At 37.6% G+C, this 144,179-nt stretch overlaps 5 protein-coding genes across 17 annotated transcripts in view; 3 read left to right on the top strand and 2 right to left on the bottom strand.

Annotated features, from left to right (window-relative positions):
• Positions 1-8,245, bottom strand: part of LOC105042993 (OVARIAN TUMOR DOMAIN-containing deubiquitinating enzyme 12) — a 23,930-nt gene extending 15,685 nt beyond the window's left edge. For 2 of the 6 annotated variants that reach the window (XM_010920382.4, XM_073256290.1), the window contains exon 1: positions 8,083-8,244. The gene's annotated coding sequence lies outside the window, so the exon portion shown is untranslated. Of the gene's footprint in view, positions 1-7,202; positions 7,430-8,082 lie in introns of all 6 variants that reach the window. The other 4 variants (XM_029263949.2, XM_029263948.2, XM_073256289.1 and 1 more) reach the window with 4 other exon arrangements.
• An 8,186-nt stretch (positions 8,246-16,431) lies between these two features.
• LOC105042994 (serine/threonine-protein kinase PCRK1) lies at positions 16,432-44,377 on the bottom strand. 5 transcript variants are annotated; one of them, XM_010920386.3, is made up of 5 exons: positions 44,009-44,377; positions 42,427-42,834; positions 36,111-36,371; positions 19,088-19,210; positions 16,432-17,140 (listed from the first exon to the last, which is right to left on the bottom strand). In XM_010920386.3, exons 2-5 carry the CDS (start codon positions 42,802-42,804, stop codon positions 16,619-16,621), a joined length of 1,284 nt encoding a protein of 427 aa, XP_010918688.2. In that variant the 5' UTR covers positions 42,805-42,834; positions 44,009-44,377; the 3' UTR covers positions 16,432-16,618. The 5 variants fall into 5 exon arrangements, with proteins under 5 accessions (XP_010918688.2, XP_073112388.1, XP_010918689.2 ...); XM_073256287.1 differs by having other exon boundaries at positions 44,074-44,377; XM_010920387.4 differs by having other exon boundaries at positions 44,115-44,377.
• A 26,135-nt stretch (positions 44,378-70,512) lies between these two features.
• LOC105043011 (ABC transporter G family member 28-like) lies at positions 70,513-119,745 on the top strand. The gene is made up of 14 exons (XM_073256285.1): positions 70,513-70,831; positions 70,920-70,996; positions 76,004-76,276; positions 78,671-78,734; positions 78,830-78,976; positions 79,178-79,212; positions 93,949-94,022; positions 96,592-97,451; positions 108,282-108,578; positions 109,339-109,821; positions 109,978-110,126; positions 110,907-111,196; positions 111,287-111,411; positions 119,287-119,745. Exons 1-14 carry the CDS (start codon positions 70,623-70,625, stop codon positions 119,441-119,443), a joined length of 3,240 nt encoding a protein of 1,079 aa, XP_073112386.1. The 5' UTR covers positions 70,513-70,622; the 3' UTR covers positions 119,444-119,745.
• A 7,047-nt stretch (positions 119,746-126,792) lies between these two features.
• Positions 126,793-134,746, top strand: LOC105042995 (uncharacterized). Of its 2 annotated transcripts, XM_010920389.4 has the most exons (7): positions 126,795-127,253; positions 127,379-127,475; positions 127,556-127,671; positions 130,190-130,234; positions 133,821-133,846; positions 133,946-134,081; positions 134,276-134,746. In XM_010920389.4, exons 1-7 carry the CDS (start codon positions 126,863-126,865, stop codon positions 134,380-134,382), a joined length of 918 nt encoding a protein of 305 aa, XP_010918691.1. In that variant the 5' UTR covers positions 126,795-126,862; the 3' UTR covers positions 134,383-134,746. The 2 variants fall into 2 exon arrangements, with proteins under 2 accessions (XP_010918692.1, XP_010918691.1); XM_010920390.4 differs by lacking the exons at positions 133,821-133,846; positions 133,946-134,081 and having other exon boundaries at positions 126,793-127,253.
• Positions 134,747-137,636: 2,890 nt separating this feature from the next.
• The window catches only part of LOC105042997 (uncharacterized), a 19,135-nt gene continuing 12,592 nt past the window's right edge, over positions 137,637-144,179 (top strand). For all 3 annotated transcript variants that reach the window (XM_073255149.1, XM_073255148.1, XM_073255147.1), the window contains exons 1-3: positions 137,637-137,940; positions 138,383-138,433; positions 140,154-140,273. In XM_073255149.1, coding sequence (XP_073111250.1) covers positions 137,656-137,940; positions 138,383-138,433; positions 140,154-140,273 — 456 coding nt within the window. In that variant the 5' untranslated portion in view covers positions 137,637-137,655. The remainder of the gene's footprint in view (positions 137,941-138,382; positions 138,434-140,153; positions 140,274-144,179) is intronic.

The following is a 144,179-nucleotide window of genomic DNA, read 5'->3' as shown; positions in this document are numbered from 1 at the left end:
TTACCCAATTGTATCCTATTGAATCTTCATTTAATCCCAGGGAAAATATTCAAACATTTAAATGTGATTGAGTTACATATTTAACTTACAAATATGTAAATGCTCGGTAGCATTACCACCAAGGTTACAGAGTGACCAGCTAGTCAATGATCAAGCAAACAAATGAACTCTTATACGATGCAGCAAATGATATAAGTTTAGGGGAAAATACAAAAATGCTGACAAAATACTTTGATGTATTACAGTAATAAATTTCTATGCATCAGTATGAGGGTAATTTTAGTGACTCTTTAGCAGAAAATATGAAATGCCAGCAGAATACCATATCATAGTAATAAATGTCTATGCATGAGTATGAGGGTGATTTTAGCAACTCTTTAGCACCAAATATTCATCTATATATGATCAATAATAGATCTGACCAACCACCAGCCTCCTGTACCAAGGTTCGCCATCTCGATATCTGTCCCAGGGGCCCACCTATTACTATGTCAGTTTGAAATTGATTCAATGTATCAATTTTTTTGTTGGTACATCCCATACTGTCTGGTTCAGTACGGTATGGCAAACCCTATCCTCTATATTCTTGACAACCCATCTTTGTCTTAGTATAGTCCTTCAGTGTTATATTTTGGTCCTCTTCCCCATTACTTAGAAAAAGTGAGTCGCCTATGAAATGCCAAATCGCCCCCTATTACTGTTCGAGTGGTTGTTGTGGCCACTGGATGGCCGAAATCGACCCCGCAAACACCACATGTTTGAAATAGGGGCAACCCTCCCCTATTCATTGTGGCTCTTTTCTAATGCGATGCATAATGAAACCGATAGACCATTCCTGCCCTTCCTCTCCCTCCCCCTCCCCCCCTAGCTTTTTTCCTTCCCGGTTCTCTCTCGTTTCTATGTTAGTGTAGGCCTGGTATAGTCCAGTACGAGGGCATACCAACTTGTACCACCGACCGACCGGCATAAGATCCGGTTCCGAGTCGGCGAACGTTGGAGTCACCAGTTCAAGTACATGATATTATCATTACCACCTAGATAACTAGACATCCAACTTGTAATTGCAACAACCCAATTGCAAGAGCGAAACTCTACTAACTGGGCCATGTCCCTCAAACAAGTGGAGTATGCATGAAAGAGTTAGATGGTTCTTCTATTTTGTTCCTTGGAGCTATTGCGCCATCCTGAACTTGAACTAGAAACCTTGCCCATGAAATAAATGATTTCACCTACAATCTAACCTAATGGGAGAGAATTAATAGATTCCTTTTTGGGAGCAATTCAACCTTCCTAAAACACAGCATATAACTCTCCATTGTACCACACTCTTCAAGCGTGCCTATGCCCCCTTCTTCCTTATCATGGCAAGTCTTTGTAAAATAACTATTATGGGAAGAAAAAAGAAAGTACTAAAATACACTCTTGGCCCAATCTTAGACACTAAAATCTTTTTTAAAACCTACTCCCATTTTGAGTGAAGAGATAGATAAGATACATAAATAGACACATCCCATTCTAATCATGGTGGTGGGGGAAGGTGGGATGGGGGAGGAGAGCTCATAATGACCAAGAGAGTCAAAGACCAAAAAATGAGTTATCCATTCCAAGCATTCTTCACTAGATCCAATGTCATGGTCCTTCCCAAAAGAAAAAAGAACTTCACGTTCTTCCTTTCGAAAATAGAGGACTAGGGAATCCTACTGCTTGTTGCTTTCTCCAGACCTCTAAGACAAAGCATGAAAATCACCCCAAAATGAAAGGGGCGATCTTGCAATTCTTGGTCTATAAAGATGTGTTGTTAGATGCTCAATTTTTTCCATTTAAGCTAAACCAAAACCTATGCTTGAGAGATAGATGTCCATACACTAATAAAAGATGCATAGATTCTCGAGAAGAAAGGAGCCTTGGTGCCCCCACCAAAACCAATAGCCCAAATCCCATGAGTGAATACAAAGTTAGATCTATATTGGATCTCACCTGAATCACCCCATCTACCATCGCAAGGATAATTTGGTTTCTAATACCGATTCTTTATTTGTTGGTGTACATGAAAGCATTTAGTATTCAAAGTAAGGTTCGCCATACCGATACCGGACCTCGTATCGAAGAAATTTTGTTTAATGTCGGTACGCGGTTCGGTATGGTACAGTAATGTCGGTACGCTTCGGTATGACATATCGGTACGAGATCAATACGGTACGATACCGGCGATATAGGACGGTACGGGACAGTATTGTATTCCATGGTTCGAAGTCTTTAAAGAAGTAGGATCTCTCTTCATGAGCCATATATTAATCTTTGGAGATTTATTCCAAAAAATAAGTACTTTTAATGGTTATACCCTCACTCTAAGTAATATAATCTTCTCTCAAATATATTCCATTATTATTTTTACTTCATTCCAGAAAATGTTTGTATCTATCTTTTTTATGAATTTTCTCTCTAAAATCAAAATTTTAAAAAGTTGAGATATGGGTTATCTCAGTGAATGACCAATCAGCTTATCTAGATGGAGGTGGAAGGTGCGAAAATCTAGAAAGTTTTGGGATTTTCTAATATCTTAGTCGTTTTAAGGAAAATTTAGTAACTAGCAATCATTTTTAATAGAGACATCTATTTAAGGAAGTAAAATGGTAATTGGAAAAAATATTAGCTACTCAAGTGATATGGTATTGATCAAAAGTAGGGGATTTGTTGGTTTGTATCAATTGAAATAATAAGGGCTAAGATTTTCCAGATATCATATTAAGAAGGCTTGATACCAACACAAACTATACCTTGGCCAATATGAAAACCTTACTAAAACAAGAATAATTTCATTTTTTTCCTTTTCTAACCTTTCTTTCAAATTCTTATTTCATTTTAGTTTCTCACATTATCTTTGTTTCTACCCTTTCTATGGTTCAATCCCCCCCAACCCTTTTCTAATTTCACCACAAAGCATTGACCAAGGGTTCAAGTCCTAGTACTAGAGCTCCTCCTAGTTTGGGGCTGGGTTGGTATCATACCAAGATGGTCATTGTGTGGCTTTGAATCAGTCCAAAAGAAAAGTGTCCTCGAATCCCACACCCGACCAAGACAACCCAATCTAGAAAGACTCACCTCTCAAATGCATCCCATCCTATGACCTAATTTCTCTCCATTCTAGTACAATACAAGATGAATCCAGACAAATCGAGATGGAAATCCTTGGAACATTCTATGAAAAAATTACATAAATCCCCCTTGGTTAATGATGCCAAATAAAAAGTTCTAAAAAGAACCCATTCACTGATATTTTATTACATAAAAACCCATCTTTTTGCTTTCAATCTCTATGTTTTTAATAGTAAATCCAAGATTACGATAATACGAAAGAAGAATGGGTCCTTCTTTTCACTTTCAAGCAATATTCATGCCATTGTCCTACAACAAAATTTCCTATTTAATATTTAATGTTATTGTCTTCTCATTAATCTCCATTTCATCATCTAGACATAAACTACGTTAAATCTTTCAAAATATCAGCCAATAAGTTCAACTATACTTGAGCACGTATGGGCTTTTGATGGTCCCTTAGATTAACCCCAGTTTGACCAAAATGGAATTTCCTATCCCAACCAAATAGAAAAGCTCTAGGACTTGTGGGCATCCACTCATAAAAGAAAGCTTAAAAATGATGACATACTAACTATAAGAAATTTCTTATTGTGCTCCAAAGGTTTCGTACAATATTTTCTCTTATATAATAATATTCAATCATTTACTAAATGGTAATCCACTCTTGGTCACATCCAACCGATGGTAGTTAGCTTTGACTCCACATGCCAGTGACAAACACCATAATAAAACCACACGGATGGGCTACCTAGAATGAGCAATCAGTCACCCTAGGTCAAAAAATTTAGATGAGGGCCATTGCTGCCATTTCACTCAACATCGACCGCATTCCCCTTCACAAATGAAATCTTGTCATGTGCTTTGTTGTCCACCACCACCCCCCTTAAAAAATGCATCATAGCATAACCCTAATTATAATTCAATTTTATTTTTCAATAATTACCACATGTTTTGGGATGTGAAAATCCTTCTTATTAAATAACATGTCAAATTAATAGGCCCAATTGCATGGGTTTACCTTGATTCTTATTTAAGTTATGAAATTCAAAGTGGAGATTTCTGAGACATGCAAAATAGCTTCACCTTCCATTCAACTATGGATCTATTTAGAAAGAAATCCATAGATCCTTTTTTTTGTTGAACCATGTATCTATTTACTTCCAACATAATGCACTATTATACAATCAATAAAAACAAAACATTTTACATATTACAATCAAACATTAAGAAATAAGACAATCCATAAAAGTTATCTCAAAACTGGATAATGATCCTCAATACAAGTACTTTTGCACCTCAAGCTTCTCTCCATCAAATATTGTAAGTGCTATGCCAACCCCCCTCCCCAACCAGCACCATCACCCACACAAAAAAAGGAGTGTGAAATAGCATATATTGCCATTGATCTCATGAACAATTAGAATTTCACCATCACTCATGTATAGGACAACTAAGTAATCAACCATCTCTCCATGTTGATTTTCACTATATCGCAATGTCAATTTCCATATCGATGTCATCACAATAAGAACATTTTCCTCCCTTGAGAAAGACAAAAAAAAAATACCAAAATGTATATTACAAGACTTCATCATAAAAGCCATGGTGAAATAATGACACAAGTAAATGTATCTTGGAAACTTATATCCAATCTATAAAATTTAGCTACAATAATATCTCTAATTTGTAGTTATTATTATGAAACTATTAAAATTCAAAAGTAGCTATCTCTGAAAAAAAGAAAAAACAAATTACTAACATGTTGTATCTCTCTCTTGATAAACTTCAAATCATCACCAGAGAGTATTATGAAGAAACATCAAAGTGGATGGAATCAAGATTAAAAAAGGACCATAAATTGGCAATGGGACACATAGACACAAAAACCTAAAATTGTATTTGAAATTTTCATCCAAAGGAGTTACAAACAAACCAACTATTATTTATAAATTTCTCCTAATTATGTAAAATGTTTCCCTTTATTGCCATGTTCATCTTCTAATATATCTAACTTTTTTTTTCATCTATGACAGAGTCCAACTTACTCCCACTTTTCATTAATTATAAATTCTTGACCTTATTGGATTGAATTCAATCTTTAATCCATAATGATCCTATCCTAGCTCTACAAGAACATTAGTTAGGATCAAAGATTTGCCATTGAGAATTGTGTTCTTTGCTGGCTTAAGGGAATTTTTGTTCTTGGAAGAAAACTTTCAAAGTTAAAAAAGAAGAAAAAGCATAAACAAAAGTGCTATCAAAACCCACCTCCGGCCCCCAAGAATAATCTTTGTCATTTATCTCCCTCCATTGATTTTTGTGCTATTCTGATTTTTCCCCTCAGTTGATTTTTGGCAATGCCTTTTAGTGAGTTTTACGGGATTTCTATTTTGTTTCAAATTCATCTTCTTTTTTTTTTTCAATCTATGACAGTCCCAACTTACTCCCACTTTTCATTAATTATAAATTGTTGACCTTATTGGATTGAACTTAAACTTTAATCCATAATAATCCTGTCCAAGCTTTGTAAGAACATTAGTTAGGTAGGATTAAAGATTCGCTATAAAGAATTGTGTTCTTTGCTGGCTTAAGGGAATTTCTTTCTTGGAAGAAAACTTCGAAAGTTAAAAAAGAAGATAAAGCATAAACAAAAGTGCTATCAAACCCACCACCGGCCCCCCAGAATAATCTTTGTCGTTTCCTTCCCACATTGATTTTTGGTGTATATTCTGATTTTTTCCCCTCAGTTGATTTTCGGCAACGCCTTTTAGTGAGTTTTACAGGATTTTTGTGTTGTTTCTAATTCATCTTCTAATTTATCTTCTTTTTTTTCTTAAATCTATGACACAGTCCCAACTTACTCCCACTTTTCATTAATTATAAATTCTTGACCTTATTGGATTGAACTTAGATTGCGTTTGGTATATTGCCGGTAGCGGTAATCTGGATTACTTAGTAATCTGGATTACCTGCAATCTAGATAGATTGCCAATAATGTTGATTTCTGTATTTGGTACACACAGGTAATGTTGTAGTAAAATTACTGAAAATCTTGATTGACATATTTGGTATGACAATCAGATTACTGGTAATATAATATCAAATTTTCAAAATATCTTTAAATCAAATTATTAATTTAGCATTTTAAACTATTTATTTAATTTTTTAAATAATAAAATTTGTTATATTAAAAAATATTATTTTTAATACTTATTGTTATTATTTTTATTACTTTTATTTTTATTTTTTATTTTTTATTTTTAATCCATAATGATCCTGTCCAAGCTTTGTAAGAACATTAGTTAGGTAGGATTACAGATTCGCTATAAAGAATTGTGTTCTTTGCTGGCTTAAGGGAATTTCTGCTCTTAGAAGAAAACTTCCAAAGTTAAAAAAGAAGATAAAGCATAAACAAAAGTGCTATCAAAACCCACCTCCAGCCCCCAGAATAATCTTTGCCTTTTCCTCCCCGCATTGATTTTTGGTGTGAGATTCTGATTTTTTCCCCTCAATTTATTTTTGGCAATGCCTTTTAGTGAGTTTTACAGGATTTCTGTGTTGTTTCTAATTTATCTTTTTTCCTTTTCATCTATGGCACAGTCCCTACTTACTCCCACTCTTCATTAATTATAAATTCTTGACCATATTGGATTGAACTTCAATCTTTAATCCATAATGATCCTATCCTAGCTATGTAAGAACATTAGTTACAATTAAAGATTCGCTATAGAGAATTGTGTTGTTTGCTGGCTTAAAGGAATTTATGTTCTTGGAAGAAAACTTTCAAAGTTAAAAAAGAAGATAAAGCATAAACAAAAGTGCTATCAAAACCCACCTCCAGCCCCCATACACGCCGCACTCCCCCCCCCCCCCCCCCCAAACCCCAAAACCCCCAACCCAAAAAAAAAAAACACATGAAAGGGTTTATTTTTCTCTTAACCATTCAAATTTGCAGCAGGGTCCTCACAACTTAAGCCACTTGCCACTGAAACATTAGCTAATCAAGGAATATGAACAACTTACCCAAACTATCTCAAACCCAAGTAGTACATATGAATAGAACAAAAGGAAAAAGCAACAATATTACAATCAAACTTCCACACCTTTTGTCAAAGATTGTCCCTTTTCGGACTTTTCTCCAAAGTGATCAGCCCACCGAACTGTCTCAGAGCCTCAGATGGATCCACTGATTCTAAATTCTAACTGAACAAACGCCAGATGAACTCTCACATTCTAGGTTATCATAAATCATACACATCTTAAATCAAGCCCAAGTCAAAAACCTAATTTCCTCTCCAAAAAAGGGGGCTACTTTAGTTCATCCTTTTTCCTGAAACAAGCAGGAGGAGATCACTAACAAATTGCATGCCAATTCAATTTTGTTAGCCCATAAATCTGCGGCCCTTATCTCAAACGGGTTTTTTGCTCAAACACGAAATCAATTGAAAGATTGGTGGGTAGAAAAAGAAACTGTTTCCTGCAAAGGTTTCGAATTATCTGCACGGATGGAACTTCTACAAAATCATTAGCAGATAAGATTAAACATTATAGTTCCACCAAAATCGTTTGTGGCAAAAAGAAACCCAGATATTTATCAATTCCGGAACGATTCGCATTACAGGTCAAGAACTCCATTAAATTAATCAATTTTATCGCCATCCTTTCAAATAAACGGATCTTGAAGTGGAAAAAATCATAACCTTATTGCAAGAACCGCATCAAAAACCTAAAAGACAAACAAGAAAACGATAACGAATCGATTCCAACATAATAGCCCAGAAATACACCTCATCAAATCAAAGAACCAGAAACAGACAGCAAAAGATAAAAGAAATCAATCCAAAGAAACTACACATATAATCCAGAAACCCAAACCATCAAACAATCGTATTTTGCTTAAAAGAAACCAAATTCGGCACTCCAATCCCATAAAAAGTACAGAAAGAAGCCATAAAGCTCTCCCCAATCGAAGAACCAACTTACTTCTGATGCAAGCAATCTGACGTCAAAGGCGGCAGCGACGGGGAGATAGAAAGAGAAAGCAAGGCTCTGGTTTCTTGAAACGGGAGGAGATATGGAAACGGTTTCAAGACGCCTCTCGGAGAGAACGAAAGAAGAGAACGACAAGAATGAGAGGGATAACCGCGAGGCCGAGAAACCTTTAGGTTCCCGATCCACGCACTCTGCGCACCCACACCAGTCAGTAAAACAAAGCCACGTGTCCAAAGTCACGAGCGTGGTGATTCCTTATTGGCTCGGGTTGGCCGACTGCACGTGACTCTCACAACGTGGAGCGGGGAATAATCGCGGACGCCACGAGGTGCTGAAGCGTCACGCCGCTACCCGTTTTTGAATCCCACGCCGCCCGGCCGCCCGTCTTTCCTGCCGCCCCGCGGCGTCTCGGTATCCGCCTCCGTTTCCGCTTGAGTCGGCCGTTAGTTGGGATGGCGGTCGAGATTTCCGCCGTTAGTTTCCTGGGACGCGTGTACGGCTGTAATGCCTCTGGAGGCCGAGCTCTTTTCCCGAATAATACAAAAAAAAAAACTTTTTTATCAAAATATATTCAAACCAAACTTATTTACCAAAGTGATGTGAGAGAGAAAAACGCCATTTTGAATGGCATTTTTTCCCCTGCCACGTCACCTCCCATTTCCACGGTGGCATCGACCCAAAAAAAAAAAAAAAAAGAAGAAACGCCATTTGGAATGGCGCTTTTAAAAACGCCATTCCAAATGGCGCTTTTAAAAACGCCATTTTGAATGGCGTTTTTCAATTTTCCCACCCAAAAATAAAGGAAAAAATCGTGGGAAAATGAAAAATTATGTTTTTTAAATTTTGAAATTAGTAAATAAATTAAAAATTTTAATTTTGATTGAATTTTAAAATATAAAGATTTGAATTTGTAATTCATTAAAAAAATGAATTTAGATTTTTTATTTCAAATTTTTTTTAAAAGATGTCCAAAAAAATCTTAAGAAATTAAAAAAAAATTATCATAGAAAATAAAAAAAGAGAAAAAAATATGAAAGAAATAAAAATTTGAAATTAAATTGAAAAACATCATTCGAAATACTTGTCTTCAAAATTTTTAAGAAAATTAAAAATTATAAAATTTTTAAAAAATAAAAAAAAGAATTATAATGTAAAAATAAAAAAGAATAAAATTTTAAAGATAAATTGAAATTAAAATATTATTTCAAATTACTTTCTCAAATAAAAAATAATAAATTAAAAAAAGATTCAAAAAAATTTTAAAAATAGGCTAAAAAAATTTTATAAAAATAAAATAAGTCTTTAAAAACGTCATTTTGTAAATTAAACTTTAGAAAAAATAATAATTTTTTAATTAAAGAAAAAGAATACGTAATAGAATGCTAAAAAGAAAAAAATGGAAGAGAAATGAAATTATAATTTCAAATGATAACTATTTTAAAATAAATAAAAAAAAGTATCATAGGAAAATAAAAAAATAACAATAAAATAAGAATTATAATTATAAATTTTAAAAAATTTAATTTTAATTTAAATTAAAAATTATCATTTAAATTATTATTTTCATTATTTCATTTAATTTATTTCATTAAAAATTATCATTTAAATTATTATAAAAATTATCATTTAAATTATTATTTTCATTATTTCATTTAATTTAACGGCACGCAAAATTTTTGACTGCGACACTCTCTGTGTCGATCCCTTGACTTTCTTTCTGGTAATTTTTATTTTTTAAATTTTTTAAAAAGAGGAAGAGAGGAAGAGGGAGAGAGGAGGCAGCTCACCGTCGTGCTGTCAGAGAGACGCCGGAGAAGGGAGAAGAGGAGGCAGCTCTCCGTTTAATTATTTGTTTTAATTTATTAAATTTTTTAATGAGGATAGTAATTTGAATGATAATTTTTAATTTAAATTAAAGATAATTTTTTATTTTAAATTATAATTTCTATTTTATTACCATTTTTTATCTTTTATTTACCTTTTTTATGATATATTTTTTAATTTAATTTGTAATTTTTATAATTTAAAAATATAATATTAGTTTTCTTTCATTTTTATGATATATTATGTATTCTTTTCCTTTACTTAAATTTGTAAAGGAAGAAGGAGAAGTTCGAGAAGGGAGAAGGAGAAGGGAGAAGGAGGGAAAAAGGGGTTTGGGGAGGGGAGAGAATGGCGTTTTCTCTTTTTTTTTATTTTTTATTTTTTTTAATATCTTTACTTATCTATTTGTAATTTTTTAATAACTAAATTTAATTAAATAATAAAAATAATAATTTAAATAATATTTTCTAATTTAAATTAAAATTAATTTTTTTTAAAAATTTATAATTATAATTTCTATTTTATTATTATTTTAATATTTTTTTATGATATTTTGTTTAAAATTTATTTTAAAAATTTTATCATTTGAAATTATAATTTCAGTTTTCTTTTATTTTTATCTTTTTAGCATTCTATTACGTATTCCTTTTCTTTACTTAAAAATAGACTTATTTTTTCTAAAATTCAATTCAAAGAGCAACATTTGATATATGGGGGATGGCATCTGGGGGATATACGAAGAAGAAGACGCTGCCATCTGTAGATGAAAAGGCGGTGGCATCTGTGCAGCATCAAATGATGACATATGCGGTGATGGCATATGTGAAGCATATGGTGACGGCGTATAACTCATATCTGGCGCCCGAACTGCTCCATACCAAAGCGCACAGGTATGTGGATCAACACCAATCGCCACCAATGTTCTGAAACCTGTTCTCTCCATCTCCCGCAGTATCTGAATCCGCTCGTCCTCATCAGTCGTAGATAAAGCACGACGAGCGTCCAACACGAGATCCGACATAGAATAAGTCTATAAAATAAAAATAGAACAGTTAGTATAAAATAATCAGTATAGTGTACAATATAAAACAAAAATATAACACAAATAACATGAAGTAATTTTCGTAATCTTACCAAAAGACGTACAGTAGAACTCTCGCCCTCGTATCCAGAAACTTCATACTGAGACTGTCCAATGACTCGCACCGTAATGCTAAAAAATCAAGTCATGTAGTCATCAGTATATGAACGGCCTCTCAAAATAGAATCACCATGAACAATGTGATCTCGACGTGCATCCCAAATATCGATGTACTGTGCATGTCTGATACGCCAGTCGATACGAACTCTCCCTCGTCGATCAATACGATGAAGTCCCTGACTGGTATCAAACTGCTCTGGACCCACAACCAATCGAGACGGAGCCCACCGCCGGGAGAGACGGGGGCTGAGGACCGCCGTCGGGACGCGGGGGCCCGCCGTGGCCATCGGGATGCGGGGCTCGGCCTCGAGAAGTACGACCCGCCGACATAACATTTTCTCTCCTAATGTTCTGAGACACGTTCGAGTATGTGTATCCATATGCACAAATCATAATATCCAATAATTTGATAAAATATCCTAACAAAGAAATTGTAATTAATTTAATTTTATTTTATTCTTTTATGATATATTTTTTTTAATCTAATTTATAATTTCTATATTTTTAAATTTTAATTTTAATTTTTTTTTATTTTTATATTTTTTATATTCTACTAGTATTTCTTTTTCTTTTATTTAAAATAATTTTTAAAAATTTATATTTAAATTAATTTTGTTATTTAAAATATAATTTTTAATTTCATTTACAATTATAATTCTTATTTCTTAAAATTAAAAATTATAAACTTTGTTCTTCAATTACAATTATAATTTCTATTTTTTTAAATTCTTTATATTTTTATAAAATTTTTTAACCCTATTTTAAAAAAATTTTGAATCTTTTTAATAAATTTACTTTTTAATTTCCGAAAGTAATTTGAAATAATATATTTATTTCAATTAATATTTAAAATTTTATTTCTTTTAAATTTTGAATTATAATGCTTGTTCTTTGATTATTTAAAAATTTTTATTTTTTTCAATTCTTTATCTTTTTATGAAATTTTTTTAGGTCATTTTTAAATTTTATTTGAAAATTATTTTAATTAAATTAATTTTATTCTTATAAAATATATTTAAAAAATATTTTTATTTCAATTAAACATTAATTTTTTTTTTGGTTATAAATTTATAATTGTTATTTTTGGTGACTTTTTAAAAATTTTCACTTTTCAACTTTTTTAACTTTTCATAATTTTTTTACTTTTTAATGTATTTTTTTATCAAAATTTATTTCAAATTTACTTTTTTTAAGTCACCTTTATAAAATACCCTAACAAAAAAATTGTAATTAATTCAATTTAATTTTATTATTTTATGATATATTTTTTCTAATCTACTTTATAATTTCTATATTTTTAAATTTTAATTTTAATTTTTTTCCATTTTTATCTTTTTTATATTCTATTAGTATTTTTTTTCTTTTATTTAAAAAATACTTTAAAAATTTATATTTAAATTTATTTAGTTATTTAAAATAAAATTTTTAATTTCATTTACAATTATAATTCTTATTTCTTAAAATTAAAAATTATAAACTTTGTTCTTCAATTTCAATTATAATTTCTATTTTTTTCAATTCTTTATGTTTTTATAAAATTTTTTAACCCTCTTTTTAAAAATTTTTTGAATCTTTTTAAAATAAATTAATTTTAATTTCCGAAAGTAATTTGAAATAATATTTTTATTTCTTTCATATTTCTTTCTCTCCTTTTTTTTATTTTCTATGATAATTTTTTTTTTATTTCTTAAGATTTTTTTTGACATCTTTTAAAAAAAAATTGAAATAAAAAATCTAAATTAATTTTTCTAATGAATTACAAATTCAAATCTTTATATTTTAAATTTCAATCAAAATTAAAATTTTAATTTATTTACTAATTTCAAATTTTAAAAAATAAAATTTTCTAATTTTCCATTCAAAATGGCGTTTTATATTTAAATTAATTTAGTTATTTAAAATATAATTTTTAATTTTATTTATAATTATAATTCTTATTTCTTAAAATTAAAAATATAAACTTTGTTCTTCAATTACAATTATAATTTCTATTTTTTTCAATTCTTTATGTTTTTATAAAATTTTTTAACCCTATTTTTACAAATTTTTTTAATTTTTTTAAAAAAATTTATTTCTAATTTCGAAAAGTAATTTGAAATAATATTTTTATTTCAATTAATCTTTAAAATTTAATTTCTTTTTAATTTTCAATTAAAATTCTTTTTCTTTGATTACTTCAAATTTTTTTTAAAAAAATTTTTAAGATAAATATTTCGAATGATGTTTTTCAATTAAATTTCAAATTTTTATTTCTTTCATATTTCTTTCTCTTTTTTTTATTTTCTATGATAATTTTTTTTTTCTTATGATTTTTAAATTAATTACAAATTAAAATCTTTATATTTTAAATTTCAATCCAAATTAATTTTTTAATTTATTTACTAATTCTAAAGTTTAAAAAACAAAATTTTCCATTTTCCCACGATTTTTTCCGGTGGGAAAATTGAAAAACGCCATTTTGAATGGCGTTTTTAAAAACGCCATTCACAATGGCATTTTTAAAGACGCCATTCCATATGGCGTTTTTTGATGTTTTTTTTTTTCCTTCGGACGATGCCAGCGTGGAAATAGGGGCTGACGTGGAAGGGGAAAAAACGTCATTCAAAATGGCGTTTTCCCCTTTTGCATTAGTTTGGTAAATAAGTTTCGTTTTGATATATTTTGGTAAAAAAAAATTTTTTTCGTATTATTTGAGAAAAGAACACCTGGAGGCCGTTACTGGATCGCGTCGGTGGTAAAAACGTAATAATCAATTCAGGTAGGCCCGGTTGCAGGTAACTGAATCCACACGGCAGAATAAAACGTCAGCAGACAGCAGTCCGAGTTCTAAGGTGGGCCAGCAAAGCAGGTATTTATTCGTGAAGTATGGGGTTCTGGAGCTGTCTGATGGTGACCAGACGGTCGGTGATCTAGTGCCAAATAGGAAAGTTTCAGGTTCCAACTATGGCTAGAGACGGGGTCTCTCTCAACCTGATTCCAAAGGCATAGGTCAAGCATGGATCCAACTAAACCGGATTACTGCAACAAAATAACTCAAAATAACTAGTATGCATTAAATAATTCAGACTCAACCGAAGGGTTCGTGTCATATTTTTTCCTGACCTCAACCGCACTCAGCTTTCAAAACATCTTGCATGTGCAGCGTTGGTCATTTAGTTTGCATCATATTTTGAAAACTGTGCAAAATATGATCGAACAATTAAAGTTACGGAAGAAGATAAAATCATTCTTTCGTGCCCAAGATGCAACCCAAATCCAAATAAAAGATTAAACAGACGGGCTTGCAAGGCTGCAACGTCCATAATTTTTTGGGAAGAGTTTGCATTTTATTGCGGATTTGAAGGTGCTTAAAATTATATCTTTGTAACATTGTTTATCATTAGATGGTTGGATGTTGTTGAATACCGACCGAGGAAATTTAAAACGAGCGTGTTCTGTTGTTGAAACAATCTCATGGTTGACCATCAAAGATGGTGTTTTCTTACCCAAAAAAGATGGCGGCGTTTATGACTTTTTGAGGTCGGGAAGGTACCAACCATCATTCAACCGAACAACATACAACGTTCAAAATAATCCTCAGCATGTGGCAAAGCTGATCATGGATCCCAACCAATCACTTTTTGCAAACTACGGTGCACGAAAAGAATAACAAGAAGGGTTAAAACGTGGATGTCCGCTGAAGGCTTTGGAGGATGGGGCCGCTTCTTTGTCAGAAAGTTCAAACTTTGAAATCGTCGAGTTCCTTCGCTTCAGAGGAAAAGGAACCTCTTATCCTTCTTGCATGAGCTGCTTCCGGTGCGACAAAGATAAATTCTAGATGGCACGAACTTGTCGTACTTAGATATTTAGCATCAACTCCTGCTGTCAATCTCACAGGTCATTCACATTCAAGTGGTAATGTTACTTTCTTCATCACCTGATAGATAGCAGCCATCTAATGCTGCATATACATGTAGGGAATCTACAAGCCATAGTTGTCCAGTACTTTTCTTTGCTCTTTCAAAAACAAGGTTTGGGCTAGACCCAATGACTCGGCCAACAAAAGCTGCTGAAGACTTGCTTATAAAAATCTGAGGAAAAAATAAGCAGTAGATGACCTTCAACCAGAACAAAGAAGCCATATCATTGCATCGTCTCAACTCTCAACCATGAGTGAGATTTTGGTGTGTCTCACTAATTTTCCAAACATACTTGACATAAGCATGAAGTCATCAAAACTGAGTCAGAGCAACTATATTTTTGAGAAAAAGAGTTGGACAAATTCCAATCCAAAATCTTATTAAAATCACAGTCCTAAAAGAGAGCAGAACATAAAGCAATACAAACTGAAAACGATCAACTTAAGCTAACTTAGCAAAAGGAGGACCACAAAGAACTATATCCATGAAAAACATATTTGCTATTTTAGTATTGACTAATTGACAATTAACCACCAAGTAAACTGAAACCCTTTCTAGGTAGGTGAGGATGAGTCTTGGAAAATCAAAATAATACTTCGAGGCCACAGACCAGATCCTCTAAACATTACACTCCAAAACCTGGTATTCTTCGAAAGTTTTTCTATTCAAATGTAAACACAAGATAAATGGAAAATTAACTTGTACCTTGGTGATCGATGAAAGAGAAAAACCAAGGAATCCTAATATATAATTTCATGAATCTCTGCCAAAACTGATAAAAATGTAATCAACTTGCATAATGCCGATTGGTATAACTCAGTTTTCCAACGAGTTCAATGGATGGTATAGTGCGTGCATACTTCATGTGCTTAGCTATTCTTGCATGAATGAAGCTTTTGAACAAAGAATACGCAAAGAGACAACAATACAAACTTATTAATTTGTATTAATATACAAAGGTCATAATAAATGCAAACATTTGGTGGATCTGGATCTAAAGAATTGTTGCATATGCATGTACAACATTGTGAAAATTCTAAACATCTGGTCCAAAATGCAGAGCAAGAATTCTGACACCTTGATCTAATTTATAACAGAAAATTTAACATGCGAATATCAGCCAATTAGTTATTAAAGCTTTGGAATGATAAGACAGCATGGTTCACTTACAATGAGAAAATCATGAATTTATGAAGCCACAAACAACATTTCAAGAAGGAGATATTATTCACATTTTGATTACAATTAAAAAAAAAAAAAAAAAGTACACACAATGTGCTGAACTTGAGTGAGCATAAAATTCCCATGTTGCAACCTCCCATCGTGCCACTGGTAATTTGTTTTTGTCCTTGTAGAAGCAGGGATTCTTTTTATTGTCCCGTTAAGCTACATATCATCACAATAGAGTGATACCTATAACAATGCAAAACCGGCTTTGCAGCTTCTTGTTGCTGTTTTGCAAACAAACTCAGAAATATAGAGAACCTCTCATCATTGATTTGACGATTACATACATAAATACAACAATATATTGCTGCTCAATGTAATTAAGCTAACAAACTTCGTACCAGATACTTTCTCATTATCATCGTCACAGTCATCATCAGTGTGTCCTTACAAGCTTTGGTGTCCATCCTTGCCACACAAGCCGTCTCCCTTCTACTTTCAAATCCCTAATCCTTCTCTTCAAGTCCAGCCCTCTCTTTGTACTTTCTTCAGAAGTTGTCTCTTCTAAATAACCCCTCGGAGGAGGGTTTGGAGTCCCAGTCTCCATATTCTCTATGATGCTTTGAACCATCTCTAACACTTCACTCATCCTTGGCCTTGATTTGGGATAGCGTATCAAACATCTGTTTGCCACAGCTGCAAGTTTTGTTGCTGATTTTAGAGTATAGTTCCCTTCTAGCCTTGGATCTACGATCATATGAAACTTCCTGATGTCGGATATGTATGGTTTAACCCAATTCAAGAGCTTCTGCTCAGCTCTTGGGCGGTTCCTATCCATTGGGCGACGACCAGTGATAAGCTCATAAAGAACAACACCATAGCTCCATATGTCGCTCTTGGCAGTCAAGCGCCCAGTTTGGATGTACTCAGGAGCTGCATAGCCAATGGTTCCCATAACCTGTTAGGTTTAGATTATAGAGGAATCAGACTCGTCTTCAAAGCATCTTTATAGATAATGCAACTCTACTACCACGAATATGGTTTTAGTTACACGATAATTACCATTTTGTGGATACTGGACAATGAATTAGTCTAATACTTTATCACAAGATAAACTTATGATACATGAAGTCATGGGTTCCTCATTAATTAGTGAGTTTCTAGTCACTATGGAACAGCCACATTCCCAAAACGCTCTCTTGTTGCATGACTAACACTGAATATGACAGCTGAAAATATAAAAAAAGAAACATGTACCACCAGGTTTCTAATCAAAGTATAATTTTAACGATCATCTACTAAAACTCTTACCACTAAAAGCTTCCTGAGGGGGTCTTTTTCTGGGCTCACTGGCTACACAGCCCAAAGCATCCAACTGCTATGTTATTAGTTATTCAGAATTGCAGATTACAACCTTTGTCACAACAATTTCCTAAATGTATATGTAATAATTAAGATAGAGACTACCAGGAAAGAACTGGGAATCCTAACTAACCGATATTTGTTTCCAGATTCTGATCATTGTAGATGTTAATTACCAATCAAATTACCCCTGCAAATAACTTTATGTTCATGATTGCGTCTAAAGTATTTTTTTTCATTTTCAATCTTTTTTTCAAATGTTCTAAAATTCAGTGACATTTGTCAAATGCCCTATTCCCCTTTCGCAGCTACTTTAACAAGCCACTTCCCTACCTTAAGGGCAGCTAACAGGATAATGCATAGGTTAGCTTCGTATTGTTTCAAACTGCATCATTGGATGACCCATTCAAATTTTGGATATTCTTTGCCCAGATCTGGCCCCTTGACATTCCTACCTATCCTGACTTCTCTTTTTCTCTCTCCTTTTATCCTTCCTGTTAATTTGCAAGACATTGTTCCTTGTTTTCCCTTCAACTTGGTAAATATAAAATTACTGATTTTTAAACAATGCTAACTCGAATATGGTTGCCACAATCACATCCTGGGATGCCACAGGAGTCCAGGCAGATACGTCAAGGGCCCACCACTAGAAGCAGCTAACTGAAGCAGGATTATTTATGCATAAACCTCGGAGGCATTTCACTTAGGGGCCACCTAGTGTCCTGGTAATCTTGAAAAAAATGTCAAATACTACATCTAACTAACATGCATAAAGATACCAACTTTTTGGTTCCAATTTCATAAATCAAGGTACAAGCAACTAAAGTTTCAGAATGTTTTACAAGCCACGCTCGACCTAATATCTACCTCAAGTTGTTGTCAAACTCCTGGCCAAGACAACCAGAGACAAGAAAGAATTCTGCCATCAAACATAAGAAGACTAGTTAGTGGAACAAGAGACCTCCCTTATTGGTTCCAGAGTTTAAGCTCGTGCAGCAGGAAAGCAACCGTATAAGGATTCCTAGACATGGAAAGAAGCTACAAAAATGGAAGCAAGAGACCATTTGATCTGACAATTTGCATTTTTTTCTCAACATACATGGAGGTTAAAAATTAATTTTAGGAAAATCACAATACTTAAGTAAAACATGACCGAGCATACATAGGATAGTCACATACCCTATCACTTACCATAAGTTACCACAAATTATATATGAAACCTCTTTGAATTAATTCATTTCATTATGTAGATAAACTCTGATATTTATCAAATTGATTAATAATACACCATGCAACACCTAGATGACACTTAGGATTCTAGGCATCCGACCATCTATGACCTAGATCAAGACTTTGCTATCAAACTTTTAGAAGTTTTCCCACATTGTCCATGAAAATTCTCATGTAAATGCTTATATTCCAATAATAAGCATAATAAAGAAGCTGGAAGAAAGTGCTTAATGTTATTAACAGAGACTAATACTGGCATGATATGCAACAATGCTGAGGTGTCTAGAACTCTAGATTATTGTATTATACTCACTGCTGTTGAAACATGACTTTGTCCTTCTGCTGGTCCTTGTCTAGCCAAGCCAAAGTCAGACAATTTTGCATTCCAATGCTCATCCAAGAGAATGTTGGAAGTTTTCATATCTCGAAAAATTATCTGTACATACAGATCATTTCAATATATAAAAGCCTTTGCAGGGATCAGCATGATAATCATTAGCAATACAAGTAGGCTTGAGGTAAGCAACTAAAAATCAAAAAAGGCCATGTTTTATTGTATTTTTATTGATCAAGTATTTTAGACTGGTGGCTGTCTATATGTTGGGATGCTAGCTAAAATAAAAGCATAAGTTTAAATGTTGTTTTATTGGTTTATACAAGTATTTATAAGACAATATGTCAAAGACATAGTTCTTAACTCTGACACATCAAGTAACCAAATGAACATTTTCCCTACTCTAGCATTTACTCATTCTGTTAGCACTATCCCCAACTGCATGCATGAAGAATGAAGATGTTTATCCATTATTTTTAGCATCTTGAAAAAAGTAGGGGGGAAAGGAAAATGCTATGAGGGTCAATTTGATTGCCCATAATAGCCGTACATCAATACCCTGACCAAAGTAGTACAAAGTTCTCTTATGAAGGCATACTGTCTGACTGTTACTTCATTCCAAATAAATTCAATTTGTATTATCTGAACTCAGGAAACATTTACGCCAACCTATGGTAACAAAGGATCTCAAGTCCTAACTAAACACCATTGCAAAAGCACCAGTAGTATAAGTGCATACATTCTGCACCAACATTTACCAAAAGTACATCAGATGCTTAAACAATTATGAATTTAAAGACAAATAGATAATAAACTCCAACTAATTACACTGGTTTGGTACAGTACACTTTCCACTAAAGCTTTTGGATTTTGATTCCATTTGACCATAGGTACGTCATCATTGTATAAAACGTCCGATAAAAGGATACATACTTGACAAAAAAGAGAAAGGGAGCACGACCCTTCATGATGATGAAAGCTTTAAGATGGAAAAGAGCACGACCCTTAATGATGACAAAAGCTTGAAGATGGAAGAAAATGTAGGCAGTAATCAAGATCTCTTATAACGAAGGGAAGGATAAAGAGGTAAATAGTGAAAAAGTCAGAGAGAAGAAGGCATAAGGAACTAATGTACTCAGTATGGTTCATATATTATTTTAAATAGGTGGTTGGCTTTTGGTCACCCAAATATGGTATTTAGGCTGCTGCACCAACCCTAGCATGCTCTTCTACATTCTACTTATTCTGTGTAAATTCTATATGGAGAGGTGGCCAGCAATAACTGGCCCATGCAGTTTAGAGATCTTCTAGAAATGCTACTTAATCTCATTTGAATGAATAAGTTATATAATAAATAAAAGATGACACTTATCTACTGGATGCAAAAAAGAAGGACATGCAAAGATGGAGCAATATATCAGAATATATATAGCATCATTAGGAGAGGTGGTGACATTATCGAACACTTTCAACTTGGTCACCATGATTGGCTAGTGCATGCTCCATGCGCAAAACTACACCAATTGTATGAGAAAATGAAGCAGATGGTTGCAAAGGCTTTTTTTTTTTTTTTTTATCAGTGAATTCAAATGTTTCCATCAGATATGGCTCTCGCATATGTATCCCAGAACCAACCTAGTATACCATGAAGAAGTGACTGAATTAAAACATCTAATAATAAAGACTGGAATCCGGAATGGTTAATTTGATATGATCTATAGATTTTTTTTTCTTTTTTGTCTGAAATTGCTTCAAGCAGCTCGAAAATGAATAAGCATATTCTGCGGCAGATTAAAAGGATGGACTGAGACAGGGTTGTTCAAATGATCTGAGAAGCTCAAATTCTGCTTGAGCTCAACCTGAATTCATGCTCAAATTAAGCTTGGTTCATATTTAATTGAACCAAGCTTGAACTCAGTTCATAGGCTCTAAAAATTTATATATGGTGGTAGTGTTATATTACACATATGTAACAATAATATAGTTCTTAGTACGGTGGCAAATTAAGACCCGGCCCCCAACTGACCTGCCTTAAGCAGGTTTGGGTTTGACATAAATATGTCCAGGTCATGAACAGGTTGACCTACCTAAAGCAATTTATTAAATAGGTCATGCTTAGGTTTAGACCTCCAACCTTTTAACAGTTGGGTCAGGTCATGACTCCTCATTTAATCTATTTAAAACCTACTTAGCCCATTTAAAAATCACTTAAGCATTTAAGACCCACTAACCCATTGAATCTAACTCGACCCATTTATTAAACAGAATATGCAAATCAGATCAGGCCACATGGAGTTGTTTCTTAGTTTGGTGGTTTTTTTGAACTTTTTTCCAGTTTTGATGTTGGTTTCAACTTATTTCTGGGAATGAGGTCTTTTTTAAAAACTCCATTTTAAATGGCATTTTTAAGAGTAAAAATGCTATTCCAAATAGTGCTTTTAGTGCCAACTCAGCCAACTTGGCAGCCTATGCTGGAATATTTTTCTTTAAAAAAAAAAAGATAAAAACATCATTTTGAATGGCACTTATAGAAGCGCCTTTCAGGATAGCGCTTCTAAAAATGCCACACCAAATGATGCTTCTAAAAGCATCATTCTAATGGTATTTTTAGAAGTGCCATCTTCAATAACGCTTTTCGACTAGTATACATCACAGACTTTAATTTTTTTTCACTTTCTCTCTTTGTGCAACCTTGAATCTCAACTCAAACAGTGAACGTCTCATTACCACTGATCATTGCCGTCGGTCATTTCCCTCTGCCCCCAGTCGTTGTCGCCGGCCATTGCCACCGGTCAATTGCTGTGGTCAATTCTCTCTCTCCTCTCTTTCTCTCACACACATTGCCGCCGGCCATGTCTGAGTTGAAGCCAACGGTCAGTTTTCCATTTCAAATGACATTAATCCACATTGTGTTTGCCCATTCTGTATCTCTTTGTGTTTGCCCATTCTGTATCTTTTTGTGTTTTTCTTTGTGTTAGTCTTTCTAAAGCATTTGTAGTAATGACACTGGCTTAGTGTTCTTGAATGGAATATGCATTTGAAACAATCAGCTGCCTACACATCAGTGATCTTTTAGATTCTGTTTATGCCCTTATTGTTATTTAATATTTAGAGCCTGTCTACACATCAATTACAGCACTACGGATAATTTTTATTATAACTTCTTTTGGAAGGTAAATTTCGTTATTACTACACTCTCTTTCTTTCTTTCTGAAAGATCTGAGGCTTGCTTTGTTTCATGAGTAGTGCAAGTTAGGACTTAGGACACAAATACAAAAGCTACAGTAATGCTTCTGCTTGTCTTGGGGGTAGAACAGGTGGAAAACATAAAATTACTACTAGTGAGGATGTTTCGTTTGATGGAAATGAAAAAAATTTTGAGTATGACTAATAGGTTTAAATTCTCAGTTCAACCACCTTTGTGTTGTTTCGAAATGCATACAACTACAGGACATTGTTGGTTCATATTCAATCTGTTAATTGAATTTTAGTTGGATGGTCGAAAATTTCTCTGTTATGTGTTTGCCCATTTTTTTTCTTTTTTAAACTTCTCTCTTGGCAATTAATCCATTGCCTATTTCGTTGTGTGTATGTGCATGTGTTTGTGAGTTTGTGGAGCTAGCTATTCATACATTAAATTGAATTTGAGTTGTATGATTGAAAGTTTCTCTCTTCTGTGTTTATCCATTTTTGCTTTATAGTGATATTCTTTTGTTGGTTGTTATCTTGTTAAGTTGACAGCTACAGTATATGTCCGTGTGCTATTGTATTGTAATGGTACAATAGAGAGCGGTATTGATGGAGTAGAATATAGTGTGCATCTTGTACAATTCCATGAAAATGGATAGAGGCCAATTTTGTTTAAAATTGAAATAGTACTGTCCTGTTGTTTTTGGACCGTCGATGGAGATTATGTATGCTACGACATTAGTTGAGGATGATGAAGACGTGGAAGAGATGCTTCCATTTCCTATAAAAAATTCTGAATGCAAGTGTTTGGAGTTATATGTTGAGAAAGAAGAAATTGTCCACCCAATATTGCAAATGCTCCGGGCACGACACACATAAATGTTATTTTAGAAGCTTGTTAACATAATCAGAGAATACTCCATCACTTTCTCTAATATCCACACATGGCTGGTCAAGTCCTATGATTGATCATGGTATACAGAATGTGGGTCCCAGCTGCCCTAACACAATGCCACTATGCTATGATCCTTGGAGGAATGATGAGGAGAGGAGTCCTATGATGACAAGTCCTATGATGAAAAGTCCTATTATGACAAGTCCTATAATGACAAGTTCTATTATCAATGAATCCACATATATGGGACAAAATGATAAGATTAACACAGGCCATGAATAGGCAACCACTAGAGCTAATGTTGATAACCAAGGTATTGAGTTAGATGAAGGTCATGGAGATGAGTATTGGCCTGGTGATAGTATGCATCAGGATGAAGATCAAGATGATACAGTTGTGCCACCTGTTAACTCAACCTGAACCACGCATGAACCACCACAATTTTTCACTAATCTGGACATACCTAGTGGCAGTGGAATGGCCACTAGTCGATACTTGCAGAAGGGCTACTTGTTTTGGAACTCAGAAATGAATGAATTTTTCAAAGTATAGCTTTCTTAAGTAAAAAGAAGCTTAAGAGAGCTGTTAATCTATATCATATACAAAACCACCGGACATATATCATAGTTGAGTTTAAGCCAAAAATTTAGGCAATTCAGTGTGTATCGTGTGACAGTGGAAATGAATGCAAGTGGAGGTTACGCGCTTTATTGTCGAAGAAAAAAGATTTTTAGACTGTCAACAGATACGAGGATCCTTATACTTGTCTATATGAAGGTCTAAGTCGAGACCACAAGCATATCAGTTCATAACTCATTGCTACTGTGGTTCAACATATTGTAGGAAAGACCCTAGTATCAATATTGAAGCTATTATGGCAAGTGTGAAAGAGAATTCCACTACACTCTCGTACAAAAAGTATGGTATAAAAAACAGAAGGCCCTAGTTGATATCTATGGAGAGTGAGACATCTCTTATGGAAAGTTGTCTTATTACATAGCAGCCCTCCAAAATGCAAACCATGGTATCATTGTACACTAGAACTTCTTCAATATAGCTGCTTCGGATGTAAGACATCTTAACTATATTTTTTGGTCTTTTAGGCCATCCATTAAGGGATTTCAGTATTGTCGTCCGGTTATCAGCATTAATGGCACCACCTCTATAGAAAGTATAGAGGTAAAATGCTTATTGCCACACGTATTGGTGGTAAAAATGAAATATTTCTACTGACATATGCTATTATCGATAAGGAAACAATCGCCAGCTTGAGTTGGTTTCTCTATAATTTAAGAATGCATGTTGTGGATGAAGTAGATGACATATGTTTAATCTCTGATCGACATCCTGAAATTTTAAGTGTCATTATTAACCAATCAAACGACGGAGTCTACCACGTGCATATCATCGATTTTGTTTGAGGCACATATGTAGTAATTTTAGTAGTCGCTTTTTCAATGTACAACTTAAAAGAATGGTTTGGCAAACAGCAGTACTCATCAAATACGTAAGTTCAATTTCATCATGGAAAGAATTAAGACAGTAAATGAGAGGCTTGGAATTGGTTGTCTAGTTGGAGCCTAAAAATTGGATAATTGCACATGATGGTAGATTGCGGTATAGCATCTTAACGACAAATTTGTTCGAAATCTTCAAAGTGTGCTACAAGAAGCTAGAAATGTCCTGATTACAGCATATGTACAGATGACATTCAATTGGTTGGTTAAGTACTTTTCATGTCAGGCATGCACAAGCAAATAAACATATACTGGAACAGCCACATAGTTTATTCACTCTTCATATTGTCACAAAGATTATCCAATATCAAATCAAAGCAAATCAGCACATTATAACACCTTTCAATTTGAATTGGGATGTGTATCAAGTTGTTCCACATAGGCAATCCGGATATGTAAGGGCTGGAGGTAATAGCCAAACCATGACACTAAGTATTAAGACATGAACATGTGGAAAGTAGATAATCTACAAATATCCTTGTTCACATATCTTAACTGTGTGCCAAGAAATTGGTATTTATTTTGCTCAGTACGTAGATGACAAGTACTCAATTGGAAATTATATTAACACTTAAAATGGTGAGTTTCATCTTGTCCCTATGAAGACTATTGGATATATCCGGATATGTACACACTACTCTCCAATCCACATAGAGAGAGATCGAAGCAAAGAGGTTGGCCTAAGTCAACATGTATCCAAAACGAGATGGATTCAAGTCAAGGTGACCGTAAAAGTCATTGTGGCATTTGCAAAGAAGGACATGATCGACGAAGGTGTCCTAGAAAGGCTGAACACGCAGGAAGATCTTAGTAGTTTATGTAGGAGCTTTAGTCTTATGTATTGGGAATTAACTATCATACCATTTTGTTTGAGTTGTATGATATGGAAATGTTGGAGTTATGTGTTGTTATACCAGACATTTATTAGTAATGAATTAGTGGCATCAAATTCAAAATGTTGTTAAATTACTAATCAAATTTTGGATTAGTGTGTGATTTCGATTAATGCATTGGAAATTATGTCTTATATCATACTTGTCATACTATAATAAATTTGGAATGTATTCCATTGTTTTAGATTCATTAGTGTGTTATGACTTACGATCCATGACATCCGGATCCTTGAGACTGCAGTATTCTTTCATTACAAGAGATCCATCAGTCACAGGCCATATTAGATGGCAATATGAGCATTCCATTCTTGCTCTTACTATTTATTTTTTTACGATTGGAGTCTTCTTAAAAGTATATACATTAATTAATTATTCTATCTTATTGCAGAAGGCCAAGACCCTTCGATTACGACAAGTTAATGGTGATTTTTGAAAGATGGAGAATATCCCAGATAGAGTTGTAGATTATTTGCAATACATGAGGTTCTATGGATGTTATCAGATTGGCCGGATACAGTTGGATATTGGTCTCATTATTGCCCTTATCGAGAGGTGGCGCTCGGAGATACACATTCCACCTTCCATTTGGTGAGGCGACCATCACGTTACAGAATGTCAATATCCTCACGAAACTACCAGTTGATGGCAATGCAGTTACAGGAGCTGATCTTATGGATAGCATTCCAGAGTTGCTGGCTATGTGCATCTGGTTATTAGGGTTTGAGCTGAGGTCCAGTTCTTTGACCATCCACGTCTAAGGATAGAGTATTTGGATCATCACTGTCGACAACTACACATTGAGGATGATGCACCAGAGGAGATGGTGCAACAGTATGTCAGAGGTCAGGTATTGCGGTTGCCAGGGGGTGCTCTTTTGCCTGATACTTTATCTAGCAAGGTGAAATTAATATTTTTATCATTATTGGAGGATTTAGACTTCACTCATAGGCTCAGTTGGGGCAGTATAGTCCTAACTTGTCTTTATAGGGCTATGTGCCACAGTTCGTACCATGATCAGTCAAAGATTGATGGTTATCTTGTATTATTGCAGATATGTGATATAGAATTATTAATTTTCTACATTCTTTTATAGTTCTATTGGGACATATTATGTATGATTTTGTTAGAATTGACAAATTTGGGTATAGAAAAGGATGCCGACTATCAACCCATTGCGGAGATAGTTGCTTGAGATGCCACCGGAGTAGCAAGACCCCAATATTTTATTCAGACTAGACACACCTTGGGGATATAGGTATAAAACTATTGGATACATTGCTTGATAGTGTGCTTTTAATCCGATGAATGTTAAATTGATTTGAATACACTGTTACTTGTTCTAGCAGATGGAACGTTGCATTCGACGTTCATAACATGTCGATGAATGTGGCACGGATTTACAAATGCCAGCTGGATATACTGCTTGATATATGTAGATCGATAATTTTGATTAATGTGCAAATATTCTTTTATAGTATTCGTAATCTACTGAAAAATATGCTTACTAATCGAACTTTATTTTTAACTCTATCAGTTTTGGTGGAAGCCATACATAGATGAAAATCATGAGATATTGTCCATATTACCACAGATGTGCACAGATGGACATGATATTTGGCTTGTTAGGATACCCCATATTTGCATTGATGTGGTGGAGTGGCACCTTCCAAATCATATGTTACGCCAATTTGGCCAGATTCAGGATATATCAGAGAAGTTTGATACCAGCCAAAGACTTTATCATGTTGATCGGTAAGGAGAGCCCATGTTGATTGACATATCAAGTATGCTGAATATATCACCATTTAAAATGCATGATGAGATCACATTGTTCATGCTGATCACATATTGGGAGGCATCCATATATTGAGGACAATATGGCTTGATTTCTTAGCATTATAATATGGGTCATTGAATAGCCTTAGTATGCAATTCCAGAATATGAGGGTGAGAATCACTATACGCATTTTGGTAAGGCCATGAAATTATGCCTTATATCAATATCATATTGAATTTTAATTCATCAAGTTTGCAAATTACTCCCAATTAACTATGTTGTATAATTTATACGAACGAAGCGTTGGGACGAGATAGCGATTTTCATGCAGCATACCATCGCTGCTAATGATGAATCGAAGCGATTGATCATACTAGGCCAATTAAATGACACTATCAGACATACATATCAGGATATTAGGCAAGTTGATCACATCATACTGGGTCACCTATGGCATCACCATATGTTCCAGTGGCATCACCATATTTCCTAGATATGCGGCATGAGGGCTCCCCACATATCCCTGAGATGCAACATAATACAAGCAGTAGGATTGTCCATCATCATCGATGCCATCTTTCACTGAGCAAATGGACATTGCTCTATTATTGGGCCAATTTGATCCATTTTTGGCATCTTCATCGATGGCATCAGATCACATATTGTCGCATATACATGAGCATCATGATGATCTAAAGTCAGATGCTAATTTTACTGTGGCAGAGTGTAGGCCACCTGTACACAGAGGTCAAGAGTGAGGGCGAGGTTTAGCTCGCACCCACATTGATGTGGTAGACCCTACTATTGATGTAGGAGAGGGTGTATTGCAAGTGATTCAAAGGGACTCCCAATAGCTTTTAATGACCTTTCAAAGAAGGTCAAAGCGACCATTGGGGGACCACGGCCTTATGGTACATAGGTTGCATTATCATAGTTTAGCTTAGTCAATTGTTTGAGTACATTAGTTTTTATAATTAACTAGCTTTATTGAATATATTTGTATTCTCCTATGCCTGTTACCTGGCTGAGGTAGCTTGATTGCCACTTTGTATATCTTATGAATGTTGAACAGGTCTATTGGAGTTTGGGAAAAAAATATGGATGTGCCATGATAGGCATTTTGCTATGATTTTGGTTGTCTTATTTATAGGAGAGATGCTGCCGAAATTTCATCAAAATTTTACCAAAATATTCAGCATATAGTTATAAGGGGCACAGTAAAACCTCATATTTGGTTTGAATCATCAAACCAAGCAGTACGTAAAGGCATTAGCAGTCTTATCATGCTTGCAATAATGTGTTGAAGTTTATGGTCATATCAGTGTTTTGAGCAAGACACATTTTATCTCAAGCTTTGTGAGAAGTAATTGCTGGAGTTAATGGCATTTTATGGTCACTTTTAATCTGGGATAAAGCCAATTGTATATCAAATTATCTATATATTTATCCATATTGTTATCAATATCTTTATATATATATGTGTGTGTGTGTATGTGTGTGTGTGCATATATATATATATATATATATATATATATATATATAATATATATATATATATGTATGTATGTATGTTGTTTTTTTTGTATGTTGTTATTTATTTATGTATATATGTATGTGTGTGTGTGTGTGTGTGTGTGTGTGTGTGTGTATATATATATATATATGTATTATTATGTATGTGTGTGTGTGTGTGTGTGTGTGTGTGTTGGTGTGTGTGTGTGTGTGGTGTGTGTATGTGTGTTATTATGTATGTATGTATGTATGTGTATGTGTGGTGTGTGTGTGTAGATGTGTATATATATATGTATTATTATGTATTATTTTTTTTTTTTATTTATATATATTTATAAAAGTAATAATGACAAAGCTGAAATAGTATTTAGAAATGAGACAAGATACTAATTTTCTTTTCAATGCAATTGTTATGATACTTAAACAGAGGAGGTCTAAGCATGCACGACCACTTTTAAAATAGCCAGAATCTTGTGAAATTGGATCAACTTATAAAAATCCTAATCAAAAAACGACATTTCGTATGGCGCTTCTAGAAGCACGTTTCAGGATCACTACAAAAAAGTCACATACACCCACATTTTTTAGTCACGTAAAGTACATAAATGGATAAAAGGTCAAATTCTGAAAAAAAGGTTGTACATACCCACGTTTGTCAAACGTGAAAAGGCTATAATTAATTTTTAACTTACGTTTCAATGATTAAACGTGAGTAAATCAAATATGCTAATGAATAAATGTAGATAATTCAAATCTGCTAAAAAATATATTAAGTATTGGCGGAAAGTGACTGGCGCCAAGAGAGGAGCACCAAAACAAAAAAAAAAAAGAAAAAAAAGCAATAAGGAGAAAATAAACCACCCCCATCCTTTTAGTTCTGCTTGTCCCTTTTCTTCTCTAATCCCTACTCTCCATACCTCCTCAAAACCCTCGAAATCCCCATTCTCTCCACCTCCACACTCGTCGTCGATGAGAGATCTCCTCCGAAGAACCCCAGGTATGGCCTCCAAGAAAACTTTTTATTCTCTCTTTCTATTGCTCTCTCTCTCTCGAACCCTAGCCACCACACCCCCCACCCTCCCGACCTGGCCGACGGCCTTCCCTCCCCTCGCCAGCGACACTAGCGACCTCTCCCCTCTCTCAATCCCCTCTGTCCACCCCCCGGCACCACGCCGCCACCACCCTTTCTCCTCCCTTTTCCCCCACCCTTTTCTTCGTCCTCTCAAAATATATATATATAAACCCATGGTCATGTCCTCAAAGCTCAAAGTCGATGAGCTCCGCACCCAACTCTCCGCTCGGGGCCTGGATGCCGCTAGCACCAAACCCACGCTCGTAATTCCTCTGTGTGTGTGTGTGTGGAGTCCATCGACCTATTTCTTAGATTGTAGGTACGGAGGCTGGATGCGGCCCTCCGCAAAGAACAAAGGAAGAGGCATCAGAGATGCCAGGGAGAATGGCACCTTCAAGCGGGCAAAAAGAGGTTCAGAGATGAGCCTAAGGTGGGCAATGGGATCGAAAGGCTTCGAGAGATGAGTGTCAAGGAATGAGGGAACTGGCTTCCCGTCATGGGTTGTCAGCTAATGGGCGAAGATGGAACTCGTGGAGAGGCTCTCTGTGGATGCGGAGAAGGGTTCTAAAGAGGTTCTTGAAGGTTTGGAGCACTAATCTTCTTCTTTTGATGGCAAAAAATGGATATTTGTTTTAAAAAAAAAATGTAAGTTGGCTTGTTTTTGAACTTGTGATGGTCAGGAGAGGAAATCAAGGGGAGTAAGAAGGAAAAACTGATTACAGCTACCAAGAAGGGTGGGGCGGTATTGGATCAACACCTTTCGGATCATATAAAGTCGAACTACCATGATTTGCATCAAGTGCATTACATTCTTTGTTCTTCTGCAATTATTAGGTGGTTGGAAGTGGATATGTTTACAATTTCTTCTTCTTTTTTTTTCAATTAAATGTTGGTCAATGAAAATAAGAATTAATGAAACCGCTTACTCCTCTAACCTCTTTTCCTTCAAGATACTATAATCCTTTAGATAATTGCATACTATTTCAGCATAGCAAAATCCACTCTTTTAGTTATGAGATGTGTTGATACTGGAGTCCATAGGCAAATCATTAAACATTTCTTTTTAATGATTAACTATCTCAATGAAACTTATTAACTCTTGTTACTATGACGTTATAGGCTATGCTGGACTGTGATTGGTTTCTTTTCTTTTTGTTTCCTTTTTTTTGTTATTTTGTATAATTTCTTCACTAATTCTCAAAATCTGTCACCTATCTAAGAGCTAAGATACCTCAGATATTATCATCTACAATGAGTCCTCAAGCAACAGAATAGTATTTATGGTGAAAAGTATTTATAAGGCATGTTTTATTGTGAATTAATGGAACTTCATCACTTCTGTGATTTAATATTTTGATATGAGTAATATGTTCATGCTTCTGTATATTGCTTTCTTGTCTAGCATGACCCTGGTTTTGATTTATCATACCGTATTGGTTGCAGGAAGGTGAAGTTTATGATGCTATTCTGAATCAGACAAATATTGGAGAAAACAATAACAAATTCTATGTCATTCAAGCTCTAGGTTTGCTTATTCTGTTTATGATTATGTAAAGTGTCTCTTTCTTTTTAATGAATATTATGAAGAATACAAATACCGGTTAGTTCTTCAGGTCCATCTTTTCAATCTTTGGTTATATGGACCTTTGAGGCAGAAACAATGAAAATTGTCACTTTTTTGCAATCGTACATGCTGCAGAACCTCTTTTCGAAGGTCATGTAATTTATATTTTCTGCTTTCTAAGTGGAAATAAGCTCTTTATTAGTTGCATTATTAAATGAAATATAGTTTTGCCTTATTACTAGGTCAGATAATGCTTGATTTATGTTGATAACTTTATGTCATATCTAGTATGTTTTTGGATGTTTGAAGCCTAACACAGGTTTAATTGCAAAATCTGATGATCGTAGGATATTCATGATTTACAATAGATGGGGTAGAGTTGGGGTGAGAGGTCAGGATAAGTTACATGGCCCTACACATCACGAGAAAGAGCGATAAATGAATTTCAAATGAAGTTTCTTGACAAGACAAAGACAGTGGTCTCATCGCCAAAATTTCATATGTTGCCCTAAACGCTATACTTGGTTAGAGATGGACTATAGTGAAATAGAGAAGGAAACAATTATGCAGTGCACTTCTACACTTGTGACCCTTTCTTCTAATTAGTTATTTTCTGCATAGGAAACTTAAATTTATATTGGTATAATAGTTTATCTTGCAATTCTAAACTAGCACTGGACTTAATTATCAGGCTGTAAATAAGTGTGATGACTCCATCAGTACTCAACTTCGAGATACAAAACTTGAGCCACACGTTGCAAAGTTTATATCCCGATCTGCAATATCAGCATGATGAAACAGCAAATGTTGGAGATAGGCAAGTAACTTATGTATCATATTTCTTACAGACTCTAAATTGTTGGTTTATTTGACATTGTCACTGGAGACACCGCATAAGTAAAATCATTGAATAAATGCATATATATGTTAGTCTATCAGTCATAATACAATCATGAAAATAAATCGTAAAATAGATGCATATGCTAGTTTATTTGCCAAAATAGAATCATGAAAATATGCCACTTCATAACACTAGACTGATCAAGGAAACATACATCTATTCATGACTTCATTTTGACTGCTGCATTAAGATGCACATCTATTCATGATATACACTACGTATTTGGAGAGGTACTTCCATAATCTACTTTCAGTTGTACAAAACTTGAAAAGCTTGTGTTGATAGGTTGCAAATATGCATAAATCTACTATGTGGAGGCAATAATTATATACATGCACATACATGCAATCGCAATCAACAATCTTTTCCCAACTATTTGGTTCAACTTATGAGTCCTCATTCACCAACATTTTCTTCTTAGGATTACTTATGATGCTATTTTAAGCTTATCAGTCAAAAAGACTAAAGTTCCCCTCCTTACCAAAACTCCCTTAAACCTTTACTGTACATATCCATACCATGCCAATTGATTCTCTACTAATTTGTCTTCAACTGCTCTAACTCCTTTGTTATGCTCATATTTCACTCTATTAGATTATGCTTCCTACTTTTAACAGACATCTGTCTCAATGTTCTTATTTGGGTTACATATGTAAACATGCACGCACATAAATACATGTATAATCACAGCAATCTATTGCTTGTACAATACCATAACTTTAACAAGCTAGCTTTATGAATCAAGCTATGATCCATTAAGTTTGGAAAAGTTAAACAATTTACTTTTGTCCTGACCAAGGCATGCCATATCGGTATTAGGCCCCATACTGGTTCCATCCTTTACTGTGTCGGTAGTGGACCGATTCGAGGTATGCCTCCTCTACTACGTACTGTATGGTACGGTATGGTATGTTTTGGACCGTTGGGATATGGTATAGCATATCTTGATCATGACAATGAATCTCAAGGTATTGATTCCAAGTTATCTGCCAATGCAACTTTAGGCAACACACTTGCCATGGTACGTAGAAGGTCAATTAGCTATAGTCAAACCTTTCTAGTTTTGCATGCAATTTCTGAGTGAGAGTTTGTCATGCAATTTATGCTTATGAAACTTGAGAATAGTCATGCGAGAATATCTAAAACTGGGACAAAGCAAGAAGCGGGAGACATGAGAGATAATAATGTGAAAACAGTGAAATGAATAGATAAGATATATGTATGCAAAGGAGAAATTCTGGCCAAGTAGAGCTTAAAATTTATGTTCTAGATTGAGGTTCTATATCCACTGGTTCTGAAAATCTAATTGAGACCTTGAGGGATGTTCTTTAGTTTAAATTGAGCTTTGGTCTTGTTATGTGCAAACCCTAAGTTAAAGTTTAATATCCACCAATTTTTAAGCTCTATTTGAATCCTTGAGGAATGTCGTTGTGGTCAAACTGAGTTTTGGTCTCGTGTGTACAAATGCTACTCCCTGGATACGTCCTCCATTGGCTTGTAGATGGCTTTGACTTTGTGTCGATAGTAATTTGATTGGAAGGTGGTGATAGACTCTCTTTGACATGATCTTCCAAAGCCCCAAGTCCTTCAAGGTTCATTAGTATCACTATGAACAACTATTAAGTAGTTTCCCATAACCAGAATTTACAAAAGGAAGATTATGCAAGTATCATTTAGATGATTTCATCAAATGAAGGAGATCAATTTAAAAACCAATATCCAAATATGGATCTTCAAAACACTTATAATGAGCATGAAGGCAATGCACATCCAAATTCTTTTTATGAAGTTAAAAAGATTGTGCCGTCGAGGGAAAAGAAAGTCCAGAAAGATTCTTCGCTATTTTCCATTAATCCCCAGACTTCAAAGGATGTACATGTGCTCTGAATTGGTTGCAAAAATGAGATGACATAAAGAAGAGCGAAAAGTAGATGGCATCTTGAGACATCCAGCTGATTCATCTTGTTGGAAATCTCTTGTTGTCATTAATGATTTTGGATTTGACCCTCGAAATGTTGGCCTTGGCTTGGCAAAAGATCTCCATACTAGCAATTATGACAATGAGATTGATGTGGAGGATGAGCACAATGTAACATGAGAAAGAGATAACATTGAAGAAATTAAGATTGTAACCTAGTAATAGTAACATATTTCTATGCATATATGAACAATATTTCTATTTATTACTTGGTTTCATTGTACTAACATCATTCCTTTTAATTGTGTGTTGTTGCAATTATATTTGTTATCGAATAAAAGTCAAGCTTTAATGAAACATGATGTGGGCACTCACATTGTTTGGTGGAAAGATTATGTATGTATCTATATACATATATTTTTAATAGTAACTTAAGCTTTAAAATGATATATATATATATATATATGTTGTTTTCTTTCTGTTGCAGATTCAGGTCGGAGATATGATGGATGGTGCCAAGAAAAGATAAGGATTATCTTGTTGATGGCTTCATATATTGATGAACTCTCAGATTTTGCAAAATTAAGTTTTTGGTGTCGTCAATTCAAGTTTACTTTATTCTTTTTTTGGTGTAGCAAAAGTGAGTTTAGAACTTATGTATAAAGTGCAAGAGATCAGCTGGAACTTGTTTATTCATATTTTGAGTTTTAGTATTTATTTCTTTTATATTCAGAAATTTGATGGTGTATGGCCTTGTTTTTTGGATTTTGATGAAACTAAAAAGATTGTTGGGATAATTTTTTTAAAACCACCACTATGTATGTTCAATTCTCTTTAATACAATGGTGAAGATTATCTTATTTGCACTTGTTTTATCTCTTTGAAGCTATTAGTCTACATATATTATTCAGTAGTACAGGATGCTTAAATAAGTTACCAATATATCATTTCTATTTTTATTTATTATTACAGATGATCCACATTTTGAAATTAGATAGGACAGTAACGTCTAAAAGTTGATCATATACCCACGTTTTATTATTGATAATAGAGGTCTATTTATACACACGCTTTGATAACTCCCACGAATTCTGATTTGTGTGTATTTAGTTACTCACATTTAATAAAGGAGGATGTACACTAGGTTTATACCCATGTATATACTCCCACCTATGTTAGATGTTACGTGGGTAAGCAGGGATACACATACGGAAAGAAATAACGTGGGTATAAGCTACACCCACACCGAATATATCCACGTTTAACCAAACGTGTGTACCAACGTGGGTGGAGACGTATCCCCATATTTTTTAGATCTTTACCCTTATATCTTTCATGTGGGTGTATCTCAGTTTTCTTGTAGTGGATGATACTTCTAAAAATATCATTCAGAATGGTACTTTTAAAAGCGTCATTTTGTATGATATTTTTAGAAGCGCCATCCTGAAAGGTGCTTCTATAAGCACCATTCGAAATGATATTTTTATTTTTTAAAAAAAAAATATTCCAGCATGGGCAAGCAGGTTGGCTGAGTTGGCACTAAAAGCACCATTTAGAATGGCATTTTTAAAAAGACCCCATTCCTAGAAATAAGTTGAAACCAATACCAAAACCGGAAAAAAGTTCAAAAAAACCACCAAACTAAGAAACAACTTGGTTACATGTTTAAAAGCAATGCCTATGATCTACAAATTTTCGATAACACAAAAACCACCGCCTATGATCCAGGGAAACATGAAATTGACATAAAGGATAACAAAATACCTGGAAATCTGTTTCTTCATGCAGGTATGTCAAGCCACGAGCCGCATCAAGAGCTGTCCTTAGTCTCATGGCCCATGGAAGAGGTTTAGCACATCGAGCTGACAAATGATCCTCCACGCTCCTGTTAGGCATAAATTCATATACAAGAAGACGCTGCATTCCTCTTTCATCATCTTCAGCACAGTAACCAATAAGTTTGACAAGATTTGGATGTTCAACCACCCCAAGAACATGTACTTCAGTCAACCATTCCTTATGCCCCTGAAGACAATATTAGGATCAAAATGTTTTCAAAATACTTTCTTTCTAGTTGATCAAAACATTAAAATTAAGCAAAAATTCACAAGTTCACAGAATAATTAATTATTTAGAAAAGAATTTGAAGAAAAGGTAGCAAGCTCAGCTAGTTAGGCATTTATGATGTAACTCAAGTAAAATTAAGATATGGAATCAGAAATTGGATATGTTACTAGGCTATCCAAACATTCTTAACCCAGATGTCTAAACTTTTGCTAGAGATGAACTGATCTAAAACTTCTATGGTTGGTGAATAACTTTTTTCAAACTACTACCATTAAATAAAAGAACTGTACTGGCACAAAATTAATATAAGTGAGAAAATATTTCTGGGTTTTGTTTTCTGGGGCAGGGGTAAAAAAAAAAAAAGTCTATACAGTAACTTGTTTCTATTAACAGTTTGTATCTATTTGGTGCATGCCCATTCAAGTTTACCCGAATACAATTATTGGACCCATTATATTATGGGGCTGACTGTGAACACAAATTTACATATACAGTTTTTCTTATTATTCCAGACACTTCAGAAGGGGAAAACTTGTCTTACTAGGGGCAAGTGTTTCAGTCAAGCCATTAAGCACAAAACCAATAAAACAAAAAAAGTTGTGTTAAGAATGAAATCCCAAACAACAGTTAAATGAAGAAAGCAGGTTGACAATCATACAACAACCATGAAACATGCCTTCACTTCATTCTCCCTGTATTTATATTAGATATATCATTTTTAACTCTCCATTTTTCAGCAGAATGAATCGAAATAGTAATTTTTATCACATCTTGGTATCTCTAGGAACAAATCTTTATTGGAACATCACTTCTTTTTTTAGTTATACTATATTCACATTCCATTTGCTCTTTGGCTCCACCATATTTTCATTATTTATCCTTATAAAGCTTTCTCCAAAATTCCAGTGTTAACAGATTTTCTTTTTTACCTCATCGACTTCTCCTGTATCATCTGTGGATTGCATACACTGTCTTCTTCTAAAGCATATAATGAATGGGTTAATTAATAACATGTGAAAAGCAATAAGCGCTCAAGTTTAACTCTGGGCATCAGCCAACCACAGCATTAGGGAAGTCACCTGACTTGCTGCAAATAATTAATGCCTGTTTCTGTTTGCTTAATTATAAATGTCCTTTGGATCTCTATACAACCCTTAGAGAAAACCTTTTTTCCTTCATATGTAATAAATTAAGCTTGTTTTACTGTACCATATGTTTTCTCTGCACCATGGCGAAAGTTGTTTCAGTGTTTCTCCTTTCTTTAGTAATCTCCATGAATTGCCCAAGGAAAAATAATATCCACATTGTTGACATTCTCATCATAAAACCAAATCAGTTATTCGAGCTGGTTTTCATTTCACAGGCTTGATGATGAAATGTAATAATAACACATTATGACTTGTACATGGGAGCTAAAAGTGCACTAACATTCTGAGACAGGCAAGAATAATAGCATTGGCAATAAGGAACAACTATTCTAGCATAGGCAAGAATTGGCAAATAAGACAAACAGAAACATTGTCATAATCTGTGGTGGAACAATATTTTCCTATTTGTTTTTGTTGTCAAAGACTTTGCACTGGAGCAAGACCCATTAATATGCAATCAAGTAAATTTTCACTTACACAAGGTCTGGCCAATTTTCTCCTAAAATTTCTACAATGATGACAGGACCGAGCACATGGGTCCTTTCTCTGAGGTCAGATTACTGACATCTCAACCATATGAATAGCAATGCACTTACTTGTTGAGAAAAGGAGATTTCATGTCCAAGTTACATTAACTGATTATGGTTAACCATTAGTTCACATCAAGGTTTTAAATATCGGTACGGACCCCATACCATATTGTACCATACCGTACCAACAATAAAAAAATCAAAAAAAAAAATCTCACCCTCCAGCACCAAAAAAAAGAAAAAAGAAAAAGAGAAAACTTGTCCGAACCAGACTGAACCGTACCGAACCGATCGGTTCAGGCTATTTTCAAAATCCGGCCGAAACCATCCCGGTTCCCCACCAGTCCGGTTTGGGGAACCGGGACGGTTTGGCACGACCCGAACTGCCTAATTCGAGATAATTCTGAAAACCATGGTTCACATAATGATTTTAAGATTACCAATACAGTATGAAGGATACAGGTCATTTTTTATCATTCCTAAGATTTAAAATATGAACACAATTGGGTTACACTGTTGCAGTATTAGCTTGATAAAATTGCAACTTTATGCTTCTAATAGCTTGGTTGGCAAATTAAAGGTGCGTGTTTATGGTGTTTACTGCTTGTGCTTCTTTCTTCTTGTGCTAATAGGGTATTCTTTTCTTCCGCATTTACTCCTATTTCTTCTGCTCATGTTCCTTCAATATCAATCTCTGTGTTTTTCACCTCAGTCCCATATCTTGATATGTCTGGTGTAATAACGTCTCAAATCTGATGGGTCATTACCTAGAATAGTGGATTCTCCAAAAGAAGATCAAATACAGATGGAGAAGTGGGAGATTAGGTATGCTATGAAAGGTTAAATGAACTCAGCCCCTTGAGGGGAACTGATGGTAAGATCTGAGTTTTAAAATATTTTGGTTCATCTCATATGAACCCACGCTTTTTTTTTTATAAATGCTCTTATACAGTAAGCAAAATTCAGCCCTTAGCTGTCATCAACTATATAACTTTTCAAGCACTCAATAACTGAAAGGTAATTATTAGACATTTGGAACAGCAAAGTGAAATGACTCCTGATCAAAAAACTAAACAAATTATGTGATTTAAGAGCAGATGCTCTCTTTGTATTTGGGGCAAATATTCAGTCACCTTTTCATTTCCTTGTCAATTCACTCAGCACATATTGCATAAATCTCTCTGGTACTTTAGCATGTGATCACCTTTAGCTACTGGAAAGAAATTATTGACAAATAAATGTTTCCTCTTGTTCTACCAAATGCAAATACTTTTGTTCCCTAAATTATTATCTATTGTTTGGGAGGGGTAGAGTTAATTTATAATTCTGGACCTCTGGTGATGATGTTTGGGAGGTCGGCTAAAATTGATACCCCAAGCTGATCAAAAGAGATACGTGGTTACAATATGGACTTCTCTTATATCATGAAAATAATTTCATAAGTAACAATTTTGTTGCATGACCAGACCAAACTTCTCCAGTAAAGCAGCTTTTCAAGATCATTCATGAATGAAACTTAGATGATTTATAGATTACCCCCACATTTAAGTTTCTAATAAGTGGTAGTTTCTTTTCTAAAGCATCTTAAAACTATTCTTTCTTTTTAATTTTTTACACATAAGCAACTCAGATCTGAAAACTTCAAGGTTGCTTAAATCCTCATAAGCTAAGTTATGGGCCTGAAACATTGCCTTAATATTTACCAAAGATGTGTAAAATGCTGAACAACAGCAGTGTATCTCATAGAGCCCCAACCCTGTAACTATTAAAGAAATGTATATAAACAAGACGAGAAGATGAAGGAATGTCATCAGATGGAATTCCATACTATGTATTATCAATATAAAAATGAATGACAAGAGGTGAATGTTGTCACATAGAAGGTCTGGTATTAATGTATACAAGGAAAATAGCGGATACCATTGAAGCGCGTTAAGATTTGAGAGAAAAAAGTAGGAAATTTTAGTGGCCATCATCATGAGGGTAAAAGGTAGTTTTGCAGTGGATGGCATTCAAATAGACTAGGAGATCAAGAAGATGTAACCGCAGACTGACTACCGAAAAGTATTTGCACCATTTTCAATGCCCTAACTCATTCTTATCATTTCGTAGTTTGGTTACTTCTTTTTTTGTATTCCATTTGTAATTTGCTCATGTCAATATACATTATATAGAGTTGGATAAAGGAATAACTCTTTCAACTATGGTATTCCGTATCATACTGTATCGATGGAGAAGCGGTTCAGTTCAGACTGATTTTTCGAAAAATGGCCTAACCGGACCGAACCAGTCAGTTCGGCACGGTATCGGCCCAAACCATCCTATACCAGGCAGTTTGGTCCGGGTACCAATTCGGCTTGATTTTTTTTTTTAGCCATTGGGTGGGATTTTTTTTTGATTTTTTTATTGTCAGTTCGGTTCGGTACGGTATGGTACCGTACCGTACCGGCCGGCAACCGGCATGGGTTTTGGTACCGAGTCCATGAATCTTGCTTTCAACTTTGTTCCTTGTCATGCCAAGAAGAGCAGTCCCATGCATAAAACGTGTAGAAATGCAGAACTCAAGACTCAAGAGTGACAAACTAACAAGGAAAAGAGTGAACTTATGGGGGAAAAGAAAGCACTTAATATAATATCCTGTCCCACAAGCAACCATGTTTCATCACATATATCAGTCGGCTTTATCGACTATCAATTTCAGGCTCCAGCTATTTCAATGCTGATACATTATATCAGTAAAGAAAACAGAGATGCAAGACCCAGCAGAAAGCATTCATGATTACTTATCTGTAGCAAATTTGAGTTTATATATATTTTAAATGACATGCATCGTTAGTACACGATAATCTATGATCATTTTGTTTCAGGGTAAGCACGTGTGAAAAGAATCCGAGGGGCAGCTCCCTCACATTCTATATTACCCAACTTCAGTTTCCACTGCCTTTTTTTTCAGGTTTTTTTCTTTACAGGAATGCCTATATTGGTCTGCATGATAGTTCTGACTCTGGCATTGATAAAAGAGCACATGTGACAGAGTCATTTATTGTTCTTTAGCAGCAGGAAAAGCATAGTTGATTGAAAATTAAAGTCTCATTAGCATCAATTTTCAAAAAGAAATAGCACAATGATCTGCCTCAAATTTGGTTTCTACGGTGACAGAATCTTTCATGCTTTTCTACTTTCTAGTGCTTCGCTTTTTCAAGGTAACCTTGGTGACCATGCTCTAAGTCTCAGCAACAGGTCCGATATTGGTGACTACAGTATCATACACCAGCATATTAACATGTGATAAATTGTTGGAATCCACAAAGCACCCATAACCATGCATTCGTAAGGGGACATATCAAGCCCCCAGACCATACCAGTACCATATCAGGTTGGCATGGTATGTACTGTACTATCAAGTGCAGTTGGGTACTTAAAAACTTGCCTGGCAAAGCTTGTAATGGAACCATAAAACATGGGAATTTGTTCATATGCAATTAGTCAAAGAAAATACATTGTCAGATCTGTGCATATGAGTTTCGCTGTACATAAGCCCACTGGACAAACTAGTAAACCAACTAAATGCTTGTATAAGACCTTACAATCCAAAGTATACCATTTAATTCAACCAAAACCACAAAAAAAAAGGTTACCTAATTAGACTGAAACCCAACTTTAATCCGATACTGAAACCTTAGGCCCAATTTTTTAACATCAAAATGACTAAAAAAAGCCAAAACTTGAAACATAAAACAAGAAAGACTTGAATACAACATCAACATAAGTACTTGCATGCATCAAATGGGCTTGTATAGTTCAAGTAATGCCTAGGGAAAGAGAACTAATTCGTAACAACTGAAAAATGATAAAATTATTTCCATTGAGAATCCTTGTTTGCATCAGCAAGCCACTTAGATTATCTCTCCATTTGTTCTCCTCACAGTAGCTGACACCCCAAGCATTCATATTCTTCTATATCTATAATGACAAACCCAAGTGCATTGACATAAGCAATAAGGCAAATGAAAATTGTCACCAAACTAACAAATAATTGGACTAAGATTTAGTGTTATAGACAATTTCATACCGATAGTTAGACTAAAAGTTTGATTACATGATAAATACACAAATAGAAGATTATTTATAATTTTGTATTTATAATATCGTAAAATCTGTACCCAGACAGAACTTTTCCTTCTTGCTGATTGCCAGCAAGATATTATTCAATGATATGAAGAATAAAAACACAATTTTATGAAGAATAATAATAAAGTGATATTTTTGAAGGAAAGGAACATAATGAATCTAATAAAATAAACTAATGAATAGAAAGGACTGTAAATAACTCACCTGCAGCCCTCTGCGACTGAGTTGTTTTATGGCAACATCTTTCCTTGCATTTGTTTCAACAGAGCTCCTGATTGTGCCCCTGTAAACGCATCCAAATCCACCTTCTCCAATCATTAGTGAGCGGCTGAAATTCCTTGTAGCATTCCTCAGTTCTTCAAAAGTGAATGTCCTGAGATTGCTTGACCTCTGTAAGAAACTAGGGAACTGAGACCTCCATATGGAATCCGCACTCATGTCTGAGACACTTAGAGAGTTGAACTCAGATGCTGACATCCTCATATCACGATCTGTTGATGTGGTGCTGCTTGACATAGCAGATGGAGACCTCCTTTCTTGAGGTTCTCCCTTCTCTCGATTTGATAAAGGGAAACACTTCATAGCCCCACTCCGTAAGACCCCTAATTTACTCTGCAGATTGAAATTAAGAAAAGAAGAGAACCATAAACCATGAACTTTTTATATCACAAAGAACTAACACATCTCAATTACATCACAGATAACATTATATACATCATTAAGATACCCATAAACCATCAGCAATTCACATCAAAAGAATTTGTTGCACACTAAGATCTAGGGACTAAAATTTTGTAATTTCTAATGAAAGAAAAAGACTAATGAAATATATAAGAAATATATCAACAAGGACCAACAAGAAGTATATTTTTCCTTCTCTCAAATCATGTTCCAAAGAGGTAACCTCTAAGAGTGAAAACATGTCAGCTCTATAAGAGCAGAAGTCATTATTTTCCTCCCATTCAAGTTTCAGATACGAAGATTAATACAAGGGAACCTGGTTTCTTCAAGAGAATCCTCCACCATCTTTAATTTAATTATAAAAAGACACATGTAGCTACTATGTTCTTTAGAGGGGAGGCACTCCTTTCTGCACAACCATCCCACTGAAGGAAGAATTTGCATACTCGAGATACTGAAGTACAACCTAGCCCAGCAATTATGCAAGAATAGCACAAGTCGCTTTCTAAGAGTAAAAACTAAAAACCTTTCTTTTTTTTGGTTTAGAATATAACCAACTTCTCAGTAATTCGTGCAAAACCCACCTTTACAATTGTCCTTTTAAAACCTCAAGGAATGCCATTACAGAGTAAGTAATGAAACAATCCAAAATAACCATCATTTTCTCTCTGAACCCCTTCCAGAAATTCCACAGGCGATCCTCTATAACTCAATTCTTAAGAAAGTTAGCAGGTAACTCGGAGCATTATATGACCAAATCATCTTATAATCAAACAATTAGCATAAAGGAAGCCCCTCGTAGTTTGCTAAAATCTTTCTCCTAAGATTTTTATTGATTACCAGCAAAAGAAAAGAAAAAAAAAATCCAACAATTATCCAAATGAAGGGATAAATTAACTTCGTTTTAAAACGACACGAAAATCCATTTTTTTCCCTTCAAAAACTATCTTTCTAGCAAAGCTCAACAGCACAAGCAGCAGCAGAAAAGAATGAACCAATACATTCGTAGAAATTCCAAAAAAATTACCCAAACAAAAGCGCAAAGAAACTTCCCCTGCTCTCAAAGGAATACAAGAATCCACATTTTTCTGTTCAAAAATCCTACCTTTCTAACAAAGCGTGCAGCAAGACCAGCAAAAGAAAGGAATAAACCAACGAGTTCTCAATTACTTCAAAAAAGGAGCTTTCTTTTGAACTCGAACTTTCCTTACAGCGAGAGTGAGCAAGAACCACGAGTCTCCTTTATCTCTCAGGGGTTTCTCAGAGAATTCCAAAAGCTCAAGAAGGTCCTCAGATAAGAAGAGATGACAACGAGCATCCCATGACAAGATGACCAGTGAAATGCAAGTCAATGCGGTAGGTTTCTGCTCACCCAACGATGGACACCTCACCAGCAAGACGTGAGGTCTGGTGAGGGAGAGGAGAAACGGTTGCGAGAGCGACCGGAAATGGAATAGGCGTGAAAAATAGGCTTCTGAAAGGGGAATGGAACCTGGCCGAACCGAAACGTACAAATATGGAGCTGCTTGTGGGCCGGCCGTTGAAGCTAATCGGCATTAATTCTTAGTCTGACCTCGCACTGATTTTTTTTATATATATAACAAGAAAGTGAGATAATTATCAATTTATTGCAATCAAATGAAAGGGATGTCCTTCCATGTCCGCCATGCTATAGTGAGACAAGCTACAAGCAAAAGTTTCCAACCAAATTCTTTCCACTTGAGCTTGCAATGCTGGTCAGACAGTAAACTACTTAATTAGCTTTCCAAAGCATGTAGGTACAAGAGAAGTGAGACAAGATAGAACGGACATGCTTGATATTCTCAATACCGGATGTTGTGTAGATGCCTTGCCATTAATCTGTTTTACCATTGTCTTCAAATGTCCATCCAACATGATTCCATCATTCTGAAATATAGATATAGTTGTTTTAAGTCCGTACCAAATAGCCATTAACTCAATCTAGGAACAAACTTAGTATTGATTGGAATAGATGTAGCACATGATATTTGGTCCATTTGATTTTAAATATCAAAGCTAATACCAACGGATTTAGGCCGGATTTTTTTTAAAGATTAATATTTTCTATAGTCGAGTCCGGCCCATGATGTATAGAAGACCGAATATTAATTAGCAGAGATTTCTTTTAATCATTCTTAAAAAGTAAATATAAAAAATTTAAATTTAAATTAATTGATGAGTTAAGCATATGATAAATTTTTTAAATTGGATAGGTGTCAAAAGAACTAGATTTTTTGAAAAGATTATGATCCCATCAATTAAAATTATTGATAAAAAATAATTTAGAATAAAATTTGAAAATGGTTGAGGCTAGATAAGACGCTCGGTGCTTGCTCTTTTAGCAAATGTTACATTACTCATAGGCAAATAGATAGTGGAAATTTGGAGCTTACTCACGGATATAATGAGTGTAGAGGGATGAGTCAAAGAAAGTAGGAAATGCAAGGACTCGGTAGGTAGAATAAAATGGAAATCTATAGACTCATTAACAGCTTCCTTGCTTTATTCATATTGAAGACGTGGATCCACTTTATATGCTCTTTCCTAGTTATTTATTAAATAAATCTAATCCAACATTTTTTAAGAGAAGGAAAATGTTGGGTCCACTTCACTATTATATATAGACTTGAAGACATTTATTTATTTTTAGGTTGGAAAAGGATATTAGGTAGAATTTTTAATCTCTATCCATCAATTCAAGATCCTCTCACAATGCCCTGTTTTAGTAAAGATTGTCTTAGTAATGCTATCAAAAACTTATCATCTTTAACATCATTAGAATAGTTTTAACTTTCAAGATTTGTTTTCTCTATAAATTTAGATATCAGAGAACTATCATTAAATCCATGCTGCTAGAGGTTATAAATTTAAATCTTGCGGGGTGTAATTTTATAGGAATATAAATATAGACATATTTGATTGGAAGAAGTTGAACTTTAACATGAAAATGAGAATGAGTTCCTTCTATTTCAATTATTTGATAAAATTTTTTTATAAAAAATAAAAATATCTAATTTCTCAAAAATTAATTTTTATTTTTTTTATTTTAATTTTATTTTAATTATAAATTAAATATATTAAAAGATAAGGTCATTTTGGTTTTCATTCCAACCTATTTGAATTTCAATACCAACTCCGAACTAAACATGATATGGCTGAGAAAGAGCTCAACACACGGAGAAAGAGTTGCTTCATGGTGAGGACCATTATCATAATTCATAGCTAAGCTAATCCAACAACCAGAGCATCTATACGCCCATCCTGTGGACCTTTTGTGGGACCATAAGTCTGGATGGCCATTAATGCCGGGCATTCCCCGATATCAAGCTGACGAAATCTAATTGGCTGTGCATCATGTCCAACGAGAAACTGTCATTGTTGGATGGTGAACTGCGAAGTAATTAAGGTTGCGTTTGGTAGCTGATAATTTAAGACAATTTAGATTCTCTCGGGAAAGAATGATTATTAAATTTTTTTTTGATAATATTATAATAAAAATTTTATATAAAATTATTTTTTAAATAATCATATAAAATTTATTATCAATCCGCTCTCTCTTCCTCATTTCCTTCTATATGCACCTCTTGGTCCGTGACTCCTGCATCTTTCTTTTGCCTGTCTGTCCGTGGCTCATTCATCCTTATCCTCCACCACCCCCTTCTGTGGCTCTTTTATCCGTCCCTATTACCCCCACAGCTCTACATGTGCCAGCCTCTCTCTTACCCCCGTGCCTACGATTCTCCACACCCCTCGGTTCGTCACTTCTTTGCATCATCATCATATCTATATCACTTTCGTTATTTTTCATCAAAAAAAAAATATCAAGATAAAATTATTAAAAATATTTTAAAAATTTAATTTCAAGATCGCCCCGTAATGCATACGACCCAAGGAAACATTAACCCACACGCTTCCTCTCACCTCTCTTTTCGATAAACTATATACTTGCACAAGGGAGCACGTTGTGCAAACTATGAAATAAGGAATAAGGAAGCGTACCAATGGATGGTACTTGCTAGTTTACCGACTTTTTTCTTTTTTTTTTTTTTTGGTAAGAAGCGTCAGATGCGGTATAATCAAAAAATAAGGTCAGTTGACACATACAAACTCACCCACAAACCAGTAAAGTAACTTTTTACAATTAACATCCCAAGGACACATATAGACGTAAACCCAAAAGTATACCCAAAAACTGTTACCCACAAAATTCCATCGACTCCCAAGTGGCCCTCGTCTGCGTGTTTAAAATGAGACTTTCGTGACAAAGATAAGTGGAAGACCAAATACATTCCCCAAGCATCTTGTACTCCTGGTAATCCAAGCTCCTGTGAATAATGATAAGCCAAGAACCCCATCTGCAGTGACTCTTCAACTGGGTAATATTGGTTCAGTTGACACTTGACAGTATAAAGGCTTTACAGTTACTCCTATAAATCCATCATTGCAGAGAGCTTTAAACATTGATTCTCCTGAAATCATCTGGTACCACAACCTATTAGCAATTGTATATTTCACTTCACAGATAATAATGAAGAAACCCCTGCTCATTTTGATTTTGCAGCATCCACATCATAACATACAAAAGTAACAGACATCAGGGAGTGAAGCCAGCAACCACCAAATTGATTGCCGAAACAAATATTATCAGTAACAGACCTTCCCGAAACAAATACACTTTGCTCAAGAGAAATAATATTAATAAGAATATGCTTCAAACGATTAACTAAGATCTTAGCAATAATCTTATACACGGTATTACACAGACTGATTGGCCTAAAATCATTAGGTACTTGAGGATTCTATTTTTTGGGGAATTAAAACAATATGCGTCTTAGACCACTCCTCTGGGATCATATATTCATTAAAAACTTGAATATACGACTTTTTATGACTGTCCAGCAAGTATGAAAACTTGAAGCAGGAAATCCATCCGGCCCAGGTGCTTTGTCAGGATGAATTGATTTGACAGCTTGCCAAATTTCCTCCTCCGTGACGTCCTGGGTTAGCCATTGACAATTTGCATTTGATAAAATATTATACGTCAGAGGGTAATCAAGAGTTTGATCTCCCTCAACATCCATCCACCGCTATTGAAAATGGTTAACCAAAACATCTGCAACAGCCTCAGAATTAGTAACCACATTCCCTTGATCCGTAGTGACAGAACAAATGCGGTTACGCTATGGATTAAGGTCGTATGGTGAAAATATGCAGCATTAGAGCCACCTTTGTTTAACCATAGGATCCGCGACTTCTGCCGCCGCATGATTTTAATCCTACGAAGAGTGCCATGGTAGTTTACCGACTTTGATTGTTTGAACAAGCAAGCGAAAAAAAAAAAAAAAAACTTTTAAATGCTACAGCAAATATTCGTGCTCGGGTTGTATCTTTCGTGTGAAAGAATGGCTGGTTTTCGACGTAGCCCTCAAAGTACTCCAAATTCTTTATCTATTCGCATGTGGATGCATATGAAAAAGTATATCATTCTTGCAGACGAAAGGGACAACCCCTATCTTAAATATTCTTCTATCAATGGAAATGCTCAGGAGGGAGCTGCCAATCGCTAGCTGATGTAAATCATTTTAAAGCTCGTTGGTTGGAAGTAAAGTATCATGAAAAAAATAGTCAATTTTTTTATTAACCAATTTTTACCGTTAACAAAAAATTTTAAAAGTGACACAAAGATAAGCATTTGCTAAAAGTGAAATAGTGTAATACAATATGGGCTGCACCACTTTGCCTAGAACTAAAGCAAGGCATGCAGTAAAATTACAAGCCAAGACAGCAACTGAAAAGGATATAAGGAGATTTTTTTTTTTTTTAAAAAAAAAGTGAAAAAAATGATGCAAACTTTCTACTTAATTGTATGGTTAAGTGATGCTTACCGTATTGCTTTTTAGTTTATCTATTCGAGGTCCTTGCATCCAAATAAAAATTCAGACTCATGTCATCAGTTAGAGCTAGATTGTTGCATTTCATATTATGATAGTAACCAAAGCACTGGTTTAAACATTTTATCGACAGGATGTACGTATGTTCTATATTGAAATTTTAATCAGTGTTTCATTCAGTTCTTGAGCCCGAAAAAAACTTAGTTAAGTCAATTAAAGAACCGAGTTCTATCTCTTGTTTTGTTTTTCTAAGAAATACAATAACTTCCATCAAAGTTTGATTCGCAGACATCTTAAAACATCAATCTAGTCCTGATTTGAACTAAAATAATAATTTCGACCCAGTTCAAAACCTAGATTGATGGGAAAAAAAGTAAATTACAGTAACATTCCTCAATTTTAGTGAATTTTACTTACATCTTCTTGACTTTAAAAAATATCAAACCAGTCTTTCAATTTTTTTAGATATTTCAAAATGATCTTATCATTTATTTTCGTTAACAGATTGATATCACATAATCATTACATAATTTCATTATTTTATAAAATTACTAAACTATCCTTTCCTCATCTCCTTCCTCCTCTCCAATTGCTCCCCTCATCCTCCGCTATCACCGGTGGCTCTCCTTCTCCCTCTTCCCCTTCCTTCTCACCTCCTTCTCCTCGTCATTAGCGATCTGCTCCAAGCCCACCCATAAGCCCTTTTCTCTGCCCATCCTTGCCGACAACCTCTATTTCCCCCCCCACTTCTCCTCTTCATTCTTTTCTTCCTCTAAGCCCACCCATAAGCCCTCTCTCTTTACGGCGACTCTCTTTACCTACACCCCTTCCTCACCAATAACTCTCCTTCCCCCTCCTCCCCTTCCTCCACATCTTTTCTTTCTTATCCTCTTTCTCTTCCAATCTTGTCCACAAGCCTTCTTCCATGTTGGCTCCCTCTACCTTCATCTATTCCTTCTCTTCCTCCTCACTCACAGCTCTTCCTTATCCTACTCCTCCAAACCCACTCATGAGCCTTCTCTCTCCATGGTGGCTCTCTCCATCTCCACCTCTTTGTTGGGAATATGAAATATAAATTCATTTTCTATGATAGCCGATTGCAATTTAATCGAACTAACAACTAGAATCTATTATCAAATTAATTTTAAATTTAATTAAAAAAATATAGAAAATTAACGAAGATAACTTATCCAGAAGCATGTTGCGCACTATCCTAAGATGATTCTCAATCCTCATATAGGATCAATCTCGAAAACTTCATCCCAAAATACAACTGAAAACCTTCCATTGGGGCATGATCGTGAAAAAGATGACAAAGCTTCAACCCAATAATTAAAAATGATGAAAAATAAAAAAATATATAAAAAAAGAACTTGATAGAAGAGGATTTAGGGGAGAATAGAAGAGCTTAGGAGAAGAAAGTAAGATTTTTCTTGCTTCATGCAATCCTTACTAAGGGCCCAATTTATAGGCTCAAGAACTAGCTATTTGGGTAATCCAACAATTAAAATATCTAATTAGCTAGAAGGCAAAAATTAAATCAGACAATTATTCTACCAACGAGAAAAAAACATGAATAGGAGATTAATGTTAAGCGGCATTAATTAAAGAAAAATAAATATAAAAAAATAAAATATGGGCCCTACTGTGATGTGATTACTTGTATATGAGCTAGCCACACATATATGATGGTATGGCCCAAAACTTCTAATGCTCTATTTGACTAAGCTTTTAGAGTGCGAGAAAGCACTTTTTAACTCTTAGAAAATACTTTCGAGTGTTACAGTATTATTTGGTAAAAAATCAAAAAATTATTTAAACTTTGCCAGAAAGATGAAAAGATCTATTTGAAAAAAATTCTATTTTGAAGCTTCTCCAAAAGTACTTTCTGACGAATGTCGGAAAGCTGTTTTGATTTAAATAAAATTTTTTAATGACAGAAACACCCTCTAACAAATCTCATAATCATATCATATTATGTTATTATACTATAAATATAATATAATATAATAATAATTAATATTATGATATATTATAAATATATAATAAAATCTATTATAGTATTATTATAAAATATATTTTGATATTTATTAATAATATAATATTATTATATTATACTAACATAATATAATCTATTTATTATAATTTATTATTATATTAGATTATAATCCATCATATTATATTACATTATATGATAATAATATTATATAATAAAATAATATTTTAAAATATAATAAAATTTATATTATAGACATAAAATATAATCCATTATAATATTATTATATTATAGTAACACAATATAACATAATAATATTTTAATAATAATATAATATAATTATATTATAATAATATATTATATTATATTATAATTTATTATTACATTAGATTATAAATTATAAATTATTACATTATATTATAATAATATTATACTAATATATTATATTATATTATAAATTATATTATAATTTTAATAATATTATATTATGTTATATTATATGATAATTATATTATATAATATAATAATATTTTAATATATTATATTATTTTATTTTTTACTATGCAATACTATGTAATATCTTTTATTATTATTTTATCATATCAAAAATATTTTTTATTTTAGTTATCAAACATATGTTAAAGTTATAAAGTACCTTATAAATGTAGTTACCAAATAATAAGTAGCTTTTTGTAAAAACTCTTCTTCCAAAGGCTTTACTTCTCAAAAGCTTTAAGTTTTTGATGAAGCTCAAGAAAAAGATTTTCATTATAAACTTGTTTTCACGTTTTCTCCGATCCAATATGGGACTAAATAAGTTCAAAATTGAGAATTGCTTGGTAGAGAAAATTTTAGATTTTTCAATTTCTTTCAAAACACCAACACCCTTCTCACTGGCAATTGCTCATTTTCTCTCCTCTTCTACCTAATCCCCTTCTCCTCCTCGTCATCCTCCTCCAAATCTGCTCATGAGCTCCCTCCTCCATAGTGGCTTCCTCTATCTCCACCCTGTTTCTTGTTGGCGACCCCTCCTGCCCCCTCCTATCCTTCTTCCTCATGCCCTTCTCCTCCATGTCCTCCTCCAATCTCATCTATCAAGCCTTCAACAATATCCTCCCTCTCCACACCGACTACTGTGATCTTATCCTCTCTCTCCATGGCATCTCCATCCATTTCCATCCCTTCCTCATCAGCGACTCCTATATGAGCAAAGGGCGAAGGATATTTTCATCATTTAAAAAAATAAGCTCACATTATTTGTCAGTAAACAAATGGTTGGATTATTTTGGAACATCTCAAAAATTTGAAAGATTGATTTGATATGTTTTAAATTTAATAAGATTTAAATGAAATTGGACTAAAGTTGAGTAGATGCTTCTATAGTTTACTGATTTAAAAAGAAAACTTCATAGAAAACTTGTTTCGAACAGCAATCTAATCCTGATTTGTACTAATACTTATTTGAGATAGACTAGAAACAATACAAACAAACTAGTTTTAAGTCAAGATCCAAGCTGCCTTAAACTTTGGAAGCAATTTCATATGTTTTAGCTAGCCTATGACAGATCTAAGCCCAAAAAGAACGAGGTGTAATCTTGATCAATGCAAATCTCCATACTTCAGTCTGAATGATACCAAAAGAGGATGGCTACAAAGCCCTTAACCAAAGAACCATAGCCCACTATTTTTGTTTTCTCTTATTTAAAAAAATAAAAATAAAAATTTGATGTAGAAAATATGTTTGGTTAACATGTTTATATATTTTTTATAAAAAAACAATGTCCATCATTTCTGAATTTCATTTTCATTTTTTCTAAACATGGTTCTTCACCCATCTCCTCCCACCTCTTTTTCTTCTGCCCAACCTTATCTTTGGTTTTATTACCTCCACTCAACTATACTAGCTTCCTAGGCCTCATCAATTGTTTCTTTGAGTTATCTCTCGTCCTTGACCATCTCGCTGGCACAACCCTCCCTTTCTTCTCCCTCCATCGCTCTTGACTGCCTCTTAATAGATTGCATCTTTACTAGGCTAAGATTAATTTATATTAATATTTGAATATAAAATTACATATATGACACGGCTAAAACTACTGTTGTGAAGAGACAAGGAACGAGATAAATAGATTGCATGGATTCTCTTTATGCTTGGTCTGCATCTCCACGGTTTTTTATTCCGAATGATCCTGTGGAATCGGAGATTTTTTTCGATCATAAAAAAAGCAATTTTATGGCCATTGCTTGCTCAATCTAGCCTTTCATTGTATTCTTTTACATTAAATAAATGATAAATGCCAGCCATGAGTTTTAAAGTGGGAGGACTGCAGCGGCAGCAGCTATATTTTAACACAAAGACCCTGCTCCTTCTGAAAAAAATATATAAAAACCTTGCTCTAAGGCAAACAAGCTCCAACAATCTATTGACTTTTGAATTGATCTCGTGGTTTCTCCACCTTCTAGTTCTTCACATTTCAATTTTTTTAAGAAAAAAGTTGGTTTCGAAGTTCTCTTTTTGCATCAAAGTATCCCAGTGCTCGGCCAGCAAGCCATAGAACTAAAATATTGGCAGGACAAAGTGGATAGGTTCTGCTCGTGCTCATCCCTGGTGACATTAGGAGGCAAGATGGGGTTTGCCGGATTTGACCTGACATTGGGCTGCAACTGCAAACAGTTGTACCATTTCTTTATCAAAAAAAATAAAAGAAAAAAAAAGCAGTTGTACCATTTGGACGTTTCGAGTGTGAAAAAAAGAAATGTTATTCTATATTTTAAAAAAATGATCAAGGAGCCAATATGATTCAGGTCAGCTCATTATTTTCATCTCTAGAAAATCTAGGACAAGATCCCCAGATTGCGTTGGAATCAGAAAATACTCATGACTAAGTGACTAACTTGGTAACGGATCTTGTTATATGGGTTGGTCAAGAAGGTAATGTCCTTTAACCTTTGTATGAAGTTTTGATTTTTGTTCTTTTAACCAAAATGCTCATATATCTCAAAATATCCGACCATGTGCCATCTAACATCTTGGCTAGGATTGATGTTTTAACTCTATTTAAATATTTCACCACGGGTTTTGGATTACTAAATATTGGAATCAGTGGTTAAAAATCAAAATTAATGTTTTTGAACTACAAGGGGGTGAAAGCTGAGTGCAAATTAGCTGAGTGCAAATTGGGTGATAGTTGGATTCAAACCAAGATCATTGGAGTTGATATTTTTCTGATTTGCTACATGATATTACAAAATCTTGGTCCTAATAAAGCTAACGTATCAAATTATGTTGATTCTTGTGTATTTTCTTTGGTCTTGGCTTAAACAAAAACTGATCCATTTCTGGCCACCAAAATGACCAAGATACTTGGCTTTGGAAAGCTTGGGGACACAAAAATGTGAACAAATTTCATATGGAGGAGTGCACATGACTTGGTTGGCTCGGAATTAATGTTGGCCTCACTTTGACCCGTACTAAACTCATTTAACCATTGAAGGGAACGTGTTAGGTCAAGTTTGGATATGAATTTATTTATTATTATTATTTTTTTTTTAGGGTAAGAAGAATTTGATTCACAACTGACTGGTTCAAAGTTTTAGTCCTACCTACTTAACCCACTTGTAGTTTACCCAAAAAAAAAAAAAAAAGGAAAAAGAAAAACCCACTTGTATACCTCTGAAGCATGCCAAGCAACCTCAGGTCCTCAACCAATCTGAATTAGAGACATTTTTAAACGTTTGGCAATCTACAATATCGAGGAATCCATCAAGTGGAGATTCAATTTGGTCGTACATGGATTTTTGGTGACAAGCTTGAAGTTTACCAAAAAAAAAAAAAAAGAAAGAAAAGAAAAACCCACCTGTATACTTATGAAGCATGCCAAGCAACCTCAGGTCCTCAACCAATCTTATTTACACGAAACATAAAGAAGAATTAGAGACATTTTTAAACGTTTGGCAATCTACAACATCGAGGAATCCATTAGGTGGAGGTTCGATTTGGTCGTACAAGGATTTTTGGTGACAAGCTTGTAGTTTACCAAAAAAAAAAGAAAAAGAAAAAGAAAAACCCACCTGTATACTTATGAAGCATGCCAGGCAACCTCAGGTCCCAACCAATCTTATTTACAAGAAACAAAAAGAAGAATTAGAGACATTTTTAAACGTTTGGCAATCTACAATATCGAGAAATCCATCAGGTGGAGGTTCAATTTGGTCGTACATGGATTTTTGGTGACAAGTTGACAAAAGAGATTATTTATCATTAAAAAGGCAGCTCGAGTCCCACCGATCATGCAAAGGAATCGAGTTATTTGCTCTTCTCCGTGGGTTCGAGTGACAGTGTTAGTTGTGCTATTCCTCCCGTCATAGTTTTTCTTTTAATATATATAATTATATATATATATTATATCATCACTATTATCATGTCAAATCTTTCTTCCCTTTCCTCGTGTCCTGGCTTTTATTCTCTTTATATCAATCATTCAACAAATTTTAAGTCATCTTTTCTTTTTTTAAGGCATGAAAAAGAATTAGAATAGCTTTAACTTTCCAGATTTGTTATCCCTATAAATTTAGATATCAGAGAACTATCAGTAAATCCATGCTGCTAGAGGTTATAAATTTAAATCTTAAATGATGTAATTTTATAGGAATATAAATATAGATATATTTGGTTGAAAAAAATTAAACTTTAACGTTAGAATGAGTTTCTTCTATTTCAATCATTTGATAAAAAAATTTATAAAAAAAATATTTTAATTATTTAAAAATTAATTTTTATATTTAAATTTTATTTTTATTTTTATTTTTATTATAAATTAAATATATCAAATTATTCTGATTTTCATTCCAATGTATTTGAATTTCAACCCCACCTCCGAACCAAACATAATATGGCCGGAAAGAGCTCAGCACACGAAGAAAGAGTGTTTCATGGTGATCATCATCATAAATCATAATTCTTAGCTAAAGGTAATCCGACGACAACGAGAGCATCCATACGTCCATGCTGTGGACCCCTTGTGGGACCTTAAGTCTGGACGGGCATTAATGCCAGGCATCCCCCGGTGCCAAGTTGACAAAACCTAATTGGCCGGGACCCACGAAAGTGTGCTTCACGTCCAATGAGAAAATGCCATTCTTGGATGGGGAACTGCGAAGCATTAAAAAAGAAAAAAAAAAGAAAAGAAAAAGGAAACATACACGAGAGCACGTTGTGCGAACTATGAACTAAGGACCCACCACTGGATGGTACATGGTAGTTTACCGACTTTGATTGTTTGAACAAGCAAGCGAAAAAAAAAAAACTTTTTAAATGCCACAGCAAATATTCGGGCTCAGGTTGCATCTTTCGTACGGGAAAATTATTGGTTTTCAAAAAAAATATTTATTAAATAATAACACCACATAAATTTATCACAATCCAATAAAAATACTTGCGTTTCATCAATTATCGTGTATTTCATCGATTTTCATAATGATTTTTATACTGTCCCATCGATTTTCGATTTTTGACCGACTTGTTACAACTTTGGCATAGTATCATCGTTACAATGAATATTTTGATTGTTGGATGATGTTTCGCGTAGCCCTCAAACTCAAATTTTTTATCCATTCGCATATAGATGCATACGAAAAAATATAATATTTTTCCAGACGAATAGGGCAACCCTTATCTTAAATATTTTTCTATCAATGGAAATGTTCTCGAGGGAGCTGTCAATCGCTAGCTCATGTAAATCATTTTAAAGCTTGTTGGTTGAAAGTAAAGTACCATGAAAAAATTGTTAATTTTTTTGTTAACCAATTTTTATCATTAACAAAAAGTTTTAAAAGTGACACAAAGATAAGCATTGCTAAAAGTGAATAGTGTAATACAATATGGGCTGCACCACTTTCCTAGAACTAAAGCAAGGCATGCAGTAAAATTACAAGCCAAGAAAGCAACTGAAAAGGATATAAGGAGATTTTTAAAAAAAAAAAGTGAAAAAAATGATGCAAGCTCTCTACCTAATTGCATGGTTAAGTGATGCTTATCGCATTGCTTTTAGGTTTATCTATTCAAGGTCCTTGCATTCAAAAAAAAAATCCAGACTCATGTCATCAGTTAAAGCTAGATTGTTGCATTTCATATGATAATAGTAACCAAAGCATTGGTTTAAACAATTTATCAACAGGATGTACATATATTCTATTTTGGAATTTTAATCAGTGTTTCATTGAGTTCTTGAGCCAAAATAAAAAAACTTAGTAAGTCGATCAAAGAATCGAGTTCTATGATCTTGTTTTCTTTTGCTAAGAAATATGATAACTTCCATCAAAGTTTGATTCCCATAGCTCTTAAAACATCAATCTAGTCTTGATTTGAACTAAATAACGATTTTGACCCAATTCAAAACCAACATTGATGGGGAAAATTAAATTATAGTAATACCCCTCAATTTTAGCAAATTTTACTTATATCTTATTGACTTTAAAAAATATCAAACTAATCCTTCAAATTTTTTAGATATTCCATAATGATCTTATCATTTATCTCCGTTAACAGAATCACGTCACGTGACTATCACATAATTCCATCATTTTATAAAATAACTAAACTACCCTTTCCTCATCTCCTTCCTCCTCTCCAATTGCTCCCCTCATCCTCCGCCATCATCGGTGGTCCTCCTTCTCCCTCTTCCCTTTCCTCCTTACTCCCTTCTCCTTCTCATCAACGATCTACTTCAAGCACACCCATAAGCCCCCTTTCTCTATCCATCGTCGCCGACAACATCTTCTTGCCCCTGCACCTCACCACTTCGCTTCTTCATTCTTTTCCTCCTCTAAACCTACCCATAAGCCCTCTCCCTTTATGGTGACTTCCTCCACCTGCACCTCTTCCTCACCAATAACTATCCTTCCCCCTCCTCCTCTTCCTTCCCATCTTTTCTTCCTCATCCTCTTTCTCCTCCAATCCTGCCCACAAGTCCTCTTACATGATGGTTCCTTCAACCTTCATCTATTCCTTCTCGTCCTCCTCACTCACATCTCTTCCTTATCCTGCTCCTCCTCCAAATCCACTCATGAGCCCTCTCCCTCTATGATGGCTCTCTCCATCTCCATTTTTTTTATTGAAAATATAAAATATAAATTTATTTTTTATGATAGTCTATTGCAATTTAATCGAACTAACAACTGAAATCTATTATCAAATTAATATTAAATTTAATTAAAAATTATAGAAAATTAATGAAGACAACTTATCTGGAGGCATGCTGCGCACTATCCTAAGATGATTCCCAACCCTCATATAGGATCAATCTCAAAAATTTCATCTCCAGATATAATCGGAGACCTTCCTTATGGGCATGACCATGGAGAGGATGATAAAACTTCAACCCAGCAATTAAAGCTGATAAAAAATAAAGAAATATATAAAGAAAGAACTTGGTAGAAGAGGATTTAGGAGAAAATAGAAGGGCTAAGGAGAAGAGAGTAAGGTTTTTCTTGCTTCATGCAACCCTTACTGAGGGCTTAATTTATAGGCTCAAGAACTAGCTGTTTGAGCTAATCCAATGATTAAAACATCTAATTGACTAGTAGGCAAAAATTAAATCAGACAATTATTCTACCAACGAGCAGAATATATTAATTAGGTGATTAATGTTAAGCAACATTAATTAAAAAAAAATAAATAAAGAAAAATAAAATATGGGCCCTATTGTGGTGTGATCGTTTGCATGTGAGCTGGACCGCATGTATATATGTGGTGTAGCCCAAAACTTCTAAAGTTCTGTTTGGCTAAATTTTTAGAGTGCTAAAAAGCACTTTCTGACCCTTAGAAAGCACTTTGGGGTGTTACAGTGATGTTTGATAAAAAATCAAAAAGTTATTTTGACTTTGTCAGAAAGCTGAAAAGATCTATTTGGAGAACACTCTATTTTGAAGCTTTCTTCAAAAATACTTTTTAGCAAATATCAAGAAACTCTTTTGATTTAAATAAAATTTTTTAATGATAAAAATACTCGCTAACAAATCTCATAATTATATTATATTATGTTATTATACTATAAATATAATATAATAATAAATTAATATTATGATATATTATAAATATATAATATAATCTATTATAGTATTATTATTAAAATATAATTTGATATAACAATATGCATTAATAATATAATATTATTATATTATAATAATATAATATAATCTATTATATTATAATTTATTATTAGATTAGATTATAATCCATCATATTATATTACATTATATATCACATCATAATTATAATAATATTATACTATAGTATATATTATATTATATTACATTATATGATAATAATATTATATAATAAAATAATATTTTAAAATATAATAATATTTATGTTAAAGACATATAATATAATCTATTATAATATCAGTATATTATAATAACATAATATAACATAACAATATTTTAATATAATAATACAATAAAGCATAATAATATTTTAATAATAATATAATATAATTATATTATAATAATATATTATATTATATTATTAATTAGATTATAACTAATATATTATATTACATTATAAATTATTTTATAATTTTAATAATATTATATTATATTATAATATTATGTTATATTATATGATAATAATATTATATAATATAATAGTATTTTAATATATTATATTATTTTTTACTATATAATACTATGTGATGTCTTTTATTGTCATTTTATCACATCAAAAGTATTTTTTTTATTTTAGTTACCAAATATATGTTAAAATTATAAAGTATTTTATAAATATGGTTATCAAACAGTAAATAATTTTTTGTAAAAAGCTCTACTTCTCAAAACCTCGAAAAACTCTACTACTAACAGCAATCCCAAATAGAACCTAAGTTTTTGATGAAGCTCAAGAGAAAAATTTTCATTATAAACCTCTTTTTAAGTTTTCTCCTATCCAATATGGGACTAAACAAGTTCAAAATTGGAAATTGGTTAGTGAAGGAAATTTTGAATTTTCTAATTTCCTCCAAAATACTAACACCCTTCTCATCGGCAATCTCTCCTCTTTTACCTAATCCTCTTCTTCTCCTCATCATCCTCCTCCTCCTCGTCTGCTCATGAGCTCTCTCCCTCCATAGTAGCTCCCTCCATCTCCACCTTTTTCTCGTTGGCGACCCCTCCTCCCCCCTCCCACTCTTCTTCCTCATGCCCTTCCCCTCCATATCCTCCTCCAATCTCATCTATCAAGCCTTCAACACTGTCCTCCCTCTCCAAGCCAACCACTGCGATCTTGTCCTCTCCTTCTATGACAGCTCTATCCATCTTCATCCCTTCCTCGTCAGTGACTCCTATATGAGTGAAGGACGAAGGACATTTTCATCAATTAAAATAACAAGCTAATATTGTTTATCGATAAACGAATGGTTGGACTATTTTGAAATATCTCAAAAATTTGAAAAAGACTAATTTGATATGATTTAAAGTTAAGAGGATTTAAATGAAATAGGACTAAAATTGAGTAGATGCTTTTATAATTTATCGATTTAAAAAAGCCTTCATAGGAAACTTATTTTGAATAGCCATCTAGTCCTGATTGGTACTAATGCTTATTTAAGATAGACTAGAAATAATACAAACAAACTGGTTTTAAGTCAAGGTCCAAGCTGGCTTAAACTTTGGAAGCAATTTCATGGGTTTTAGCTAGCCTACGATAGATCTAAGCCCAAAAAGAGCAAGGTGTGATCTTGATCAATGTAAATCACCATACTTCAGTCTGAATGATACCAAAAGAGGGTGGCTACAAGGCCCTGAACTAAAGAACCATGGCTCACTATTTTTGTTTTCTCTTATTTAAAAAAATAAAAATAAAAATCCGATGTAGACAATATGTTTGATTATCATGCTTATATATTTTTTATAAAAAAACAATATCCATCATTTCTGAATTTCATTTCTATTTTTTCTAAAAGTGGTTCTTCACCCATCTCCTCTCACCACCTTTTCTTCTGCCCAACCTTACCCTTGGTTTTATTACCTCCGCTCAACTGTGCTGGCTTCCTACGCCTCGTCAATTGTTTCTCTGAGTTATCCCTCATCTTTGACCATCTTGCTGGCACAACTCTCCCTTTCTCTCCCTCCATCGCTCTCTTGGCTGCCTCTCCCTCTGATACCAATCTCTCCCTTGTCTCTGGGTGTATCACTAGCCCATCCCTCGTTTCTCTCCTTCTGACACTCTTGACCATCTTTCCTCCCAACACTAAGCTGTCTATCGACTTTTGCTATATCTGTTGGTATTTTGGAGAGAACTGAAAACTCAAAATTTTTCCAACCAATTTCAACCAAATCTTTAAACTTTTAAGATATTTAGTCTCATATTTGATAGAGAAAAAAATGGAAAAGGATTTATATTGAAAATATTTTTTTTAGATTTTGAGAAGTTTGGGAGAAACCTCGCACACATACATAGCCCGGCCCGGCTAGCGCGATCGCACTGCACCTGTGTCTGTGGTGGGGCCAATATTTGATTTTTTTCTATTTATTTTTTATTTAAAGATTATTATCATTTTTTTTCTTATTTAATTTGAGATAAACACTATATTTTTTCCATTGATGTTCTATCCGTTGGATTTCTACCTGTTGGTTTTGTACTCATTGGATCGATTAATGATTTCTACCTGTTGAACCAGTTAATTACGTATTTAGTATTTTCTACCCATTAATACGTATTTAATGCATTTTAACACTGCATTAACAACCCAAATGGCTAGCCCTTGGGCCTATAAATCGGACCTTTGGTGGAGGGTTTGAGTATGCAAGAAAAATACTTGCTCTATTCCCTCTAATCTAAGATCTTCTTGTTCTCCCTAAAATTTTCTTCCAAGATTCTCTTGATCTTTTTTTTTTTTGTTCTTTCATCTGTTAGGTTGAAACTCTATCATCCTTTTCATGGTCGTGCTCATAGGAGAGGCCTCCGATTGTATTTTGGGGTGAATTTCTTGAGCTTAATCCCACATGAGGGTCGGTAATTGCTTTAGGATGGTGCATTGCACACCTTCGGTCCATAAGTTTTAATTTAATTTACTATTAGTTTTTTAATATTATTTGATTTTAATTAAATCACAATCGACTCTCATGAGAAATAGATTTCATCATGTATTCTGAATAATCTAAGAAGCTTTAATTGTTGGATATATGTCCTAGAAGCTAATACGGCTGACACATTATAATAACTCTAGAGTATAATTTTATCCTTAAAACATTGATTTGATCAATAAAAGAATAAAAAAGGATAAGTTTTATTCTCATTCAAGTGTGATGTGTCTTTGAATTATCTATGAAATTAATACTTTCGATACATATTCTCAAAATATTAAGAATTAGAGGTATGTATAATTAATTCTTAAATACTTCTGATCATAGTATCATCATGAGAACGATGATCGATTCGGATAGACCGATGCATATAGTGCTTCCGTCGAAGTAGATGAGTTTTTGATCTACAGTGTAAAGACACTGAGCGATCAGTGTAGTAGTTGTTAGAGAATAACTAGTACTGAACGTGACCATACGAGAGATCACTTGGATTTCTACTCAATCATCAGTGATTGTCTCGATGCTGTAGTTGTGTGAATGATCTTTTGACCTGCGATGACATGGTTGCTCACAGTGTGGCTGCTGGAATTTGACTAACATATAAACATGATCTCATTGAGTCTTTGTAGTAGATGTTGGCGACAGTTGGTCCATTGTAGGAGTAAAATGCATATCTAGATAAAATCTATCAATCTTAATAGAAAGGAGTAGTCCTATGAGATTTGAGAGGCTAAGTCCGTAAGTCTGTGGCCACGGCAGTATGATTAATTGAAAAGAATTTCTATGAGGATCATAATTAGACTTGAGCTAATCGAATTTATCATACGACTAATGATAAGGTTTAACGATTTATCCATGATCTGCATCAGCCAGAACTTACGATAGAGGGATTGAATCACATATAAACTATATCTTGAAGTTTTATTTTAGTTCTACTGGGTTGCCACTACATACTGCTAGGTGTCACTAGTGGATTGTGGGAGCTCACTAAGATTATTCAGGATCGACAATCCTTGATGAGTCAGAGTAAATTGTTCTGATCTATTGAAAAGAGTTTCAATAATACTATGATAGATATCATAGTATATCTCACTACTAGATAGAATTAAATCTATAGGGTCACATAATAAAAGGATTAGATCTGGAATAAGTAATTAGACTTATAAAATCTCAATTGAGTTTAGAAAAATCTTATTGGATTTAGGATAACCTTACAAGCATATGGTTGAACCTAATTTTCTCTTTACACTTGAATTACTTTTGTGATAAGATTAATTCGAGTTAATTATCTACTAATAATCTAAATGAATTAGATTTATTGAGCTCCAATAGTTGGGTGTCTAAGATTTTAGATCATATGGTTTAAGGGTTCAAACCCTTGATTAATTTCTTGATTATTTTTAGTGGGGCACCACTTGATTTGATCAAGTTGGGGCATGCCCATATAATGATGGCATGATGGACCAGCAAGGGGCATCCCGGATCTTTCTTATGGTGTGTGGAAGAATGCCCTAGAGGGCGCCAACCCCTTTGGTCTTCTAGGCATGGTCAAAGTAGTGGGACTAAAAGGAGTCCTAATGCGATTAGGATTTATATAAGGAGGCTGATTTGATTTGTATTAGGAGTCTAATGGCTCCTCTATTTAAAGAGCCCTTTCCTAAGGGTCTTTGTATAAGGAAATTAGATTTCTCCAAGCCTCCAAAAGCCTCCCCATGCCTTCCTATCTTCTCCCTTTAAGTTCCAACGCCCAAGCTCTATTGGGCGTCCTCCATCATCCAACGCCCAAGGCTGTTGGGCGGTATCTCTTGGGTGCTGTTTTCAGACTTTGGTTGCTGCATGCTAAGGAAAGAAGAGTAAGAAAAGAAGAAAAGAAAAGATCAAAGAAAGGATCAAAAAGTTGATCACAATCCAAACTTCGTTCAGATTCGTAGGATGATCGTTTTTGAAGAAGAAAATCAATATCATAGAGGACTGTTCCAAGCTAATCCTGAGTGGATACCTATAGAGGTCGGACACTTACGTGGCTAAGAAAGAATCTACTCTCTTTCATATCTAAATTCGAAGAAAAAAATAGTAAAACAGGTATGTGATTCAATCACATATTTAATTTCAGCATAAAATTCAGTATGTGTTCAATTTCAGCATATAAAGTAGATTCATATGTTCTATATTTTATGCATATATGAAATAGATTAAAAGGTGTTTTAATCTTAATTCTGCTGTATTGTTTAGAAAAAAAATTTTGAAACACACATGCATGCATCCTACACAAAATTTCAATATTAATATGATAATAACTAGCTGATTGGTTGGTCAGGAAGCATGTGTGGTTTATCTGATATAGAAGTCATAGGTTCCAATCCATTCCTATAATGATTAGTGCTCCTATATAGTAGTTAGAAAAAATTTATCTTTGAATGAGATCCAAGAGATATTTATGGAGATGTGATACTACACACATCTCCGAAGGGGCTCACTTATATAAAAGTATTCGCATTTGGCTACGGCTTAGGATACAGATAATCTCTAGAAGCTCTCATAAAATAATCAAAATACCTATATACGGCAATTAATGTGCAAACTTGCGACATGAGCTTCTATATTATATGTGTAATTGTAGAAATCTGAGTCAAAGAAATATAGTTCAAGACTTGGTTTTCTTTGCTTCCTTCATATTGATACTATTAATGCTAAGTGAAGTTAAGTCATGAAAGACACTTCATCCATTGCACAATATATATACCCAGCTAAAAATTATTTCACATTATTAAATTTTTAAGTTTTAATTGTTTCAAAAATTTTGAATTTTGAAGGGGATTGTTAGTATTTGAAGGAAATTGAAAACTCAAAATTTTCTCCAATCAATTCCAACAAGATCTCTAACCTTTTAAGATATTTAGTTCCATATTGGATAGAAAAAAAATTGAAAAGAAATTTATATTGAAAATCTTTCTTTTGTGCTTTGAAAAGTTTGGGATAAACCTCACGTGCACGTGCACAACCTGGCTTGGTCCGCAGTGATCGCACACGCATCATGGTGGGGATCAAATTTTATTTTTTTTCAATTTATTTTTTATTTAATGATTGTTACTATTTTTTATATTTAATTCAAGATAAATATTGTATTTTTTCATTGATATTTTATCCGTTGGATTTCTGCCCGTTGGTTTCACACTCGTTAGATCGATTAATGATTTTCTATCCATTGACCAGTTAATTACGTGTTTAATATTTTCTACCTGTTAATACATATTTAATGTATTTTAACACTGCATTAGAAGCCCAAATGGCTAGTCCTTGGCTTATGAAGTGGACCCTTGGTGGAGGGGTTTGAGTATGCAGGAAAAATATTTACTTTATCCTTTTTAATCTAAGGTCTTTTTATTCTCTCCAAAATTTTCTTCTTCCATATTCCCCTTGATCTTTTAATTTTGTTCTTTCATCTGTTGGATCGAAGCTCTATCATGCTTTTCATAATCATGCCCACAGGAGAGATCTCCAGTTGTATCTTAGGATGAATTTTTTGAACTTAATCTCGTACGAGAATTGGATAACGTCTCAAGACAGTGCATTGCACGTCTCTATTTTGTAAGTTTTAATTTAATTTACTATTAATTTTTTAATATTGTTTGATTGTTAATTCAATTAAATCATGATTAATTCTCAGGGAAAATGGATTTCATTACATATCCCTAACAATATCATCCCCTCTCCTTACCTAACATCGGGCTCTTTGACATCCTCAGTCATGTCACTGACCCTATCCTCTCTCTTTTTTTTTTCGCTGGCTACGTTGCCAGCTCTTCTTGTTGTTTTAATCTTTCTTCACAAAAAGATAGCCAGCTCTTGTTATTGTTTTCATCTTTCTTCACAAATAGAAACGAACAAAATATGTTTTCTATTATTAAAAATCTTAAAAAATCATTTTTTTAAAATTATTTTATAAAAAATAACAACTGAATTTTTATTCTAAATCTACTGGCCCCCATCTTCTTCACCTGCTCGGCCTGCTGCTGCCACAAGGACAACCAGTCACCATGAACCCACCACCACCCAAGAGCCGAACGTATCTGGAAGGCAATCGGGTCCTCCATATTTATTTTTAGATTTTTTTTGACTTGATAAAATAATCAAGGGTGACACTATGAAAATATAATCAATCAAATTAAGAACTATATTAGTCACAAATAGATAAATAATAAATTTGATATGGCAATTTTTATCGGCAAACGAAGTCTTGGTAGAAATATCAGCTGCAAATCTTACGCGGAGTCCGCCATCCGCCAGTCAATAGCAAACACCGAACCTGGGGTCTCTGCAAACCTTTTGCAAGGGGCCCATAAAATTATAGCTTTACAAACGAAGTATTGATTAGTAGCAGGGTAATCCACTAATGCCGATATATCAACACGAAAAGCTGAGTAACAGCCATCCAAGCTTGGACCACTCATGCCAAAGTGCTGCACCATGAAGAGCACCCAATCAAGCCAATTACATCATAGACCCTTTCTAGTATCTTAATCCACAAACAAACCCATGTCCATACTCCCCAACCTCTCCATTATCACAATCCACGGCACAAACCAACCTACAAAAAACATTACAAAGCGAAGTCTAATAGTCCTGTGCAAAAAATGATAAAATATCACAATCTCAATTTCTATTATCACTTAAAATTCCAATTTTTTTGCTATCTTCCAGCATTTCTCATAACGACTCCATCCATATTTGATGATCATGAAATTTCTTCACTACTTCAGCAAAGCGGCTCCATGTATGCCCTTCAGCTGCATCTAGAATATGCTCTCTCTCTCTCTCTCTAGAATATCTTTTAAGGTAAACCTAAATTAGATGCTACCGAAATGATCAGAAGAGCTCATCATTTTTCTTTTTCTCCGAACGCGCATCACCGATTTTGTGCTTAAATCCACGGCTAAACTTGTTTGGGAACGTCTACGTACGTATCATTCTTCAAAAAATCAATCTGGTCTTTTCTTGCAAATTTGATAATTGAATAGATTTTTTCGAAAGTTGAACGGCTTATATTCAAACAAATTAGAAATTGTGTTTCCTTGTTTCGTTGTGCAGCTAACTACAGTCAGAAGTACCAGCACCGTGACGTGTGATGCACATGAATAAGTAGGATGGAAGGTTGTGATATTGTGATGATGATTGCAAAAAATGCCTACTTCCTTTCTCACGCTTTTTTTTTTTTTTTCTTTTCCCCAGATACAGTGGAGGCTCAGATTAATTGATTCACACCAATTTCCATTCAACGGTAAAGGGAAAGGATTTCAAATTTTTTTTCTCTGGTAATTTTCTGTTCTACGATTGAATTCAAGGATACCATTTCCAATGCCAGCTACACATGGTTTTCCATGACAGGCCTTTTATTGAGGAGAAAAAATAACAAAAGTTAATTAGCTATAAATACGTAATATCCGGCACACGTCGTAATCGTTATAATAATGTTACTTGATGATCTTTATTGCTACTAAAATCCAAATTGCTTTTATATTAATATTGAAATATAAAATTACATATATGACACGGCTAAAATTACTATTGTCAAGAGACAAGGAAAGAGATAAATAGAGTGCATGGATTCTCTTTATGCTTGGTCTGCATCTCCACGGTTTTTTATTCCGAATGATCCTATGGAATCGGAATTTTTTTTCCCATCATAAAAAAGGCAATAAAAAAAAGGTAATTTTACGGCCGTTGCTTGCTCAATCTAGCCTTTCATTGTATTCTTTTATATAAAATAATTGATAAATGCAACCCATGAGTTCTAAAGTGGGAGGACTGCAGCGGCGGCAGCTATATTTTAACACAAAGACCCTGCTCCTTCTGAAAAAAGTATATAAAAACCTTGCTCTAAAGCAAACAAGCTCCAACAATCTATTGACTTTTGAATTGATCTCGTGGTTTCTCCACCTTCTAGTTCTTCACATTTCATTTTTTTTTTAAAAAAAGTTGGTTTCCAAGTTCTCTTTTTGCATCAAAGTATCCCAGTGCTCGGCCAGCAAGCCATAGAATTAAAATATTGGCAGGACAAAGTGGAGGCAAGATGGGGTTTGCCGGATTTGACCTGACATTGACCTGCAAACGGTTGTACCATTTCTTTATCAAAAAAAAAAAAAAAAAAAAGCAGTTGTACCACTTGGACGTTTCGAGTGTGATAAAAAGAAATGTTATTCTATATTTAAAAAAATGTTCAAGGAGCCAATATGATTCAGGTCAGCTCATGCTAGAAAATCTAGGACAAGATCCCCGGATTGCGTTGGAATCGGAAAATACTCATGACTAAGTGACTAACTTGGTAACGGATCTTATTATATGGGTTGGTCAAGAAGGTAACGTCCTTTAACCTTTGTATGAAGTTTTGATTTTTGTTCTTTAACCAATCTCATATATCTCAAAATATCCGGCCATGTGCCATCTAACATCTTGGCTAGGATGATGTTTTAACTCTATTTAAATATTGCACCATGGGTTTTGGATCACTAAATATTGGAATCAGTGGTTAAAAATCAAAATTAATATTTTTGAACTACAAGAGATGAAAGCTGAGTGCAAATTGGGTGATGGTTGGATTTGAACCAAGATCATTGGAATTGATATTTTTCTAATTTGCCATATGATATTACAAAATCTTGGTCATAATAAAGCTAACATATCGATTTACCAAAAAATAAAGCTAACGTATCCAATTATGTTGATTCTTGTGTATTTTCTTTGGTCTTGGCTTAAACAAAAATTGGTCCATTTCTAGCCACCAAAATGACCAAGATACTTGGCTTTGCAAAGCTTGGGGACATAATAATGTGCAAAGATTTCATATGGAGGAGTGCACGTAACTTGGTTGGCTCAGAATTGGCATTGGCCTCACTTTGACGAAAAAAAATTGGCTGTACCAAACTCATTTAACCATCGAACAGATTGTGTTTGCCAAAAAAAAGAAAAGAAGAAGAAGAAGAAGAGAACGTGTTAGATCAAGTTTGGATATGAATTTGATCCACGACCTGGCTAGTTCGAAGTTTTAGTCCTACCTGCTTAACCCACTTGTTTGGATATGAAGCATGCCAAGCACCTCAACCAATCTTATTCAGTCAAAACATAGAGAAGAATTAGAGACATTTTTAAACATTTGGCAATCTACAATATCGACGAATCTATCAAGTGGAGGTTCAATTTGCTCGCACATGAATTTTTGGTGGCAAGTAAAGTCAACAATGAGAGATTATTTATCATTAAAAAAGGCAGCTTGAGTCTCACCTATCATGCAAATGAGCGGAGTTATTCCCTCTATTTTTGTGGAGTGAGTCTTAGGGTTGGTTGTGTTATTCCTCCCTGATCATAGTTAATTTTTTTAATGTGTGTGTGTATTGTATTATAATTATTATCAATCAAACTTTCTTCATTTTTTCTCGTCTCCTTGCTTTTGTTCTCTTTATATCAATAATTCAACAAATTTTAAGTCATTTTTTTTAAGGCATGAAAAAGAATCCGAGTACCTTCAAATTGATTTAAAATGTGATTCATCATAAAGAAAATATTAATTTTTTAAAAATAATTTTTTTGTGTGATCTTAGGATGTCTTGGCAAATAGTATAGAAATACAATCTCTAAAATATTGATCAATATGGTAAAACAAAAAAAATTGAATACTTGATAATTAAAATAATTTTATAAAATTTTGGTAATTATTTTGAGAAACTTCAGACGATACTTTGATATAATTTTGAATGGTAGAGCCATGATATAGTTTATATCATTTTGGTGATCGGTTGGCGATGATAAAAATTGATATCTCGATCAAGATATTGGCTAAGATAAAAATTTTGATATCAAGTTGTTTATTCATGTATTAGATTGGATGAAACCAACTCTTATTATCTTATCCAATGAAAAATAATGTATATTAGGCATGCTCGTATGAGTTTATCAATAATTTTAAGCAATTTTACCGATGGCATTGAGCGGCACTATATCTAAAACTATAGTTGCACCACTAAAAATTAATGAGACATGGATTGAATGTTAAAATATTCGTTCGTATGTAACATGTATCGATTGGATATTAATATATTCAATAATACATAATCGGTATATTGTACTGATTATTTTTTTAATTATTTTTAAATATAATATAGTTATATAATAAATTATATCAAATAATATATTTCATAAATCAAATTTTTATTGTAGATAAATGCATGGAATATGGTCTTTTTCTTACCTTATCTTTTTTTTTTTTTCATTGAAAGAGATGGATATGGTTAATATAAAATAAATTTAAATAAATATTATCCGGAGTATTTTCATCCCTCTATGGATATTTCTCTCTTTCCTTATAGAAACAGTGAAAAGAAGGCTTCGTGTTAAAAAAAAAAAAATCGCCTGACACGAAAAAAAACGGCATACGGTGCAAGAAAACCCACAGAAAGGACCTTCAAGTGGCACGTTCGAATTGTTACCGCGGACGTTGACGATGACCTTAGCAGCACGGGCATTTAAAATCTCTCTCCCTCCTCCCTCGTCTCCGCCATTCTCGCCTTCTCTCCTTCCCCTTCCCTCCCCTCTTTTCTCTCCGCATTCCCAATCATCAGCTCTCACCCCCACCCTAAACCCACCACCACCACCCCTCAGCTGAGATCCCCACATCCGACGGCTCACATCCCCTCTTCCACTTCCCCTCTTCAACCCCGTCTCTCTATCTCGGGAAGGTTCGAATGCCGGCGAGGTGGTTCCCCCGCATTCCCCTCGCCGGCGTTATCGCCGCCGTCATTCTACTAGGCCGCCTTCCCGTCGGGTGCTGCCTGGTTGACGGTGAGTATGACGGCAGCGACCGGGTCCGTTCCGTTTACAGCCGCGTTAAGAACCTCACCAGCGGCTTTGTGAACGAAGCCAGCAAGAAATTGGGTTTCTGCATCAAGAACCGGTATGTTGCTGGCTTTTGGTTTTTCTTTGTCGAATTGCAATCATCTTGAATTTTTATGGGTGTTCAAGGTTTGGAACGTGTCTTCCAGGGAGGAGGACTGGAACGGGGCATTCGACTTCTCAGCCGATATGGGGTTCTTGAAGAAATGCATGGAAGAAACACAAGGTACAAGCTGTTTTCGTGTTTTCCTCTGACGTTGTTCCTTTATTTCTAAAATTTGTGATTGGATTCATTAAAGAGACTCAATAATGGTTATGGGAAAGATAATTACTTATTTCCAGCCACATTTGCTTCGATAATGACAAGTCAAATTATTTATATTCTTTGGTGCGCTGGCCCAGTTTGGGTGCACTTATTTGCTTGTTGAAATTGGACCTAGTTTGCTTGAAATAGGTCTTCTCCTTTGCTACACCTAATTGTGGTTCATTTCCCCTGCTTTGTTCCTCAATGGCTTGACCTTCTGCTTCCAGTTCCATAGGTGCTTGTTCTTGAATGGAATGATTCTGGAAGATTTTGCATGCCCTTGGTAATCCACAATGATATGATTCGATACTTGCTGTAATTCAATTTGAGGCTGGTTGGAGTTGATGTTGATTCAATTTGCTGAGCATCAACATTAGTGCTTATTTTATCTTTTAGATTGGTAATGACCTAGGCTCTATTGCTTATAATGATAGCAACCTGTGGATACGTAACTTGATGCACATCGAGTGCTATAAAATTGTTCGCCTATATGTGTTGGAGGCTTTAATTGAAATAGTTCCTCTTGATGAATTTTGCAATGGATTGCATGGATGAAGCAAATGAAGTAACTAACAGTCAGAGAATGTCTTACCTAGGCCAAGACATACTAATGCATCGGGATTTTTGAGGATAAATATTATGAAAAAGTTGATCAATTTTTTCATTGACCAATTTATCCATGCTCTCACATTTTTCAAGATGGATAAATTTTTTTTCCTTTGATTACATTTATCCACAAATGAGAGAAAATTTTACCCATCTAGGAGGTGGCTAAATCATTTTTCCATCAACCGAAAAAGTAACATTTTTAATCTATTCCTAATATACCCTTAACCTTATAATAATAATATAATATAACATAATATATAATAATATTTGTATTATATATTATTATAATAAATTTTAACAATATAATAATATAACAATATAATATAATATATTATTATATATAATAATATTTACATAATACTATAATAATATAATTTTTTATATAATAATAATATATACTAATATAATATAATATCCTATACTACATTATTATATATAATAGTATTAAATAATATATATATTATATTAATATAAGATATTAATATAATATAATATAATATAATATTATAATATGTTATAATAATATATAAAAATAATGTAATATATTAATATATTATAATATATAATAATTATATTATATTATATACTATATTATTATATGTTATAATAATATAATATAATATAATATAATAATAATTATATAATAAAAAGTATTATGAAAAATATGGATAGATCTTAACAACTTATTTAGAAAACTAGTAATGCAAAAGAACATGGGTGGCAAATTTTTGAGTAATTTTTCAATGCATAAAAGAAGATGGATGGATTATTTTTCTATCTAAATATTATCTGAAAAATAATTATTCAAAAAACTATCGATTTCTGGATAAATTTTTTACTTGCAGAAGAACAGTTCCTTAGAGTATAAATTAGCCATCGGTTGGTGGCATTGGAAACCTAGGTTGGGCACCCGTGAGGGCATAGGCCCAAGCCCAAGCCTGCTTCAAGTCTTGGTTCGTATGGGTGTTATTACATGGAGATAACTACTTCCTATATTTATCACAATGCCCAGAAACTTCCCCAATCACTTTGTGATGATAGGTAGGGAATTAGAGAGAGGAGAGATTAGAGAGAACGACTTCTCTCCTCCTTCCTATCTCTCTCTACCATTTGTGAACCCAAAGGACTCTTGGATAATGGGAAACAGTTCCGATTTCAATTTTAAATAGATTTCTGGCTGTGAATTCATGCTACAACAAGGAAGAGGACGTTCAAGAACATGACAAGAAGTCCGAAGCATGCAATTCTAGCCAAACAAAGATCCCGGAAATATTTGACCACATAGTTCCAAAAGATATGTTATTGATCTTCATTCGGATTGAAGATAGTATAACTGTCACGCCCCAAATCCAACATCCGAGTCAGATACGTGATGGCCACATATTCCTTAGAGCAAGCCCTAAAGAATATGCAAGGCCAAAATAAATCATTACAACCTTAACATCTATAATAATTAATTTCAACAATAATTCGTAAAACTTTGCATAATTACAAATTAAATTTCTTCAATCTTCTGATCAGGTACTATAATACTCTATTTATCCATCTGCTCACTCGTAAGTCCAAGCCATAGTCAATCATAAACATCCTGTATCTCTGAGAAGAAAAAGAAAGATGAAAGGGTGTGAGCTTTATAGCCCAGTAAGAATTCCATATCACATTGATATAATAATATAATCTGAAAATAAGGATAAGCAATAAAACATAAAATCTCATGTTGAATATTCAGAATACGGCAAACGTTCATAAATTTTCTGTTTGTTAAAATAGATGCATTATCACATGTTAACAGGTGAAACATTTTTGTTCAACAATTGTTTCTTATCTTTCATTTCTCTTTTCATAATTACATGATTTTTAATCTTTTCTTTCTGGCTCTGGACTATCCAAGTCTATACCTCAGTCATCATCCGAATCAATTTCCACATAAAAAGCCTTTCAAGACTGTCTCAGGATGAGCTCCTGGCCGGCTGTCCTACGTATAAAGCCCGTAGAGGCTGTCCCAGGCATAAGCTCCTGACGGCTGTCCCAGGCATGAGCTCCTGGCCGGCTGATCCACCTGTAAGCCAGTGGGGGCTGTCCCAGGCATAAGCTCCTGACGGGATGTCCCAGGCATAAGCTCCTGACCGGCTGTTCCACATGACAAGGCTAGTCCATACCATGTATCTCTTTCTTTTCATTAATCATTATGTGTTGATTTCATCAAATCAATTCTGACTTGCATTATGATCAATTCAGATATGTCATATCCATATAATCATGCCATCAATTTCTGATACATATATATTGACATAACATACTCATACTCAAAATCAAATAACAGTATCTCAGATATAATAAATTCATCGATCTCAAATCCGATGATGCAAAATCAATAATGCAAGACCAACAGTAAATTAGCATATATATAATAGTGATCATGTACAGGGATTCTTACCTTTATCGGTGACTGATCCAAGCACAGAAATCAATGTTCTTCTTTGATTTATGAATTTTTCTAACAAAATATTTCACTTGACATCTTATGCAGACAATCATATCTCTTCGTAACCCTAATCAAATATAAAAATCACATATGGAGAAAATTACCGATAATCGATCCTAATAACACCAATCTAGGACCTCTCTTAGAATTAACCAAAATTAAGATTTGTCTAAGTATTTGGATCCTCCACTGATCCATAAGACTTCTAGAGAGAGAAAATCCATGGAGAGAGAGAAAATTTTAGAGAGAGAAAGTAGAGAGAGAAAGTGAGGAGAGAATCTTCGTATCCTTCCGATGAGGCAATCATGATCGAGATCATCAAAGGTCATATCAGGGTGATTCAATATGGATTAATCATGATTAATGTTATCAACTTCGAATAAAGATCAGATCGGAATCTAATCTACTGTACGAATTTCGGAGCAATCTTAGGTCATCATATTTTCATATCAATTTTATCTTAAGATTCGTGATGAAATCAGGGAGAGAAAGATACTAGAGAGATAAAATCCATAAAGAGAGAGAATCTAGAGAGAGAAAATGGAGAGAGAATGTAGAGAGAGGAGAGAGGAAAGAGAGAGAAAGGAGGGAGAGGAGAGAGAGAAAATTTTCTCTCTTCTTTTTTTTATTTTATTTTATTTTTCTCTTTCTCTCTTTCTTTTTTTTTTCTCTTTTTCTTTTCCTTCTTTCTTCTTCTTTCTTTTTCCTTTTCTTCCCACGGCCTCCCTTGGCCGAAACAGGGGACGGACGAGGGGCTCCAGCTTGGCTCCGACGAGGGTGACGGCTTCGTCGGAGGTCCGGCAGCAGGTGGAGGCGGCGGTGGAGCAAGGGATGGCCGGCGGCAAGGTTTGACCGGCGAGAAATCAAGAAGAGATCGGAAAAACAGAGGACTGCCACTTTTTCTTTTGTTTTCCGGTCATTGGCCGGTCACCGATGGCCAATACCTTCAGGGAAGAGAGATAAAGGGATGAGGATCCTATCCTAGGGATGAGACGCCGCAAACGGCGATGTCGGTGGCCGAAAAAGAGAGGAAGATGGCTCGTTCGAACAGAGCAAAACAGGGTCATGATATTTTGTAGATTTTTGATGATCCCGACGGCCGACGAGGGTGCACGAGGCCATGGAAAGGAGGGGAAGGAAGAGAGAAGGAGGAAAAGGGTTTACCTCAAGCTTCAGGAGCACCGTCGGCTCCAATTTCCAGCGAGCACGAGTATGAGAGGTCCCGGCTTCAACGGAAGAAATCAAAAATCAAGCTTGAAGATCGCCGGTGGAGAGTCTTAAGGGAGGGAAGGAGGATTTTATAGGGGAGCTATCCTACCCTAAACCAGACTCCATGGGTCCGATTTCACCAGGGTCGGAGGGGAAGAAGACTCCGAGTAGGAGTCTTCCTCCTCCTCCCGTCGGGCTCTGTTTTGGGCTCTCCAAATTTTGCCAGGCCCAAGAGCCCTATGGGCTGGGCTGTGACAATAACTATTAAGATTAGATTGTCAAGTTTTTATTTTTCCTTTTTCTCCTAAATTTTCTTGTTTAATATATGGCATGCGTATGATCCATATACTTTTAATTTGGAGGGAGTTGCTGTTTTCTTGTAATGTCATCACTGTGCCTTCAGAGATACTGTGGCATTTAACAAGATATTGTAAATCCTTGTTTTTGCATTCTTCATTTACATGTCAGTAGGGTAGCATGAGGATGTAGGCTTTTTTTTTGGTAAAAAATAATTTCCTATTGAAACAAATACCTGTTACTACATGTTTTCATTTGTTTAACTGGTATTATGTTGAAATAAAACAAGCACACCTGATTTATCATGCTGGATTACATTGAATCAACAGGGGATCTCCCACAACGCTTATGCACAGCAGCGGAAACGAAGTTCTATTTGACCAGTTTCTATGATGATGGGGTTAGTAGTAGATACTTGAGACCTAACAAGAACTGCAATTTGACTTCGTGGGTTTCTGGATGTGAGCCAGGATGGTCATGCAGTGTCAGCCAAGATCAGAATATTAGTCTCCAAGTTTTTGAAGAAATGCCTTCTAGAACTCTTAATTGCCGTCCATGTTGTCAGGGCTTCTTCTGTCCACACGGTCTTACTTGCATGATACGTAATTGTCTTACTCCATGGTTCTTTACTTTGAAGTGATCTATGACTAGTTTTTGGTTGGATGCTATCTAAGTGATATTTAGGTGATACGAATTTCATAAGGAATTATAACTTATAAGGTGATCAGTTTTCTGTGTTCACTCATTACAATTACTTATACAAGCTAAAATAGAACTTCAATGAATTTACAAAAAGTAGCATATTGACAAAACTTGCAAAATGTTTTATTTATATAGTCCTTATTTCCATCCAAATTATCAGACATATCTAAACCAAAAATATCCTGGTTGTTGAGAAGTTTCTTGTTTTGTGAAAATTTGATTCACCTATTGAAATGAATTGTGACAATGCTGCTCAACATGTCTTTTTGATTTTTCAATTATCATAGGTTATACAGTAGCTTAATTCTTTCTAAGTAGTACATTTCATGAAAGAGAAAAGAAATGAATTTTGAAACCTGTAAGTTCAGAAAAAGAAATAAGTTTTAAAACCTGTAAATACTTGAAAAACTTATTCCTTTTGGAAACAATACTTTATGTATGACCTTAATAAGCTCATGATCACCAAATTTGAAACAGGTGATAATCTCATGCTATTTCCTTACACCCACTAAAGATCAAATCGTTTGTGTTAATTGTAATTGATTGTATGAATACTCATTTCATTTTAACTTGGTTTACAGAAAGCATCTCTATAATTTGGCATCACAGCTTTTCTTCATGATGTTAATGTTGTATAAGGTTCAAAGCATTAATGTGCCTTTTGAGTGGTTTCTCCCATGCGTGTTGGGATGGAACTTTGGTGGTTCAGTGGGTTTGCATCTAGTTAGGTCCGCTGGGGAGTATATTAAGATTTTAAAATAGAGGTTTATTAAAAACAACAAAACTAGTGTTTCTAAAAGCATTTCTTTGCAGGTTAGTCCCTGATATTTGCATATTAGTCCCTGCCTTTTTATAGTAAAATCCTCATAAAGCTCTCTGTTTGTACAAATTAGTCCTTGTGCTAGTCTTCATTGATTAAACATTAGTGAAGGTTAACCAGGATTACAAAAGGACAAAAACACCCTTTACTTAATAGCAAATGAGCCTCAAAACTTGGCTTCTTCTTACTCTGCCATCTTCTTGCTTGGGACTTGCTGCTAGGAGACCAACAATGGAGGGGCATGGTTAAGAGGTTGGTTAAGTGCTAGGGGCAAAAATGTCCCGAAGGTATGAAATTAACACTGTTAGGAGAATTAAAGTAGAACATTCTGTTCTCATTTATTTAACCTAAAGAACCTAGAACCAATAACTTACAAGATTCTAGGGATTAAAATGGAAATATGAAAAGACAGGGACCTTATATGAAAATATAAATGATTTCAGGTAAGAATTTTCAAAAACCTTTTCTAAATTCATTTGCCTCAGTATAGATGGTGTTTTTCTAAAATATGACAACTAACAGCCTTAGAATTATTTGGTATTACACAGCAAGCCTTAAAGTCTTTTCTTAATATTATCATTATATAAAAATCTTGAGATGTCCAGAATACTGTTTTTAGAAGCAACACAACAAAATACATTTTAGCCACCATGCTTGTGAACAACACTACGCTGCTTCATGATAAGGATCATATGTGACATAAGGCACCTTACTGAACAGAACCTAGGAGTATGATACTTCCAATCAGGTCCATCCATGCATCATCTAAAGATTTTGAAAACAATTAGTCCAAACTTGGCATGTAGGGCCAGTTATATTGCTAAACAGCCAAATTCAACTATGCTTCCTCCTCGGTTTCCCAAAGAATAAATCAAAATATTTATAGACATGAGACAGCTGCTTTAAGTTGATATTTTGTCATTACATATGTTTTAACTGTTTGATAAAATCTCCAACTAATAGTTTTTCTTTTAGAAAAAGCTTTTCCAAGATTCCAAGGTGCAGGTCAGATTTTACACTAACTTGGAGAAAAGAGAATATCCACATATATTGTTTTATCAAGCTAATCATCTGTAAATATTCAGCTGTATATCCATGTGATTATTATGTGTAAAACATCAACCAATAATTAAGTAATTTAATGAAGTTAGTGAAATATGATCCTGTTGGTTTTACAAACATCTAACAAGCAACTATTAGATGGTGTGCTCTTCAGTTTTGGACCAGCAATATTGCATACTAATCTCTTGATTGCTCATCTGCAACAAAACAAAAAAAATGAAGAATGTATCCTCTAAAAGAAATCAGTTCTCAAACGATAATCTTTGATTTGAACGCACCACTATTGCAAGTTCATAATACTTGTATAAGGTGGTTTGTTAAGGTATTCAAACATCTTTCACCATATATGACAGATTATGGAAGAAGTTCCTTATTTTTTTTTCTTTCAACTTTCTGTGTTTGTCCAATGAAGCATGTCCCTTAGGTGCCTACTGCCCGCTTGCCATGCTAAACAAGACTACTGGGATTTGTGATCCGTAAGTTGATTTTCTTCACGATCCTTTTTAACATTTTCTTTTAATATTCTGGCAAAATATGGCATGTTTTGTTTATGGCTCAAAAAACTATGCAGATACAATTACCAACTACCTTCAGGAAATCCAAATCATACTTGTGGTGGTGCAGATAGGTGGGCTGACGTTGGAAGTAGTGGTGAAATCTTTTGCCCAGCAGGATACTATTGCCCAAGCACCATTCAGAAATTTTCCTGCAGTAGTGGGTATTGTTTTTATCCAACATGTCTATTTTCTTTCATTTGATCCTATGTTATCATGTAACAAACATGCTCTTGCAATAGAATTTATGAAAACAATGGACATTATCTTTTCAAATATTGATTTTAGATCTTGATTATTTGTTGTTTCTTCCTTCGGGATTTGTAGTTATTATTCTCTAACCAGCTTCATGTTGCATCTTCCAGACATTATTGCAGGGAGGGTTCTACTTCTGAAATAAGTAAGTTTTTGGTTGGTCATATGATTGAATAGCTGTTTCTAGTTATCTTTAAGAACTCTGTTTTGCTTACATAGATATTATTTTTGCAGGTTTGTAGTTCTTGTGTCATCCGGTTCATTTAATACTGTGTGTAGAAATAACAATATTGTAATTTATGGCTGTTCATTAATTTGGCTTTTCTGAATTCTTTTGAAATGATAAGGTGAACCAATAGCAAATGACACACTCATTTAATGCTACAAAGGTTGTCTAATTAAACTAGTTAAGGCAAGACTAACAAGCTAAACCAAAGCTTGCCATCAAATTAGCTGTATATAAAGATTGTAGTAACCCAAAATATAATGTAGAAAGTAGAAACAGGTTGTCACTGTAAGTTGTGTACTGACATTTTCTGTAAAGGTGTCTTATAAGATGACAACTGTGAAAAGCTTTGATCCGTTTATTTAGAGGGTTATTATGCAAGTTCCGGTGTCTAATTCATAGATAATTTTTTTTTGAAAATTTCTTCTCTATTATTAGTTTTGTTTTGGTAATTGAAATCCTTTGAATCTGTTCATGAGGATGCCTCTCTAACACTGTCACTTCCTGGAAATTATCCATTCATTCCCAGCCCTGGTTGGATATATGGACCGAAAATGGTTGTGCTGCAAGTTATATAGTCATCTTTACATGAAAAGACACTATTTATTAATCTAGCTTACTGATTGTCAGGCTCGATTTGAGGTACTCATATGGAAATAATTAAATACCAATATATTTGCATATGATAAGTCAATGCAGCAGAGTTTTCATTTATAAAAAGCCATTCTATGCCCTTAAAGAAAGTTAGAAACATTGTTCTAGTTGGCACCAAGTGTAATTCTATTGTTGTGTTGGAAGTTGCTAAACAAGAGAAGAAAAACAAAGAAAAGAGTTCTTATAGTTGCTGGAGGTGAGAAGGAAACTTCCTCTTCCTTCCCTTTAGTTGTTAGAGTTTCTATCTCATTTTCTTGGAGCGAAGGTCGCCCTGGTTCTTCTCTCTCTTCCCAAGTTGCTTTTGTTATCTTTTGCAGGATGCTGGTCCCAGTCCTAACCTACCTCTTTTGGGGGGTAAGCATGTGCCAAAGGTGCTTTGTGATTAGAGAACCCTCCCTCAATATAGTGTCAGTTTCCCAACAGATCTGGTAAGTCTATTTGCACAAAGAGAACTACTGGTGATGTCAAACTTTGTCTTCCCTCTAAGCAAGGAAGGGGCAATTTTTGCTGTGAGCTGCTAAATATAGATCCAAGGATATGTGCCTTTATGTAGGAACTCTCGTTAGCTGTATGGTGGGTATGGGTCAACTAGTGATTCCTTCTACAACTTATAAAGGAAAGTAGAAGAGGATAATTCTCATCTTTTTCTTTGAATATCATACACATCTTGGCTGTAGCATGTTATGCTTTTGAGGCTAGCGATCTTTGAAATCTATGAAGGTCACCTACCATACTTAGTTACTTGGCATAGAAGTACCCTGATTTGCATATTTGGTGTGAGAAAAGTTGTCAGATCTACCAAGATTCAAGGTAGGGTAAGTTCATGGATGGAGACTTGTTAAGGGTTGAGTAATTTAAGTGGTTTCTTGTCATGTTCAGACTAGACACTGAAAATCTCAGTAGAAAGCTCTCTTTATAATTATAAACACTCTATTTTGGTGCTCACAACTAGAAAAACTGGAATCCAGTTAGATGGAATCACATTTTGGACTTTCCACTTTGTAGTGGCATGGTGTGGGGAAGCAAGTCTTAAGGAACATCATCCTGCATTTTGTCTGGGCAGGACCTAGTCAATATAATATTACTTGTCAAATATGGTTAGATGCATGTTTCTAGGCTTGAGGAGCTCAATTGGCTAATCGAAAGGAGTGTTTGATAGAATCCGTTTCTGATCTTGTTGCAAGAACACCCAACTTGAGGTTTAATAATATTGGTAGGGAGGTGCCATAGACTTGGGCACATTTGGATGGTGATAAAGATTTAAAATGCTCATACATCTTTGAAGAAACAAAGCATAAACTCTTTGGTTATCTTAAAAGGATTAAAGAATTTTTTGGGCTTATCCTATCGATATCCACAAAGCTTATTAAGAAAGACATGACACTTTGTACTTCAAGCTGATTTTAACCTTCCCAAAAACAAAATGATGATCCACCCAGGGAGGAGGAAGCATTTCTTTCAAGTTTCAACCCACTCAACTTGGATTTTCCCAAAGTAGTATACAACAAGAGAATACAGTAAGGTTCTATGTCCATTTTTTATTAATTCTATAAAGTTGATTAAAATCCCTCTATTTATGCTAGTGTGATCAACCCTTACAAAATCCAGATATGATTCCTCTTCCATAATAGGCTCAACTTTCCTAAAATACACATGACTGGTAGAAATAATCATGTAAAAGTTAAAAAAATCTTCCTGGAGCTAGATCTTGGCTTCTAGATTAACCATTTTTTCACTTAATTCATCGAATTCTTCCTAGATTACGAGATATACTTGATTAAAGTTGTTAACAAAAAAAAAAAATTTTTACTTTGACGAATCTGTTTTGAGGCCCAAATTAGTCATAGGCTCCCAACCAGTGCATGCATTGAACCACTTAGGGGTGATGTACCAACATAGTATTCATTGAGAGTTTCATTTTGGCACTTGGGATCCTTAAAATTGATGCTAGATGAGAAGGTTATACCCATTGAAAGTTAAAGTTGGTGATTGAGCCCTAGATGTGGCATTTCTTGCTCCTGAACCTTGTCTAGACATATCCAGGATGGCCAGAGAAATCTGCAACAGGTCCTATGATTCTCTTGGATCAAAAAAATTTCAATATACATGTTTTGGGCATGCCATTCTTAAATATTTATTATTTATTCATTGCACTTGTTGGGTATAGAATCCTCCCCCAGCCGAAGTTCGTGTCAGGAGTGACCCTTCAGGGATTCTACCGACGTCCGACCTTCGGCGACATCTCTCCGGCGGCCGAGCCCCCTCGACATTCCCAAGTTCTGCCGACGGATAAACCCCCACCAGCATCGATCGGATTCTTCACGACGGACGGACCCCACCCAAGTTTTCATGATGATCGACCACCTTCTAGACTTCATCCGGACTCCTACGGGAGCCGGACTTCGTCCCCGACTCCAACTGCAGAAGACTTCATCCGGACTCCTACGGGAGCCGGACTTCGTCCCGACTCCGACCAGGAAGACTTCATCCGGACTCCTACGGGAGCGGACTTCGTCCCGACTCCAACGCAGAAGACTTCATCCGGACTCCTACGGGAGCCGGACTTCGTCCCCGACTCCAACTGCAGGAAGACTTCATCCGGACTCCTACAGGAGCCGGACTTCGTCCCCGACTCCAACTGCAGGAAGACTTCATCCGGACTCCTACGAGAGCCGGACTTCGTCCCCGACTCCAACTGCAGGAAGACTTCATCCGGACTCCTACGGGAGCCGGACTTCATCCCCAACTCCGGCGGCAGGAAGACTTTATCCGGACTCCTACGGGAGCCGGACTCATTCCCGAACTCCGACTGCAGGTAGTCTTCATCCGGACTCCTACGGGAGCCGGACTTCCGTCCGGAACTCCTGTTGCAGGTAGATCTCATCCGAACTCCTACAAAGGCGGACTCCGAACTTCTACCGCAAGCGATCTACCCCGAGCTTCTGCTACAAGCGGTCTACTTCAAATTTCTACTACGAGTGGCCCGCGTCGGATTTTCATTGTAAGCCTTCACCCGAGCTCCCATTATGGACGCATTCCTTCCGGATCTCCATTGCAGGCAGGCCTCGACCGAGTTCCTCTACAAATGATCCCCATCCGGGCTTCTACGGAGATCGGACTCCGACCGAACTCCTGTAGTGGGTAGACTCCGGACGAACTCCTACGACGCACGGGCTCCAGCAGCCGGACCCCTCCAGCGGATGAACCTCTTCAGCACCATCCGACACTCACTGACCGGTCGCCCTCCGCGAATCCTACGTAAGACGACCTTCGTCTGCAGAAAGCCCCCCGATCGAGCTCCTACAGCAAATGACCCTCACCTGTAGTGTTAACGCTCAAGGCACCCAACGGTAGAAGGCTCGCCAGCAACATCCGAGCTCCTCTCAGATGGACAGCTACCTCTCTCCGCCAGGCGCTTCGATCGAGCTTCGGCCGACAGGCCTGGACTCCCTGACAGGCCACAGTAATGGCCACGACTCTGCTCCACCTCCTGCGACGGATTCTGCTTGGCTCCACCACTCTCCGCAATCGGCTCCACGCGGCAGGCCGCAGTAATGGCCACGACTCTGCTCCACTTCCTGCGATGGATTCTGCGCGGCTCCACCACTCTCTGGCAAGTCGCGACAACGGACGCCGCTCCACTATCCGCAACAGGCTCCACGTGGCGGGTCGCGGTGATAGCCACGATCCCACCCATTTACTCTCCATAACAAACTCCTCTTGGCCCCGAGCGGCCCACTACTAGGCAGTTACAAACGTCGCTATCAATCCGTTGCCCTCTCCGCTTATAAAAAGGGGGGTCCCAGATACGTTATTCTCTAAGCTCTAATTTCTATCTCAAAACTCTGCTAAAATTTTCGTTCGAGCACTCCATTCTTGTTGAGGCAGAGAACTGACTTGAGCGTCGGAGGGTCTTGCCGGAGCACCCCCAACTCCGGTTTAGACTTCCTTTGCAGGTCCCGCGGCGACCGCGACTCCCTCGACTCCAGCTTCTCCGACGCAGGCGGATTTTTGCACCAACAGGATTGGCGCTAGAGGAAGGGCTGAACCTTCGCAGTACCCTTGTTCTTAAAGGAGCGCTCAATGGGACCGCCTTCGATCATCTTCCCCGATATCCTCTCCTCCAGTTTCCTGCCCGGCCTCCACCTGATGCCTCCCGAAGGGCATCCTCCAGACGGTCAACGACCTCCGCGGTCAGATCTCGGCGAGCTCCACAAGCCCCGGCCCCGTCTCCAGTCTCCCAGGCTCCTCCTCCGGCAACAGCAGTCGCATGGAGCGGTCAGATGATCGGCCTCCGACGGATTTCGTCAACACCATCTCGGGAGAATTCCGACAGGGAGCAACCGATGTATTGGCCGACCTCCCAAGCGGCAAAGGATTGAGGAATCCATAACCTTTACTGAAGAAGATGCTCGGGGAGTTCAATTTCCTCATAACGACACAGTTGTAGTTTCTTTAAATATAGCTAATTACGATGTCCGCCGCATTCTTGTCGACAATGAAAGTTCGGCCGACATTTTGTTCTACGACGCCTTCTCAAAAATGTCCATCCTTGACGGCCATTTGGGGCCGATTAGCTCCCCTCTGGTAGGGTTTACCGGCGATGCTGTCCCGTGGAGGGGGTAATAACTTTGACTGTAGCTACGGGTCGATATCCAAGACAATCCAGGGCTTTGGTGAATTTCTGGTGGTGAAGGCGCCGTCGGCCTACAACGCAATCCTCGGCCGACCTGGCCTCAACACTCTCCGGGCTGTGGTGTCAACCTATCATTTGAAATTGAAATTCCCTACTAACCAGGGGGTCGGAGAAGTCAAGGGAGACCAGGCCCTAGCCAGACACTGCTACAGCATAGCTTTGCAAAGAAGTGACCAATCTGACCTCTGTCCGGTTGATGGATTGGAAGCCCGCGACGATCTCGCTGAGGAAAGGGGCGGCCCAATCGAAGATCTGGTTTCGATCCCTTTGAATGATGGGAATACGGAGCATGTGGTGAAGATCGGCTCCAACCTGGTGGAAGAGGTGCGGACGCAGCTCATTGATTTCCTACGAAAGAATGCGGATGTTTTCGCTTGGGTCCCAGCAGACATGCGGGGATTGACGCAGAAGTCATGGAACACCGTCTGGCCGTCGATCCAAAGCATCGACCGACGAAAGAAAAAATCCGAGGTCATGCACCGGAGAGGCAGAAAGCGATAGCCGAGGAAGTGGACAAACTCCTGAAAGCCGGATTCATTAGAGAAGTCAATTATCCTGATTGGATTTCCAACGTTGTCCTAGTCAAAAAGGCAAACGGCAAGTGGAGGATGTGTATAGACTTCAAAAAGCTGAATAAAGCCTATCCAAAGGACAGCTACCCTCTGCCTAGAATTGATCAACTGGTGGATGCAACCTCGGGCCATGAGCTTTTCACCTTTATGGACGCATTCTCCGGCTATAATCAAATCAGGATGGCGCCAGAAGACGAAGAAAAGACTGCTTTCATTACTAACCGTGGCCTTTACTGTTACAGGGTCATGCCTTTCGGCCTCAAAAATGCAGGTGCGACCTATCAGCGGCTGGTGAACAAAATCTTCAAGGAGCAGATCGGCCGCAACATGGAGGTCTACGTGGACGACATGCTCGTGAAAAGCAAATCTTCCATGAACCATGTCGCCGACCTCGAGGAGACCTTCGGCGCCCTTCGAAAATATAAGATGAAGCTGAACCCGACTAAATGTGCTTTCGGAGTGACCTCGGAGAAGTTCCTGGGCTTCATGGTATCGGGGCGCGGGATTGAAGCCAATCCAGAGAAAATTCGCGCCATCCAGGAGATGACCGCCCTGAAGTCGATAAAAGAGGTTCAGCGCCTTACAGGGAGGGTGGCAGCCCTGAATCGCTTTGTTGCAAGGTCGGCCGAACGGTGCTTACCCTTCTTCCAAACCCTCAAGCGGCCGAAGAACTTCTGTTGGACCACTGAGTGCCAACAGGCGTTCGAAGAGCTAAGGAGCTACCTCGGCTCGCCTCCATTGTTGGCGAAGCCTGAGCCTGGAGAGGAGCTATTTTTGTACCTGGCGATCTCCCCTATGGCTCTCGCAGCAGTTCTTGTCAAGGAAAAAGCAAAGATTCAATGGCCGATCTACTACATCAGTCGCGCGTTGAGAGACGCCGAAACTAGGTATACTAAATTAGAGAAACTAACTTACGCCCTGTTGATTGCAGCCCGGAGGCTCCGACCCTACTTTCAAGGGCACACCGTAAGTTGCTCACCGACCAGCCGATCAAGGCGATCCTGCACCGGCAGATGCCTCCGGGAGGATAACGAAATGGGCGATCGAGCTCACAGAATTCGACATCAATTATCGACCTAGACCGGCAGTGAAAGCCCAGATATTGGCAGATTTTATGGTAGAGTGCACTATCTCGGAGGAGGCCGAACCTGAACAGGGCGAAATTGACGACCCGGAGCCCCGACCGAACTCCCTCGAGGAAGAAGCAGACCCCCCTGGTTGCTTTTGGGCCCTCTACGTGGACGGATCTTCCAACATGTCGGGCGCAGGCGCGGGCCTGATCTTGATCAGTCCGGAGGGAATCGTCGGGAGTACGCTCTCGCTTCGAATTCTCCGCAACAAATAATGGAGCGGAATACGAAGCTCTGATCGCAGGATTGAGGATCGCCAAAGAATTGGGAGTAGATCGGCTCCAAGTTCACAGCGACTCCCAATTGGTAGTGGGACAATCAGCGGAAACTACGAAATGCGGGAGGACAGCATGGTTAAGTATCTTGAAAAGGTAAAGGAGCTCGTCCCCGCCTTTAGTAGCTTCAACATCAGGCAGATTCCAAGATGGAAAATACCAGGGCCGATCTTCTCTCCAAGCTGGCTACACTGGCTCTGGCTGAATTGCCCAAGGGTGTTCTCTTTGAAGTTCTGAAGTGCCCAAGTACGGAAGAATCGCGGCCGTGATGGAAATTGACCATGAGCTAGTTGGATCGACCCACTGGTGGCATATCTCAGAGACGGGGTTCTCCCTCATGATGCAAAAGAAGCTCGAAAGCTCAGAAATCAAGCCTCCCGGTACATCCTTTATGAGGACAAGTTGTACAAGAGATCATACTCTTTGCCCCTCTTAAAATGTCTCCGGCCTTCGGAAGCTGACTACGCCTTGTGGGAGGTGCATGAAGGAATCTGCGGAAGCCATCTGGGGACTAGATCCTTATCCCACAAGTTGCTCCGCCAAGGGTATTACTGGCCGACAATGTATCGTGACTCAATTGAATACGTCAGAAGTGTGACCGATGTCAGAGATATGCCAACATCCAGAGACAGCCCGCCGCCGAGCTTACACCCTTGATGCCCCATGGCCGTTTGCGCAATGGGGGATGGATATCCTTGGACCCTTTTCCGTGGCGTCGGGGCAGAGAAAGTTCCTTCTGGTAGCAATTGACTATTTCACCAAGTGGGTCGAAGCCGAACCGCTGGCGAAAATCACAGAAGCTAAAGTGCAAGACTTCGTCTGGAAGTCAATCGTTTGCAGTTCGGCCTGCCGAGAACCTTAATTACTGATAATGGGCGGCAATTTGCGGGAGCGAGATTCGCCGGATTTTGTGAAGACCTAAACATCTCCCACAACTTCACATCGGTAGCCCATCCTCAGGCGAACGGCGAAGCTGAAGTGACCAACAGAACTTTGCTGCAATGAATCAAAACAAGGCTCGAAAAAGCGAAGGAACTTGGGCTGACGAACTTTATCATTGTTGTGGGCATACCGAACTACCCAAAGGTTGCCCACGGGGGAGACCCCCTTCGCCCTAGCCTTCGGAACGGAGGCTGTTATCCCAATTGAGCTCAAACTTTCATCGGCACGAATCGTGGCGTTCGACGAACATCATAATTCGCAAGGTCTTAAAGCCAACCTCGACTTGTTAGAAGAAAGGCGGGAGGTAGCTCAAGTTCGGATGGCAGCCTACAGACAGAAAGTCGCCCGCTATTACAACTCCCGGGTCAAAAACAAAGTCTTTAGAGCGGGAGACCTAGTGCTCCGACGAGCCGCTGTCTCGCAACCTTAGGATAGAGGAAAGCTTGCCCCAAATTGGGAAGGCCCATATGAAGTCAAGAGGTAGTCCGGCCCGGAACTTATTACCTCAAGGAGCTCGGAGAAGCAGACCTCCCGCGACCATGGAGCTCGAAAAACTTACGAATGTATTACCGATAACTTTATTTTAAATAAAAGTTTTATATCCACATGTCTTCTCTCTTGGCACGAGCCTATATCGACAGGACAGTCAAAACAAACCGTGTCGGGAGCAGGAGGAGAACTTCATCTCGACACAATCGAAGGTCCGGTTCTCCTTAGACCGGATGGGGGGAGAGGCCCTGCAACGCCCATATGTGCCCCCATAGCCCTGTTAGGGACAGGAGGAGAACCTCGCCCTAACTTGAGCAAAGTCGAAGGCCCGGTTACCCTTAGACCGGATGGGTGGAGAGGCCTGCAACGCCATATGTGCCCCCATAGCCCTGTTAGGGACAGGAGGAGAACCTCGTTCTAACTTGAGCAAAGTCGAAGGCCCGGTTACCCTTAGACCGAATGGGGGGAGAGGCCTGCAACGCCCATATGTATCCCCACGGCCCTGTTAGGGACAGGAGGAGAACCTCGCCTAACTTGAGCAAAGTCGAAGGCCGGTTACCCTTAGACCGGATGGGGGAGAGGCCCTGCAACGCCCATATGTGCCCCCACGGCCCTGTTAGGGACAGGAGGAGAACCTCGCCCTAACTTGAGCAAAGTCGAAGGCCCGTTATCCTTAGACCGGATGGGGGGAGAGGCCCTGCAACGCCCATATGTGCCCCCACGGCCTGTTAGGGACAGAGGAGAACCTCGCCTAACTTGAGCAAAGTCGAAGGCCCGGTTACCTTAGACCGGATGGGGGGAGAGGCCCTGCAACACCCATATGTGCCCCCACGGCCCTGTTAGGAACAGAGGAGAACCTCGCCCTAACATGAGCAAGGTCAAAGGCCCGGTTACACTTAGACCGATGGGGGGAGAGATCCTGCAACCCCATATGTGCCCCCATAGCCCTGTTAGAGACAAGAGAAGGACCTCGTCCTAACCTGAGCTGAAACCGATTACGTCAGAAATAGGGGAAGAACCTCGTCCTGACACCAATTAAGGTCTGGTCATTTAAGACCGGATAAGGAAAAGGAAACCTTCCCAGCGACCCCTCCACGCTCCCACGACCCCACTAAGAGCAGGGGAAAACCCTCACTCGAGAAAAGAAAAAAAGGGAAGAGTTAAAAAGGAAAGCGACGAACTACATCAGCGATAAATGAAAAATAAATTACATTAAAAATACAAGGGACCTCGTATCTGCGAGGATGGGGGTTCTCATCAAAATCTCGTCTCCAAAAGAGCTCTCACGCAGGCCAAGGATAAGACGGCTTCCTCAGGATGACGAGAAGCTTAGATCTCCGAGCTCGAACTCTGAAAGGAGGCGTCAAACTCGAGTGGTCCCAGACAAATCAGCGGCCATAAACAGAAGGACGGTCAATGCGACGGCGATCGGGTACCTCCGAATGGCATCGATATCGAACAAGGCAAAAGCCGAAGGAAGCTCGGCAAACGACAATTCAATATGTGAGTAAAAGAGGTAGCGAAAAATTCCCTTCTCATGTTATTTACTAAATATGCATTACAGAGCCCTTAAGGCTGAAGAAAAAAGATGACCGGAGAAGCGAGCCGACGCGGCAATGACCAGTAACTCCAAATGACATCGACAAAAAAAAAAAAAAAAAGAGAGAAAGAGGGGGAAGAAGAGAGAAAGAAGACGAAAAGAAAAGAGGAGGGGAATACAACAATAACAATAGTGAATGAAAGAAGTTCGCAGGCGACAATTTGACGCAAAGTGTGGACAAGTAACAAAATCTCCTTCTCGTTCTCGATTAACAAGATGTACGTTACAAGACCCTGAGGGCCGAGGAAAAAAGAACATTACTACAAGACTCGAAAGGAACACGTTAGGGACCACTTCAAGCTCTCGACTTCTCCTTCCGGTTCCGTCCTTCTCAGCAGTATTTTCCAGTGCGTGTGATAAACCCCTCGGCTCTCGCCCCCCGCCTCGTTCCGCTCCATTGCCGAAACCCCAACCCTAGGGGGAAAAGGGGGGATAGAATTCAAGGGGCAGCGATGGCGACGGCAGCGGCGACGACGACCTGCATCGGGAAGAACCGGAAGTACCCCGGAGACCGCAATGACGTCGGAGGCATGCACCACCACTGTGTGCTCCACGACGACCACCATCCTAGGTACTTCGGCAAGGTCGGCATGCGCTACTTCCACCATCCCCGCAACAAGTTCTACTGCCCGCCGTCAGTGCCGACCACCTCTGGTCCCTCGACCCCGACGACGTCAAGAAACCTGCACAGCTTATGACGACAACTCTACCCCCTTGACCGGTGTCGTCTCGTTCAACTACTCCGAAATTCTCGGGCGGAACGCGCTCATCGATTGGTTCCGTTATTAAATCCCTGTTGTTGAAGGAATTCTCCCTCGAGCCCCCTTCGAGGCGGTGGGAACCCTTAGTGACGGTTCGGCAGCCGCAGAACTTGCAGGCCACTGTCTTCCCCCTCCTACTCCTCTCGATCCATAACATCCTCTCGAGATTGGCCTTCGGGGCAGAAGCCCCGGTGGGAGAACTCGAAAGGGCTCGAAAGACTGAAGGCGGCGGGAGCCGGCGGAGATGGCGAAGATTGGTGCGAAGAATGCTCAGAGTCGAAAAGGGGATCGATGGGGTGACTAAACACTCGGGCAGAAGAAAGGCGTCGACTCTCGGGCGAAATGAAGTCCCTGGAGGGAACGAGGGGGCTTAAATAAGCAACGGGGCCTGGCACAGTTATGGTGGCGGATATCCCCAGGTCAACCTGTGCCCGCACGTGTCCCACTCACCATGGCGTAGAGCTGACTGCTGGCGGGATCATTATGGTGCGGCGCTTAGGACTACGTTCTGGTGAGAATTTCGAAAGGACTCTTCGGATCGCCCTAATTGGAAAAAGACTCCAGCACGCGCGCATTGAATGCCAGGATTTTTGAGGACGGACGTGCGCAGGATTCGAGGGGGCAACTTCGGCTGTGAAAATTTCTCTGTACTTCCTTCATTCAAAACTCGAACTCGGAAGTAGGGGGACTGGTGTTGGGTATAGAATCTCCCTCCAGCCGAAGTTCGTGTCAGGAGTGACCCTTCAGGGATTCTATCGACGTCCGACCTTCGGCGACATCTCTCCGGTGGCCGAGCCCCCTCGACATTCCCAAGTTCTGCCGACGAATAAACCCCCACCAGCGTCGATCGGATTCTTCACGACGGACGGACCCCACCCAAGTTTCCACGATGATCGACCACCTTCTAGACCTCATCCGGACTCCTACGGGAGCCGGACTTCGTCCCGACTCCACCGGAAGACTTCGTCCCGACTCCACGCAGGAAGACTTCATCGGACTCCTACGGGAGCCGACTTCGTCCCTGACTCGACCGCAGGAAGACTTCATCGGACTCCTACGGGAGCCGGACTTCGTCCCCGACTCCAACTGCAGGAAGACTTCATCTGGACTCCTACGGGAGCCGGACTTCATCCCCGACTCCAACTGCAGGAAGACTTCATCCGGACTCCTACGGGAGCCGGACTTCGTCCCCGACTCCAACTGCAGGAAGACTTCATCCGGACTCCTACGGGAGCCGAACTTCGTACCCGACTTTGACTGCAGGAGCCGGACTTCGTCCCCGACTCCAACTGCAGGAAGACTTCATCCGGACTCCTACGGGAGCCGGACTTCGTCCCCGACTCCGGCGGCAGGAAGACTTTATCCGGACTCCTACATGAGCCGGACTCCTTCCCCGAACTCCGGCTGCAGGTAGTCTTCATCCGGACTCCTACGGGAGCCGGACTTCCGCCCGGAACTCCTATTGCAGGTAGATCTCATTCGAACTCCAAAAGCCGGACTCTGAACTTCTACCGCAAGCGATCTACCCCGAGCTTCTGCTACAAGTGGTCTACTTCAAATTTCTAGTACAAGTGGCCCGCACCGGATTTTCACTGTAAGCCTTCACCCGAGCTCTCATTGTGGATGCATTCCTTCCGGATCTCCATTGCAGGCAGGCCTCGGCCTAGTTCCCTCGACAAATGATCCCCATCCGGACTTCTACGGAGATAGGACTCCGACCGAACTCCTGTAGTGGGTAGACTCCGGACGAACTCCTACGATGCACGGGCTCCAGCAGCCGGACCCCTCCAGCGGATAAACCTCTTCAGCGCCATCCGACACTCACTGACCGGTCGACCCTCCGCTGAATCCTGCGTAAGACCGACCTTCGTCTGCGGAAAGCCCCCCGACCGAGCTCCTACAGCAAATGACCCTCGCCTGTAATGTTAACGCTCAAGGCACCCAACGGTAGAAGGCTCGCCAGCAACATCGGAGCTCCTCTCAGATGGACAGCTACCTCTCTCCGTCAGGCGCTTCGATCGAGCTTCGGCCGACAGGCCTGGACTCCCTGATGGGTCACAGTAATGGCCACGACTCTGCTCCACCTCCTGCGACGGATTCTGCGCAGCTCCACCACTCTCCGCAACCGGCTCCACGCGGCAGGCCGCAGTAATGGCCACGACTCTGCTCCACTTCCTGCGACGGATTTTGCGCGGCTCCACCACTCTCTGGCAAGTCGCGACAACGGACGCCGCTCCACTATCCGCAACAGGCTCCACGTGGCGGGTCGCGGTGATAGCCACGACCCCACCCATTTACTCTCTATAACAAACTCCTCTTGGCCCCGAGCGGCCCACTACTAGGCAGTTACAAACGTCGCTATCAATCCGTTGCCCCCTCCGCCTATGAAAAGGAGGGTCCCAGATACGTTATTCTCTAAGCTCTAATTTGTATCTCAAAACTTTGCTAAAATTTTCGTTCGAGTACTCCATTCTTGTTGAGGCAGAGAACTGACTTAAGCGTCGGAGAGTCTTGCCGGAGCACCCCCAACTCCGGTTTAGACTTCCTTTGCAGGTCCCGGCGGCGACCGTGACTCCCTCGACTCCAGCTTCTCCGACGCAGATGGATTTTTGCACCAACAGCACTTAAGAAATTTTAATTAATTTTACTTATATGATTTCTCATTTTAACAATTAATAATAATTAGCATATAATTCATTTAATATCTTCTATGATTGATAAATTAAAAGAAATTTGAGTCATCCTGAATGATACATTGTTCTTTTTTTTGAAAAAAAAAGGGGCGAGTGGAAACCAGCCAGAAATTTGGTGACGGAAGAATTTGAACCCAGTTATAACTACCAGTCATGACTATAAACTGCACTAATTGAAGCATCCTCAAAAAATAACTCATGCTGATTCTATCTTTTGTGGATAATCTGTTAAGGCTTTATCTTGAAGCTAGCAACAGACAATGCTATGGAGCTGGATGCCAAAGCCTTCAATTTTCCATGAATGCTAATCAAGAAAGCAATCTAACTCATACATGAACCTTTTGATACATTTTATATATATATATATATATATATATATATATATATATAAGTTATGGATGTAATCAAGGTACGCCATACCCTACCGAATCAAATGGTGTGGGGTGTACACACTGTACTGGTTTGGCACTGGTACTTTTTTTTTTGGTGGGGGGCCATGGGGGTGGGGGGAGGAGGTGGAGCATACTGATACTTGGTATGCAGAATTAGCCTCCATATCGGGCATATTGACACCATGACAGGTGGCACCGGTACAGGGCCCGGTATCGAGATGGCATACCTTGAGTGTAATGCCTTGGAGATAGGTGCTAAATTTATACCAAATAACAAAATACTGTAATGCATTGTTAGCAGCTGGTTCAACATCTTTTTTTATTTCTGATCTCCAATAGATATGATTCAAGTGCTTGTTACAGCAAGTTTTGCCAGCCTATATTCTTTTTTTGGTTTTTCCATTGCTTCTTGAGCTGGCATTCTTGATTGAAACTCATAATTAACTTTCAGGATGCTACATCAAGAGCCAATGTAAGCCAAATTCTGCAAATCAAAATATCACTTTATTTGGCGCTTTGTTAGTGGTAAGTGTTTTTAGCTTTATTTTACTTGGGCATTTTTGTCTCTTTAAAAATCAGAGCAGTTGCTTGAAATTATCTCTCTTAGTGGTAAAAATATAAATATCATTACATTCCTAATAATTGTTTTAGAATTAGAAACAGACATTAGTCTTGTATGGAATTTTTTAAAGCTCTTTGTACCTGCAAAGGATAATTAATAATGTGATTTAAAGTAAGTCATCACAAAACTGTCATTTTCTCTTCCTAGATGTCTAGAATTACTTGGTTGATTCATCAAAGTTGTTGTGGCTCAAAATGAATGCACTTAGACCTGACTTGGAGTTAGGGCCATGAGCTCTAGGGGTCAGCCAATGGTGGTTTTTAGGGGTGTAAGCAAGGTTCACCATCTTGGTACTGGGCTCTGCACCAGTGCTAACCTGTTACTATATTGGTAAGGGGCCAGTTTGACGTACCGAGTGTCCATACATCCCTGTACTACATATCCATATCGAACTGATACTTATGGTATGCCTTGTATCTGATTCGGTACAGTATGACAAACCTTGGGTGTAAGATATTTACCTAGAATTGTTGACTCTTGCATAGAGCTGTGTAGGTTTTGTTTGGGCTTAAACTAGGCCTCTATTAAAGGATTACACATAGGTTTCATGCAGCAAGGAGATAAAAGTACAATAGACTGCTTTTCTATCGAGATCTGATGCTTTATATTGGTTTGCTGGGGGAAGCTATTTGCATGAGGCACTTTATGGAACGAAAATTTTCTGGGGCTTCAGCAAGGAGGGGTAATTTAACTTCTGTGGATGCAGGAAAAGGAGGGGAAGATTTAAGGTGCATGGATGAAAGTTATGATACAAGCAAGGTTTGAAATCTTTACCGCATTGTTCCATCTCAAACCCTTGTCAAGCATTGTATTGATCCATATCCATATGAGGTTGTTGTCTGGTTCAGTGAGCATGACTAGGTACAAGGGGCATCTCACGTCTCCTACCATATTTGTGCATGCATTATACAGGGGACCTTGGAGAAAATATGTGGAAAAGCTTGAAATATACATATGTACACAGCTACATGCACACATACATGCATATATTGTGTATGTATGTACATAGAGAGAGAGAACACAGTAAAAGTAAAATTTTTGGTACAATTCCTGGTTCCTTCCAGCTGTTCCAATTGTCAGGGACCTCAGTACCTGTAAAAAGGGGTCCACCCCATATTGGCTATTATGAACCAAGACATTGACTGGAATGGGTGATGTCCACTGTACTGACACTTGGTATGGCCTGGAATCTTGGTAATTCAGTCACATGCCATTTTTTCCTCTTTATTGTTGTGTCCTATGTTTATTTAGAGGCATTATAAGATTCCTTGGTGCATACTTTAGGATTAGGGATGTTTTTGGAGGACTCTGAATTTGAGGTTGGGGCTTATTCTTGAGCACAAGGCCCAAGGAGAGGTCCTGTGCCAATATACCACCTAAGTACAAGACACAACATAACAAGGAGGAAAGAGAACAAGAAGGCAGGAGTGCAAAACGTGGGTACCATAAACTCAGTACCAAATTGGTCTTGGTACCAATGTAGCATCATAAATCCAATTGTGGATTGTTAGATAGCTCTTCGTTCCAAATCATGAATTATTTTATTTGTGAAATAAAACTATGTAGACAAATTCAGTTTTTTGTTGATAATGCTTCTTTTTCAGAAAAATGTTGATAAATGCTAGTTTTTTTCAAATATTAGACCTACTCTTTAATGTAACTTAGGTATCTTACTTTTGTGATTATAGTGCTGCCGGTTTATGATCAAATATTATGCAAGATGCAGAAATACATATACAAATACATGCATGAAAGCATGTGTATGTGATGTATTCACACACAATCCCGACCTTAACTCTACACAAATTCATGCTGACCCATAAAAATATTGTCCCAGAGAGGGGCTGGGCTTATCATGTGGAAGGATAACTCAGGCTTGCTTATTGGTTATAACTCAGGCTAGCTCATTGGTTATGTCATTTTAGATCATAACACTGAAGAATAATTTTCTGAAGTTTCTACAGTATGAAACATTTTAAACAAGGACACAAGGCTAAGTTTGATAGACAAAATGGCATCTATACTCACTGAAATAATTATAAGCCTCAGACAGTCACAAAATATATTTTTTGAGGCCCAAATTTGTGCCGAACTTTTGTAGAACCTGCCTTCATCTTTAGCCTCGTTTCAACCATCATCAGCAGTTGTTGCACACAGAACTCCCATATTTGAAAATTATAAAATGTGCTGTTGTTACCTATGGAAGAAGAGGCACCTTTAATATAATATTTATGATTTTTCTACAAGCATAATAGTCACTATCAATTTCCTAGCGTCTAAAGCAATGCTATACATAACAGGAATTAAAAGATAAAAACATTGTCATAGACCACTTGTCAATGTACTTTTTGATATTACTGCAACTTCCTAAGCCATGGTGATGGCACAATAGTCCTAAATATATATGTTACTTTGTCTATCCTAGCTTAATCTTGAGCATAAGATACTTGCCTTTTGTTTCTGTTACTGTAGGTTGCATTGAGTTTGTTATTGTTGATAATATACAATTTCTCTGGCCAAATTATCACTTTCCACAAAAGAAAACAAGCCAAATCTAGGGAAGCTGCTGCAAGGATGGCTAGAAAAACTGTACAGGCTCGTGAAAGGTGGAAAAAGTTGAAAGGAATTGCAAAGAAACATGCAGGTGGGCTTCAGAATCAATTATCTTCTACGTTTTCGTGCCAAAGTTCTGTTGAACAGCAAGAGGAGCTGAAGTTTCTCAGTCAATCTCAGCAATCATCACCAGCATCCACATCAAAAAACAGGGAACCAGAAAATGTTATTAAAGTGATGCATTCACTTGAAGAGTACTCTGACAGCGGAGGATTCAGTCTGGAAATCGAAGATAAAAACTTTAACAAAAGCATGCCTAGAGGTGAAAAAATGCATACTCGTAGCCAGATATTTAAGTATGCATATGGTCAAATTGAAAAAGAAAAGGCTGTGCAACAGCAAAACATGAACTTGACCTTTTCAGGACTAGTTTCTATGGTTACTGCAGCTGAAATCAGAACCAGGCCTATGATAGAGGTTGTTTTCAAGGACCTAACTCTATCTTTAAAGGGAAAACAACTTCTAAGGTGTGTGACAGGAAAACTTATGCCTGGCCATGTAACTGCGGTCATGGGCCCTTCAGGTGCAGGAAAAACCACCTTTCTTAATGCTCTGGCTGGAAGGACAACTGGATATGAGATGAGTGGTTTAGTTCTTATAAATGGAAAGGTTGAACCTATTCGTGCATATAAGAAAATCATTGGTTTTGTACCACAAGATGATGTTGTACATGGAAACTTGACAGTGGAGGAGAACCTTTGGTTCAGTGCAAGGTGCAGGTAAGAATTGTCTCAATTCATACACTGCATATATTAATGTTTTATGTCAAAGCATTACCTTCATCACTGAATATCTATGACAATATTTAAATATTTAGAAATTTTGTCTCCTTGTTCATTCATTCCATGCTTGCTCTACAAAATTTACTTTACCTTTCTTTTTTTTTTTTTTTTTTTTTTGTGAAGGTTATATTTAGGATTATATCTGGATTAATAATGTGGCCTTTGAGACTTTCTAAACATTATCATATCAGGATTGGTGGGCAGATTTCGTCCTGGACATTAAAATTTGCATAACTGATGGATTTTGCATAGTTATCTTGCTCCTATTCTCTTTTAGTTTTCTCTTTTTTTTTTTAATTTCAGATCTAAACTTTGTTTCTCTAGAAATTAAAAGAACTTAAGGCAGCAACCTTCATGGTCTGCCTTGGTTTCATATACTTCTGTTCAAGTTTCTGTTATCTAGAAATTGTTATGGCAGCTTGCCCTCAACATCAGGACTCGTGTTTGTCTTCCTGGAATCTGTTTGACTACACATGCATATTTAATTTCAGGAGTTCTGAAGTTTATCAAGACATCTTGTCCTTATGTAATCTTGTGGTCATCATTTATTGCTGATTGTGCATGGATAGAAACACGTAGCAACAGATCTGCTACCAGATTTGATGTGTCTATTTATCAGATTTTTTTTCTACCACTTAGAGCAAAAAAGAAAAATCTATACTATTTTCTTGATTAGAAATCATGGATTTCCTGCTGCTCTATTTTGAGGATAGCAATCTATCCTTTCCAGAATTCAGAAATGGAAGTCATGGAGCAGAATAATCTCAATGACGAGTAACATGTTTTAGCCATGTGATAGGATAGAAGAAAGAGAGAGAGAGAGAGAGAGAGAAGAGGAAGAAGAAGAAGGGAGAGAAGAGGAGGAGAAGAAGTAGAGGAGAGAGGAAGGCAAGGGGAGGGAGAAAGGAGGATATCTCAATAATGTAAATTGTGTTCTCATTAATATAGCAATGGGTTTATGTGGACAACCCAAAACCCTAATAAGTGTCCGCATAAAAATAAATTCTAGTCCAAATAAAATTCTATAATCCCAATAAAAATAAAAGTTTCTAAATTCTTGGATAAAATAAAATCTCTTAGTTTCTATATTTGTGCCTAACATAAGTGCACGAGATTTCTTATTAGTGGATAGTCTATTGCTAAGGTCCATAATCTCAGTATTGGGTACTATATCAGCACATTACTGGTTTGATACGGTATGACCAGTATGGTATGGTTAATTCCCCACAATGAGACAGATCTCAATCTCTTATTTGCACTGTTTATCAAGGTATCGCTCAAAATCATATGGTATGGGCCGATATAGTTCAATATGCATCATGATATGGGATAGTACTGCTTGATTCAAACTGGTATGGATCACTGTCGGCCAGTTCAGGTCAATTTGGGGCTTGTGCCAAGCCCAAACTCTATCTCATCTCGATTCTGTTTGGGTGCCGGTTAGTATGCTCTACGCCCGATCCAAGCAGTTCGAGATGAGATGGCAATCATTTGTTTTATCTTATGGGACGTTGGCCCAATCAAATAGGCAAAATTGTTGTTAGTGGGAGATATGCTAAAAGGAAGTTACATTATTTGATAATGGGCCCTTGTTTGCACTAATAGTAGAATTTGTTATTATTGGATTGGAAGAAAATTGATGAACTAGCTTTAGAAATTGAACCAACAACTATTAGTTTAGTTGGTTGGCACCGCTGTTCTTAGGTAGGGATGGCAATGGGTCAGGGAAGCCATTACTCATGCCTAGCCCGTTCTTGCCTCGAAGTGGGTAAAGTCTTGGGAGAGGGCGGAGCAGGAAGAATGAGATAGGATAGGTTGGGCAGATTGGGTCAAGTAAATCTATAATAATTAATTTTTTCAATACAAATTCATTTGTTTGCTTCGAGGAGGGGATTTGTGAAGATATATATATATATATCTAGGTCGAGTCTGGGGCAGGTTTTACCATTACCCGCACCCGTCCTGGATATGAGTCGAATTGGGTTGGATGCCCGATGGACGGAGTAAATTGCCAATGCCTATCCTTAGCGATTGCTTTTGGAGAAGTTCTAGGTTTCAAATTCTGGTTGTGGCGTACTACCGCAGTATCACTTAGGAAGAATTGATGAACTAGCTCAGAATAGTATGGATTCATTGTGTGCAATGCTAACTTGTCTTTTTAACCCTGTTAAGGTGACTTGGGAGGCTTTATATGATAGGCACTCTGCTCAGAAGGTTTTATGAGTAAATGAATATTCTAAGGTTAGATAAGGTCCCAAAACCATAAAGAATGTCATATTACCAAAAGAGATATGTTTAAGAAGTTGAATGTGTGTTAACTTCTCATAAAGACCTTGTCGAGTTTCAAGTGGTAAAACTATTTCTGGGTTAGACTAAAATTATCAACATTTGCATGGAGAATTTTTAATCGAGGAGTGGATTCCACCTATTAATTCCTTCATCTCAACCCATCCCATCTGCACACATTGGAGGAAAATCTGCCTTTCCTACCTTGACTTTGAAGAACAGTGGAGGTCATGGTCTTGCTATACAAGGAGGAAGTGATCCCTTTAGTGGAGGACATGAATCAGGGGGATGCTATAATAGAAGCTATGAAATTTGTGCAATCAATGTGGGTTAACTAATCATACAACATCAATATGCTATGACCTTCATGGAAAATCTAGGAAAATCAAGCTTCACTTACTACTCTTAATAGGCCTTCCTTGAGAAACTTAATTGTCCTAAACAGGAAGAGTAGAACTAACTTACCAGGAAAATTTTAGAACTATTTATTGAATACTTCTTTGTTAAATGAGCTGCCACATTAGGTAATGCAAGTATTATCATGTTTTGGCGCAAAGCTGGTATTTTTTTTTTCCTTTGGAGGGCTTATTCAGAAAAAACTATGTAACCATGATCATATTGTAAATTTTAGTATAAGGGAAATAAGAAGTGCTGTTATTGAATTTGGGGAGTTAACTTCCAAGTAAAGATACCATAACTAGAACGATGTTACATATTAAAAAATATAAAACGAATTACATAACTATATTATGTTGAAAAAATTTGTGAGCTATTCGAGTCCATATCATATATCCATGTGTTTTGGGGGAAAGTCATGTTTAAGTATTTACTAATAATTTACATACAACAAATATTTTGAGTCAATAAACTAAAAAAGGCATATTATATGAACATGCCAAATTCCAATAGCTCAGATTTGTTATATATCCTTATGTCATTGTGATGATCAACAATAAAGAGGATTAAATGATGAGATCTGGAAAAGTTGCTTATCTTTAACCTTTTGAACCTTGCAAGGTGATCTCCAATTGTGTTGCTTCCAACATCCCAACAATTAACATTAAGCAATGGGCATGGATGAGAATAGTGAAAAGGAGGAATGAGGGAAGAAGGGTATCTTAGGACTTTGAAAATTGGGATATTGGTGCCAGAATCATAGAGAGAGGAGTATCTTGGTTTGTTTAGTTTTATTTTTTCTTTAAATTTTCCTTTTTATAAGGTAGGACCGTAGGAATAACTGAATAAGGATCAAACTGTGGGTTGTAAGATGTCTTTTTGTTTTTTTTTTGAGGCAGGTTGTAAGATGTCATTATATCATTTGTGGTTTCTTTTTTTACTCTTTTTGTTTCTATAAATAGCTGCAATGCATTGATTTTAGGGGTGTAGCTTGAGTGTAATGTCAAGATTATAAGGACATGTAGGTTAGGCTTATGTAGTGTTTCTATATTGGAGAAATTAGGACAACATCATAGGGAGTTTTTTTTTCGTTAGCAAGTGTAAAGAGCCAAAGATTTTAGAGGCCTCAAGTTTGTGATGACCCCTTGATTATTCAAGGGACCACTTCCATTGGTCCCTAGAGAAGTTCCAGTTTCCTCCAAGTGTGGGGTTGAGGGGGCATAAACAAATTTCATGAATTATAGGTGCAGGATTCTTGATCATATGTTAGATGAGATTAGCACATGATCAATTACTCTTGTAGATGAAATTTTTTAAATTGGTTCGAAATGTAACTAGCTTTTAGTTCCACCTTATAATTGTTAGGGTAGGAAGTGGGCTTGAGTCTTTTTAAGTAATATGGGCTAGGTTGACCTTATGATGTGGTTTGGGTTGAAAATTGATAGGTTGTGTCAAGTCTATGCTGAAAAAAATGAAAGCCCAAAAAGATTTTAGGCCAAATTCATGCAGCCCTTGGTTCAACTTAAGCTTGGCAGAAAGCCTGAGTTAGGGCTGGAAGTGGGCTCGGGCCGGCTCGAGGCTCATCGGGCCGGATTTCGGGCTTAGCCCGAAACCATTCAGGCTGGGCTCGGCCAAAAAAATAGGGCTCGTTTTACTTTCGAGCCGGGCTCGGGCCTACCTTTGGCCCGGTCTGGACCCAGTCCGAGCCCGAGCTCGAGCCGAATTTTAGTCCGATCATGAGCCCGAGCCCAAATTTTAAGGCTTTCATCTGGCATTCCATCCCTCAGTCTTCCTTCCGAGTCTCGATTTTTTCCATCGAGGTCTCGTCTCGAAGAGCCGTAGCCCTGTCTGTCGATCATGGTCGTCCTCACTCCCGATCCTCCCTGCTCTCCCGTCGGTCTCCGCTGTCGCTCTCCTTCCGATCGTCAACGGCGTCAAGCTCCCCCCTCCAATCTCCCGCAGGTGCTCTCCTTTCCACAGGTCCGCCTCCGTCGCACCCGTTCTCCCCTGGACCGCCACTCCCTCGAGCCTCGATTGTCACTCCCAAGCCCCCATCTCCCTTCGACCGCCACTCCCAAGCCCCTGTCTCCCTCTGATCGCCACTCTCTAGAGCCTTGATCGTCACTCCCAAGCCCCCGTCTCCTCTCGACCGTTGCTCCCAAGCCCCACTCCTAGTCTCCCTCGACCGCCTCGACCTCTCTCAGAGAGTTCGACAAGCTCTTCGACGATGTCGGCGAGGCTTGCGGTCGGTCTTGCCGTCCACGCCAGTCTCAACTGCAGCCACAGCCACCGCCGCCTGGCTCCTCACCGCTCATGCCCACGCCTTTGAGACTGGCGTCATCTTCACCGAAACCGATGGTGCCGACAGGCCAAGCTCGAGCTGTAGGAGCCAGGAGGTCGTCGTCGTCGTTGCCGGAGACCTAGCAGGCATCGTCATCGTCGTGGCTAGCCAGCGGAATGGGTTAGGGCTTTAGATTTTTTTTAAGAGGGAATCGGGAGTGATGTTGGCAGTGGGCTGGCCCAATCTATTCGGGTCGGGCTCGGCCTGGGTCTTTCAAAAATTTTTGGCCTAAGTCCGGCTCGAAGCCCGATAAAAAAAATTTCAGACTGGGGTCTGGCCAGATCCGGCCCGACCCACTTCCAACCCTAGCTTGAGTTATTTAGTACACAGAAAATATAAATTTTATGTGATGTGTCTTATCATAGCCACTCATCAATTGAGATCGATTGAGATCAAGGTCTACTGTCTTGATCCATACCGACCATAATTCATTGAATCGTCCTAAATCGGATAGTTTAGGGCATGCAGAACCATACTGGCGGCCTACCAGTATGGTTCTGGTGTGAAATTCAGAACACCGGCAGGAGGAAGGAAGGAGAGGAAAAGAGAAAGAGGGAGGGAAGGAGAGGGAGAGAGACCCTCCAAGCAAGATTTGCGAAACCGGTACCGACGGCCGTATCAGTCGATTAGCGGTACGATTCGGCATGCCTCCATTCTGTTCCGAACCGAGGGAACTGATGAAAAAAATGGAGCCGAATCGGAGAAAAAAAAGAGAGAAAGAAGAGAGGAAGAAAGAAAAAGAGAGAAGGAGGTCCGTCGGAGGGCCTCCGATAGGCCGTCGTGGCGCACGGGTGGCGTTTACGCCGCTCGCGGCTCCACGGCGTGAAACAGGGGCGATCCGCCCTTGTTTCTTGTATTTTTTTTTTTAAAAAAAATTAAATGAAGTCGGCACTGGGTTTGCCGGCTTCACTTACGCTGCCGACGGCCATGGCGGCTTGCCGGAGGCCCTCCGGTGAACCCCCCCTCTCTCTTTTTCTTCCTCTCTCTTTCTCTTCCTCTCTTTTCTTCTTTTTCTCTCTTTTCTTCTCCAGCACTGGCATGTGTCGTTTTTCCATGTCGGAATCGTCTCGATTCTTCGTCGGTATGGTTCGGCACATCCCAAACCAGCCAATTTAGGACAGTTTCGAAAATGCTGCTTCGAAGGTTGCCAAAGGGCTGCTACACCCGTTAGACGGCTGGCAAAGGGGGAAGGGAGAAGGAATAGAGAGGGAGATAGATGAGGAGGGAAGGAAAAGGGGAGGGAGATAAAGCCTCTAGAGGCCCACTGAGAGTATTGGAGGTCGGAGTCGGCTGATCGAAATAAGCGTAGAAGCTCCTGTTTCATATTTCTTTGGGGGATATTGGGTGAAGTTAATAATGATGTTTTGAACTTTATTTAATTTTTTTTATTTTTCTGACAAATAGTGAAATCAGCAAATTTTTAAACTTTTTTTATTTTGCTGACAAATAGTGAAATAGCAAATTTATTGCCGACTTCACTATGACTCAATAAAAAATCTAAAATCGCGATCGAAACATGAGCGGTCACCTCTATTTCAATCATCGAAAGGCGGGGAGGAGGATTCAGGCCTTTATGGCGTCCAGTGGCCACCACAGGCCTTTGTCTGTCTCCCCGCCCTCTTCTTCCCTCCCTCTCCCTCCATCTATATCCTCCCTTTGCTCTCTTGGTTCGGACTTTTCTGCTCATCTGGTCATTCGAAGGCCTCCACGATCCTCCAACGGCTACCATCAGCATCTTCGCCATCTCCCTCTCCTTTCCCTCGCCCCTCTTTCTCTCTTTCTTTTCCTCTCTTTGGTTCTTCCTTTTCCCTGCTTTCTTTACCATGTTGATTTGGGCCTGGTACGGAATGGTACAGAGGTGTATCGAACTATACCACTGGCTGACCAATATGAGATCGGGTTCTGGCATGACGAATCTTGATACTGACCATGCTGACCATATCATGATTTAGTTTGGCATATGAGTTGAACTTAATTTGCGAACCACCACGAACCGGATAGTTTGGGCATGCCAAACCATACCAGCGGTTAATCGATACGGTTCAGACATTCGATTTGGACCACTGGCAAAAGCAGAGCGAGGGAGAAGGAAAGAGAGGAAGATAGAGAGAGAGGAGGGGAGAGAAAGAGATGGAAAGGCCGATGGTGACCCGCTGAGGTCTCTGGGTCTCCAGGGTCCTCTATGAGAGACATTAGAGAGAGAGAGATAGAGTGAGAAAGGAGAGATGGAGGGAGGGAAAGATGGCGGGGAGGCTGTCGTGGTCGTTAGATGGCGGAAATCCATCCTGCGGATGTTGGGTTCGAAACAGGGACGACGCACTTGGGTTTATCCTGCTTTTTAAAACATGCGATTCACAACGACATCCACCCCCTTACCAACTTCATCGTGAATTGCATTTTTAAGAAAATGTAATGAATAGGGGCTGGTCGTCCCTGTTTCGAACCGGCAGCATCCACGGGGTGGATTTCCGCTATTCAACGGCCACAACGGCCTCCCTGCTACCTTCCCCTCAGTCCATTTCTCTCCCTCCCCCTCTTCTATCTCTCTCTAACCTCTCTTGCAGAGGACCGCGGAGCCTCGAAGGCCTCAATGGTTGTCCGAGGGCCTCTACAGCCCTCTGATGGCCACCACTGACATCTTTGCTGGCCTTCCTTTCCCTCTCTTCCCTCCTTCTCTCTTCCTTCATGGTTCTTCCTTATTTGCATGTCGGTTTGGATTTGGTATGGGGGTGTACTGACTCGTACTATTGGCTGTCTGGCATGGGTTCGATTCCAAATCAGTGAACCTTGGTTGAACTGGTTTGTACATTTCGGAAACATGCAGAAACATCATATATTGTCAAAAAAATGAGGCATGTACTGTATAGTATTAACTTGCACCGCCATGATAAAAAGTGAGAAAAGGGGTCAGAAGCTATCTCCGTATGGGGTGCTTACCATACCATAACAACCATACCATACTGAATTGGTAATATTACCAATATGGTACACGTTATCAAGATTGTGGGCATTGGCTGAGATCATATCAAAATATACATTTATAACTACAACCCATTTCATTTCCTCCTACCCCATTATTGAAGTCTGAATCCTTTATCCCCTCCACTTTTTTTTTCACTTCAGCATTATTAGATCCAACCACTATATGATGTTGGTGGGTAAAATGGTTTGGAGATGTTAGACCACCATTTAATTTTGGTGGGTAATAGCCTCTAGAGATCTGATTGTGAGCATTAGATCATTCCATCTGCCCAATGAAACTCAACCCTTGTTGGTGAATAGCTGCCTTTCCTATGTGTTCTCAACCACTAGGAAGTTGCCAAATCTAATTGATGTTGCGCGAAAGCTGAGAATATTGGAGGATTGTACAGGTCCTCTCAACAACAAAGATCCGGCTGATCACCCCAAATAACATCACCCACATTATTAGCCTGTTTAAGTGGAAACCCTACGCTTGCCATCTCCATTCCATTCATTTTAGTTGCTAGAAGGACACTCTGATGTGTTATCTGAAACTAAGTTGCTATCTGTCTGGCCTATTTCAGCCTTAGACAGGGCTCAGACTGGTTCTTGTATATCATTTTCATGCTTTTTGTGCAGCCAAGCTTATGCAGGTGGTAGTCTGACCAGAGCTCCTTTCTATTCCTTGATGTTCCAAAGTTCCTTGAAATATAATGTATTTAGTAATTTTTTGGTGGTTCAGCATTGCAGTCAAGTTTCTCTCTTCATCATTGACATTTCCAATGGGGACCTCCTCTCTAGAGTCTCAACCTTTGCTCGGTTTTTATCACACCTAGATTGTGGACTCCATTCGGTAGGGTAGCAACCTTAGCTGTCCTTTTGTCCTAGTGTAGACAGATATTGGCTCATTTTCACTTGATATATTTAGTCACTTTGTGAGCAGCTAGGGATTGGTATTTCTAGATTTCTATCGTAAAGTATGATTCAGTAGTTGTTCCAATCTTTCAGTTATTCCACAAGGAAGAACAAACACAATATAATAAGAAAACTTCTTGTTTTAATTTGGCAAATGCTAAATAATGTTGTCACGTTTTGTTTGAGGAACAACAAAACGGTGTTGCCTTATAGAAAAACCTATTCTAATTTTCTAAATATTGAAGTTGATTGGGCTCTTCTTGTAACCATACATATTTGAAAAAAACTTTCCGGGAGGTTCCATACTTATTGCTTGCTGTTTAGTAAGTTGCAGATACTCTTACTACTTTGACTTGTGTCATGTTCTATATAATGTTTCCTAAAAAAGAAAAAAAGGAAATTTAGTGTATATCTTATATCTTTCAATAATTAGTTTGGTTATAAATCTTCTTTCTTTCAAGTATTATCATCTTCTAAAGGGCCCTTTTAGGCCATATTCCAAATTTAGTTATAAACCTTATATGATCTGTCAATTGTTTTTGAACTATTAAAAGGCTTGTCAGCTTGTCTAAAAACATGTGCTGAGACTCGCTGTTCATGGTATTTTTCACTTAGATATGTTAATCAAGGTTTTACTCCCATTGGACGGTGATGTCCCAATTTCTCAATAGAACGGGGCACCTTGTCGCCCCATCCTGTCTTGGTGGTAGTCTCGGTTATGCATCCCAGTAGATATCCTTTGTTTTTCTTTCTCCCTATTCTTTCCTTACTTTTTTTCTTTCTTTCCTTCTTTTTCTTCTACCTTCCTTTCTGTCCTTTTCTTTTTCTTTCTTTTATCCATTCCTTTATTTCTTTTTTCCTTTTTCTTCTTCCTTCTTCTCAATCCTTTCATCTTTCTTTCATTCCTTTCTTTCTTTTCTTCTCCCTTCCTTTCCTTATTTTCTTTTTTCTTCTTTTTTCCTTTCACATTTTTCTTTTCTTCATCCTTCTTCCCTTTCCTTTTTTTCCCCTCTCTTCTTCTCTCCCCACTTGGATGGGTTTCGGAGTCCTGACCCATCCTAGTCCCGACCATTCCTAGTCCCATTTTCTCACAAGAGCAGGACGGAATGATCAGGATGCCTTGTACCACTGGCGCTTAAAATCTTGATGTTAATGATGTACTTGTAGACTATCTTTGTCTTATCTAGGTGCTTTTGTTGAATGCATCTCTATATTTTTATTATTAAACATTTAATAACATTGAGAATTCTTTCCATTATTATTTTTATTTCCAAAACAATTACTTGTAGTTTACTTTCCTTGCCATAAAGAACTCAGGATTGATGTTTGATACAAATGGCTATCCACTCTGCGCCAGCTGACATATACAATGCTAGGCCAGTATGGACATCCAGATAGCATGACGCCTATTAAATTTTTTAAGATATTCATAAATAAAAAGAGTATTAAGTTTTTTACTCTACTCATCATGGTAGCACATATGCCTGCACACTGATTGGCATGGGCACTTAAATCTGTGACCTAAACTTTCTACTCCTTCAACTAACATCAGTGTGGAAGCTGTATTTAGAGCTTCTTAGTTATATTGCACTGGACTTAATTCTTAGATCCATTTTTGTGTTTTTAGTGCCATTCATGCTATTCAAGATTTTTCATTTGTTTCATGTATCCTTATAAAACAACCGCAGCTTAAATGCCAACCCTTCTGTGATATATTTTTCTGTTCATAGCTTAAATGTCCATCTTTTTGCAATTTGATGTCTGCTGATTTAGAATATCACACTTGTCCTCATTGCATTCTATTGTTTTTAATCTACTAGAGTTAGAAAAGGTTACTACTTACTAACCTTTTTTCCCTTGTGATGTAGGCTTTCTGCTGACATGCCAAAAGCAGATAAGGTTCTGGCTGTGGAAAGAGTTATCGAGTACTTAGGACTGCAAGCAGTACGGGATTCCTTGGTTGGGACAGTAGAGAAGCGTGGAATTTCTGGTGGACAGAGAAAACGAGTAAATGTTGGGCTAGAAATGGTTATCGAACCATCTTTGTTGATACTAGATGAACCTACATCTGGTTTGGACAGTTCCTCATCTCAGCTGCTTTTGAGAGCTCTTCGTCGTGAGGCACTTGCAGGGGTAAACATCTGCATGGTGGTTCACCAACCCAGGTTGTTTCAAAATTCATGAGAATGTGAATTTCTAAATTATGTTCTCCAATAGATCTCTCTATTTTCCTTTCAAAAGTTTATATCTCATGAATAAGGTTTGCACTATATTGGTATCATAGAACCATCCAGTGTCTATGGAGTATAATTATTTGTTTCCATATAACATAGCGAAGATCTATCACCAAAATGTACAATACACTAATAAAATATTGATATGGAAATGATCTATACCATTTGCTAGACTAGCTTACAGTGAGTTTTAATGTTTATCCTTTGTTTCCTTCTGGACATTTGAAGCCATAACCCAATTGACCTTCTATTACAAAATTATCATCATCTTTGTTTGAAGGCAAAAAATGCCATTCATGTATTCTGGTCATTTTAAAGCATATAATGAATACTGAGGGAAGGCAGCACCTCAAGTAATGGACTGGAAGGTGATATGAGATCTATGAAATAAAAGATCTATGATTCATTCTATGACATGTGGCTTGTTTAGTGTTGATCACAAGAGTCTGGATGGGTGGTTTACCTTGTGAAGCAAGGGAATGGAGGATACTTTCATGTCAGGGTAACTATAATCAAATTGTTTGAGATTTTGGTTCATATGTTTCTCTGTTTTAATCTGGAAAAAACTAGTTGATGTGAAACATGAAACGGATATAAATTTTGTTGTTCGTGTAACTTTTTATGTCATTCATCTATTTGGCTGGAATAAGTCAACATTCTCTTGCTAATATTAATGAATTTTCTGCTTTAGCTATACTTTGTTCAAGATGTTCGACAATTTGATACTTTTGGCAAAAGGAGGTCTAACTGTATATCATGGAGCAGTGGAGAAAGTTGAAGAATACTTTGCAAACCTAGGGATCAGTGTCCCTGAGAGAGTGAATCCTCCAGACTACTACATTGACATTTTAGAAGGCATAACAAACCCAGGCACAAGTATGGCTGTTACCAGTAAAGAGCTGCCATTCAGATGGATGTTGCATAATAAGTACGAAATACCCCCAGATATGCAAGGTAATCTTCGTGGAGTTGATACATCAAGTGGGGGTGGCAGAATAAACTCTTCTATGGATGGATCTGATGGGCAATCTGTTGCTGATGAGGTATGCGGAAATTCCAATGCTGCCCTAACCCTAAAGCAATATCATATGGCAAACAACTTCTCAAAGTTAAAAGATTTATCTAACAGAAGGACTCCTGGTATTTTGGTGCAGTACAAGTACTACATGGGAAGGTAGTTGCTTTAGTTGAAATTGTTATGGTTCTTTATATTTTATGAATACAATGTGCATACCAAGAATGTTGAAGAACTTTTTGTCATTGTCATAGAATCTTGGACATTGTTTTGTGACTTTTATCTATCTAAGAAGGATGTCTTCTTCACTTGCAGAGTCATGAAGCAACATTTACGTGAAGCTAGAGCACAAGTAGTTGATTTTCTGATCCTGGGTCTTGCTGGAGTCTGCTTAGGAATGCTTGCTAAAGTGAGAGATGAAACATTTGGGATGGAAGGTTACACGTACACTGTGATTGCTGTTTGTAAGTTGGTGATGCATTTACTACTATTCTTAAAATATGATTGTTAATAAGAACTACAAACACGAAACAATTATTTATATCATTCTCTTCAATGGCAGGATTACCTTGCTATGCTTAAGATTTCATGACTAGATAATATCATAATGTAATGCAATGTTGCTTGGTTATTCACAAACATATTCCTAGTTAAAATGCCAAACTAACTAGAAATTGAGGAGTTCATGATCCATGCCACAAATATATAGACCCACAAATTTTAAAACCCACAAAATCTCAGTTTGATCTGGAGAAAATGCTTCAGAGCTTGGAAGAAATGACAGAAAAGGGGCATAGATCGCTTATATGTGCAATAAATTTGGCCACATAACATTTGGCCGACTCTGACATTAACCATCATTTTGAAATGGCTCTGGGTGAAAATGAACATTTTGGAGTTGCATGGGAACTTTCAAAGAAAGGTTAAAAACAATTTGCTAGGATCTAGTTGTTTTAAAAAGGTAATTGTCACTGCATCTAACAATATATTACTTTGTCTGCCATTATAACATTTCTTGTTTCATCTCCCACGAACGAGCTATTAAACTGATTGCTGGTTGAAAGTATTTACATCAGTTCTGCTATTAGACATTAAGATTATGTCCTGGGTATGTAAAATATAATGGTTGCTGTAAGCAACTAAAAACCTCTCTTGAGAGGTCACATTAGCTAAGATAGAGTTCTGCAAAATCTATATCTTGCTACTCCAGAATTTGATTAGTTGGTTGATGCATTCTGTTGCAGCTCTCCTGTGCAAGATTGGAGCACTAAGGTCATTTTCACTTGAGAAGTTGCAATATTGGAGAGAAAGAGCATCGGGCATGAGTTCACTAGCTTATTTTCTCTCAAAAGATACAATAGACCATTTCAATACAGCCATCAAGCCTATAATTTATTTGTCAATGTTCTACTTCGTCAACAACCCAAGGTCATCCATTGCAGATAATTATACAATTTTGGTTGCACTTGTGTACTGTGTAACCGGCATTGGTTATATTTTTGCCATCTGCTTTCAACCAGGTTCAGCCCAACTGGTGTGTCCAAGAAGTTACCCTAAACTCCCTTTTCCTATTATATCTCCATTTTTCATTATCTCTAACTCCGAGGTAACATTGATGTTGCAGTGGTCTGCCCTGCTTCCTGTTGTTTTGACTTTGATAGCAACTCGGCAGAAAAGTTCAAAGCTCCTAGCTGACTTATGCTATCCAAAATGGGCATTGGAAGCATTCGTAATTGCAAATGCAGAAAGGTTTATATTGAATATATTTTCCTTATTTTAGTGATTTGCTCATAGTATCAGATTTGTTTAGTCATGATGAAGCACATCTATTAGTTTTTCCTTTTTTCATATATGTGCAGTAGCTGTAGACTGTGCAGAGATGAACCTACGCATAACATCCTTTGATGGAAAAAAGGGGGAACTTTTTGGTTCTACCTGATATGGATATAGACACATGTAGAAATGATGCACCTGCTCAACCGATTTTATATTTCATGTAGCATGATGAAGAAAAACAATAGCATGTTAAATAGCATATGTATTTATATACACATATGCATGTAACGCTTTTAAGAATATTTAGCCAGAATGCTTCTCATGCAAAATCAATAAAATTCACACTATCTCTTACCTATGCATCAAGCATATACAGCTCAGATGGTATGATTTCATGCTTCGATTTGATTCCTAATTTTAAAGCTTCCAATTGTTTGAATTTTGATTTCTATGTGTTCTAAGATGACTATGTCAAGATCGACCCCTTTTATATATTTAATTGGACTCCGTATTGCTGCCATCCATTTTGTGCTTATTCGATGCTTGGGTAAACTAGTCCAAAACAAATGATTTTTGGTAACTAGGCATTTAGACGTCACATTCATATGGGTTTTCATTTAAGGGCCTATTTGGATATTCCTATAGGATTGGCCTGAAAATCTTATGGGATTCATGGATTGGGCCATCCATTTAAGCATGGCCTTATATCAACTAAACGCTATCTTGCCCAGATCCAGTGAGAATAAAAAAAGACCTCCATGGGCCTTTTTTTTCTTTCTTGCAGCCCAAAAGCTAGGATCTAGGCTGGATTTAGATAAGGCTCTTAGAAAATGCAAGATGGGCCAACATGCCCGATTCCTAGAGGATTTTCAGTCCAATCCTATAAGAATATCCAAATAAGCCCTAAAAAGGATTGTCATTAATTTTGCATGGAAGATTTGGTGCCAACTACTCTCATATGTATTTGAACCATTTGTATATTATGTGTGTATGTGTCTGTGGGTCCATGTGCATGTGTATGCACGTATGTTTTCTATTAGCTAGAATGTTATTAGTAGTATTCAGTCTCAAATACTATTGTGGACACAAAATCAATGATAATCCTTCAAAAATGAGAATAGCCATCATTGCTCATGATGTTCAATGCAGATAATCAAGTGTCTGGAGGTCTCTTACCTATAAATTACAATCTCTTGAGCTCTTGCTGCATAAGTCCTTTGTTTTTTTTTAACCCCTACCAACCAGCATCATGGGGCAGTTTGTGGATCAAGGAACAAAAATCAACTTTTGCGACTCTCACCCACTGATATGTTTGTCAAGTTCATTGAAAGAGCAACTCTAGGCAAGAAGGACTTGCCAAGACATGAGAAGTCCAATGGTAGGAAGCCTATCTTATTGTTCGGCATAATTCGAACTCACACGATCAAGGTTTGCAGAACCGATGCCAGTATCTGTGTTGGCCGGCTGGCAATACGAGTCAGTATGTCTTTGTGTCTGATCGGATCGGCACGAGCCAATACAAAAGCGAAGAAAGAAATCGGGGAGGAAAAAAAGAGAGAAAGAGAGGAGGGGGAGGGAGGGAGAGGGTGGCTAGAGAAGATGCTGGTGGTGCCCACAGACAGGTTGCAGGCACACTCGAAGGGCCACCAAGGCCTCCGCTTCCTCTGTCAAATCGCGGTCAAAAGAGAGAGAGATAGAGAGAGGGGGAGGGAAAGAAAAGTAGGAAGGAAAAGCTGGTGGAGAGGATACCGAAGGGCCTCCGACTGGCCGTCATGACCATCGGACGATGGAATTGCGGCCTACAGCTCCACAGGCGTGAAATAGGGGTGAATGCCTCTATTTCATGATTTTTTTTAAAAAAAGTTCAACTATAGTAAAGCTAGCAATTGGTTTGCCAGCTTAAGTGAACCTGACAAATCCATTACCGACGTCATTATTTATCATCATTTTAAAAAAGACGCAACGAATAGGAGTAGTCGCCTCTATTTTGCAACTATGACTTTGCCCACACTTTTTCTGCCGTCAGGTGACCATGATGGCCATCCAGTGTTCTCTGACAGCTTTTCTGCTGACTGCACCTTCTGATACCCTCGTTGGCTCCCTCTCTCTATCTCTCTTGATTAAATACTCTATCAGGCAACATGGAGCTATAGAGGTCTCCATGGCTCTTCGACGGCCTCGGCAAGCCACTGTGGGCCCTCCGACAGCGTCATCCCCTCTTTCCCTCCTCTCCTCTCTCTCTTCCTCTCCTTTCCTCTCCCTCATCTAGTGTTTTGATTCAGAAGGTCGAACCGTCTTGGTTTGCAGCTAGTATGGTTCGGAATGCCCTGAACCGCCTGCTTCGGGACAGTTTGGCAGACCATGCATGCGACTATTAAAGGTGGCAATATGTCAGGTTGAGGTTGAGATACGTTTGAGAGTATTAATAATGCAAATCAAAAACCATTCATTATGTATAAGAAGGTTGTGAGCATGGACTATTATACCACCCTGAACCATCTAGTATAGGGTGTATCATACTATACTAGATTAGAACTAGTTCGAACCTCATGTTCGGCTTGATATAGGCTGCGTACTGCCTTATATTGAGGTATATCAAGACATACCAAGATGTACCGAGGGGGTACCAACTCATACTGAGTTATACCGATCCATATTGAAGTGTACTGAGATAAAATTTGAGAAAAATTGTTCAATGGCTGTTTCAATATGGGGTGCATATTGTATTGTACTGAATCAATAACGTATGGGTATGGTACCCAATACTGAGATTGCGAACCTTGGCTATGAGATTAAGCATTTATCTAAGATTTAAGTTTAGTTGTCATTTTGTTGTTTTTATTTTGTTTCTGATTATTTTCAGTATTATTTAATAGCTTTATGAGCCTAATCTATACCCTGGCACTGTCATTTCAATGTGTTATTCATACTACAGTAACCCAGAGCAGTAATCATGCCTTGTGGGAGCTAGTTTTGGGTTTAGAAGAAAACTTGTTAAGGTTTCTTTGTGTTATGAATAGGGTCTCTGTGTTTTATGTTGTTCATCTGGATGGTTGATTAATTAAATGTATGATCTCTATGTTCTTGTCCTCTTGTAGTGTGATTCCACAATAGAGATATCAAACCTTTGAAGTTTGAACCCTCTCTGTGATTCTTAGATCCTCGAGTGAGTCATATAATTCCTTTCCTCTTTCAATTACCTTTTTAACTTTCTGTGTTTTGCCTTCATATTTCTCTATTTTTCTACATCTGGTTCTGATTTCTCTATTTTCTCTTCGGATGTTGGTCCACTGAGTAAATTTTGAATCCTGACATCCTTACTTTCTGTCCTATCCTAAATCTTAATAAGGCCTGCTTGCATGGACTGTCCTACATCACATACCTGATCCATTAATGGTGAGGCAGAAAAGAACAAATCCATAATAAACCCATTTAATTTATATAAGTCCATACCTGAATCACCTGCCCAATTAAAGCTTTACTTGTCAGCTATATACCCTAAAAAATCTAAATGGAATAGGGCCAGTATCTTTGGTTGGATATCAAAATAAATTGAGAGATACAGAAGGAGAACAAATTAAAGTGGAGAAGAAACGATGATAAATCTTGAAAAATTTTCAGCTCCACTTTTTGCTACTGTGTATACTTTCCTTCTTTAATCATTAACTATAAGGTCTTCCCAGTCATTGGAACTGAGCTTAACTAGCCCATGGCCACCATACTATTAACAGTTTAACACTATCCTAGGGGCCTAGAGATGGATTATGGGTAATGCCTATCAGCTTTTGGAGCCAAATCTGCACCTGTCTCCTTTATAATCACAGCTATTCAAGGTTGACACAAATCTGATCTGATTATAAGAAACTCCATCAAGAGCCATTTATTTTGGGCAAGTTGGTGAGCTGAGTTAGAAAGTGCCACCCCTACTCCATTGCTTCCTTTATCTATGTAATTCCCTTGTAAGGGTTTAATCTTGACCTTCTCGTGAGTCCAATATGTATATTTGTACATATAAATTTTTGGATGCAAGTGTTTTATGGAGGCACCCACTTCAATCTTTTAAGGAGGCACTATGCACTATGCGCTATGCTTTAAGTGTCATATATTTTCTTTATTATTGTATATCAAATATTTATGCTGATACAAAGTACTATGGAGACCAACTTTTTCTAATGGTCAATAGAAAATGTTAAATACAAATTTATAAAAATATGAAGATACACATGCACCTATACATTTAAATACTCATGGATGTGCTTGTATATACATAATCAGAAACAAGGAATGAGAGTCTTGGATTTACACCAAGAGAGGTTTGAATGAAGAACTGAAACATCATGGATGAGCAACAAAAGCATGAAGAGGCAACATCTGAGTTTGTAGGAACTACCAAATGGTATACTAAGTAGGAGGCAAGCCTAAAAAGGTATGGATGAGTGTTGCCACAAAGGATTTCAAACAAAGTTGTTGTTAGATAGAGCAAATTGTCCTTAAAGTTTTAATTTTCAAGGATTTGCAAAGATGAATGCAGAGTGGGATTTAGGTTTGTTATTTATAGCTACACACGTACATGTAATGTACAAAAAACATAAAAAGATGGTAGGAATATGGTAGTAAAGTATCGTGCTATTGGGCTTTAAATGATTGGTCATGTTGAACATTTGTGACGCCTTTGGACTCAGCATATATGTCAAGTATCTTAACCTTACGGATGGCAATTTGTTATCTGACTCATCTGATCAATTTGAACTGACCAGGAAAAAACTAGTTCTGGACAACCATCTATTTATCCAAAATTTGCATCTGCAAAACAAGAAAAAAAAAAGGAAAGAAAAAAAACTGTCTGAATTTGAAATCAGGTCTGATCAGGTTCTCTAAGTTCTGACATACTATATTATATGATTTGTTTTAGCACGCTCATTCACCTGTTAGTTTTTAACCAAAGCAAGAAGGGAAATTTAAAATGTGTGCCCCAGCTCTATCAATTGTCCTTTTAATTTGGCTGTTTTTTAGCCTGAGATTTTAAGGCATTATGGAAGACTGACCATAGTCAATTCTTTAGTTTTCTCTCTTGATTTTCTGCCACATGCACAACCACAGAGAGAGAGAGAGAGAGAGAGAGAGAGAGAGAGAGAGCACGGTCATTCCTACATAAGCCTCATCTGGTTTCTTCCCAGACAGCCACACACACAAAGGGACTATTCTCCTACAACATAGATAAAGTATATCCCTTTATCTTCTGTCAAATTTATCTGGTTGGGAATGTAAGAGATATCAGTGTGATGTGTCAATGTGCCTTTTGGGCTGCCAGCATAAAGCGTTCATGAGCTTGGGATGGCTTCCAACTTTTATAAAGTCTATATGATTTGAAGTATACAAATATCAGACTGCAGGAGCTTGCCATAGTTAAGCAGTAAAGTACACAGAGAAAAGCAGCTTCTAAGCAGGAAATGCGGGAAATCCATATTAGAGATATTAGAATTTGTTAAAATCGGGCCATGTGATTGTCTAGAAACCCAAAGATTCTAGTATTCTTCTGCAAACATACCATATCTTGTAGGTATCTCCTTTTGTTATCCATCAAATATAGAGCATATCTAGAGACAGATTCATTAGGTTAGCACAAACTAAAAAATTATCACTGTTCTGCATCACCATACCATTTCATTCTGTTCACCATCACTGGCGTGTCCATGGAAGCATCTCCTAAACCTCTGTTGTTTTTCCTTTCTAATTTTTTCCTAAACTACGTCAAGATTCTCAGTTTCTATCTTTTGACCTTTTCAATCTATTTAAAGTCTGGCTAACTCAAATGTCCATAATGAAAATAATGCAACAAAGCTATGTAATCTCGCTGTAAAACAAAGTTGCTTGATGGAAAGGTGTTTGCTTTTAGTAGAATGAATATATATATCATAAGAGTGCAGTCTGATATCACCTTGCTTGATAAGCTCCAAAATCTGTGTTTCTTCAGTAGCTTAGTAAACTCTAAAATCTTTTTCTTCTGCAATAGCTGAAGTAAGAACAGCATAAGGTACTAAGATTTTGATGATGGAAAGAGGTACATGGTTTCTATTTGGTTGAGGATTTTGTTGTTGGTAAACTTTTTCAGGCCTCTTAAATAAGACAATCGGGATATCCGAATGGTTGTACGGATAACAGTCATTCTCCCTAAGTCTCTTTTGTGTTGGTAATAAGCAAGGTTTTAAATCTCATGGGACGGAACTGTCCCGATTTTTTCATGGAACGGAACGCATCGCTGTCCCACTCCGTCCCGATACTTGGGACAGAGGATGTCTCAAGGCATCCCGATCAGGATGCTGGAACACTAGTGGGACGGCTTGTCCCAATACATGGAATGGTACCACATCCTGCTATCCCACGGGACGTCCCGGGATGTCCCGTTAGGACCTGAATCCCTAGCAGTAAGCTCATTTATTGTATCAGCCATCCAAAAGGAGTTTGTAGGTTCAAAGGAATACATTCAAGATTCACGCGAATTTCTAGGATGCTAAAGGAGTTTGCAGGTTGAAAGGAGTGTGTAGTTTGAGCTGGTCGGGATCCTAAAGGAGTTAATCTAAAAGAAGATCGGGAGTGTTCTATTTATGCTATATGGTGGTTTTGGCATATCCAGGCCAAGGTGGTGAATGTCATGGAGTTGGTTAATCTTTTTCTTCAATTTGACATGAAAAGGGTCACATACTCACATTAGACTTTAGTATCTGGGACTTGCACAAAGGGAAAAGGAGAACGCCATTTTTGTTTCTCTAAACGTTTTTTTGGGGAGAGAGTGGCTACGGTTTAGACTCCTCCCATGCCATTCTCATATGCACAGTACTCTGCTGGTGGTTTTCTCTTGTGAACCAGATGTGCCTGACAAAGAAGCAACAGAGATTGCTGACTGGTTTTGCGGAAACAGGGAGTAGATTGACTCTATTTCCATGCATTGCATTAGCCCATGACCTTTTTATGTTTAACTGAAATAGCAATCATCTCTCTCTCCCAATATTGTGTAAGCCTCTTGTTTTGTAGATTTTTCTTCTCTTTATTTTTTTTCTATTACATCTTAACTGTCCTTTAAATACAACTTACACCATGAATCCAAGAAATCCACCACAAATTTGGCTTTTGAAATTCCATTAAATTTAACTTCCACTTTTAGCATTATAGCTCCTTGCAATTTTTTATGTTTTTTCTTATTAATATTTTCTTATTTTTGAATCCAAAAGTAATCTTCATTTTTGTAATACATTAAGAGAATGTGTCACAAGACAAGCAATCATGCGAATAAATATTTGCTATATGCTTCTCAACGTGATACTTGAGAAATGTTCTCATACAGTGGAATTAACAGCTTGACCACGCCAGTTGCTTTGCCAAGCTGGGAAGGAAACACTTAATAAGGTGGATAAAGCCGGTAAGGACATATTATTTCAGTTGACAGCATTAAAACCCTGAATTCATACAAATGCACAATATGGTGTCTTGTTTATATGATGAAAGTGAAAATAAGGAAAGACAATCAGATTTAAAACATCCAAAATAAGAAGAAGAAGATGATTTGATTTTATTTTTTATTTTTATTTTATTTATTTTTTTTTTTTTTTGACATGTAACATCAAATGTTGGTGTTAAGTTTTCAGCAGATAAAACAGTATTAGATAAATGTTATATGAAACAAGTTTTGGTACCCACTGGCACTGTTTCCAAGGCACAGGAACTGCAGGCATCTGTTATCACGTAGTAGTTGTTTATATACCATTAACATACTGAAAATTCAAGTTATTCCGCTAAATGCCTTTGATGCGAAACTGACGCACCTCTTTCTGAACTTTTTTTTGCATACAGGTATTCTGGTGTGTGGCTGGTAACGAGATGTGGTTTGCTAATGCGAAGCAGATATAATATCAATTATTGGAGCCTTTGTATATCCATCCTCATTCTTTACGGTGTAGTTTCTCGCTTCATTGCTTTCTTGTGTTTGATCGTATTACAGAGGAAATAAAGATAGAATTGTTTCATTCTTTCTCCAGTTCTTTTGGTGTACATGAATGAGTCAAATCAGTTTTGAGATTCTTCTTTAATCACATATTGCAATCAAGCAAATTAGGCATACTGGAGGTAATACTTCAAGCCCTCTTTCTAAACGGCTCTTTGATTGGGCCTTCCATCAACTCAGTCAACTCAAAATTTAACTATTATTGATCCGTCAAAGAGATGTCCAGATATATTAAAAACATAGCTTGAAGGTTCTTCATGCTGGTTATACTCATTTTCCATCAATCACTATCCCTCTTGTCAAGCTTAGGGAAGCAGGGGACGAACTTTAGTCCACTGAGCTAAGTGGTGAGATCATTGTTTGCCAGATGATACTCTTATTAGATCGCCAACTTTCATAGTTTCAGTCTTGCACGAACCAAATCTACATGCAGACTACGAGGATGCCTCTCACCACGCAGCCGATGTCTGGTTCACATCTCTGTTTGGATCTTTCTGCAAGTTGTCTACAGAATCGATTATTCTGAAATGATGAGACGAGATGATGAGACCTGTGATTTCTCATGATTGTTATATTTTTTCTTCCCGTAAGTCCTTAAAAGCCTAAAAGGAGAGGAAGGTGAGGAAGGAATAATGTATGGAAAACTTACCTTGAAATTTATTCTTTAAAATTTAGGGATGATATACATCAACTTTCTAATTAAGACAGTTGTTCTGAAACATTGAGATGATGACACCTGTGGTTTTTCAAGATTGTTACCTATGATTCCTTTTTCATCCCTTGTTTTCTACCTTGCGGTAAGTTAACCGACGGTACATCAGGCAATTAGCTCCTCGAAAGAGCTGGTGCGGTCTCTCTTCTAGGTTAATGTAATTTTTATATTTATCTCAAAATAAAAATAAAATAATACTCCAGTACTTGTCGGATAGAAAAAAATAATTATCTAAAGCTTGTAAAAAATGATCGAAAATGTCTGGATCAAAATATTTATTTCATATCAAATTACACTGCCGATACCTGTACAGTGTTGCAAATTAAGAGTCCGTGACACACTGGCATTTTTTTAGTTACCAAAAACTTAAGTATTTGAGAGAAGGATTGGCACGGGCTAATAAACTTACATATAACAAAAGGAGCCCATTCTTTGAAGGATAAATCAGTTACTTGATAATTTTTATTTTTTTGAATAATATCTCTCAGATAACATTAAGATAGAAAAATAATTTATTAATATTTTTTATATATTGAAAAATAATTTCGAATTTGTTATTCATGTTTTTTTATATGATTACTTTTCAAGTAAGTTGCTAATATTTATTTATATTTTTCATAATATTCTTTCAATAAATTTATATGTATAATAATTTATATTATATTATATCTAATTTAATATATCATAATATATAATATAATATGAAGAATATATTTTATTTTACTATACTATTTTATATTATATTATGTTATATTATTCATATCATATAACATATACTATATAATAATATATTATATATTATATTATAATGTTAAATTCTTATAATAATATATTATATTATAATAAAATAATATTATATTACATTATATTATATTACCATAATAACATATTATTACATGATAATAAATATTACATTATATTTTATTATAGTATATATTAACTTATTATATTATATCATATAATATATAATAATATATAAAATGATATAGATAATATATTATATTATTATATGGTTAGGGTATTTTAGAAATAAAATAAATTTTTTTTTTTTGTTGATGAGAAAATAATTTTCGACCTCTTAGATGGATAAGATTTTTTTTTCTTTTATAAATAAATATTCTTGATGAAAAAAATAACTTATCTATCTAAAGAAGTATAAGAATCGAGAATATGGATAAATTGGTCCACCTTTTCATAATATTTATGAATGAATCCTCCTAGTGTCGAAGGTACTAACCAGCATCTTTATCGCATATTCTGAAAGGAGCTTTCAAGGCAACTCGGCATTGAGTGAATCTAGAGGATCGGAGTGTATCCGGGTTAGCCTCTTTCTTTAGAAGGTAGCATCGCGATGGCTCCCAACCAAGACTCTTCTGAAAGCTCAAGGTATGGACCTTCAGGCTATTTGCCCGACTTGTAGTAGGAGGAAGAAACCAATGAGCACCTCCTTTTTCGTTGTCCGAAAGCGATGCAGGTGTGGCATATGGTCGGGCTTCATGGATTTCTTCTTTAGAAGGCCATATCGGTCCAGGTAGGGATGACATCGAGCCGAGTTCGGGATAGATTTCTAACTACCAAATTCAAATCCAAATACCAATAATCTATCCAAATCTAGCCCAAATACTATTTGAACTAAATTTTTTTTGCCCAAATCTATCTCAATTAAGTATCGGATAATTTGGATTTACCCAGTCCAAACCTACTTGAGTCACATTAAGTATTTTTTTTATTTTTATCAAATTTAAAACCATATTATCATTCTACAAATCATACCTGCTTAAACAAATAAAATTAAATAATACTTAGTTCCTTGTTCAATCAAAATAAAATTCAAACTGCCTTAAGCAAATAAAATTCAACAACGCTTAGTTCAACAATACTTAGTTCCACATTTAATTTAAATAAAATTTAAATATAATATAAATTTAATAGACTAAGACAATCAACAACAATACTTAGTTCCAACACTCTGAAGTAAATAAAAATATAAACATAATTTAAAAAATATATTTAAGTTTTAGATTCCAAAAAGACTTAAACAATAATTAACCTACTATCAATAGCCAATGTTTGAAATTCAAGTTCAAATTTAAAATATATCAAAAATAGTAATCATGTTGGTGTGTCTTGTGATTGCATGAATATTTTTTAATCTTTATTTGGCTAGAATATTTTTCATGAATAAGTTAGGATTGAATAACTAGTAGGTGATAATTGATAAAATATATTTAATATAATATATATATATTAAAATACTAAAATAGTTCGGATTGAGTTTGGATCGGATATCGGATTAGGTGTATAACTACCTAGTCCCGATCCGAATCCAAAATTAAGTGTTTGGGTTTTACCCAAAACCATCTAAACCTAGTCAACACATTGACTATCCAACCCAATCAGGTCTGGTCGGATCAAGTATCCGCAGGTTTGGATTTTGTAGCCATTCCTAGTCTGAAGTTCTTGGAGTATTTGAGACGGTGCGTTGCTACTGGAGTACTGCGGTCAGTTGGTATTCAAGCAGCCTATATAGCCTAGTAGATCTGGCTTGCTAGTAATGCTCTAGTATTTGAGGTTAGAAGATGCCCAACGAAATTCATTTAGGAGCGAGCTTTGACTTTGGCTATTAAAATGATTGATGTGGCCTCGAAACCCTCAAAATCTAGGACTCCCAACCTGCTCAAGTAGCAGCCTAAGGTGTCTTTGTCATCTAGGAGCCCCCTACTCTATGATTTTTTAAGGTCAACTTTGATGATAGTGTCAGAAATAGGAGTGGTGGATCTGACTTCGTCATTCATGATTTGGCTTCTAGATTGTAACGGCCGAAGGTAGTCGCCTCTTTGATCCGATCATTTCTTATACGGAGCTCCAAGCCGCATGGATTGAGATTACCTATGTGCATCAGTTTCTACATGCTGATCATCTGTCTATACAGGGTGACTCGGCCACTGTGATGTCTTGGCCTCATCAATGCTTGCGTGGAGCCGCCTGTCACCCCTTATTTCATGACATAGCATCCATGTTGTTGCATTGTGTAGGTTATACTATCAGACACATCTTTCATGAGGCTAATTTTGTAGCTGACTGGATAGCTACATTTATTATGGAGCACTCTAGATCGCATCTTTGGACTAATTTAGATGAGATTTTTATTTTTTTTAAGAATATTTTATTTTTTGATTTTCTTGGATGTATTCATATTAGAAGAAATTGAATGCTTCATTCTTATCAAAAAAAAAAAAAAAAGGAAAGGATAATCATTGTGGCATTATAAGGAACTTAACTCTATTCATCATCCAAAAACTTAGATGCTCAAAGGCGAAATCGGTCCAAGCTAATTACCATAGTGCACTATGACATGTGGCTCGCCTACTCTAAAGTTGCATTTGGTGCATCACTAGACAATCTTGAAAGATAATATAGATTGTGTCACACTCCGAACCCAACATCCGGATCGGATACGTGATGGCCGCACACTCCGTAAAGCAAGTCCTAAAAAAAATGTAAGGCCAAAAATAATTCCTTACAATCTCAATATCCATAATATCTAATTCTAATAATAACTAGTAAAACTTGCATAATTACAATTAAAATTCTTTCAATCCTCTGATCAGATATCATGACATTCTATTTATTTATCTACTCACCCACAATCCAAACTATAGTCAATCATGAGCGTCCTGTAACTCTGTGAAGAAAAAAGAAAGTCCAGTAAGAATTTTCATATCACACCGATGTAATAATATAATCTGAAAATGAGAATAAGCAATAAAACATAAAATCCATGTTCAATATCCGAAATAATTCAAACATCTATAAATTATCTATCTTGTCAAAAGAGATGCACCATCATATATTAATGGGTGAAATACTTTTGTTCAATAATTATTTCATGTCTTGTCTTTCATTTCTCTTTTGATTATCATATGATCTTTAACCTTTTTCTTTTGGCTCTAGACTAATCAAGTCTATACCTCAGTCATTATCTGAATTAATTTTTACTTAAAAATCTTTCAAGACTGTCCCAGGATGACCTCCTGACCGGCTGTCCCATGTACGAAAGTCGGTGAGAGACTGTTCCAGACATAAGCTCCTGACGAACTGTCCCAGGCATGAGCTCCTGGCCGACTGATCCACCTATAAGCCAGTAGGAGCTATCCCAGACATAAGCTCCTGGCAAGCTGTTCCATATGATAGGGATAGTCCATACCATATCTCTCTTTTTCATTTAATCATTATGTGTTGATTTCATCAAATCAATTCTAACTTACATTATGATCAATTTAGATATGTCATATCCATATAATTATGCCATCAATTCTGATACATATATATTGACATAACATACTCATGCTCAAAATCATATAAGCAAATAATGGTGTCTCGGAAATAGCAAATTCATCGATCTCAAATCTAACGATGCAAAATCAATGATGCAAGATCAATGGTAAAATAGCATATATAATAGTAATCATGTACAAGAATTCTTATCTTTATCGATGACTGATCCAAACACAGAAATCAATGTTCTTCTTTGATTTATGAATTTTGAAAATAAGATATTCCACTCAACATCTTATGCAAACAATCGTACCTCTTCATGATCCTAATCAAATATAAAAATCATATATGAAGAAATTATCGATAATCGATCTTAATAATACAAATCCAGACTTCTCTTAGAATTACCCAAAATCAGGATTTGTCTGAGTATCTGGACCCTCCATTGGTCCACAAGACTTTTAGAAAGAGAAAATCTATGAAGAGAAAAAAATTTTAGAGAGAGAAAATTTTAGAGAGAAAAATAGAGAAAAATCTTTGTATCCTTCAGACGAGACAATCATGATCGAGATTATCAGAGATCATATCAAGGTGACTCAATATGGATTAACCATGATCGATGTTATAAATTTCGAATAAGGACCGAGCTGGGATCCAATCTACTGTACAAATTTCAGAGCAATCTTAGGTCATCATATTTTCATCTCAAGTTTATCCTAGGATTCATGATGAAATCAGAGAGAGAAAAAGACCTTAGAGAGACAAAATTCATAAAGAGAGAAAGGTCTAGAGAGAGAAGATGGAGAGAATCTAGAGAGAGAAGATAGAGAGAGGAAGGAGAGAGAAAAGAAGAAGAGGAGAGAGAAAAAATTCTCTATTTTTTTTCTCTTTTCTTTCTCTTTCTCTTTTTTTTTTCTTTTTTTTCTTTTCTTCTTCTTTCTTCTTCTTTTCTTTTCCTTCTTTCCGCGACCTCCTTGGGCCGAAACAGGGGACGGGCTGAGGGGTTTCGATGGCTCAGCTCCGGCAAAGGTAGTAGCACGATCGGAGGTCCGATAGCGCGCGCTGACAGTAGAGAGCAAGGGAGTGGCCGACGGCAAGTTCGGCCGACGGAGGAAAAAATTGAAAAATAGGGATCCGCCCCTTTTTCTCTTGTTTTTCAATCATTGATCGGTCGCCGGCGGCCAAGGATTCCGAGGACGACATGTAGAGAGGTGAGGGTCCTATCCTAAGGGTGAGACGCCACAAATGGTGGTGCCGGTGGCCGAAAAAGTGAGGAAAGATGGCTCGTCCGAATAGCAAAATAGGGTCATGATGTTTTGTGGATTTTTCGACGATCCCGATGGTCGGAGAGAGGTGCACAGAGCCATGGAAAGGAGAGGAAGAGAAGAAGGAGGGCTAAGGCTTACCTTAAACTCCGATGAGATCTCCGGTGAGAATTTGAGGCAAACAAGAAGGGCGTGGACAGCTTCAACGAAAAAAATCCGAAAGGAAGAAGAGGAAGAAACTAGTGCTCATCGTGGCTAGCTATGGAGAAGGGAAGGGGGATTTTATAGAGGTCTTCCTAGGGTTCCTTGTGGCCCTAAGAATCCTCCCAATCGGACACGGAAGAAGAAGAAGACTCGGGAGTCTTCTTTCAAATTTTTTTTTTTCTCATATGGGCTTGATTCAGGGCCAATTGGGCCGGGTTATTACAGACTGTCTTAAGGATAGATTATCATTATTAAATTATCGGTAATGTTGATTACTGTATTTGGTACTAGATAATATTGCAATAAAATTACTAAAATCTTGATTGATATATTTGATATGACAATCAGATTATCGATAATATAAAATCAAAATTTCAAAATATCTTCAATAATTTTGTCTTGGTGTTCTTTTTTTTCTTTGATGAGAAATAATTGGAGTGATGTGGGTGTAGTGGTAGTATGGAGAAGTGATGGACCGAGGGATATGGGGAACTGTAGGAACTTGGGGGGTGAGGAGGAGATGGGCACGTGTGGAGCCATAGGGGTGGTGGAGAGAGCGTAAAGGAGCCATGGGTGATGGTGGGGGATAGATTGGAGGAGCCGTAGATTGACAAAGAGAGATGGAGGAGCCATGGACTGAGGGCACATGCGAGAGGGGTGAGGGGAAGAGGGAAGGTTGGGCAATAAATTTTATATGATTTTTTGAAGATAATTTTTTTAAAATTTTTATTTAATATTATTAAAAATAATAATATCAATAACCATCCTTCCTATAAAATGATCTAAATTATCAAAATAATTTAAATTATTATCTAAAAAATATATTAAATATAATAATTTAAATTATTATATTAAATTATCAGCAATCGGATTGCCAACCTAACAACGAGAGCGGTCACCCAGACATCATCTAAACCTGCATACCCAACACGTAGTGATAACTGATGTCCGGACAAAGCCGCTGCGATGAGAGCGGCGTTTCGAACCGCCATTCCCGCCCTCCTCTCCTCCTCTGCCGCCGCCGTCGCCGCCTTCCCCCCGTGCTTTAGTGTTCCCCGCGTCTCCCCTCTTCTCCTCCTCCGAAGCTCTGCCTTCTCGTCGGCGATGGCGAACCACCCCACGCCTCCCTCCTCTTCCGCCTCTCCCTCGTCCTCCACCGCCACCGCCGCTGCCACCCTCGGTTCGTCATCCTCCTTCTCGTCTTCGATGGAGAAGCAGTTCGAGGATTTCCGGGTCCACCTCGAGGAGTCGGGGAGCGTCCGCGAGCGGATCCGCGGGGTGGTCATGGAGATGGAGGGCGCCATCCGGCTCATGCACTCCAGCCTCCTCCTCGTCCACCAGTCGCTCCCAGCCCCAGGTCTGCAAAACTAAGTTTTTCCCCCCTTTTTGGGGAAAAAAGATCCTATTTTTAGTGTTAGGGTTATGGTAGGATTTAGGGTTGGGGCTGTTGTTGCTTATTTTTGGGTCTTTTTGTGGTTGTAGAGGTTTTAGAGAAGGCTCGGGTTCAGATTGGGGTGCTTAAGGACCTCTTTGGTCGGCTCGCTGAGATCCTCCGGGAAAGCCCCGGGCAGTATTACAGGTGGATGCGGTTCTTCTAACTTGTTTCGCTGCTCTGTTCTCCTTGGATGGAGTTTCTAATTGAAGTGATTTGGGGTTTAGGTATCATGGGGATTGGAGGAGCGAGACACAGACCGTGGTTTCACTGCTTGCTTTTCTGCATTGGTTGGAGACCGGGAGTCTTCTCACGCATGAAGAAGCTGAGAAAAAGCTTGGATGCAAGGCCTCTTTCCTTCTCAGTCCTCTTTCGCTCTCTCTCTCTCATATAAATGGCGTTGCTTCATACTTATGATATTGTTGTTGGAGATGCTGTTACTCTTAGGTTGCTTTCTTTTCATTTTGATGCCAATCTAAACAACATTTAGAACACAGCTTAGGAGAAGAAATTGTTTAGTAGCTCGTTTTTCCTTTCTATATGTGATAACTGTGTTGCATTTATCTTCCAATAAATCATTAGCTCTCATTGGACCATGACTACTTGCAAATGTTGTATAATTATATGAATTAAGTTGCAAGCAAGAATATTACCAAGACTCCCCCGATGTGTACCAGATTTCATGATTGATTGCCAAGTTTACAGACATCTAATAGTCTTGAATTCAGCATTTGTGGTATGATCAAATGATTGATAACTCAAAATAACAAACCATGAACATTTGTGGAGTGATAAAATGGTTAGTAACTCGAAATAACTAACAATTAGGCAAACATGGCAATCAGACTGGTGCTAGTGGAACTTTGCTATGGTTAATTATATTGACATTTTGACTTGCAAACCAGCCTGTTCATTTATGTATAAATTATTTTTATTACCCCATTAAGATCTTAGGTTGAAGGGTTGTTTACTGCATCATGTTTACATGCATAAACAGTGTGCTCAACTTTGTACCATGTTCATATGATATCATAGTTAAGACTGCCAAACTATTCACAGCCAACTTGGTAATCCATATCTCCAGATTCTTACATAAACTACAAATGTCTTTATCCTTTCATTATGGTTCATTCTTATGGATGCTTGGGGTACTTTTTAAGCGTACATTGTATTTTGTTAGGGAACTTCTTTATTTTATTCTTCTGTGATTCATACAGTGAACACCCATAACATAACAACCATCCAAATTGTGTCAATAATGCATGCAACAAGATGGACTAGCATTGTATTAACGAAAATGTGCCTACAACTATTTGACCAATACAAAAATCAGTATTAGTAGTTCAGCATAGGTTTGAGATGCATATCCCATACTTAAGCATTATTAATTAGGGAGCAGGGTAATCCCAATATCTTTAACAATAATGATACGAATACCTAATTGTTAACTAGGACAAATTATAAAGTGCAAAATCTTTTTATTTTGTTAAATATGAGTTAAAAGATGCATTGGGTATTTGTCTAAAAGAGTGATTGGAGGTATTTCATCTACCTACTTGGAAAAAAAGGATCTTGTTCTTAGAATTTCCAGAAGTATACATAAAAAATGGAAAAAATGTCCTATTAAATTTGTTTGTTTTTAGAACACCTTTTAGAAAAATGTTTACTTAGTTTGTTGTGAGATTATGTAGGCTTTCCTAGTGTCATTGGTTTGAACATATTATGATCTTTTGAGCAAACCTCGCTCTCATGAGCCATAATTTAATCAATATCATCAAAATAAGGCTTATGTCCTGCATCACTTATATGGTGTTACTTTGAGCAAAATACATGCATATTCTCCTTGGAGATCTCTCCAGTAATATCCAAAGTTTTTACTTTTTTTTTTTCTGATTGCTTAATGATGTAAGAAAGCCACAATTTTGTTTCAATTGCAGACAGATGATATATAATATTCCCTGAATTCAGGGAAATTTTCTGAACTTCCATTTTGTTCCTCCTGTACTCTTTGATTTATATTGCTCTTCTCAAAATTTTCAAACTTCAAAATTTGGGCCATGGTTTTAAAAACCATCAGAATGGGACTATATAACGGTATTGTATTGTTTTGATGCAAAACTAGCACCTGTATGGGTGTTGGGATGCCAAGACACATAGTATTGGTACTTACCGGCCATACTGGTGTATGCTGGTGCTTATTGATGGTACCATCTGGCAATTTATCCCCTTTTTTTCGATGTTGTAAATCTCAGTATGTACCATCAATACTAGTATCATAATGATGCTGTATCATTCTAGTGGAAAACAGTACAGGGTTTGGTATTGGTATTTAAAACATTGTTTTAATGTCTCTTTTGTGGTTTCATTTAGTTACAAACTTTTGGCATGTATGAATTTATTGGGATCCTCAACTCTGACATATCACATATATGGCCCAGCACTTATCCAGTTTTGAGTTATTAGTTGCCAATCCTAAGAAGATGGACTTGAGAAGGGTCATGCATTTAAAGTTTTTGTTTGATGCAGTTTTGATGTAATGATTTATAGATTGAGTTGTGATCTATTTATTAACGTGTGGGTGCCAACTAATCACTAGGCTGTGGTACCCAACTACCCAGGTTTTTATCCCACAAACACCTCATTGGCTGGTGGGGGTACCCCCTCTCCCTTTTCTTGAATTGAAGAAAAAAAGGTTTAATCCCCATCTGAAATGCAGTCCATTTCTTCTTCTTATTACTGTTATGTAAAGCAGCTCAGCATTGTTGGCATCCCCAACAGACTGTTATTCTGAGAGTTTTCTTGCAGAATCCAGAAGGTGAACTTGGTTAAAGAATTTGCTGATCCGTCTTTATTCTGTGCAGTGAGTGTTTCAGAGTTTGGTCTGGACATTGAAGATTACCTTATAGGTGCATCTCATTTCTGATAAACATGTTTGGTTGTTAAAACTGAATTTGCTTTTGGAGAACAAAATACTTGGAGCATCAGCTGGAAAGAAATCACCTTTTTTTTTTTTTGTGTGTGTATTTGTGGCCTATGTCATATGAAGGATGTGATTGACTTTGGAATGTTAATATATCACTGCTGTCATGTTGCTTCTGCACTTGAGTCATTTCATCTCTGCTTTTGTTTTCATCTATCCACATGAAATTTATGATTAGTGTGGCTATTTTATGTAGTTTGTCTGCACATGAAAGCCGAACCATCTGCAAAATAATGTCTACTTATTCTTCTTTCCTTTGATTGTGGTTTTTCTCTAGCATACAACTATGTGAAACTTTCTGCATATATTCTCTCTTTGTTGGAAGCATATTGGCATTGTGTTTAAAGAAATATAGGTCCATTGTAAATTGTGAATTATCTTTCTTTTTTTGAGGCATTTGTTACCTATACGACTAATGGATATATCATCCCATAAAGTCTGGCCATATCAAATGGAGTGCACTAGGAGGTTTGAGTCTTGTTTGAGCAGTCAAAGCCAATTGTAAAACTGCTTTCAACATCGAGCAGTTTCCACATACTGCTCTGAAAAGGCAACCAGCCTCTCCTGAAGTTCTTTTTAAAACTATGTTGCCATGACAAAGAGTATAATTTGTAGGATTTTAACGCCATAGCTTAAGAAAGTTTGGTCCACTAGACAGCTTATAGTTTTGATATTTATAGGAGCCAAAATAAGAGGATGAAATTGTTGTGCTCAGGAATAAGGTGGTCATCTTTGTAAGGTAACATGTAATATTTCTTGGTCACAAATTGCTGAACATAGGAAGTTAAAATTAGTAGTTTTGTGAAATGTGATGTGATATTATATGGCAAAATGCCAAAGGATTGCTTGGTGAAGTCTATAGTAGTATAAAGGTAAAAGGTACACAGTTAAATACGCTCATGGAATATTTATATTTAAGAGGGAGTGACACAGGAATGACATCAGAGTTCAGACAAAGGGAAGGCAAACATCACAAAGGAGATAAAAACTATAGAAAGCTCAATATGTTCTTTGATGGCTTGGGTAGAAGAGGTGTGTAGGGCATTGCAAATTAGCTAAGATGAGGGAGAGCATAGTGGAGATATGGGTCAGAACTGGTGGATTGATGAGCGATGGCAATTGACTTTTCATGAGTGTTAGCATGATCAAGGAAAGATTGGCTGGTTTTGTGTTAAAATTTTCTGAATAGAATACCTAGAATAAACATATCTTGGTAGGATTCATGAGTACTGCTGTTGGATCTAGATAACTAAAAAATAGACTACTTTGAGAGGGGATGCAAAAGGTAAGTTTTTGAAGCTAGATAAATCATCAACATAGAAATAGAGTATCCTGGCTAATACTGGTTTGATTTAGTTAACTAGAGTTAAAATGCAACCTTGAAATAAGATCAAGGTTGATAGAATAAAACTATCATGGTATCGTCAATCTGTGAAAATGGAGGGACATTTAAACAATAATTATATTGAACGATCTTTCTACATGCAAGTCTAGCGGTGGTGTTTCAGAAGAGGATTACTGACCGAACAAGGAAGTGGAAAAATTATAGTTTGAACTCCTGTTCCACTTGTGTTTTGGAATATGAACTTTTCAGACTACTTTCTTCCATAGTGAATTGAAGGTCATAGGGACTTTGGATTTTGCGGTAAGATAACTTTGCCAAATATTTTGAAGAGTGATTTTCTTAAGGTAGGATATAGAGTGGTTACAATTTTCAGGATAATTGTGCTCTGTTGGTGTCTGATCTGGAGGTATAGATGTATAAAGTCTATGGCATTTGTCGTTAATTAAATGCCAATTTCAGAAAGTTGCTGGGGCATATATTTTTTGCGGATGGTATGTTGATTGATGAGAGGAGGATAATTTGAAGGTCATTATCTTACAAGTTGTAGATGTCAGCAAAAAGTATGAAGAATTTTATTTTATTGAGGTCAAGATGAAAGTCAGGCAGCATGCATTATTAACAACCAAATGATACACCAAATTGATCATGTTTCTCTATTTAACCTATTGAACTAGAGAGGCTGATAACCACCCACTAAATAGGAATAGAGCACGGTGGTTGAAGGAGGAAGGTGCTTATGTGTGCATGCAGCCATCCCATGCCGACGAGATGAATAAAAATTTTCATAAGGCAATATTGATCAACAATAATGTATTGGGGTTTATGTTTGGCAATCGGCATCATGACGATTCAACCACATACGTCAGTTCTGCAAAGATTAGGCCTCTAAGGTGTATTACTTAAGCAGAGGAGAGTTGAGTATGGTGGCATTGGCATGTTCAGTGAACTCATGGGAAACTGTTGGAGAGTCAATATGAGCATAGAGAACCTAGGAAAACTTGGATGTAAAGTGTTATAAAGGTTGAAAATCTTTCGTTGCAAAAAGAATAGTCAAATCAAGCTGAAAAATATTTATAAAAAGGCTTAGTTATTTAAGGATAATTATTATGGTCAGCCATATAAAATCATTGTCTTTTTTTCACTTTCATACTGAAAGCATCAGATTGCTGAACCTGTATCACCTTTGTGATATGTGGAGAGAACAAAAACACAGGGCCACAAAATATGGTCTGTTTGTGTCTCTAAAACATGAAACATGTTAACCGTATAAATGAGTATTAAGTATACTTGTGTATTTCTGATAAATAGCATTCAAGTGTGTATGAGGGATCAATTTATTTACTTGTTTCCCTTTTCCATTGGGAAAAAATGAGAGAAGTATTTAGCCCTTGCAAGGCTTAATAAAAAGAGAAATAAACAGAAATAGGAATTAATGTTTTAATAAAATTCTTTATTCTCTTAGCAACTCTTTTCCTGGAGAATTATAATCTCCGAAGCATGTCTTGATATCGGATATGTTTCTGAGAACAAGTATGAAACGTGTTCACCCTAAAACATGCATAGCTGTTGGAGAATCTTCCACTAAGTATGATTTTATATATTACTTCTTCGAGTAACGTGCTTGTCTAGGTATGTGAAGATACAATGGACGATCTTTTTGAAAAGTTGAAAGCTAGGTGAGCAATGGTTAGTGGAAACATATGCATCCAGATCTGGTTGCTATTGATGTAGAGGACATGTTCTTTCCCTGGACCCACAACTTTATCAATTGGCGTATTCTCGAAATCAAGCTTGAAAACTACCTCGAGCCATGCCTCGGATGACCACCTATTTTCATTCTAAAAGATCTTCGCAATCTTTTCTTCCCCTGGTAATTGTCTTCTTAATAATGGTAATCGTCGTGCATATGATTGCTGGTTCTCTTCAAATAATATCTGATCATTTATTAGAAACTTGTTGAAAAAAATTTGTGCCTCTTCAGGTGCGTTATTGGTAATACTGTAGCTTAGTTTGGGTTATATTTAAATGAAAATGTCTTGTCATCTAGTATGCCTTGTATTTGTTACTGTGATCTGTCTGTAATCATTAGATGGAAAAGAATCAATCCGCTCATTGTTTTGGGGGGTTCTGCTATAGAATACTAAGGGAAGTCATTTTTCTTTTGCAGGATTGTGTTTTATGTCCAATGAAATGGTAAGACATTGTATTTGTATGCCAGCTTTGGCTTTGTCTGTTTACTGTTTACGTGACTGAAAGGGAAATAAGTTACTGATACAGTTCATGACTTTCCAGCCCAGATATGTGGTGAATCAAGTCACTGCTGGGGATTACGATTGTCCAAGAAAGGTGTTGAAGTTCTTGACCGATCTCCATGCAGCCTTTAGGATGCTAAACCTTCGAAATGACTTCTTGCGTAAAAAATTTGATAGTAGGTTCTCATATGTTATTGTTGTATACCTGAACCAGTAGTGACAAATACGATCACTTCAGAAACTTTCATGTGTACATTTCCTTGCTCCATTTCTGAAGTGAAGATATTTGGATTTTGTGGTAGAAGCTAAATTTCTGTTATTTGAATGTATGTGCTTATCCAACTTTCTAACACAACCTTCTCAATGGCAGGCATGAAGTATGACTTGAGAAGAGTTGAAGAAGTCTACTATGATGTCAAGATCCGAGGTCTGTCATCTGGGGGCTCCACAAAAGATCAAACCACCACCCAAGCTTGATGGGTTCTAGAATTGCTGCAATAAATGCCGATGTTTCTATTTGTTTTTGTCAGCATCTTGCTTTGCTGCAACCCAAAGTTTTAACCTGAATTATTCCAACCACTTCGACACTTGAAAATCTTTCTTGCGGTTTTGATTTGCCACCTATGTATGGAGTCTACCCTTGGATGTGAAAGAGTCACGGTCGTGAAGCTTGGATTTGGACGAGTGAATGGCAGAGTCACGGTCGTGAAGCTTGGATTTGGATGAGTGGAAGGGGGTAAAAAGGGTTCATCTTCACAGCTTTAACTTCTACCTCTGAAGAATGTCAAATACAACATTCTTTTGATATCTGGATCAGCACAAGGCACTGCTTTTTTTTTTTTTCCTGCTCATGCTGATTTAACCTTGGGTTTCTTCTCTCTCTTCCCCTGTGAAACATCAAGGTTACAAGTTTTTTTATCTCTCTGGTACATGTTCTTTCTTTTTTCTTTTTTTCTTTTTTTTTTTTCCTTTCCAAAAAAAAAAAAGGTTTGTGAGGATTCCTGTCGTTTGGGTCTGGTGATACCGCTGGCCGGGGGCCGAACAGCCCTTTGGACTGGTCCAGTTTCTAACTTCCAGGCCCAAATTCGTCGGAGGCTGAACATGGCCCGCTTGAAGTCTGAGTTAATTTAATATAGGTAAATTTACAGTATTATGATTCAATTTTGTTAAATTCACAAACACATGGTCGGCTCTGTTCCTTGAGCTTGGCTTGTTTATAATTGAGCAAGCTTGAGCATTTTTTGGCCAGTTGGCTTGTTTATAACCATGGCCAGTCACCGACCGCATACCATACTATTTAAGTCCGCTTATGAAGTTTGGCCTGCTAATAATTTGGCGTGATTGCCCCATGCTCATCCAATCTGGCATGCCTATGGTTGTTTGCTTGCTCACTTCATAGCTGAAAGATAAGACTCATTATCTTACCCCTCCATCCTCTACAGCCTTAAATTTTGGACTACCAATTACTTTCGTAACAAATATTTTGTTTGGACGAAAAAATATTCATGTCAGACGTTTATCTTTAAAATAGCACCTCTGGTGAAGCGTGACGAGGGGCAGAATTTGTATGGTCGACAATCGTTTTGCAGAGAACTCTGCAAGAACTTCCTGGTACCAAGATTATAAAGTGCTTGCACTTCTATGAACTCGGAAGGAAAATGCTTCGGATTGCTGCTCCATTCCTTTCTTCAATTTGGGTCCTCATTGTGGTCAGGTTCTATCCACCAAGTACGGGTCTCTTGGTGTCTGTAGTACTTATAAGGCGCCGGTCTGAAGTCCTCCAACGTGGAAGGCAATCTCCAATTCTGGTAAGTCAAGTGCAGGCCAGATCATTTGGTTAATCTCAGATGGCAGATCTATTGATACGGCTTGGAGCCTTGCTTATCCCCGGTTTCACGCAACAAGATAACATGCAGCTAATTGCTAGCTTCCGACGGTCGACTGGTGGTGGGAATGAACAGTTGGTGAACCATATTATTCTCTCCACTCTGTTGCTTCCTCTGCAGAATGTGGTTTAATGTGCTGGGCGGGAATTTTAACACAGGATTACAGTTCAGGAAGTTCACAAAAAGTTCATCTCATCCTTGATTTAAACTCGATGGCCATCCTTGGGCGTTGTGCCTCCTTTGGAGTTTAATTTGGGACAGACCGCCAACATCAACTTGGAGATTTGGAGGGCCCGGAACTCGAATTTATTTGAAGGCATTATTTCTGGTGCCTCCAACGTCGCGCTTAATCTATCTAGGAAGTTCATTTTGCTGACATCTTTCAGGCCTCTGACGACTGTAACAATCCTTTGGTTTCTTGCTGTGTGACTGCTTTCGGAGAGATGTTTTTGCCGGGTCGACTCTACTCACTACAACTTGTGGCCTGATGGCCGTGCTATCGGCGTCATGGAAGGGTCTCTTGATGGCTGTCCAGGATCTTCGTGCGACCACATCACCAATATATGCAATACCTCTTCCGCTACTCATCACTACCTCCGGCGAGTACAGTGTGCTGTTCCACGGCAGGAGGATTTCCGGGCCTTACACATCTATTGGTAGAGAAGGGACTCTGAGTTTCCCACCGTTGGCCAACTTGTTTCCACTCAATCAGCCAACCTGTTGGCCATTCTGGCTGTCGCCGCCCAAACCTTCCGGTTTGGGCTTTCGAGTTTCTCACGGAAAGATATTTGTTGCAAAGGTGATATCACGTCAAAGTTGTCGCAATTCAATTAAAAGTCAGAAATTGATGACTAGTGTGGGACATCATTCACGGAAATTGATGAAATATACGGCACTCAATGAAATGCATGCGCTCTTGGATTGTGGCAAATTTGATATGGTATCACCGTTGCAATGAATATTTTCTCGTTCCCCACAGATGCGTTTATACTTTGCCCATGCTGATGCTATTGGTCCTTCCCATCCCAGACTCAAACTAAGGGATTCATCCCCCTGCTGTTGCACGCGGGCGCGCACACAAATTGCTCTATGAATGACTTACCCTTGTGTCACTGGGTTCCCCTCAGCCGATGAGGAACACCAAGCAGGAAATAGAGTCGAGGTGGATAGAAACATCTGGGAGCTACCAAAGCTCTAGTGGGTCTTGTACCGTAGCATCCATTGAATAAGTAAATAAATGAACATGTGCGACTCAAATCGACCATATATAATTTTTCGTTTGAGAGGAAGAGGAGGAGCCCGATCCTATTGATATTTAGGAGTGCGCTATTCAAGAATCAAATTCTGAATATTTTGGTTGCTAAGTAGAAGGATGGTACCACCTTCCGTCCTTGTTAACTGAGAAATTTGATCATCATGATTAATTCTAATTATGTACCCACTTCAGTATAACTGTATGTGGAACCAATATAAGTATACAGAGCAACTGTTTCAAAACACTTCTACAGGAAAAGTATAATATTCTAATTTAATGAAAACTAAGAAATAAAAATAGTGGTTAAATAGAGGACTTAATGTTAAATTCTTCGTTAGATATACTCTTCAGCAAGACCACCTTTTTGACGCTTTTTTGTTAATATGCTAGATTGCTGTGATATCCAACTCTACAAGTTTGGGAGCCCTCCCCGACTACTCCTACCATGTCCAACATGTCCTTCGCACGTAATACCTTTCCAAAAAGCAGCCCTCACCTTAGGTAGCTGATAAAAATATTAACATAACCACTAAGCAATCGAACATATAATAAGCCAAAATCCCACATTGGAAGCTAAGAAAAAAGTTCCCTCCGCCCTCCTCACCCGCAATGCCTCGTCCTTGTGTGAGGCGGTTATTCGACCCCTCACCAGACACCAACCTCTGTGAAAGCTCCCTCCCATCCTCTCCCGGCACCCAAGTCCAATGTTCTTTCTTATTCCCAAAGACTTCATCCCTCTCCCACCAGAATCCATCCACCAACACCACCGCCAACCCAGATCTTTTTAGTGAGAGCTCCGCATGCTGCTTTGGGGTGACGTGCAGGATCTTCCCTTTGTCTCTCATGGCGCATGGCAATCGCACTCTCGCCAAGGCTCCCACGCCCCCCCGAACGGTATGCTTATTGTGGTGCAATGCCTGATTTATGTTTAATTTATTTGCTATATTATTCTAGATGTTTTGCATTCCTATGGTTTAATCCGGTTCCTCTATGTCCAATTTTTTTGCATGCATCTAGTTAATTTTGAATGCCAAAGACTGCCCAGTGAGAAAAAAAAAAAAAACAGAGAAAAAAAGAAGAAAAGAAACAAGAAAGAAAGTGCAATGTGATATCCATTTGTATTCTTCTCGAAAAAGATCACAATTTGTTTCTGGTTAAGGCATGGTCTAAAAGTGGGGACCTTGTGATAGTAATTGTGTTTTAGAAAACTTTTTTTTTATAGGATATTTAATGTTTTTACCGAATTGTGATAATATTTTTTACAGTGTAGTATTATTGATCCTAGATTTTATTAGTTGAGGTGATTTATATGCTTTTATTTGTTTTGAAAATGCAGAGAGTGAAGGACATGGGTGTGAAACAGAGGAGGCAAGAGCTTGAACAAGAGGTAAGACAAATTCCATCCGACTTTTCCCTTTTAGTAGCTTTTATGACTTTAATTTCAGGTTGGTCACAGTGTATGAGACTGATCAACATAGAGATACTAATATTAGAAGCAGCTTGTCCCAAGGGAAATAGAGAAAAGTAGTCCTGAGAAAACTGCACTTTTTGACGTTGAGAAACAAACTGCCACCATCTTACCTACTACTGATATGCTGTCAAAGATGTGAGCCCCACCTTGCATTCTCCTGATTTTGATGGCTGTGATTGTGATGCAAACATTAAGTTTGGTTGCTAAGGAAGCAAAACCATCACAAAATTGGTCCCTTTTGGGGTTCAGGGGGCCCCAAGTGCTAAACCCAGGACATTAAGCTGGCGAGTCATGCCTTTCAATGTGGAATGGAGTGGGAGAAAGAATCTAGCCGGGTCTAGCATGCACCTTATTTGAAAGGTATTGTCTACATTTTCATCCCCATGATTTGTGGATGCAAGTGAAATGAGCTGGATCAAAGGCGAGCATCATCCGAATTTACTACATATTTGAATTAGATCAGATTGGTGAATCCAAGTCTAATATATTATTATTCAAATCAGATTGGATCAGATTTAATGTTTATTATATGGATCCTTCAAAATTTTTTGAATAGAAACAGGTTAATAATAGTTCAAGTACAGAGTGGAAAATGTATATAAATCGATGCGTTACATCATAGACACATTATATAATAAAATTACAGTTAAACAATATATAGAATATAGATATTAGCAACGGAACATTTCACATAAGATTGGTTGGCAACATACTTAAATCATTACAATGATATAAATTGATGATAGTGGTTTGAAACTGCCATAGTGGCATGTTCCTTGTAAAGGACACGTGATTGTGAATGGTTCAAATTGGAGATTGCTTTGAATTCTTCCCTTCAACAATATAAACTGAGGATTAATCACATAAAATGTTGCCATTATAATTAAATTGGTTTATTAAATTCAAATTGGAAATAGGATATCTTTATCGGGTTAGTTTGGGTTCAGATTTGGTTGTTTGGTGATCTATATTTAAGTCAAGGCAATCCAAATGATTTCAAGTATGATTGCATTAAGTTAATTTTGGACTGGTTCCAAATTCGAAACAGATTTGTCCAATCCAATTGCAGTCCAATTGTCACGAAGGGACCTTATGCTACTAAAGGAGGGCAAGAGATTAGGTTCATGAGAAGTGCTTCCATCCCTCCTTGTAAAATTTATGGAAACCTTACGACCTGCACCTAATTCTCTCACTTTCATGAGATCAAGATGAGCAACACCTGAGACTCATTGCATTATGTGTCCAATAGGCAAACGGATCACATTACACAGTGGCAATTGGAGCGAGTGATCTCCACATCAGAAGCTTTCTTTCTTTCTTAATTGCCTTATTTCTTTTAATTTTGTCTTGCCTTTCCTATTGCTTTAAAAAAAATAATAATTAAAAAAAAAAAAAACTAAGAAGTAGGGAGTGTTCTTGTTAGGGACTTTCTATTGATATTATCCAAATATGAAAACATGAAAATTTGATAAATCAGGACATTTTTTGTAAAAACATGGATCTGAAGCCACGGATTACTCAAAAAGGTAGGACTAAATTTTGCAATCAGAATGTTACTTCGAAACCTCTAGGTAGGGTTTATGTTTGTTTTGGAGCCATGATTTTTTCAAAAAGAAAAATGTTGATGTTTTTGCAGGTGGCTCAGCTTCAGAAAATGTTGAATGATGAGGAGAAAGTGCATGAAGTTCTGGAACGCGCACTGCTCCCTCAGGCTGCTAGGCACACCCTTCATATTCCAAGCTTCCTTCCAAAAAAGGTTTTTTTATATATTTTTAACTGTTCATTGATCCCAAAAAAAATGAGGGAAGTTTGGAATCGAAATAGGCAATTCAAAACTTGCACCATTCGGAAACTATTTTCTTTGAACTATCATTTGAATGCATATGTACACACACACACACAGGCATTTTGGACCCTGAAATGTTGCCAGTACAATTGTCCTATGATTTCTGACCAACCATAAATCCACATAGCAAGTCAATAGGGGAAATAGAATAATAAAGGGAGAAATAATGCTAATAAACAAATACTTTTGTAGCATTAGATATGGAAGACATTCTCTATAATTGAAGATAAGCTATTTATTCTTTAAAGGAAACGGGAACCTATTTATGTAGAAAACCCACCAATGATTAAAAAGAAAAAAAATAAAAGTTAATCTCGGTCTTTGATTTGATGATCTAGGAAGTTTTAGATTCTCCTGAAATTTATCCCAAATGTTGCGGCCAATCCCCTCGTCACCCGGTCGTCGGGAACGTGCGCCTGCAAAAGAAAGTCCACACTGACCGGAGGTGGCTCCGGCGGGGACCTTCCGACGGTCAAGTCAAAGAGGAGACTAGGCAACAGTGAAAAGAAAACAAGGAGCTCAACGAGAGAGGGAGAGAGAGGGAGCTAGAGAGGAGGGAATTCAGGGGTTTCGAATCGACCTCTAGAACTGTTGCCTTCCCCGATATATATAGTGGAGCATGGTATGGCGCCGTCATTAATGGCGCGGACAATTGAAGAATTGTCAACTCACTAAGGACTGTCAGAGTCGTCGTGAGGGTGTCAAATCGCCGTAAGGTTGTCAAATCGCCGTGGTGCTGTCAAATTGCTAGGGTTGACCCATGCCTTAGGTGGGATAATGCCCCTAGGCGGCAGTGCCGCATGCCATTGTCAGGGCTGACAGTTTCTGGCAGCCGTACGGCATCTGAGGGAGCCGACCGACTATAGGTCGGTGGCTGGTTGAGAGACGTTGGGTGAAAACTCGGGCCCCTCTGACAGTCAGTCGGGCGCGTTGCCAAAGTCGGGCGTCGGACCCCATAGTGCAGCCGATCAAGAGAGAGAAGAAGGTCCGCCCGACCGATGCATCCTCGGTCGGTCGGCGGCCGTCGGTCAGTCGGCAGAGTCGGACGCCGATCATGTAAGCCCGACGATGAGTCGGCGTGAGTGGGGTCGGTCGGTATCCCCCAACAGTTGCCCCCCTCCACTCCTGAGTCGGATGGTGCGCTGGCCAATGTCTTTGTTTGGGCGGCAGCGTCGAGCGAAAGGAGTGGATTCTCATCGTATTAAGTTCTAATTCTGACGACCGTACCGGGGGCTGATATGGTGCCGTGCGCCTCATGAATGCTAGGCGATTCGCCGGTGTCAGATGTCCCGTCGGTGTCAGACGTACTGTCGGTGTCAGGTGTCCTGTCGGTGTCAGACGTACTGTCCCATCGGCGTCAGACGTCCTGTCGGTGTCAGGTGTCCTGTCTCATCGGCGTCAGACGTTCCGCCTCTTTGGGAATGGAAACCATCGTTCCCGCCGCCCGTCCGGGGATACGAAACGTCACGGCCTCTACACCACGTGGCAAGTGGCTATTGGGCCGGGTTGGTTCGAGCGGATGGAGGTGACGTGGCTCGATCTGAGGATGGGTGCGTCGAACCGTCGGGCCGACAGACGGCCCGGATGACGCCACGTGGCGCGATCTGGGAATCCCTCGTTGGTCGTGCCTTCATCTCGTCCGTCGGGGGTACTATATATACAGGGTCGCCCATACCCAGGTTTCTACCCCCCTCATTTTGCCGTCGAGACTCTGCCCGTGTGATCCCCTGTTCCAGGTACTCGTCTCCGCTTTCCTTCTTTTTGAGAGTTCTCTCTTCTTCTTCTGGGGGCCTTTACTGCCTTCATCGTCTTCTCCCTTGTCTTCTCACAGTCTTCTCCTTCTTTTCTTTATTTCCTGTCTTCCGTCATGGCCAGAACATCTCCAAGAGGAGGTCGGTCAGGAGATCCGACCGACGACCCTCGGTCGACCCCGGAGGTGGTCTCTTCACTTTCGGGGCCGAACGTCGATCGGCTCCGGGAGCAATATTGCATCCCGAAGTAATTTCGGCTGTTCGCCCCTGGTGCCAATGGTCGGGTCAATAGCCCGTCCGAGGGCCAGGTGGCCTTCTACATTGAGGACCTCCGGGCCGGCCTTCGCTTTCCGGTTCCGGAGTTCGTCCGAAATGTGCTTGACTATTACGGACTATGCCCGACGCAACTCGCACTGAACTCGGTTCGGCTAATAGTCAGTTTTGCTCTGTTGTGTCGGCTTTTGCCGACTGACCCTCGAATTTTCCTCTTCCAAGCTTTCTTCGTCCTCCGACCCCACCCTAAAGTTCAAGGGTGGTGGTACTTTAATCCTCGGAAGGGGCTTGCTTTTATCACCGGTCTTCCGTCGTCCATTCATGGATAGAAGAACCAGTTCTTTTTTGTATCTTCTTCTATCCCTGGGGGTTCCCTGCCCGTTGGAGGAATCCTCGAACCCAACCGAACGAGAACAGTCGGGTGGAAGCTGAGGACCGGGAAGACTTCCACCGGCTGAAAGATATTTCGATGCCGAAGCAGAGGGAGCTCATCACCGAGCAGGCGCTGTATGATGCCGGTCTCAGCCCGGTCCCTCGCTTAGGTCGGTTTTCCATCTTCCTTTCTCCTTCCTTCTTTCCTTTCCTTTATGACGCTGACCGTCTGTCGTCATTTGCAGATATGCCACCGAGGTCGAGACTGACGGCAGCCGACGTACAGCAGTACGCCGTTCGGAAGAGGCCGGCACAAGGGGCCGGGCCGTCGCGGCCTCCCAAAGGCCCCAAGTAGCTCCGTCGGGCGAGCCGACTGGGTCGGAGGCGGAGCCCATCATCGCGCTGTCGGCGCCGACGGTGCTTGTCGCAGTCCCGTCCGAGGGACAGTCGGGCGAGGGTGCAGCCTCGCCCGAGAGAAGGGCGGCCGAGGAATCGATCGACGGCGCGCCGGCTGCTCAGCCGGCAGAGGAGGAACGGGAGGAGGCGCTCGAGCCCGAGCAACCCGCGCCTGCTGCTGCCGCGCCTTCGGGGGAAACTCGATCGAGCTCAAGCTTGCCGTCAACCTTCGACATCAGGGCCTGGGTGTCCGGCCGAGGGAAGGCCCCGATGACATCCGACGACGAAGGCAGGTCGGCCGGTGGTGGGGGGTCGACCGACTTCCCACTCCCGGAAGGTGCGTCGGGCCTGGCCAACCATGACTTGGCCAGGAAACTGTGCCAGGCACTCCTTCCGGCCGACATTGAAGCAATGAAGAATCAGCGGGTCTCCGACATGCTGTCTTCATTTTACCCGATGATGATCTGGGTGAGTTTCCTTCTTCTTTGTTTTCATTATTGTTGCGTGAGTTCGGTCTCCTGACGGTCGGTCCTGTTTTGTGCAGCTGGTTTACAACATATCCGAGCTAGAGGCCGGATATCGAAAGTTCGGTGATCTGCGCGCGGCTTGGAGAGACAAGGTCGCGGCCGCTGAAGCCGACAGGGTCATCTGGTCGACCAGCTGCAACAGTCGGTCGACCGGGAGGGCCGACTTGAGGGGGAGGTCTCCCGACTCAAGGAGGAAGTCTCCCGACTCACGGGCGCCTTGGCGACTTCGGAGTCCGAGCTGCAGTCGACCCGGGACGACGCCAAGAAGAAGTCCCGAACCGTCCGTCGGCTTCGGCACGAAAGGGACAGCTTCACCAAGGAGCTGAAGGCCGAACGCGAGCAGCTCCGAGTGAGCCTCGGGAACCTCACTAAGGCCAAAGAAGGTCTGTCCATTGCCCAGGCCGACGCAGACATCGCGAAGGCAGAAGCTGAGTCGGCGAAGGAGGCCATGGGTCGGGCCATAGAAGACTTCCGCGACTCGGAAGAGTATCGGGAGG

The sequence above is a fragment of the Elaeis guineensis genome, chromosome 4 (genome assembly GCF_000442705.2).
Source record: "Elaeis guineensis isolate ETL-2024a chromosome 4, EG11, whole genome shotgun sequence".
Classification (NCBI taxonomy): domain Eukaryota; kingdom Viridiplantae; phylum Streptophyta; class Magnoliopsida; order Arecales; family Arecaceae; genus Elaeis; species Elaeis guineensis.
The sequence above is the reverse complement of the archived record's forward strand: the minus strand, read 5'-3'. Positions and strand labels throughout refer to the sequence as shown.

Excerpts from the sequence above, each read along its gene's own strand:
- LOC105042994 (XM_073256286.1), bottom strand. Across the intron at positions 19,211-36,110 it reads ATGAAGAAACAGATTTCCAG|ATAATTTTTCGAGATATGAA; the intron begins GTATTTTGTTAT and ends CTGTATGTACAG. Across the intron at positions 17,141-19,087 it reads AAAGTCATGTTTCAACAGCA|GTTATGGGAACCATTGGCTA; the intron begins GTGAGTATAATA and ends TAAACCTAACAG.
- LOC105043011 (XM_073256285.1), top strand. The coding sequence starts at position 70,623 with ATGCCGGCGAGGTGGTTCCCCCGCATTCCCCTCGCCGGCGTTATCGCC. Across the intron at positions 70,997-76,003 it reads ATGCATGGAAGAAACACAAG|GGGATCTCCCACAACGCTTA; the intron begins GTACAAGCTGTT and ends TTGAATCAACAG. Across the intron at positions 109,822-109,977 it reads TACAAGTACTACATGGGAAG|AGTCATGAAGCAACATTTAC; the intron begins GTAGTTGCTTTA and ends CTTCACTTGCAG.
- LOC105042995 (XM_010920389.4), top strand. The coding sequence starts at position 126,863 with ATGAGAGCGGCGTTTCGAACCGCCATTCCCGCCCTCCTCTCCTCCTCT. Across the intron at positions 127,672-130,189 it reads AGCTGAGAAAAAGCTTGGAT|TGAGTGTTTCAGAGTTTGGT; the intron begins GCAAGGCCTCTT and ends TATTCTGTGCAG. Across the intron at positions 130,235-133,820 it reads CATTGAAGATTACCTTATAG|GATTGTGTTTTATGTCCAAT; the intron begins GTGCATCTCATT and ends TTTCTTTTGCAG.